This window comes from Zingiber officinale, chromosome 7A, assembly GCF_018446385.1.
Source record: "Zingiber officinale cultivar Zhangliang chromosome 7A, Zo_v1.1, whole genome shotgun sequence".
Classification (NCBI taxonomy): Eukaryota; Viridiplantae; Streptophyta; class Magnoliopsida; order Zingiberales; family Zingiberaceae; genus Zingiber; species Zingiber officinale.
Genome location: NC_055998.1, coordinates 27020180 through 27164358, shown reverse-complemented (window position 1 = coordinate 27164358; position 144179 = coordinate 27020180). Strand labels below are relative to the sequence as shown.

Below are 144179 nucleotides of genomic sequence, written 5' to 3'. Positions count from 1 at the left end.
TCCATTTTCTAGCTACCTACAAGAAAACGTTAGTCCGAGGCAGAATGCAAATTATACAACCCTGCAAAACAAAGTGTTAGCACAATTTATATATGAAACAAGTAGTAATTAGATTCCGTCTAACCGAGATCGGAATCTAGTCAAGATCTCAACTTATAGTTCCAAAATGGTTCTAAGTTGGATCAGCGCCTAAGTTCCCTTCCCGGGAACGCGCCCTCACAGTCAGTCCCCTCTAGTGACTTACCTTTACTTACCTGCCTGACGTCCAGTCAGCCCGTCGACCTATCTGGACTTCGTGCCAGCTGCCCAGTCAGCCCGTCGACCTAGCAACACTGAGTTAGCACAGTAGATAAAAATAGTACAGTAAACCTAGGGTTACCTCCCTAGGGGTTCCTAGATTCACTCACTAGGACTTCCATTGCTTGGCTTCACTCACTAGGACTTCCTCCACCTAGCTTCCCTCACTAGGGCCTAGCTTCACTCACCAGATCTTCCTCCACCTAGCATCACTCACTAGGACCTAGCTTCACTCACCAGGACTTCCTCCACCTACCTTCACTCACTAGGGTCTAGCTTCACTCACCAGGACTTCCACTACCTAGCTTCACTCACTAGGGCCCGACTTCACTCACCAGGACATCCCCCACCTTGCTTCACTCACTAGGGCCCGACTTCATTCACTGGGGCATCCCCCACCTAGCTTCACTCATTAGGGTCCGGCTTCATTCACCAGGACTTCCACCTTGCCTAACCTTTGGTAGAACTTACCTTTGCTAGTCATCTAGTCCTGACTAGATTTCTCTCTCCCAAACATCAAGTCATGTTTGGGTGAACCCTTGGTCATATTGTCAAACATTGAAACCCTAGAGGTCGATTGCACCAACAGATAGCCCCCCCTTAAAGCTACGTAATGGCCCTCTCGGTCCCAACAAGGAATGCTTTGTTAATGGTGGTGACAATGGGGAGATAAAAGTCTCATGATTGGAGGAGGGCCACTTTCCTTAGCTCAACTATTCATCTTATCTCACTTGGTAAGTAGTTAATTCCACCCAGGAGGCTATCAGCTTGGAGGAAAGTCCCACTGGCTCAGATTTAGAGGTATTTAGGACGGTTTGGGTGACCTCAAATTCTGTGTGGAGGGACTATAGCTCGATTTTCTGGGTGTTCAAATTTTATTACTGCTGAGATATTAGTTAGGTTTTGGCCAATAGCTCCGCTTCTTTGATAGTCATTTCCAACGCATGTGCAGCCTTAATTCCTCCAATTGGGTGGAGAGGCTTTGAGCCCTAGCAATATTCTCATCTAGATCCTCCACCACTTTGGTCTGATGGGCTATCTCAAATCACAGCCTATCTTCCGTCGTCTTCAGGACAACTTCTAATTTATTTGCCCGCTCTACCCCAACCTTCACCGACGTCTAAGCTTCTTGGAGTTGGCTTTCTAATTTGCTCAGACGGTCAGGTTGGGCTTGGTTCTCCTGTGACAAACGAGAGGGAACATACATGGAGCCTGTCTCTGACAAGCGCTCTTTCAGGGCTTGATTTTCTCGGGTCAGATTTGTCAATTTTTATGTCATGGCTATCCTGATTGCCCATTGCTATAGAAACAACATCATCAAAAGTGTTTGGAATGAAAAAGGATAAGAAAGCTAAACCCTACCATAGTCAGGTTGTGTGAATACCCGTCGGCCATCTCCATGGGCATGTGCTCCTCTAACCTGCTCATTGCTCGCTCCCAAGCCTCCATTAGCTAGCCCCTTAGTAATATTCGATCATAGGCCGGTCGATGGGTCATTGGGGAAGATATAGTTTGGACGGAGGGGAGGTCATAGACTGTTGAAAATTGATAGAGGTGTTTTGGCTCCTCAGAGGAAGCTTCAGTAGGATGCACCATAGCAAGGGGGAAACAAGAAGAGCAGACACTGAATGCAAGACAAAAACTGGAGAGCCGCCTGGCTAAGATGTGACCTCTTGAGTTGAAGTGTTAGAGGGAATAGCGGACAAAGTCCACTCACAAGATTGGGCTTGGATTTCCTCCCAGTCTTGTGTGAGACAAGGTGAAGGCACCTTGATAGGAGATGCTTGCTCTTCAAGAACTTGAAATGAAGGGATGAGTCGATGCCTCTTGTGCCTCCTTTTAGTGGTGTCTCTGGATCGGACGGAGAATCTGTAAAATACCGAAAAATGACGAATAATGATAAGGAAATTTTCTAGAATTTTTGGAAATTTTTTTGAAATTTTTCGGAGACCGTATGGACGAGTTTACAGGGATAAAACTAGGCCTCGGAAAAGCCTGTTTAGACGATCCCATTTTAACGAGGAAAAGTTTTATATCTCCTTTTCTTTTATTCCTTTTCTTTTCCTCTTATTCCCGTGCCCTAACCCATGCGACGTCATCTTCTCCCTTTCTTAACCGGCGCCGCAAGCGACGGTTCTTCCTTTCCCATCCTCTCCGATCGACGCCGGCCAAGCTTCTGCTTCCGCGTCTCTTCCTCTCTTTCGGCCGAGCAGCGCCGACTTTTCCTTTTCCTCACGCCGCCCCGGTTACTACGGCCAACACCGGTCGCACGCCGCTGGTTTCCTCTTCACTTCTTCGCGCCACCACCCGAAGCATACCTCGGCGCTAACCGATCGTCGGCCATCGGGGGTTTGAGCTCTTCCCCCTGCCCTAGTTGTATTCGCCAATCCTCCCTTCTCTCCCGTTCAACAACCCAAGCTTCTCTGCCCTAGATGCGGTCAGCATCGTCGCAACTCTTGCATATGGTTCCAGCGCCTGTAATCGGGGGCTACTCGATCGTCGGTCATCCTCACCAGGCTGTCGCCATCGAACAGAGCAACATCGACCACTAGATCTCTCCGGTGTGCCCTGGATTGGGTCTATAGCTGCCGAATGCTCCACTGATCGATCCACTACTACCTACTGCAGTCACCTCCCGATGCCTAGTGCCCTCTCCCTAGTTCACCACTGCAGATGCATTTGGATTCCATCTGAGGGAAATCAGTGGACTCAGTTAGGGCTTTTGGCTGCTAAATTTGAGGGATAGCTGGATTGTCTTTTTCTCCAGTAGTGGTTCAGCAGCTAAGACATTCAGATTTAGGTAAGGTTTATAGTCATTTGAATTCTATTATTCTATTAGGGATGTTTGTGGAGTTATTTGGCCAACCATTGTTGATCCTATTACAATTTTTATGGCAGCAGTTTCTCCTAGCTCCAGCCATTGTTTACCAATGGCAGGTTTTCTTCGGTTGTGATCCTACAAAGGAGCATCCAAATTTAGGTAAGTTTTGGAGTTAAATTCATTTCTACATTTAATTGGTTTAGTGGTGATTGATCGTGGATGTGTTAATTGAGGATTAATTGATACATGATAGATTATATTGAGATAAGATCTGATTTCTTGGTTGTGATGTTTGGATCATTCTCCAAATTGGATTGGAAATCTGTTGTGATTTGATTTTTGATTAGAGATGATTTATGTATAAATCTAATCTTGAGGACATAATTGATATTAATCATTTTGATTAGGGTTTTATCTATGGGTTTGAATCTTTGGGATTAGCTAGTTGTCGCTTATGTAACCAGCTAAACTGTATATTATATGGTTATGCAGGAAGTTGATTTGAGACAAGCGCCTCGATGTGGGAAGTGTATTGGCACGATTTTCGCAATGAAAGCGGGTACCTCTTGACTTATCTTTTATGATATTGTCAATTGGATATGCATAGTATTTTATAGCTACAAGCAATGATCATGTTTGCCTTTGGTATGTCACGGTTTGATACCCATAACATGTTCTGTTTTTTCGCTTGTTATGTATCCATGATTATACCTCGTGATTATTGCCATGAGTACCTTAGTTCCTAGAATAAGTGACATACCATGCTTTACTGAGTTTAGGACTAGATTTTGGATTTTTATTATCTGCCATGTGTACCTATATTTTTATCATATCTGATCTGTGTACCTAGACCTTTTTTTTCTTTGATCCATGTATATTGATGGTACATATTTTATAGAGGTGGATATGTTCAGGATCTAGGGTTTTTGATTCCTTATCTGACCTATGTACCTAGACCATTTATTAGGTCAATTTATTCTAGGGTACACATTTTATATATATATGGATTGGTACAGGATATTGCCATGCTTAGTGTCATGCACCATTCGTATGATTGCATACTGTGCGATTGTTGACTCCATTATTGTTAAACACATCGCCAGTTACATGTATCTACACACACGACCACTTATGGGTTAGTGGTATATTCAGGCAGGGTGTGTTGCAGCAGGTGCTCTGTCAAGGGCTCCATTGGTCCACTCATGGGTTAGTGTGACGCGGCGTTGTAACAGGACAGGGATCCCTCCCCGTCATCGTGTACCGGGAGATGAGAGCATTGAGCTCCCCTATTTATGATTTGGGTTAAGGAGGATAGGTGTACTCCGACAGCATCCTGTCCACTCGGTCACTCATCAGGAGTAGTGATGGCAGAGTGCACGGTTGTCATAGCCCTACCCACTCAGTCTCACCATCATGTGTGAGACGGCTGACTGGAGAGTAGGGGTGACCAGGACATGTCATTGGCATCATACGCATTGATGCATTTATTGCTTGTGCTTGCTGCATTTATTTGCTGCATTTGGTTGGATGCATATGTTTGACATGCATACAGGATATATGACACTCTCGGTTTGACGACCCTTTTGTTCTGGATAGGAGTTCCTGGTGAGTACAACTCCTCAGTTACCTTTCAGTTTTATATTTTTCCTATATATAATTAGGAAGCTGCACTCCATGTTTATTGCTGTTAGATATATCTTACTAGGCATGTCTATTGGTATTCGCTGAGTTGTTGAACTCACCCCCATGGACACTATATTTTTTTCAGGTACGAGATTATTTATGGAGTCGCTTGAAGTATCCTGACTGCCAGTCCCCACGTCACATTAGAAGACCAGTATTCGCATTTTATTTATGTTAATCGTGGTATATGGTATGTGTATATTTAGCTTTGTGTTCCGGTTTTGTTTCCGGAGTATTGTGTTGTTGTGTGGTGTAAGCCTAGCCGGCTAGCAGTCTTGTATATTTGGTTTTCTATCATTTTCCGTTGTATTTTGGTTTTGGTACAGCCGAGTGGGCTGTTAGAGCTACATATAACTGCGTGGTTATGTTTTATTGTATCAACCGAGTAGGCTGCATATAAACTGCGTGGTTGTGTGTATATTCCATCCGCCTGTGGCTGATGTATATTGTGGATGTAGAAAGTTTCAGATTGTCCGCCGTACAGGGGAGGTGCTGCCGAAATTTCTTCGGACTTGGACTCCTCCGGGGCGTGACAATTTATTGGTATCAGAGCAGATATACGATACTCGCTATGTGTTCTGGATTTTCGAGATTTATCTGATACCAATTTATTTGGTATTAGAGTACGATTTACGAGTTTTATATTCTGTGTTTTGGATTTCATGTTTTAGTTTTCTCGATGTGACTTTTCAGGTTTTGGGACCTGGCAACAGGACATCTCCAAGCTATAGGAGGTATGTTGGTATACTATTATCCTACCTTTTTGTTAGTATATGCACCGTTGACTATTACAGTTTATGACATGTATTAGCATTCTTTATTAGTACCTGTCTAGTTGATATAACATATATTTTATGTGTTAGGTAAACCCCTGATCATGGTCGACTTTAATAGAGATCGAGGATTATAGTCTCTGGTGATTTTCCATATCATATGACTAGTAGTTTTTGCTTCTGTTACTACTAGTTGGTTAGAAGATCGAGGCGCATACCAGCCTCTGCTATTATTAGCTGTGTAGTGGATAATATCTACATATTCATGTTGACTTAGCCAGTAGTATATCATTTTATCTTAATTAATTATATCAGTAGATAACTGATTTACTCTTGTTAGATTGGTCAGTGGAAGACTGATTTACGCTTGTCGACTTGGGTAGTTGTGGATTGATATACCTTAGTTGCTTATGGAGGATTAAGGTATTCTTGATTAATTAGTAGATGTCCGATTCATTTGTTTTGGTTGGTCCAAACAGTAGGGGATCAACTTACTCTATTTTATAGAGATGCTGATCTTTGGGTTATTCATGCTTAGTTAGGTATCTAGAGCACATTTGAGTACATGTTTTGTACTGACGTGGAAAAGACTGAATTGACCATATACCATTGTCGATTTGGGTCAGTCTATAGAGGATCGATGTATCCTATTCCATGTGGACTTTAATTTTTGACTGTATATACCTAGTTGGATAACTTAGAAGGTGATCCTGCGGTTTCAGAATGCCAGGTTGATTGGGTCAAATATGCTGATTATTCCTATCTTTGTTGCGTGTACATATGATTGTTATGTGTTGTAGGAGTGTTTTGATGGACGGTCAAATTGCATGTAGTGAGTGTATACTTTTCTAGTTATGATTGTTGTGGGTTTCTAGTAGATTATACCCGAGTGGTGTGATTGGTTTATTGGAGGTATTTTGTCAATTAAGTCTATGTTGTGAAATGTGCACCTGTGTTTGAGTGTTTTATTGGAGGTATCTTATCGATTAAATCTATGTGTTGTGATATGTACACATGTGTTTGGTGTAATATTCGGGGTATCTTGTTCATTATATTTGTTCTGTGTATACACTCATGTCGATTATGATTTGTTAGAAGTATTACGTTGATTATATTCTTGGCATAGGTGTATATATGTCAAGTGAGTGTTGTTGAGGTGTATTGTCGATTATACTTTTGTTGTGAGTATGTTTGGTGTGTACTAATTGGAGGATTATGTCGATCATACATATGTTGTGTATTCACGTGTGCCAGGTATATGGTTGGTAGCATCATGATGATTCTACCTATGTTGAATGTAGAATGTTGAGTGTCTACATTATATTATTGGTTGCATTATCTTGTCAATTAATTCTCCTATTGGTGGTTGATCCACTAGGATGTTGAGAGAGTTGACAAATGATTTGATATATTTACTGGGTGGTTTTACCTTTGACTACCCACAGTGATCTGTGGTAGAGAGATCTCGTACAGTCTCTAGCTGGATAGTTAGGTGCCTTGGGCACTTATGTATTGTTTGTGGTAGAGCGTTGCTCCCACACATGTTATGGATTGTTTGTGGTGGAGCGTTGCTCCCACATATTGTGGATTGCTTGTAGCGGAGCATTGCTCCCATATTTATTATAGATACATATTTCGGATTATTTGTGGTGGAGCGTTGCTCTCACATATGGAGGATTTCTTGTGGTAGAGCGTTGCTTCCACATATGTGGTATTTCGTGTGATGGAGCGTTGCTCTCACACTGGAGGATCTATTCTTTGGTGATTTATGTTTGGTGATCAGATTTCTGACTTATTATCGAAGATCTTATGGTTAGGAATGTCTGTGATACGGACATTATGTGTCTTGGTTTTACCATTAGGGCTTGCGGAGCCTTAGATGTTATTATGGACTCGATGATTTGGGTATCCCTAGGATATTGGATCAGAATTCATTATCGTTATTGACGACGTGGTGTTTTATTCCTGATCTGAGGTGTATCACGTACACCATCTTCGCATAGTTCTAAAGATGTTTCGACGAGAACATCTATATGTGAAGATCAGTAGTGTGCATTTTGATTATCTTCTATGAGATGATTGAGACACATGGTCACCAGTAGGAGTATACCGTGGTTCCATAGGAGATAGAGGTTGTTACCGTTGGGAGTAGACAGAGTCTATAGAGGAGGCTCGCAACTTCCTTTGTTTGGCTCGATATTTCCAGAGATACGTTGAGTTTTCTCTCGGATTGATATACCACTTACACGCTTGACCAGGAAAGGTGTGAAGTTCACTTAGACTGAGTATTACGAGACCAACTTCCAGGAGCTGAAGCGGAGACTAGTGTACGCTCCGATTTTTGGTTTTACCTTCTGAAGAGGAGGGATTCGAGCTCTATACCGACGCATCTCTACATGGTTTGAGCGTTGTTTTGATGCAGCACGGCAGGGTAGTCTCCTACTTCTCGGTAGTTGAAGGAGCATGAGGAGAACTACCCAGTACATGACTTGTGACTGACCGCCATTATTTTTGCTTTGAAGATTTGGCAGCATTATCTGTACGGTATTACATTTGAGATTCTCACTGACCATAAGAGTCTCAAATATCTGTTCACTTAGAAAGAAACTTAATCTCCGACTGAGAAGATGGATGGAATTCCTGAAAGATTACGATTTGTACCATTAGCTATTACCCGGGGAAAGCTAATGTGGTTGTTGATGCACTCAGCAGGAAGTCCAGAGGGACTTTGGCTTGCCACTGAGTTTCAGTTACAGACTTGGTTCAGGGCTTCTCCGAGTTAGACCTTGAGGAGAAGGGACAGACAGAGCAAGGTATTATTGTTACCATGGTTGCTCAGTCGTCGATCAGGACGAGGATCCGAGAGGCCCAGGCCAGTGATCAGCATTTTGCAGTTTATTGGCAGCCGAATAGTTTCTAGGAAGCAGACTGAGTTTACCCGAGATGAAGTGGTGATTATATATTTCCGAGGTCGCTTATGCGTACCTCCATTTCACCCGGTCAGGGAAGAGTTACTTTAGGAGGCTCATCGCTCATGATTTGCTGTCCACCCAGGCGGTACCCGTATGTACTAAGATTTGAGGTTCTATTGGTGGAACGACATGAAGGAAGACATCATGGATTTTGTAGCTGGATGTCTTATCTATCAGCAGGTGAAGTTTGAGCATCAGAGACCTGCTAGTTTACTTCAGCGGATTCCTGTTCCTGAGTCGAAATGGGAACATATTACTATGGTCTTTGTGGTGGGTTGCCCAGGACACGATGAGGCCATGACACGATTTGGATAATCCTAGATTGATTAACCAAATCCGCACACTTCTTAACGATCCGGAAGACTGATTTCCTGGATCGATTGGCAGATCTATATTGTCGGGAGATCATCAGATTTCATGATTGCCCCTTTGACTACTATTTCGGATAGAGACCCTCAGTTCACGTCTCATTTTTGACAGAGTCTGCAGCAGGCCTTGGGCACGCAGCTCTGTTTCAGTACAACTTTCCATCCACAGACAGATGGACAGTTAGAGCAGACCATTCAGACTCTAGAGGATTTGCTGAGGTCTTGTGTATTGGATTTTGGAAGCAGTTGGGAGGACCATTTGCCATTGGTAGAGTTTGCCGACAACAACAACTTTTATTCGGCTATCCAGATGGCACTGGTTGAAACATTGTATGGTAGGCCTTGTTGGACACCCACCCTCTAGGATGAGATTGGGAAGGCCCAGTTGTTGGGACCTCATAGAGCTCAGCATGAGGCAGAGTTGGTACGTACTATCAGACGGAGGATGTCAGAGGCGCGGGACTGACAGAAGAGTTATGCTAACCGGAGTCGGAGACCCTTAGAGTTATCTATTGGTGATCATGTTTTTCCTATGAGTTTCACCCATGAAAGGGGTGAAGAGATTTGGTCTCAGAGGTAAGCTAGCTCCGCGATACATTGGACCTTTCCAGATCTTGGAAAGGGTTGGAGTGGTAGCTTATCGTTTGGCGCTACCACCAGCTTTGGCAGGTGTTCACGACGTATTCCATGTGTCTATGCTGAGGAGGTATATATTCGACTCGACATATGTGTTGACCGATATCTCAGTTCCCGTTCAGCCTGACGTCACCTATGAGGAGGATCCGGTACGAATTCTAGACCATAAAGAGCGGCAGTTGCGGAACAAGACTATCCGGCTGATTAAAGTCGGATGACAGCATCATTCGGATGAGAAGGCTACTTGGGAGCTCAAGGATACTATCCGAGCTCGATACCCCCATCTTTTCACTCGAGGTATGTAAGTTATGGTTCCGTTCAGCATTTATACTATTTAACTTTTGTTAGTATTTGCTGATGGTAGATAACGAAATTTGGGGACCAAATTTTTATTAGTGAGGGAGAATGTAAAATACCGAAAAATGATGAATAATGATAAGGGAATTTTTCAGAATTTTTGGAAATTTTTCTGAAATTTTTTGGAGACCGTATGGACGAGTTTACGGGGATAAAACTGGGCCCCGGAAAATCCTGTTTAGGCTACCCCATTTTAACGAGGAAAAGTTTTATATCTCCTTTTCTTTTATTTCTTTTCTTTTCCTCTTATTCCCATGCCCTAACCCATGTGACGTCGTCTTCTCCCTTTCTTAATCGGCGCCGCAAGCGACGGTTCTTCCTTTCCCTTCCTCTCCGATCGACGCCGGCCAAGCTTCTGCTTCCGCGTCTCTTCCTCTCTTTCGGCTGAGTGCCAACTTTTCCTTTTCCTTGCGCCGCCTCGGTTGCTAAGGCCAACACTGGTCGCCCGCCGCTGGTTTCCTCTTCGCTTCTTCGCGCCACCACCTGAAGCATACCTCGGCGCTAACCGATCGTCGGCCACCGGGGGTTTGAGCTCTTCCCCCTGCCCTAGTTGGATTCGCCAATCCTCCCTTCTCTTCCGTGCAACCAACCCAAGCTTCTCTGCCCTAGATGCGGTCATCATCGTTACAGCTCTTGCATATGGTTCCGACGCCTGCAATCGGGGGCTACTCGATCGCCGGCCATCCTCACCAGGCTGTTGCCGTCAAACAGAGCAACGTCGACCACCAGATCTCTCAAGTGTGCCCTGGATTGGGTCTATAGCTGCCGAATGCTCCACTGATCGATCCACTACTACCTACTGCAATCACCTCCCGATGCCTAGTGCCCTCTGCCCTAGTTCACCACCGCATACGCATTTGGATTCCATCTGAGGGAAATCAATGGACTCAGTTAGGGCTTTTGCCTGCTAAATTTGAGGGATAGCTGGATTGTCTTTTTCTCCAACAGTGGTTCAGCAGCTGAGACATTCAGATTTAGGTAAGGTTTATAGTCATTTGAATTCTATTATTCTGTTAGGGATGTTTGTGGAGTTATTTGTCCGACCATTGTTGATCCTATTACAGTTTTTCTGGCAGCAGTTTCTCCTAACTCCAGCCATTGTTTACCAATGGCAGGTTTTCTTCTGTTGTGAGCCTACAAAGGAGCATCCAAATTTGGGTAAGTTTTGGAGTTAAATTCATTTCTACATTTAATTGGTTTAGTGGTGATTGATCGTGGATGTGTTAATTGAGGATTAATTGATACATGATAGATTATATTGAGATAAGATCTGATTTCTTGGTTGTGATGGATGGATCATTTTCCAAATTGGATTGGAAATCTGTTGTGATTTGATTTTTGATTAGAGATTATTTATGTATAAATCTAATCTTGAGAAGGACATAATTAAGATTAATCATTTCGATTAGGATTTTATCTATGGGTTTGAATATTTGGGTTTAGCTAGTTGTCGCTTATGTAACCAGCTAAACTGTATATTATATGGTTATGTAGGAAGTTGATTTGAGACAAGTGCCTCAATGTGGGAAGTGTATTGACACGATTTTCGCAATGAAGGCGGGTACCTCTTGACTTATCTTTTATGATATTGTCAATTGGATATGCATAGTATTTTATAGCTACAAGCAATGATCATGTTTGCCTTTGGTATGTCACGGTTTGATACCCATAGCATGTTCTGTTTTGTCGCTTGTTATGTATCCATGATTATACCTCGTGATTATTGCCATGAGTACCTTAGTTCCTAGAGTAAGTGACATACCATGCTTTACTGAGTTTAGAACTAGATTCTAAATTTTTATTATCTGACATGTGTACCTATATTTTTATCATATTTGATCTGTATACCTAGATTTTTTTTTCTTTGATCCATGTATATTGATGGTACATATTTTATGGAGGTGGAGATTTTCAGGATCTAGGGTTTTTTATTCCTTATCTAACCTGTGTACCTAGACCATTGATTAGGTCAATTTATTCTAGGGTACACATTTTATATATATATGGATTGGTACAGGATATTGCCATGCTTAGTGGCATGCACCATTCGCATGATTGCATGCTGTGCGATTGTCGGCTCCATTATTGTTGAGCACATCGTCAGTTACATGTATCTGCACACACGACAACTCATGGGTTAGTGGTATATTCAGGCAGGGTGTGTTGCAGCAGGTGCTCTGTCAAGGGCTCCGTTGGTCCACTCATGGGTTAGTGTGACGCAGCGTTGTAGCAGGACAGGGATCCCTCCCCATCATCGTGTACCGGGAGATGAGAGCATTGAGCTCCCCCATTTATGATTTGGGGTAAGGAGGATAGGTGTACTCCGACGGCATCCCGTCCACTCGGTCACTCATCAGGAGTACTGATGACAGAGTACACGGTTGTCACAACCCTACCCACTCGGTCTCACCATCATGTATGATACGGCTGACTGGATAGTAGGGGTGACCAGGACATGTCATTGGCATCATACGCATTGATGCATTTATTGCTTGTGCTTGCTGTATTTATTTGCTGCATTTAGTTGGATGCATATGTTTGACATGCATACAGGATATATGACACTCTCGGTTTGATGACCCTTTTGTTCTGGATAGGAGTTCCTGGTGAGTACAGCTTCCTCAGTTACCTTTCAGTTTTGCATTTTTCCTATATATGATTAGGAAGCTGTACTCCATGTTTATTGATGTTAGATATATCTTACTAGGCATGTCTATTGGTATTCGCTGAGTTGTTGAACTCACCCCCGTGGACACTATATTTTTTTTCAGGTACCAGATTGTTTATGGAGTCGCTTGGAGTATCTTGACTGCCGGTCCCCACGTCACATTAGAAGACCAGTCTTCGCATTTTATTTATGTTAATCGTGGTATATGGTATGTGTATATTTGGCTTTGTGCTCCAGTTTTATTTCCGAAGTATTGTGTTGTTGTGTGGTGTAAGCCTAGCCGGCTAGCAGTTTTGTATATTTGGTTTTCTATCATTTTCCACTGTATTTTGGTTTTGGTACAGCCGAGTGGGCTGTTAGAGCTACATATAACTGCGTGGTTGTATTTTTATTGTATCAGCCGAGTAGGCTGCATATAAACTGTGTGGTTGTGTGTATATTCCAGCCGCCTGTGGCTGATGTATATTGTAGATGTAAAAAGTTTCAGATTGTCTGCCGCACAGGGGAGATGCTGCCGAAATTTCTTCGGACAGGGACTCCTCCGGGGCGTGACAGAATATTCGGAGATCGGAAGAGGATCGGAGGGTAGCACCTCTATTGTAGTCGTTGTGCTAGATTCAGTTTCCTGACTACTAGATGCCTCGCTAGTAGGGCCAACCGACTGTTGAGCTCGCTCAGCCAAAAGTGTCTGCTCCTACCAAGTAAACTCCTCATCCTCCAATTAAATGTTCTTGGAAATCAGAGCTCATAGAAGGCATCCACTGCATAAAACAAAAAACATCTTAATTAATGATAACATAATGGACAAGTTGGTAAAGCTTATTGAAGGAACAACGAAACGGTGCCCAGACAGGGCTTAGTCCAAACAAATAAAATAGACCCTCTTTTAGCAACTTGGGAGCCTTGAATTGTAGACCGTTCAACTTCTTCGAGTAGGAAACAAAGGTTGGATCTTGTTTAAAGTTCCCTAGGTCTAAAATGGGAGAAATGGTGAATTGTCATGCAGTCAGCCAGGAAACGGACTTAGGTATCTAAACAAAGAAGAAATGAGATTTTCACCCCTTATTTGAGGAAGGTTACTCCTTAAGGAACACTGCTAGATTTTTAGGGTAAGCAAAATAATGGAAGTTGTGGAGAGTCAGGAGAATGCCACACAAGAGGAATAAAATGAATAACCTGCACATAGTGTGAAAGGTGTTTGCGGCAAACTGCTAAAGGGGAAGGTGGAAGTAATGACTTATCTCAAAAAGAAAAGAGGGGATGGGAAAGCATAAACCGGCTAAGATTTGATCTTTAAAGAAAGTAATATAACCGGGAGGAGGGTGATGAGGACGATCTTGGGGAGTTGGAATGCGGATATTATAGTCTTTGGAGATTTCATATTGGAGGCGGATCACTTCTCAATAAGAATTATCAAAATCAGACCAAGTGAAGGTATACCAAGGAGTGAATGTTGATAGATCGGATGCGAGCGATAGAGGGGGGGTGGGGGGTGAATATCGCTTGTTTTAAAACTCTTCTTTTACTTTTAAATTAGAATCGTGCAGCGGAAATAAGAAAAGAGACAAAGTCATTTACTTCGTTCGGAGCCTAGCTCGACTACTACTCGAAGGCCTGCAGTCCTTGACCGCTCTGATGGGCAAAACACTATAACCCTTCTTTTCGAAATCCTCAGAAAGAAGTGGATCGTACAAATACAAAGATGTAAGATAGTAACACTCCTACTATCTTACATGAAATTAAGTGCAGTACAAAATAAGATATACCGACAATAGTAGATGAAAGTCGAAGCTCGGTCGGTACTATCGGATGAAGTAGCTTGTAGGGATGACGAAGGCTTGTATCACGACCAGCTTCAAGAAGAGAACTTGAGTCAATCAGAAGTAGTCAGTCATCTATAACCTCATACTTCGAGCCTCCTTTTTATAAGTGCCAATGGCGTTCGGTCGACCGATCCCTCTGTTCGGTCGACCGAACCCGCTCCTTTCCTTCCTGGCTGGAATCTGACGTTGGCTCGATCTTTTTCATTTACTGATCTTTAAGGGTTCGGTCGACCGATCATGCTTTTCGATCGACCGAACAGGCTCCTTCCCTATTCGTCGAGATTTGTCGTGATCTGTATTTACTGTGCCATTAATATTGATTGGTTCGATTGACCGATCCCTCTATTTGGTCGACCGATCAGCTCTATTTCCTTTTGCTTCTGATCAATGCTGATGAGCTGGCCTGTGCTAAGTCAACAGGGTTCGGTCGACTGATCATTTAGTTCGGTTGACCGATCAAGCTTAGACCGGACTATACTATGTTTTGGTCTGAACTGATAGTTGACCTGGTTCGGTCGACCGATCCTCCCGTTCGATCGACCGATCGTGTCAAACCTGAAAAACAGTGTTAGACAATAATCCTCCAAAGCAGAAATTAGCACAGTAATATAAAATGCATGAGTAATAATATAAGACAGTAGAACTGTCTTGATCTCAACTTGGAAACCTACCCGGTTTCTTCAGTTGGATTAGCGACCTTAGGTTGTTCCCTTCAGGAACTCGACCTCACTGTCGCTCCTCCAGTTGCTTACCTCAACTTACCTGCCAAACATGGTCCTCCAGACCTGTTTGGACTTTTGCCTGCTCAGTGTCTGATCGCCTGATCCACTAAGACTTTTCCTGCAATATTATATTAGCCAACAACAATAATAATAATACAGAAAACAATGGTAAACCTAAACCTAGATTTATCGAGAGCCGCTGGTCCGGTCGACCGCGCGCGGTCGACCGGAAACCATCCGATCAACCTTGCTTGGAGTTCACTTCTCCAAGACTTCTCGTTACCTAAGGTTACCACCCCCTAGGATTTCCTCCACCTTTCTTCACTCACAAAGACTCAGTATTCGCCTCCCTAGGGATCAGGTCCTCCAAACCTATCCACCTGGCTTCCATGATATACCGAGATTTCCCTTGCCTCAGTATTCGGCTCCCCAGGGATCAGATCCTCCAGACCTATCCACCTAGCTTCCACGATATACCGATATTTCCCTTGCCTAGCCTCCAACTAGGACTTCCCTTGCCTAGCCTACAACTAGGACTTCACTTGCCTAGCCTACAACTAGGACTTCCATAAATCAAGCTCCATTCTTAAATATACTTAAGCATATTTGTCTGACATTAAAACCTTGGAGGTCGATTGCACCAACAAATGTTTCCTGTGCAATGAGAAAATATGAGGAAAATAGAGGAAGATCAAGGGAGGAACTTACTAGCACCAGTTACAAGAAGGACATTGGTGGAGATAGTTGGAGAGAAGGTTCGAGAAGATGAAATGCAAGTGATTGGTTTTCTCATCACTTTTGGTTTTTAAACAGAAACAATGAGCTACTTTCCAATCTCAATCGTTCAATCAAAATGGCCTACTCATTGGTAATCATTGGATTGCAAAGAAGGAAGTGTTGTTGATCTATACAAAAGGCATGCGTCAACTATCGCTGTGAAGAATGAGGTAGTAAGACACATGGCGCTTACCTATAAATGGATATTTATGATAGACAAGACAACCACAACATTATGCTGAAGACCTCCTTCCTACGTACCATCAACGCATTACTTGCATGTAGCTTTCCAAGATAAAGGCTAATTGTAATATTTAAAGTGTGAGTGAGAACATGATTGGACAATCAAATTAGAAATATGTTCAGTCATCCAGACTAATAAGTTGGGAAATTGGACTAAAATAAGACTCGAGTCTAGTCAGTCGGTTACAAGCCTCTTTCAACTAGACTTGAAGGGCAGACTAGTGATACTGGATGTTATAAAACGACCCAAAAACTGTTGGATCATAAGCGTTTGATAGAGGGGGTGAATATCGATTTAAAAAATATCGAGAATACGCAGCGAAAAAAGTGAACAACCAATAACAATGCTAACACAAGAACCTTTTACTTGGTTCGGAGCCTGTGTCGACTCCTACTCCAAGGCCCGCACACAAGGGTACTTTCGATGGGTAATTCACTAGCAATTCAAAGAATATTACAATGGCAATTACAATTTCTTTTTAAAATAAATGTATACTGACAAAAACACGGAATGAAAAAGAAGAGCTTGTCATCGGAAGAGCGTTGCAACGTTGCAGGTGCATAGAAGAGCAGTTCTTGAGTTGTGTTTCTGGCTCTAGCCTTGACCCTCCTTATATATGAGGTTCGGGGCGCCTGGAACCTTCAGGGCACCTTGCATGTGACGTAGCCGAGCCAATCAGTGAGCTCCACTTGGCGAGGCAACGTTGGGATAGAATTTCTCGGGCGCCCGGATTCCTCCTGGGCGCCCGGACCTCCGAGCGCTCAGAACCATCCCGGGCGCCCGGACCCCAGTTTTCCAATAGCTTCATTCCTGCAAGAAAACGTTAGTCCGGAGGCAAACATATGATGTATATACCCTGCAAAACAAGATGTTAGCACAGTTTAAGTTCAACAAGTAGAGTATGACTTAGATTCCGTCTTTCCGAGACCGGAATCTTGTCAAGATCTCGACTTAGAGTTCTGAAATGGTTCTAAGTCGGGTCGGTGCCTAAGTTCCCTTCCCGGGAGCGCGTCCTCACAGTCACTCCCCTCTAGTAACTTACCTCCACTTACCCGCCAGACGTTCAGTCAGCCCTTCGACCCATCTAGGCTTCGTGCTAGCTATCCGGTCAGCCCGTCGACCTAGCTGGATTTTGTGCCAAATGTCCGGTCAGCCTGTTGACCCGTTTGGACTTCGTGCTAGCTATCCGGTTGGCCCGTTGACCTAGCTGAGCTTCGCGCCAGACATCAGGTCAGTCTGTCGACCTATCTGGACTTCTTCTGCATACTTGGTCAGAGTGTTAGATAATAACAAAACTAACTTAACCTATTTTGTCATTCATCAAAACTTGAGTTAGACCGTTAGTGCTAACCGCACCAACAATCTCCCCCTTTTTGATGCAATGGCAACCTGGTTAAGTTAGTGAAAAATATGCAAGTAAAAAAACAAGCATAAGTTGTTAAGTTAGCTTTTAGATTTTGTTTTGTTTCTGTTTGTTTAACTAACTTAATCACCTAACCCTCCCCCTTTGACATTCATCAAAGATAACATAGAACAACAAGGTAACTTAGAAAAATGCAAGGTAAATGAAATTTAGAAATGTAAGTCAGATTATTTTGGGGGAGTATAACATAGAAAAATGACTTAAGTTTAAAAAAATTAGAGTTTTAACTTAATCTTTCGAAAAGAGTTTTGCAACATAATTTGCAAAGAGGGTTAAGTTCAATTTACAAGTCAAGTTTTTAAACTAAGTAAAATAAGTTTGAGTTTGTAAAAACTTAAAATTTAAATCTGACTCTGTAACCATTTAGATAAATTTTCAAAAATATGTTTTGAAACCTAAATATAATTTTCAAAACTGAAGATTTCAATTTTCAAAACTAAGTTTGGAAGGTTTAAATCAGAAACCAAGTTTAGAAGGTGTCATTTTCAAGATTAAATTTTAAAATTTGAACAATAAAGAATATTTTTAAAAAACTTAATTTTAACTTTCAAAACTAATTTTAAAATTTTTAATCACTTAGTTTTGACTTGTTTTAAAAGAGGTATTTTGTAAAAAGTAATTTAAAATAAGTAGAAAAATAATTAACCTTCCCCTGAACCTAACATTACAAGATCTGTCTAACCAGTTAGCTACTTACTGACTATTCAGAGGATAGCAGCTTTCACTTGGTTAGTCAAGTTAAGTCTACGCATCAGTTAGTGTTTGACTAAACTAAATGACTTAACTTGATTACTATATGTTTGGTATTTAACGTCCAGACTTATATCGATGTACTGACATAAGTATTTTAAGTCCAGGCAATTTACCTACGCATCTCACCCCTTTCTATGTTTGGCAATCACAAACAAGGGAATCCTAGGATGTTGGTAGATGCTCAAGTACTAGCCCTAGGGGAACATGCTTTCTAAGAAATTATTCTAGTCTAAGGCTAAAACTGATTTTAAAATTCTAAAAATTGGAAATTTTAAAGACATAACAGCATTTTACCTTAGAATTTTGAAAATAATCATTTTTTAAAACAATTTTAAAATTCCTAGTCTATTAAACAAATCAGAATCAATCATTTTCAAAGTTGAGATATACCTAAGTAGGTGTAGCCCAGAATATCATAAGTCAATGTCAAAGTCAAGGTACAATAAAACATACATAGTGATCAGGAAGTCTATCAAGATAAGGAGGGGGTGGTCCGGGTGGTCCGAAACCCAAGGAACGGAACATCTCGATCAGCTCAGTGTGACGGGTCTGGGCATTCTCTCGAGAACTGGACAGATCACATCGAAGGTAAGAAATATCCTGTCTCATGTCTCATCTCAAATCGGAGACCTCCTGACAAAGGCTCGTCATGGATAGCTCAAGTCCAGCAACACGATCGCCTAGAGTGTGAGGAGCGGGACGAGGTGCTTGGCCTAGATGTGGAGGTGGTACAGGGGTCGGAGCGCCCTCGCCGAATAACAAGACCATAAACTCATCATGCTCTGCCTCCTCCTAGCCATCTGGGTCTGGCTGGTGTTGTGCCCCCCTCCGCCAAGACATGACACCATCATCATCTACATGGACACCTGCTAAAGAGAAGCTCTTAGGTCCTATGACGTTGAACTCAGTCATGGCCCGAACATTACCTCGGGCAACGTCAATATGTAGGTGGACGAAATATGCCGTCAAAATATGACAATACGGCATATGAACTCGAGCGTTGGTGATATATCCAGCTGAGTAGATAATGGTCTGAAAGATGTGTATACTAATATCTATATCTAATCTATGGCAAAAAGCATTGTAACGACCCGGCCCTCTTGGCCCATTTGGCTGCCCATTTGGCGACCCTCGGGTTGTTGACCGTCGGCCCTTATGTCGTCGGCCCATTTGGCGACCTCTCATGTCGTCGACCGACGACCTTTTGGCCGTGCCGTTACTCACTAGGACTTTCCACCCCTGGCAGTGGATTTTTGCCTCCCCCAGGATTCGAACTCTAAACCTCCAGGCTTAAGTATTAGAATTTATGAATCCTGGTAACTAAGTGAGATCATCTCACTTGGTTACCAGGATTCATAAACTCTACTACTTAGCCTGGAGGTCTAGAGTTCGAATCCTGGGGAAGGCAAAAATCCACTGTCAGGGGTAGAAAGTCCTAGTGAGTAACGACACGACCAAAGGGTCGTCGGTCGACGACATGAGAGGTCGCCAAATGGGCCGACGACATAAGCGACATGAGAGGTCGCCAAATGGGCCAAATGGGCCAAGACATGACAACATCATTATCTATGTGGACACCCGCTAATGAGAAGCTCCTAGGTCCTATGACGTCGAACTCAGTCATGGCTCGAACATTACCTCGGGTGACGTCAATATGTAGGTGGGCAAAATATGCCGTCAAAATATGACAATACGACATATGAACTCGAGCGTTGGTGATATATCCAGCTGAGTAGATAATGGTTTGAAAGATGTGTAGACTAATATCTATATCTAATCTATGGCAAAGGGCATACAAGAGAAAGGAATGAAATGGACGCATCATCGCTATGTCGCGAGTGGATAGTGGTAAGATGCAGAAAACTAAAACCCTATAGAGTGCATAATCATGAACTCAAAGGCCTATTGACCTAAACATAGGCACCGTGGGTACACACTCCCCTCCGAAAAAATATGAGTAAATCGTATCCAGAGTAATGTATGAGTAGAGATCACCAAATGGTAGATCCCTAGTAGGGTAGCACTGAAAATGACACGTAGATGGTCATAACTCTAAGAAGTCCTGAATAGTGGTAGGAGATAATGTAATATCCGTACCAGCTACCCTAGTGACATAAGTGAGATCATCTACCCTAACCAAGTTATTATAAAATTCAGCACATAAATCTATGTTTACTGAACTGGTACAGTAAACAAGGTTTCGCAAGTTATAGTGGCTAATAACCTCTACAACTGGAACACATGATCGTAAGAAAAACTCTCTATCTAGGCACTTAGTCCTAATAGGCACATAAATAGTCAACTCAAACTTAATCCTAAGTCTGTCAGTAGGAAACCTAGGGTCAATACTAGCAGTCGAGGGCCCAGTACCAGATCTAGAGCGTTTTCTACATTATTTTTTTTTAAAAAAAAACTATACTAAAGCAAGTAATCAGTGAAATATTTAAAGAAACTGAGGAAAAAGAGAGTTACCGAGGCATCATGACTAAAGTTTTAGAGATGACGACCTTGATTGATTCACAATAGCGTAATAATCGCATAATGGAATAAAATTTTGATTTAGATCACTCTCGCGGTAAAGCTCGGAAAGAGCCTTGATAAGAGTGAAGAGGAGGTGCAAAAGGTGAGGGCGCCCCTGCCCCCCAATATATAGGGGGCTCCGGGCGCCCAGACCGTTCCCGAGCACCCGGGGTTAGCTACGACGGGGCACCCGGAGTCCCTTCCGGGTGCCCCGGAAGGGAATACCAGGCGCGCCTACCCTGGGTTTTTGACTTCGTTTTTAGTTTTTTTAAGAATTTTTTAAAAAGATTTTTAAAGTTCTTAAAATAATTTTTAAAGTTCTTAAAAGAGTTTTTAAAACACTTTTTAAAGTTTTTAAAAGAATTTTTAAAAAAAAAATTAAAGTTTTAAAAATAATTTTTAAAATAATTTTTTAAAAATATTTTTAAAGTTTTTAAAAGAAGTTTTAAAGGAATTTTCTAAAAAGATTTTTAAAGCTTTTTAAAAAATTTTTAAAACACTTTTTAAAGTTTTTAAATAAATTTTTTTTAAAAATAATTTTTAAAGTTTTTAAAAGAGTTTTTAAAACACTTTTTAAAGTTTTTAAAAGAATTTTAAAATAATTTTAAAAGATTTTTTAAAAGAATTTTTAAAAAATATTTTCAAAGTTTTTTAAAAGAAGATTTAAAGGAATTTTAAAAAATATTTTTAAGTTTTTAAAAGAATATTTAAAACACTTTTTGAAATTTTTTTTTAAAAAAATTAAAAATAATTTTTAAAGTTTTTAAAAGAGTTTTTAAAATACTTTTTAAAGTTTTTAAAAGAATTTTTAAAATAATTTTTAAAGTTTTTAAAAGAGTTTTTAAAACACTTTTTAAAGTTTTTAAAAGTGTTTTTTAAAAAAAAATTTAAAGTTTTAAAAAGAGTTTCTAAAACACTTTTTAAAGTTTTTAAAATAATTTTTAAAATAATTTTTAAAGTTTTAAAAAGAATTTTTAAAGTTTTTAAAAGAATTTTTAAAATAATTTTTAATGTTTTTAAAAGAGTTTTAAAACACTTTTTAAAGTTTTTAAAAGAATTTTAAAATATTTTTTAAAGTTTTTTAAAATAATTTTTAAAATAATTTTTAAAGTTTTTTTAAAAGATTTTTTAAAACACTTTTTAAAGTTTTTAAAAGAATTTTTAAAATAATTTGTAAAGTTTTTTAAAAGAAATTTTAAAATAATTTTTAAAGTTTTTAAAAGAATTTTTAAAATAATTTTGAAAGTTTTTAAAAGAATTTTTAATATAATTTTAAAATTTTTAAAAGTGTTTTTAAAACACTTTTTAAAGTTTTTTAAAATAATTTTTAAGGTTAATTTAATTTAGTTTATTTTGATTTAATTTAGTTTAATTTATTTTATTTTAATTTTATTTAGTTTAGTTTAATTTTAAATATAATTGAGTCCTTAGTCATCTCGTCCGATCTACGTTTTCAATCATGGAATCCTATAATTTTGTGAGATGAATTAGGTTCAATTTTAGGGTTTGGTTTAACTTGTGTTAGATTCAAGTTTAGCTTTAGGTCTAACAGATATGCATTCTCTGGATAAACTTCTGAGCTATGGTGAGTCACTTGGACATCATTAGAGTAACCATGTCTTCGAGGTTTTCCAAATAGTCCTATCCATTGGACTTAGTACAAAACCTTGGTCTAACTGGTTAGGATCCATAAAGGGTAGCTCGGTCAGTTCCACTTAGCCAAATGTACCAGGTCGAATCCATATCTTCCTAGACATGCATAGACTAAGCTTCCCTAACGTACTATCATCCAAAACTTCACCAGTACCATATGTCAAGTTAAACTTGAACCCTTTCTAATTAGTCCTAATTACCCTGCCAGGTAGGTTAGTTTGGGTTACCCTACCGGGAAGGTTAGTTTTGGAGGTGCTAGCTATTCTGGAGCCTCCCCCTGAATTATTGGCCTTTATTTTTTATTTTTAGTTCTTGGTTTATGTTTGTTCTTTTTATAGTTATAGTTTACTTGATGATATTCTAAGTCTTGGTAGGGTTTAAAATATTTGGTTTTTGAATTTGTTGGTCTAGGTTTGTATTTTGTTTTTTGATTTGATTTATTTGATTTTATATAATGTATTTTTTCTTTGGATATGTAGTATTGGTTGAGTCCTACTTGCGTGGTTTAACACGCTTTCGGAACTCAATCTTTACTTGATTGTTTGTGTTGAGTTATTAATGATTTAAATATTTTATTTGAACTTGACTTGTAGCCAAGTCCGGTTTTGTTGTAAGTTGCTTTTTGATTGTTTAATATTAGATCTAAATTTTTAGATCTAGTTGTAAATTTTTCTAACATTTCTTTTAATTTGTTAATTTCTAGTTTTAGTAATAAATTTTCCTCCTCATATGTTGTGTCTTGAGTTGGATTTGGATTTTTGATTTGTTCCTTGAGATTTTGATTTTCCTCAAGGAACAATTTATTTTTTTCTAGTTTAACTAATTTATTATTCAAGCATGAAATAAGTTTAAAAAAAATTCTATTTAAAATAAAATTTACCTCGTCGGGACCTTCGGAAACGAGTACGGACTCGTGGCTCGAATCGGGTTCGGACCTGTCTTCTGATTCTTCTTTGAGGGCCATCAGCGCGAGGTGGCTTTGGTGCTTTTGATCTTCTACCTCCGATTCGTCCAAGGAGGAGTCGTTCCAAGTCACTTTGAGAGCCTTCTTCTTGGATGCATGCCTTTGTCTTGTCGCTCTTCAGTTTCGGACACTCGTTCTTGTAGTGTCCCTTCTTGTTGCATCCGAAGCACGTTACGTTCTTTGGTTCAGGGGAGTTGATCTTCTGCAGGTCCTTCTTGCTGAAGTTGTTCCTTCTCCTTATGAACATCTTCCTTACCAGGTTCACCAGGTACTCTTCATCTTCAGTCTCCTGATCCGACTCTTCTTCGGGTTCGGGCTTGTTTTTAGATCTCTCCTTGGAAGAACCTGCAAACAAAGTTACACCTTTCTCGGTCCTGGCGTTAGTTTCCTCATGCAATTCTAATTCACAAAAAAGCTCATCTAATTTTAGTTTGGATAAATTTTTAGAGATTTTGTAAGCATCCACGATAGATGCCCACAAATTATTGCGTGGAAAAGCGTTCAAGGCATACTTTATTAAGTCTCTGTTCTCCATTTGATGTCTTATTGCGTGGAGACCGTTGAGGATGTCCTTGATCCTCGCGTGTAGCTGACTTGCCGATTCTCCTTTCTGCATTTTAATGTTAAATAACTTATTTAATAACAAGTCACATTTCGTTACCTTTGTGTCACTTGTTCCTTCGTGTAGCTCGATCAATTTATCCCAAAGTTCTTTCGCATTCTGGTGCGGTCCTACCCGGTTCAATTCTTTCTTCGTCAGTCCGCACTGGAGCGTGTTGAGTGCTTTGAATTCTGTTGAAGCTTTCTTCTTCATATCCGGAGTCCACTGTTCTGGATCCAGTGGGATTCCGGAGTTGTCGACCGACATCTTGTAGCCTCTTGTGACGCTGAACCATTGGTCGAAGTCTGTCTTTAGGTGGACTTCCATCCTCTTCTTCCAGTATGAAAAGTCATCCCCGTTGAACAGGGGAGGATGTACTGTGCTGAAGCCTTCAAGTTGAGACATCCTACACACAAATAAAGAAAAAAGACAAACAGAGTCCCAAGACTAGGTCTTGGATTAATAGTGCGGGATTAAAATAAAAGTAAACTGAAAAACTGATTTGGTGTTGCACCAAATCAGATTAATAACAACGAAAAGAGTTCCTAAAAAGGTAATAATACCAGTTTGGGATAAAGACGAAAAATTGAAAACTGAAAACAAAGGAAACAAAATTACACCCCCTGTCTGATTGGTGGTTGCACCAAATCAGAGCGGTACCTGCTCTGATACCACTTGTTAGATCGTGAGTGTTCGATAGAGGGGGGGTGAATATCGATTTAAAAAATATCGAGAATACACAGCGGAAAAAGTGAACAACCAATAACAATGCTAACACAAGAACCTTTTACTTGGTTCGGAGCCTGTGTCGACTCCTACTCCAAGGCCCGCACACAAGGGTGCTTTCGATGAACAATTCACTAGCAATTCGAAGAATATTATAATGGTAATTACAATTACTTTTTAAAATAAAAGTATACCGACAAAAACACGGAATGAAAAAGAAGAGCTTGTCGTCGAAAGAGCGTCGCAGCATTGTAGGAGAACAGAAGAGCAGTTCTTGAGTTGTGTTTCTGGCTCCAGCCTTGACTCTCCTTATATATGAGGTTTGGGGCACCTGAAATCTTCAGGGCGCCCTGGATGTGACGTAGCCGAGCCAATCAGTGAGCTCCACTTGACGAGGCGACGTTGGGATAGAATTTCACCTCCCGAGCGCCTGGATCCCTCCCGTGCGCTTGGACCTCCGGGCACCTGGAACCATCCCGGGGTTCCAGGCGCCCGGAACCATCTCGATTTTCCAACAACTTCCTTCCTGTAAGAAAACATTAGTCTGGAGGCAAACATATGATGTATATACCCTGCAAAACAAGATGTTAGCACAGTTTAAGTTCAACAAGTAGAGTATGACTTAGATTCCGTCTTTCCGAGACCAGAATCTAGTCAAGATCTCGACTTAGAGTTCCGAAATGATTCTAAGTCGGATCAGTGCCTAAGTTCCCTTCCCGGGAACGCGTCCTCACAGTCACTCCCCTCCAGTGACTTATCTCCACTTACCCACTAGACGTCCGGTCAACCCTTCGACCCATCTGGGCTTTGTGCCAGCTATCCGATCAACCCGTCGACCTAGCTGGACTTCGTGCCAAATGTCCGGTCAGCCCGTCGACCCGTTTGGACTTTGTGCTAGCTATCCGGTCGGCCCGTTGACCTAGCTGATCTTCGTGGCAGAAATCAGGTCAACCCGTCGACTTGTCTGGACTTCTTCTGCACACTTGGTCAGAGTGTTAGATAATAACAAAACTAACTTAACCTATTTTGTTATTCATCAAAACTTAAGTTAGACTGTTAGTTCTAACCGCACCAACAAAAATAACATGGAAGTCAAAGTCAAAGTGAGGTGGTAGCCAGCGCATCACCCTCATCAGGGCTTAGCTCCTCACTCGACGCCAAGGCCTTCGGTATAAGGGCAGTTGACTCAAAAGGATCCAATGCTCCACTTGTGAATAACCAGTCGACACAAAGGCAGGTCAAAATCATTACTCGCATCGCATAACTCTATTATATACCTAGATGGCCCAAAGGTCGGCTAGGCATATCTAAGCTGGGTGTTCGCTCTCAATATTGGGTTGAACGTTATATTCGAGCGTGCTCAATAGAACTATTTCTCCATTCAGCGCCAAGACATATAGACTTAATCTGAACGGCCCTAAAGTCAATTGAGCATATGAGGTTCAATTCTCCGCTTCTGCAATATTACTTTCAGCTTACAGAGATCGTCCTACAATATAATACAACTTCTAGTATAAATCAGACTATCACATGGCTGGTCATAACTATGAGTCCGAGCACCTTGTTATCCAACAGTTAGTCTCCCATTATACGACCGGTAGGTCCTAGAGTTAACCAGAACTACTAGACTTGGCTCCTCATTATTTAACAAATCTTCACAATGAGCCTACAAGCATATTCCAGTTAGACTTATGGTCGGTTGGACTTATGAGACTCACCCCCCCCCCCTCTTCAAAGGGAAAAGATACATAAGGTTATTCTCATTACAAAGTCAGTCAGACATAGAGACAGGCGGGATACCCCGTTCTTCCAAGTATCCGACCGGGATATATTCTAGAAGACAACATTGTCAGGGACTCGCAACATATTATCAAAATAACAGCTGTCATAGTATATTCTTTGGTTAAATATATACATTCAATGGAACTTTCTTACGAAGATGACTATACAACTTCTATCATTATGGCAGAGGTTACACGAGACTGTTCATATACATATGACAAAAGATTTCTCAGAGGATAACTGTACACATGTCAGACTGTACACCTTCCATTATCCGACATCTTTTAACACTGAATATTCTTTGTTGCCTCATTATTGCGAGGTTATCAAAGGTGATATAAGAACGAGGGGTTTCTCTCGGAGGGGGTACGTTTTACACTCTTTGCATACTACAGCATAAGATTACTCTTCATTAATTCTCACTCAATTGCACCATAGTTCTTCTCCACTTTTACCTCGGTCATCTACTGACTTAAGTGTCGGAAGACCTATGCCATGGATCCCTTCCCAGATTTTTGTCCTAACATTCTGTTGGCTCATTTGAGTGTGCACAGAGAGGAGGAAGGCACTTGGAGCCCTTTTCCTACTCCAGCTCATCATCTTTTTCTCCCATGCAAAGTCTTCCAGTCAACAGCATAGTCACCTACCCAGCACGTCATCTCCTCCGGTTTCAGACAAGATCACTACGTTTGGTGAAAGAGTTGTATACTATACATGTAATTTTTAGTTACAAGGGTGATTACATTCTTTTGTTTGGTGTCCATTATTTTTTATAAGAAATATAATTCATATTATTATAAAATGATAAAAATATCCCACGTTACCAGTCGCCACCACTAGCTGGCTATCAGCAGATGGCAACGGCCGCACTAGTGACTGACAGCCGGCGGCGGTCAGCGCCGACGGCGTTGACCGCACCGTCAGTGGCTAGCAGCGACAGGTAGTGGTAGTGACTTCGACGACTGGTTGGTACATAAAATGTGCTAAGGGTATATTTGACATTTAAATTTTAGTTAAATATTGAGCTTGAAATATAATTGGATTACATGATATTGACTTTGTAATCCAGATTATAAAAGTTTTTTATCTTGTATAATCTATATGACATTGCATTACAGCTTTAGAATGATACCAAATAAAATAATCAATATTGTAATATAATCTTATGATAAAAGATGATTCGCTTGCCCCCAGCACCCTCGCCAATCCATCCCTACGATAACAAGGAGGAGGTAAATCACAGGTGACTACTAGCCATTAGTGCATGTGACCAAGGCATGAGGATCTCATGTGGCAACACCCTATGCCTCAACTACCGCACCACCTCGAGGAGACTAAATGTTAAAATAACTTATATAATATAATCTTTATTATATTACAAGGTTGATTATCTTTCGTTCAAGGTAGCCTAAATGTTGAACCAGCTTATATATTAAAATTTTTCAATAAATAAGCTTTTATTACAAAATTATATTAGATTATGTTTTATATTTTAAAATTTACCGAAAGAACAAAAAAAAACATAGGATTATACCAAAATGAGCATTATAATTCTCCAATTGGATATATTTTACCCATAGAACCAAAAGAGGGTTATGCCAGGATTGATTTTCTTTGTTTTTTTTCTCTCTCTCAACTATTTTTTTCCTCTCTAATTCTCTCTTTCTCACGGAATCTGACTTAAATGTTAGAGGAATCATTCAAGGTACGTCTCACTTCCTTCTGACCTCTTTTCAATCCTATGATTGATGGTCAGAGACGGATCCGAAGCCAATCCGGCGGAAGTCGATCCGATAGTCGTGGACTCATCAAGGAGTCATCCCAATCTCTTAATCTCAGATTCTCAGTCCAGTCCAGATCAGTTTCCTTCCACAATTATTAATTTTTCTTCAAGAATTGGTTACTTTTGGCTTTGACAGCACAAGCAGAAAAGCAAGCTTAAGATTACCAAACACAGATTATTCCAGTGGCTACTGGCTTCTCTAATCTTCCTTCTTCTACCTCCCCATCCAATTTAAGGTCCTCCACCACGCGTCGGATTACATTTACCGCCAGAGAGCATGGGCCTGGTCATAGATCTGCCCCTTCCACTCATTCTCTTTGCCATTTTACTTGGCTTCTGCTGCTACTTCCTCGGAAGAGCAAAGGGGAGACAGGAAGCTCTCGCTAGCGTCAGCATTTACCGCCTACAGAGCTCCGGCACCACCTCCCGGCGTCGTTGAGCCTTCTCTTCCAACCACCTACGCCAAGGAAAGTGTAGGAAATTTGTGATCGACCGTGATTAGTTTCTTTTTGGTTCTTTCGTGAGTGCCTTTGAATTGAGTATGATATTTCGATTGTATTCTCTTTATTCATATTGCTCATTTGTATTACGATGTAATCCTCTCTAATGACGCCCTTGATTTCTGAAATTTGTTATTTTATAAAGATCTTAAATCTCTTCTGGAACGAAACTGAAAAAGAAAAAAAAACACTGTTGTCTATCTTGAAGGGCCTAAGCCTTGGCGTATGCTATGAGCAATGAGACCAATGTCTTCGCCTTTCCTACGTAGGCATGCTTCGTGAAGTTGTCGTTGTTGGAATCGTTGATGAGCACTCCCTCTATCTATATATTTTCTTTTTATACAATTACACTATTCATAGAGGATAAAAGACTTCTGGATGACTCTTGGACTTCCTGGCTCTTCGACATTCTCAGCGACTCTTTGACTTTCTCAACGTAATTAATTTTTTTTATTTTCAACACTCCCCTTTAAAATTTATTTTCTTCATAACTCTAAACATACTCCTCATCTTGTAAAACATCCACTCCAAGAGGCTTTGTAAAAATATCCGCAACTAGATCAGCATATTTCACATATTCAAATTTGATCTCCTTTCTCGTAATACTCTCTCGAATGAAATGATAGCGCGTATTGATATGTTTACTTCGATCATGAAAAACAGGGTTCCTTGCCAGAGCTTGAGCAGACTTGTTGTCGACAAAAATTGTGGTCGCTTCATTCTCTGGCAAGCCTATCTCCTTCAACATTCTTCTTAACCAGATTGCGTGATAAGCACATGCCGTAATTGCGACATATTCAGCTTCATAGGAAGATAGCGTGACGATTGCCTGTTTCTTTGAACTCCACGAAATTGCATTAGTCCCCATAAAAAATACAAATCCAGTTATGCTTTTTCGATCATCTATATCTCTGGCAAAGTCACTGTCGCAATATCCAATAAGTTGGAATTCCTTGGATGACGAATAAAACAGTCCGAAATCAATAATACCTTTCAAATATATCAAAATCCTCTTTTCCACCTTCATGTGATTCGTTGTTGGTAGTTCCATAAATCGACTAATTACCCCTACGCTAAAAAGAATATCCGGCCGAGTACATGTCAAATACCTTAGGCATCCCACAAGACTTTTGAATAGTGTGGGATCCACCTTTTCTCCCTCTTCGTCCTTGCTCAATTTAGCTCTAGCCTCCATAGGAGTAGCCACCGGTTTGCCATTTGACATATTAAATCTATCCAGAACTTCCTTCACATATACTTGTTGCCCAACAAAAATTCCATCATCCGATTGACGCACTTCTAATCTGAGGTAAAATGACATTAAGCCAATATCTGTCATCTCAAATTCTCGGGCCATATCATTCTTGTTGGATCGTGAAAGTCGATAGAGGGGGGTTGAATATCGATTTTCAAAAAAAAATATCGTAAAGAAGATCGAGTACGCAGCGGAAAATTTGAAATTGGAACAATGCTAACACAAGTAATTTTTTAGTTGGTTCGGAGCCTTGGTCGACTCCTACTCCAAGGACCGCACTCGTTGAGTGCTTTCGTTGGGTAATCCACTAGAAATTCAAAATATTACAAGTGAAAGTACAATTGCTTTAAAGGAAAAATACCGACAACAATAATGAATGAAAAAGAAGCGCGTTATCGGAGGAGCTTCGCAGCATCGCAGGAGCACAACACGACAGAGCAAGTGTTGGAAGATCTTGTTGTTTGTTATTCTTTGCTCCAGGGTGCATCCTCCTTATATACGAGGCTCTGGGCGCCCAGATCCCTTCCGAGCGCCAGGAGTGTGACGTAACCCGTCCAACCAGAGTGCTCCCTGTGGCACCGTATGTCAAGGATAACTTTTGAATTCCAAGCGCTCGGACCTTTGTTTTTTCAACAACCTGCTAAAAATATTAGTCTGAGGCAAAATGCAAAACTACCCTGCAAAATAAAGTGTTAGCACAGTTAAATTATAATAATAAAAAGTAATAATTAAATTTCGTCTCCTTGAGACCGAAATCTAGTCACGATCTCAACTTAGATTTTTGAAATGGATCTAAGTTGGATCGACGCCTAATGTTCCCTTCCCGGGAACGCGTCCTCACAGTCACTCCCCTCCAGTGACTTACCTTAACTTACCTGCCAAACGTCCGGTCAGCCCTTTGACCCATCTGGACTTCGTCCCAACTATCAGGTCAGGCCGTCGACCTAGTTGGACTTCGTGCCAGACGTCAGGTCAGCTCTTCGACCCGTCTAGACTTCGTGCCAGCTATCAGGTCAGCCCGTCGACCTAGCTGGACTTCATGCCAGACGTCATGTCAGCCCATCGACCCGTCTGGGCTTCTCCTTCACACTTGGTCAAAGTGTTAGATCAATATGAAACTAACTTAACCTACTTTGTCATTCATCAAAACTTAAGTTAGACCATTAGTGCTAACCATACCAACAATCTCCCCATTTTTGATACAATGACAACCAGGGTTAAGTTAGTGAAAAAGATGCAAGTAAAACAAGCAATTATAAGGTTTTTAAGTTAGTCTTATTTTTATATTTGGTATTTCGTTGTTTAAATAAACTTAAACCACCTAACCCTCCCCCTTTGATATTCATCAAAAATAATACAAAAAAAATAAGTGATTTAGGGAAGTAAAAGAAATTCATTAAAGAATTAAAGTCAGATTGACTTGGGGGAGTCTAAAGTAGAAAACAAAGAACATTTTTACTTTTAGCTTTTAGCTTTTTCAAAAAATAGCTAAGTTTAATTTTAGAAAGATAACTTTGTAAATTTTAAAGTAATTTTCAAGGATAAACTTTTGCAAAATTGATTTAATTTTCAATATAAGCTTTGCAGGTTTAACAAAATTTTTAAACACAGTCTTTCAAAAATAAGGATTATAAAGACTAATTTTCATATATACCATCTTTAAAAAAAGTGAGATTATTAAAGCCAAGTTTATATAATCTAAATTTCAACTTAGTGGATAAACTCAATTTTCAAACTTAAGTTTGTAAAATTCAATTTTTAAAATTAAGTAAAATCCAATTTTCAAATCTTAATTTTAAAAGGCAAGTTAAACTTTAATTTTAAAAGCTAATAAGATTTAAATTTAAAACAACTTAGTTAGTTAAAAAAAATCTTTTTAAGGAAATATTTTTCAAAACTAATTTCAAAATAAGTATTAAAATAGTTAATCCTCCCCCTGAACCTGACATAACAAAAACTGTCTAACCAATTAGTTACTTACTAACTATCAGAGGTTAGCAGCTTTCATATGATTAGCCAGGTTAAGTCAACTGTAATCAGTTAGTGTTTGACTAAACTGAATAACTTAACCTGATTGATATGTGTTTTGTATTTAACGCCCAGACTTATATCGATGCACTGAAATAAGTATCTTAAGTCCAGGCAATCTGCTTATGCATCTCACCCCTTTTTATTATGTTCAACAATCACAAACAATGTAGCCCTAGTGTGTTGGTAAGATGCTCAAATTCTAGTCCTATAAGAACATGCTTTCTTAGGAATTGACCTAGTCTAAGGCTAAAATTTATTTTTGAAATTCTAATAATGGGAAGTTTTGAAAGTTTTATCCTAGAATTTAAAAACACTATTTTTGAAAACAATTTTTGTAATTTAAGAATCCTAGTCTATTAAACGCATTCCTAATTTTCGTCGTAGATTGCTAAACTCACTTTCAGGCAGGGGTTTGGTAAATATGTCAGCTAAATTAGACTTGGACTCAATGTAATTGAGTTCTATATCCCCTTTAGTGACATGATCCCTAATAAAGTGGTGTCTAATTTCAATGTATTTGGTTCTTGAATGATGCATAGGATTTTTTGTTAAGTTAATTGAGCTAATATTGTCGATTAATACTTTTACGTTTGTGAGGTTTAAATTAAAAACTTTCAAGGTGGGCATCATCCATAATAGTTGTGCGGCACATTCTCCTATCGCTATATACTCTGACTCAGTTGTAGATAGAGCAACACAATGTTGCTTTCTACTAAACCAGCTGACAAGTGATGGACCTAGTAATTGACATCCACCACTTGTGCTTTTGTGGTCTAGTTTACACCCAGCGTAATCTGAGTTAGAATAGCCTATTAACTCAAAATTGTTAGTTCTAGGATACCAAATTCCTACATTTGATGTTCCTTTAAGGTATTTAAAGATTCTTTTGACTTGAGTCAAATGAGATTCTTTAGCACAAGTTTGGTATCTAGCACACATACTAACTGCAAATAAGATATCAGGTTGACTTGCAGTTAAGTACAGTAGGCTACCTATGACACTCCTATAGTATTTTAAGTTGACTGGTTTTCTATTGGGGTAGTCATCTAGGATTGTGTTAACTGTCATAGGTGTTTTTATTTCTTTAGTATTTTCCATTCCAAATTTTTTAAGTAATTCTTTGGTGTATTTTTGTTGATAAATATAATTTTCCTCATTTGTTTGTTTGATTTGTAATCCTAAAAAGTAAGTTAATTTCCCTACTAGGCTCATTTCAAACTCTTGTTCCATTAGATTAGTAAATTCCTCTAAAAATTTTGAGTTAGTTGAACCAAAAATTATATCATCTACATAGATTTGGGCTATGAAGATGCCCTCTTTTATTAATTTAAGGAATAAGGTTGGGTCAATTTGACCTTAGTTGAACCCTTTGGATATTAGGTAAGAGGTTAACCTTTCATACCATGCCCTAGGTGCTTGCTTAAGCCCGTATAAATCCTTTTTTAGTTTAAAAACATAGTCGGGGTGTTCTAGACTTTCAAATCTAGGTGGCTATCCTACATAGACTTCTTCTTTTATTAGTCCATTTAGAAAGGCGGATTTGACATCCATTTGATACAATCTAAACCCTTTATGGGTTGCATAACTGAGTAACATTCTAATGAACTCTAATCTTGCTACTGGGGCATAAGTTTTATTATAGTCAAGCTCCTCTACTTAACTAAATCCTTTAACGACTAGCATGACTTTGTTTCTAGTAATTTTCCCAGTTTCACTTAACTTATTTCTAAACACTCATTTTGTTTCAATTATCTTTTTATTTTTGGGTGGTGGCACTAAATCCCAAACTTCATTTCTTTCAAATTGAGCTAGTTCCTTTTGCATAGTTATGACCCAGTCTGGATCAAGTAACGATTCAGCTATAGTTTTGGGTTCAATTTTTGAAATCAGAGAGATTTGACTTAGGTTTCTAAAGATGACCTAGTATGAACCCTTAAGTCTGGATCACCAATTATTTGATCAATTGGATGATTTGAGTTGACTCTTATAGTTCTAGGTGGTTGATTATCTTGAGGTTCTTCTTCTTCTTCATTGGTTCTTTCTTGATTATTGTCACCTTGAATAAATCCAATTGGCTTAATTTGGATTTGTTCTAGGTTTTGTTTGGATTTCTCAAATTTTACATTTGTGGTTTCTTCAATTCTTAGCGTAACCTTATTGTATATTCTGTAACCCCTACTATTTAGTGAATATCCTACAAAAATTCCATTTTCTATTTTAGAAGTGAATTTTCCTAAATGTTCTCTTGTATTTAATATGAAGGTCAGACACCCAAATATTTTAAAGTATTTTATATTGGGTTTTTTATTATAATATATTTCAAAAAAGGTTTTGTTATATGTTTTATTTAGTGTTGTTCTATTTTGCACATAACAGGCTGTACTAACAGCTTCTGCCCAAAAGTACTTAGGTAGATTATACTCATTTGGCATTGTTCTAGAGGACTCAAGTAGTGTTCTATTTTTTTTTTCTACAATTTCGTTTTGTTGAGGTGTTTTAGGATACAAAAATTCATGATGATATCCGTTTTCAAGACAAAATTTATTAAAGTTATGATTTTTAAATTCACCTCCATTGTCACTTCTAATTCTTTTAATTTTAAGGTTTTTTTTCATTTTCAACTTACTTACAAAAGTTTGTAAAAATTTCAAAAGTTTCATCTTTATTTTTTAAAAATTTTACCCAAGTGAACCTAGAATAGTCATCTATTATTACTAGACAATACAAACTTCTATTTATGGATTTGACACCATGGGAGTCAATTAAGTCTAAATGTAGAAGTTCTAGTATTGAGTTGGTTTGAGGTTGATTAGTTGGTTTGTGGGTAGATTTTATTTATTTTCCTTGTTGACAAGCATTACATATTGTTGAGTGTAAGTTAGGTAATTTTGGTAATCCTCTAACTAGTCCTTTTAATTTTCTTATATTTCTGAAATTTGTGTGACATTCTTCTATGTCATAACCAAGTTTCTTCTTTTGTGGTAAATAACACTTATTTGAAGAAGTGGTTAAGTTAATTGTATAGATGTTATCTTTTCTAAACCCTTTTAGACTTATCATAGGGTTATCTAAGTGTTTGATTAAGCATTTCGATGATAAAAGCCTAACTTTATATCTAGTGTCACACAATTGACCAATACTAAGAAGATTATACTTGAAGTTTTCAACAAGTAATACATTTGTAATAATAAAATCAATTTTAAGCTCAATATTACCTATGCCAATTATATTGAGTTTTTCGTTGTTTCCAAAGGCAAATGTTCCTAAGATTTAGTAGGTACTGTGAATTTGGTGTGATCTCTAGTCATATGATTGGAGCAACTACTGTCCAAGATCCAATTGGTTTCCTACAATAGATAGGACATAGGGTGAGTTTGAGTTCAATTATAACTTTACTTAGCATGATTCTTTAGTTGCTTAGTTAAAAACATTTTAAAGTTTAAGGAGATTTTAACATAAATTTTGTAGTTAAAAGGATATTTTTTTAAAGGAGTTAAAAAGATTTTTTAAAAATAAATTTTAAGTTAAAAAGGATTTTTAAAATAAATTTTAAGTTAAAAAGAATTTTTAAATATTTTTAAATAATTTTTTAAAGGATTTTTAAAATAATTTTAAAATAAATTTTAAAATGATTTTTCAAATATTTTTAAATAATTTTTAAAAGAATTTTTAAATGGATTTTTAAAATAAATTGATCCGGCGGTAAGAATAGGGGACCACCGTTCTAGGGAGTCAACGCCACGTGGAAGTCAAAGGGCCGGGTGGCCGACCGGATAGGGGTTGGTTGAACGCCCGGCCGGCTGACCGGGCTCTAACTGAAGGCGCCCCCAGCAGGAAGCTGGGCCCCGGCGCTCATGGTACAAGATCGTAGGGCCGAGCGGAGGGCACGCTCGGCCGAAACATGAGGTAGCATACTGCTAAGTCTCCACAAAACACATCATCGAGAATCCTAGTAGATCACTATGTGTGCCCGGCCGGACGTAAGGTAGAGGCTAGCCGGCCAGACGCCCGGAGGCGGGCCGGCCGGACACCCTGCCGGAAGCAAAGTGGAAAAGGACAAGGGACATATTTTTCTGACAGAAGACATGCTTGGACTGTAGCAGTATGGGGTCAGGTAAGCTCACTTAAAGGCCCTTACTGGGGTATGGGCTAAGGACACGTGTACACCTCGGTACGTGTGCACCCGCTTCCCTCCAGCCCTATATAAAGGCCCTCATCCTTCGCCGGAGGTACGCGTTCTACGATCCTTGGAGCCACTTTCTTGTTGAGTTTTGCCTGACTTGAGCGTCGGAGGGTCGTCGCCGGGAACCCCTTCCTGGGCCGACTTCCTTGCAGGTTCACCGGAGGACCGTACGACCGGTCGGAGATCCACGTCAGTGACTCGGAGAGCGCCACGTGCCCAGCGTCCGTTGATTCAGCTCTCGGACAGGATCAATTTGGCGCTGTCTGTGGGAACGCTCCTGCATCCGAGCGGAAGCAATGGACGAAGCTGGACGACAACACACGGTGACGCTTTCCACGGAGGAACTCGACGCTCTGATCGAGTTGAGGGCCGCCAAGCTTGTGGAGCAAAAACAGAAAGAACCAGCCGAGCGGCCGGAGCAGCAAGCAACGTCAGCGTCTGGTGGCCGAGCGGAAGCACCACAGGCCACCGTTGCATTCCATCGGGCCCTATTCTGCACCCCTGAAGCCGCAGCAACTAATCGAGATCGGGGATCTTCTTCGGATGAAATGCTTAGACGAGACGAAAGAAAAGGGAAAGCCCCCCGAGCGGACGCATCTCCCGAGTGGATTAATCGTCAATTTTCAGAGGCTATTCTACGAGACCCTCTGCCCAAGCACTACGTGCCTCCGACGATCGGCGAGTACAATGGAGCCAGCGACCCGGACGATCATTTGGGTAAATTTGACAACACTGCAACCCTGCATCAATACACAGATGGGGTGAAGTGCCGAGTTTTCCTCACCACCCTCTCCGGATCGGCTCAACGGTGGTTTCAGAGGTTGCCGGACGGGTCTATCACCAGCTTCAAAGACTTCCGTACGACCTTCCTCCACCACTTTGCAAGCAGTTGGCGCTATCAAAAAACCAGTGTTAGTATGTTTGCCATCAAACAGGAAGCCCGAGAATTGCTCCGAGCCTACATCCAGCGGTTCAACAGAGTGGCCATGAACATTCCAACGGCCACCTCGGAGACCATGATGAATGTCTTCACACAAGGCCTCGTGGATGGGGACTTCTTCCGATCACTCATTCGGAAGCCGCCCCGAGACTATGATCACATGCTACACCGGGCCAACGAATACATCAACGTGGAGGAAGCGCATGCGGCCCGGAAAAAAGAAACTCCAACCGAGCAGGCTCCTCATGCCGAACGGAAGCCGCAAGCGGCTCATCAGCCACCCAGAGGACCAAGGGCCGAAGCAATCCGCTCCCCCCATGCTAGGCCCCACGTGCAAGAGGTAGCTGCCGCACGGCCCAAGCCAAAGAAGAGATGGACCCCAATGTTCTGCTCCTTCCACCGGACAGACACGCACAACACAAGGGATTGTCGGAGTCTCCCCTTGATCGCTCATCCCGTTCCCCGGAGTGGCGGTGGTCGATCGCCATCATCCGACAGGCGACAGAGAACTCATGAAGCCGATCGGACGATAGCTGACAGGCGACAACAGCAGACTCCCGAGCGGCATCGCTCTCCGAGGCGGGAGAATCTCCGGATGTCTAGGGAACGTCCTTGACCGTCCGCTCGGGAAGAAGAAAATAGAAGTAATACTTCCCGAGGCGAGATCAACATCATAGCTGGTGGTCCGACCGGAGGAGATTCCAACCGAGCAAGGAAGGCGAGCGTCCGGCAGCTCCAGATCCATGCGGTCGGCTGCAGTCAGGAGTTTCGGGCCCAGGGACTTGGAAGGAGTTGAAGTACCCCACGACGACGCTCTCCTCATCAAAGCGGTAATAGCCAACTACACTATTCACCGCGTTTTTATTGACACAGGGAGCTCGGTCAACATCATATTCAAAAAGGCGTTTGATCAGCTGCAAATTGATCGAGCCGAGCTGCTGCCCATGACAACCCCTCTTTACGGATTTACGGGCAACGAAGTTCAGCCGGTCGGACAGATCCGACTAGCTATCTCACTGGGAGAAGAGCCGCTCAGGAGGACGCAGATAGCAAACTTCGTGGTGGTCGACTCCACCTCATCATACAACGTCATTTTGGGACGACCGGCGCTCAGCGAGTTCCGACCGGCCGTCTCCACCTTCCACCAGAAGCTCAAGTTCCCCGTCGAGGACAAGGTGGGAGAAGTGCGCGGAGATCAACTAGCAGCTCGGCGATGCTACGTGGAGATGGTCCGAGCAGAAGCCAACTCCGCTCGAAAGACGCCACGAATCGAGGTGAACGCTATAACTGAAAAGCCTCCCTCTTTGGTTTATGAAGAAAAAGAGGAAGTGCAGATTCACCCGACCCGATCGGAAGCCACGACATTCATTGCATCCGATCTGGAGGACAACCAGAAAGAGGAGGTGATCAAATGCCTCTAAAGAAATCGTGATGTCTTCGTCTGGTTGACGCATGAGCTGCCCGGAATTTCACCGAGTATAGCGCAGCATGAGCTCCACGTCCGACCGGACGCTCGGCCGATGAAGCAAAGAAAGAGGGACTTCAGCGCCGAACAGAATGCAATCATCCGGTCGGAAGTCGAGAAACTCTTGGAGGCCGGCCACATACACGAGGTCCAATTCCCTAGCTGGCTGGCGAACGTGGTACTAGTCTCCAAGCCAGGCAATAAATGGAGAGTGTGCATAGATTTTCGGGACCTCAACAAAGCTTGCCCGAAAGATTTTTACCCTCTGCCGCGGATCGATCAGCTGGTGGACTCCACTGCAGGCTGCGAGCTGATATGTATGCTCGACGCTTACCAAGGCTATCATCAGGTGCCGCTCGCCCGTGAAGATCAAGAAAAAGTCAGCTTCGTTACAGCCAACGGCACCTATTGCTATAACGTGATGCCATTCGGGTTGAAGAACGCGGGAGCTACATATCAGCGGCTGATGAACAAAGTGTTCAAGGGGCAGATCGGACGAAATCTGGAAGTATACGTGGATGACATTCTTATCAAGTCCGTCAGAGTGGCCGATCTCTTCGAAAACATGGAAGAAACTTTCCAAACGCTACAGAGATATGGAGTCAAGCTAAACCCCCAGAAGTGCCTGTTCGGAGCAAAAGGAGGGTGTTTCTTGGGTTACATAGTGACCGAGCGGGGTATCGAAGCAAATCCCAGCAAAGTGAAAGCTCTACAAGATATGCCGCCTCCAATAAATCTGAGGGAAGTGCAGCGTTTGACCGGTCGGATAACTGCTCTGTCCAGATTCATCTCCAAGACAGCCGACCGGAGCCTGCCCTTTTTCAAAATACTGCGCAAGGCCACTAAATTTCACTGGGACGAAGAATGCGATTGGGCGTTCGAAGAATTGAAGGCATATCTGAATTCTCTGCCTGTACTAGCCAAGCCAGCCGTAGGTGAGCCTCTTTGTATCTATTTATCTTCAAATGAGCAAGCAGTCGGCTCGGCACTGGTGAGGGCGAGCGGAGAAGAGCCTGTATATTTTCTGAGCCATATTTTAAAAGATGTTGAATCTCGCTACACTGGGCTCGAGAAGTTAGCCTTCGCGCTGGTCCTCGCCACTCGGCGCCTCCGTCCCTACTTCCTGGCGCATACCATCATTGTCAAAACTAATAGCTCGCTCGGACGAGTATTATTGAATCCAGAAGCGTCCGGACGGCTTATTAAGTGGACAACAGAGTTGAGTGAATTCGACATTCAATATCAACCCCGCTCGGCAATCAAAGCGCAGTCCTTAGCGAATTTTGTGACTGAGGTGCAGAATTCAGAGCCTGAAGCTATGTGGAAAATATTTGTGGACGGATCATCCACTCGGCTCGGAAGCGGGATTGGAGTACTGCTACTCTCTCCCCAAGAAGAAAAGATGCACTTATCCGTCCGGCTGGATTACAGAGCCACAAACAAAGAAGCTGAGTATGAAGCCCTCATAGCCGGCTTGCAGGCAGCTCGGCATGTGGGAGCCGGACGGGTGACTATACATTCAGATTCTTAGTTGGCCGCTCAGCAGCTCTCTGGTACTTTTGAGATTAACAACGCTCGACTCAAACTTTATGCTGAAGCCTTTGAGAAGCTCAGAGCCAATTTCAGAGAGGTCATCATCCAAAAGATACCCCGAGCAGAAAATCAAGCAGCCGATGAGTTAGCCAAACTTGCAAGTGCAATAACGTCGTTCGTCACCCAATCACCAATCGAACAAGTAGCTTTGGTGGCGCACGTCGACCGGATGGAAGCCCTCACGTTCCCTCGGGTGCTACACCGTCCGATCGGGATGAGGCCCAGCTACTAAGGAGGAGAGCCCGTCGGTTCACGCTCATTGGAGATCAATTATACAAGAAGGCCTTCTCTCGCCCACTGTTGAAATGCGTGAGCTCGGAAGACGCGGCTTACATCCTCCAAGAAGTACATCAAGGATCCTGTGGAGGGCATCCGGGCGGACGATCATTGGCCAAAAAGATCTTGCTGGTCGGGTACTTCTGGCCAACCCTACAAGCAGACGCCGCTCGGACCGTTGCGACTTGCCTATCTTGCCAAAGGTATCATAATTTCTCTCACCGACCGGCGGAAGAAATGAAGGCAGCTACTGTGTCCTGTCCGTTCGACCAATGGGGAATGGATATTGTAGGTCCATTTCCTATGTCGACCGGACAGCGGAAGTTTTTGCTGGTGGCGGTTGATTATTTTTCCAAGTGGGTGGAGGCCGAGCCGCTGGCCAAGATCACTGAGCAGATGGTCAAGAAGTTCATCTGGCAGCACATCATCTGTCGGTTCAGCATCCCTCGTCGACTTGTTTCAGACAACGGGCGGCAATTCATAGGAAAGTTGTTTGAAGATTGATGCAAAAGCTATGGCATAGAGCAACACTTCACGTCTGTGGCATACCCCCAAAGCAATGGTCAAGCCGAAGTAGCCAATCGGGAAATTCTTCGTATTCTACGCGCTCGGCTCGACCATTTGGGAGGAAGCTGGGTAGATGAAGTGCCGGGCATCCTATGGGCCATCCGAACCACCCCAAAGGAAGGAACGGGCGTCACACCTTTCCATCTGGTTTATGGCGGCGAAGCGGTTATTCTTGTCGAAGTCGGCGTCGAGTCAGCCCGGATACAAAATTATGATGATGATAACACCGAGCGGAGGAACATGGAGCTGGATTTGGTCGAGAAGGAGTGAGCCAAGGCGTCCGTCCGGTTGATGGTGTACCGGCAAAGGATGAAGCAGAATTACAACCGGCGCGTAATCCCCAGGTCATTCCAGGTGGGCGATCTTGTCTGGAAGAAAGTGAAGCCGGTCGGCGACGTCGGCAAGCTAGAAGCTCCTTGGGCGGGCCCCTTCAAAATCATCGAAAAGCTCCGCTCAGGCACTTATTATTTGGAGGATGAAGACGGGCGACAACTGAATAGACCGTGGAGCGCGAATCATCTCCAGCCTTATCGAACTAGGTGAAAGGTGCACTGATGTAACTCATTTTTGTATATATTTTGGGCCGCCTATGTACTTGTATGCAGGAAGCAAAAAGATAAACGCATTGAGCATTATCCGCCGAACGGCCTAATGCGCGAAGACCCCGTGCCGTTCGGCCGGGCGTATAATTATACGAACCAAATGCTCGAAGGCAAAGACCCCGTGCCGTTCGGTCGGGCATATAAATTACACGAGTCAAAGGCTCGATAGTAAAGACCCCGTACCATTCGGGCGGGGTGTATATTATGCGAAGCACGATCGAGGTTAAAGATCCCGCGCCGTTCGGCCGGGAACATGTTAGCCGAGTCGGAGGCTCGATGACGAAGGCCCCAGGCCGTTCGGGAGTATATAATAAAAATTAGCCTTGGAAGACCGTCGAGCTCCGACGTTAAATATCGAGAGACGAGCCGGCGTCTATAAATAATCCGAGCGGAAGACCGTCGAGCTCCGACGTTAAATATCGAAAGACGAGCCAGCGTCTATAAATAATCCGAGCGTAAGACCGTCGAGCTCCGACATTATTAAGTATCGAGAGACGAGCCGGCGTCTATAAATAATCCGAGCGGAAGACCGTCGAGCTCCGACGTTAAATCTCGAGAGACGAGCCGGCGTCTATAAATAATCCGAGCGGAAGACCGTCAAGCTCCGACGTTAAATATCGAGAGACGAGCCGGCGTCTATAAATAATCCGAGCGGAAGACCGTCGAGCTCCGACGTTAAATATCGAGAGACGAGCCGGCGTCTATAAATAATCCGAGCGGAAGACCGTCGAGCTCCGACGTTAAATATCGAGAGACGAGCCGGCGTCTATAAATAATCCGAGCGGAAGACCGTCGAGCTCCGACGTTAAATATCGAGAGACGAGCCGGCGTCTATAAATAATCCGAGCGGAAGACCGTCGAGCTCCAACGTTAAATATAGAGAGACGAGCCGGCGTCTATAAATAATCCGAGCGGAAGGTCGTCGAGCTCCGACGTTAAATATCTAGAGACGAGCCGGCGTCTATAAATAATCCGAGCGAAAGACCATCGAGCTCCGACGTTAAATATCGAGAGACAAGCCGGCGTCTATAAATAATCCGAGCGGAAGACCGTCGAGCTCCGACGTTAAATATCGAGAGACGAGCCGGCGTCTATAAATAATCCGAGTGGAAGACCGTCGAGCTCCGACGTTAAATATCGAGAGACGAGCCGGCGTCTATAATTAATCCGAGCAGAAGACCGTCGAGCTCCGACATTAAATATTGAGAGACGAGCCGGCGTCTATAAATAATCTGAGTGGAAGACCGTCGAGCTCCGACGTTAAATATCGAGAGACAAGCCGGCGTCTATAAATAATCCGAGCGGAAGACCGTCGAGCTCCGACATTAAATATCGAGAGACGAGCCGGCGTCTATAAATAATCCGAGCGGAAGGCCGTCGAGCTCCGACGTTAAATATCGAGAGATGAGCCGGCGTCTATAAATAATCCGAGCGGAAGACCATCGTGCTCCGACGTTAAATATCGAGAGACGAGCCGGCGTCTATAAATAATCCGAGCGGAAGACCGTCGAGCTCCGACGTTAAATATCGAGGGATTGCAAGTGTCCGAGAAACTCGCTGTCAATATCGTTCGACCGAATCTACGTCCCGCTCGGCTCAGAGCCCAAAGGTACTTGTCGGCTTCTAGCGAGCGATCTCTGCCACCAAAGCGGAATGGTACGCAGGTGAAATATTTAACCGAGCGGAAGGGCAAAAATCCCTTTCGAATGCCAGAGGTGTGATAGTAGGCGAGCGGACAACACGCATATTAATTAGCAAAAGGACAGAGTATACGAAAGGAAAACATTGTGTTAAAATTAAAACTTTAGGCCGAGCGGCCTAAGTACAAAAAAGGATCATTTTTTGGGCCTAGCAGCCTAACTGCATATACAGATGTCTACTCAATGTAATCATAAAGGTCCTTGGGGATGTTGTCCAGGAGCGCCATTTGATCGCTGGCCGGAATAGTAGCGGACTCCGGAAGAAGACCTTTAGACTTCAGATACGTGGTGGTAGCGGTTATAGCCAAGTCGAAGGCTGTGTACATCCGCTCACAGATTTTCTCCGAGAATTCAGGCGAGCGGATGTAACTCTGTCTTAGGGCAGCGACCCGACTTGGCTCGGCCTCTTGATATTCTTTGAGAGCCGTCTGGGAGGCAGTAAGGGCCTCATCCAGATTTTGAAGCTTGTCCGCATCTGCCGAGCGGCTCGCCTTTTCTCTGTCGAGCTGCTCCATTAGCTCTTTTACCTTCAGTTCCAGGCCTCGAGCCTCCACGTTCTTTTTCTCCAGATCGGAGATGGCCGTGTTTTTTCGAGTGGTGGCCAAGGTTATTTTTGTGTCGAGCGACTTGACTTGTCGCTCGGACTCGGCCAAGGCGTGGGCCTGATCGGCCGTCTTCCTCTGCTCGGCCGCCAACAGGTCTTGAGTTTTCTTCAGCTCCTTTTGTAGCTCGGCATATGAGGGGCCTTGAGAGCCGGACGGGCCGCTAACCGCCTTCAGTTGTCTCAACTCCTCGTCCACCATCACCAGGCGGTTGGAGACAGCTATCTCTTCCACCCATCTCTGGCGAGATAATTAGAAGTTGTTAGTGGCCGAGTGGAGATAATGCATACCAAACACTGAAGAAAACAAACTTACCCTCGTGGCCTCCTGCATATGGCTATTGGCCAAATTTCGAAGGGGGATCAACGCGACGCGCGCCCGAGCGTCCGCCCACATCTTGGCTAGGGGCCCCTTCAAGGTGATGGTGTGCTCGGGCATGGTTGGACGATCGGCCTCTGGCAGCAGCTCTTCAGTCGGGAGATGAAGAGAGACTCGTACAGTGCGGCCATGGCCGGGGGTCGTCCGACCGGCGGTTGGAAGAGGATCAGAAGCCGGCGCTGAAAACTGAGAATGAATAGTTGAGTGCTTGACTGGTTGACGAGCGGGCGGAAGGGTGCTGACCAAAATAGCCTCAATAGGGGCTGTCGGCTCGTCCCATTCAGAAGGCGTCCGGTCAGATGAAATAGCTTCGATTTCTGTCGCCTTGCCGCGAGCATGTGCAGCAGCTCGGGCAGGCGGTTGAACGGTAGAGGTAGCCGAGCGGAGTGGAGTTTCCACTCGACGCCTCTTCGAGGCGGGTTGTCCCTCTTCCCGAGCAGAACCTTCATCTTGGACAGTTTGTCCTCCGCTGGGAGTGGCTCCGCTTGCCACATGCTGTTGAGAAGCCTGAGCGGCCGACTCTGCATGAGTCCCGCTCTCCCCTTCGTGCGAGCTGACCGGTCAGAAGAGGAGTCCGTATGGGAGACAGACCGAAGATGTACATCACTCCTTCGTGAAGAAGCTTATTGATGTCGAGCCGTAGACCGGCTAGCATGTTTACAGCATGGAGGTAATCCGGTCGGGTCTTGAATTTCTTCAGCTCAGGAGTGGGGGGTAGGTCGACCTGCCACTTGGTCCGAAAATTGGCCTGATCGGGCATACGGATATAGAAAAAATACTCCTTCCAATGTTTATTGGAAGAAGTCAGTTTGTTAAAGAAGACTAAGTCGGGCCGAGCTTGAAACATGAAGGTGCCCGGCTCGGACTGCTTGGGGTAATAGAAATAATTAAAGACCTCCGGTCGGAGGGGGATGTTGTGGATTTTGAACAAAACAACAACCCCGCAGAGAAGGCGAAAAGTGTTGGGTACTAGACTGCCGAGCGAAACACCGAAAAAGTTACAAACATCGATAATGAAAGAATGTATAGGGAAACGCAGACCAGTGGTAAACTGGTCGCGAAAGACACAGAAGGCTCCGTGCGGTGGCCTGTGCGGCCGAGCGGAGGGACCGGCCAAAAGAAGTTCAAAATCATCGGGGATTTCAAATTTGTCGGTTAGAACATCAAAATCACGCTAGTTGAATCGGGACTGCATAGTGGTGTACCATGGGCCGAGGGACTGGTCTTCAGGATGAGAAGAACTAGCCATGATCCGAGCGGAAGGAATAAAAAAGGCGGAAAGGTAGAAGAAAGGCGGCCGCAAGCGAAAAAAGGCCCCAAGGATTGAAACTGGGGAAAGAAATGCGGAGGAAACACCAGAAATAAGGAAGAAAAGATATAGAGCCTTACTGCGAGGAAAAGGATCAAGGAAGAGGCGCCGGAGAGCGTCAGAGAGCAGGAATAGAATCGCCGGAGCACCGAAACACCAGGGACGAAGGTAGAGATCGCGAAAGCAAATGAAGGTGATAGGGGAGAATGAAGATTTTATAGGGTGGAGGCCGGGCGGCCTCCACCGTTGGATCCAGGTCACGGGAATCAAAGCGTGCATCGCACCGTCCATTTCGAACCGCTTCGATCCCATCAAAGCACCACGCCGTCGCCGCCGTACGATGACTACAATGTGCCACGTGGCATTCAGTCATTCGAAGCATTTAATGAGCGCATGCTCAGCCTTAATGTCGAAGATTGGCACAGATTATGAGGAGGTTCAAGGAATGTGGTTGTTGAATAACCTCAAGGCCATCACTGTGGTAGGCCGAGCAGAGGATAATGGCACGGATGCGCCACCCGGCTAGACTCGCAGTCCAGTCAGTCGGACTAATCACCTCCCTCGACTAGACTTGAAGGGGAGGCAAGTGATCTGGCGGTAAGAACAGGGGACCACCGTTCTGGGGAGTCAACGCCACGTGGAAGTCAAAGGGCCGGGTGGCCGACCGGATAGGGGTTGGTTGAACGCCCGGCCGGCTGACCGGGCTCTAACTGAAGGCGCCCCCAGCAGGAAACTGGGCCCCGGCGCTCATGGTACAAGATCGTAGGGCCGAGCTGAGGGCACGCTCGGCCGAAACATGAGGTAGCATACTGCTAAGTCTCCACAAAAACGCATCACCGAGAATCCTAGTAGATCACTATGTGTGCCCGGCCGGACGTAAGGCAGAGGCTAGCCGGCCAGACGCCCAGAGGTGGGCCGGCCGGACACCCGGCCGGAAGCAAAGTGGAAAAGGACAAGGGACATCTTTTTCTGACAGCGGGTATGTTCCACGATGCTTGGACTATAGCAGTATGGGGTCAGGTAAGCTCACTGACAGGCCCTTACTGGGGTATGGGCTAAGGACACGTGTACACCTCGGTACGTGTGCACCCGCTTCCCTCCAGCCCTATATAAAGGCCCTCATCCTTCGCCGGAGGTACGCGTTCTACGATCCTTGGAGCCACTTTCTTGTTGAGTTTTGCCTGACTTGAGCGTCGGAGGGTCGTCGCCGGGAACCCCTTCCCGGCCCGACTTTGCAGGTTCGGCGGAGGACCGTACGACCGGTCGGAGATCCACGTCAGCGACTCGGAGAGCGCCACGTGCCCAGCGTCCGTTGATTCAGCTCTCGGACAGGATCATAAATTTTTTATAATTTTTAAAAGGTTTTTTTAAATAATTTTTTAATAATTTTTAAAAGGATTTTTAAAAGAATTTTTTTAAAGGATTTTTAAAATAATTTTTAAAAGGATTTTAAAATAATTTTTAAATAATTTTTAAATTAATTTTTAAAAGGATTTTTAAATTAATTTTTAAAAGGATTTTTAAAATATTTTAAAATATTTTAAAAGAATTTTTAAAAGAATTTTTAAATAATTTTTTAAAAAATTTTTAAAATAATTTTTAAAAGGATTTTTAAAATAATTTTTAAAAGGATTTTTAAAATAATTGTTAAACGAATTTTTAAAAGGATTTTTAATTTAATTTTAATTTATTAATTTAATTTTTTTAATTTAATTTGATCGATTTGGTTCGATTCGATTTGAGTCGGTTTGTAGTCCTTAATCATCTCAACCGATCTATGTTTTCAATCAGGAAAACCTATAATTTTTATGAGATAAAGTTGAGTTCAATTTTAGGGTTTGGTTTAACTTTGTATTAGATTCATGTTTAACTTTGGGCTCAATAAATAGGCATTTTTTGGATAAACTTCTGGACTTTGGTGAGTCACTTGGACATCATTAGAGAAACCATGCCTTCGAGGTTTTCCAAATAGTCCTATCCACTGAACTTAGTACAAAACCTTGGTTTAACTAGTTAGAATCTGTAAAAGGTAGCTTCAGTTAGTTCCACTAAGTCAAATGCATCAGGTCGAAACCATATCTTCCTAGACATGCATAGACATAGTTTCCCTAATGTACTATCATCCAAAACTTCACCAGTACCGTATGTCAAGTTAAACTATTGCCCCTTTAAACTAGTCCTAATTACCCTGCCGGGTAGGTTGGTTTTAGTTACCCTATCGAGTAGGTTAATTTTGGTGGTGCAAGCTATTCTAGAGCCTCCCTATAAATTATTGGCCTATAGTTTTAAGTTTTAATTCTAGGTTTATGTCTGTTATTTTTATAATTATATTTAACATGATGATAATTTGATTTGTGTTGGGTTCTAAAATTTTTCGATTTTGATTTTGTTGATCTAGGTTTATCAGATTTTATATAGTATATTTTATCTTTAGGTATGTAATATTGGTTCATTCCTACTTGCGTGGTTAAGCACGCTTTCCGAACTCAAGCTTTATTTTGTTGTTTATGTTGGGTTATTAATGATTTAAATGTTTTATTTGAACTTGACTTGTAGCTAAGTTTGGTTTTATTGTAGACTGCTTTTTGACTGTTTAAAATAAGATCTAAATTTTTAGATCTTGTTGTAAATTTTTCTAACATACTTTTTAATTTATTATTTTCTATTTTTAGTGTTAAATTTTCCTCCTCAAGTATTAGGTCTTGAGTTGGACTAGAATTTATGATTTGTTCCTTGAGGTTTTGGTATTTCTCAGGGAGCAATTTATTTTCAATTTCTTTTACTGTTAATTTTTTATTTAAACAAGCAATAATTTAAAAAAAATTCTTATTCAAATTAAAATTTACCTCTTCGGGACCTTCGAAAATGAGTACGAATTCGTGGCTCGATTCAGGTTCGGACCCGTCTTCCGATTCGTCCTCCGATTCTTCTTCGCGGGCCATTAACGCGAGGTGACTCTGGTGCTTCTGATCTTCAGCCTCCGATTCTTCTAGGAAGAGTCATCTTAGGTTGCTTTGAGAGCCTTCTTCTTGGATGTCTTCGACTTGTTGCTCTTCAATCTTGGACACTCATTCTTATAGTGGCCTTTCTTGTTGCACTCAAAGCAAATCACATTCCTTGGTTCAGATGGGGAGTTGATCTCTTGTAGGTCCTTTTTGCTGAAGCTCTTCTTCCTCCTGGGGAACATCTTCCTTACCAGGTTCACCAGGTACTCTTCGTCTTTAGAATCTTGGTCGGACTCATCTTCAGGGTCAAGCTTAGTCTTTTTCTTTTCCTTTGAGAGACCTGCAAACAAAGCAATACCTTTCTTGTACCTGGCGTTAGTCTGCTCGTGTAATTCAAGTTCGCAGAATAGTTTGTCTAGTTTCAATTTAGATAAATTTTTAGAATTTTGTAGGCATCCACAATAGATGCCCACAATGTATTACGCGGAAAAACATTTAAAGCATACCTTATTAAATCACGATTTTCCATTTGGTGGTCTATCGCGTGGAGTCCGTTGAGGATGTCTTTGATCCTCACATGGAGTTGACTCGTTGTTTCTTCTTCCTACATTTTAATATTAAATAATTTGTTTAACAAAAGGTCGCGCTTAGTTACCTTGGCGTCGCTCATTCCTTCTTGCAATTCGATCAGCTTGTCCCATAACTCCTTAGCGTTTTGGTGCCGTCCCACTCGGTTCAGCTCTTCCTTTGTCAGCCCGCATTGTAGCATGTTGAGAGCTTTGTAGTCTGTCGAGGACTTCTTTCTCATGTCCGGAGTCCACTGTTCCGGGTCTAGTGGATTCCCGAAGCTGTCGACTGGCACCTTGTATCCTCTGGTGACGCTGAACCACTGGTCGAAGTTAGTTTTCAGGTAGACCTCCATTCGCTTCTTCCAATAGGTGAAGTCGTCCCCGTTGAATATGGGGGACGTACTGTGCTGAAGCCTTTGACTTGAGACATTTTTATCCTACATGCAAATAAACAAAGAGACGAGAAATCCCAAGACTTGGTCTTGGATTTAGCAGTGCATAATAAAATTAAAGAAAAATTGAATTGGTGTTACACAAATTCAGTTTAATTACTACGAAAAAAATTCCAAAAAGGCAACGATACTAGTTTGGATTTATAACGTAAAACTGAAAACCAAAAATAAAAATAAAAGCAAATTTCACCCCCTGTCTGATTGGTTGTTGCACCAAATCAAAGCGATACCTGATCTGATACCACTTGTTGGATCGTGAAAGTCAATAGAGGGGGGGGGGGGGGGGGAAAATCGATTTTTTTTTAAAAAAATATCATAGAGAAGATCGAGTACGTAGCGGAAAAATCAAAATTGGAACAATGCTAACACAAGTAATTTTTTACTTGGTTCGGAGCTTTGGTTGACTCCTACTCCAAGGCCTGCATTCGTTGAGTGCTTTCGTTGGGCAATCCACTAGCAATTCGAAATATTACAAGTGAAAGTAAAATTGCTTTAAAGGAAAAATACCGACAACAATAATGAATGAAAAAGAAGCGCGTTGTCGAAGGAGTTTTGCAGCGTCACAGGAGCACAGCACGACAGAGCAAGTGTTGGAAGATCTTGTTGTTCGTTGTTCTTTGCTCCAGGGTACATCCTCCTTATATAGGAGGCTCTGGGCGCTCGGATCCCTTCCGGACGCCTGGAGTGTGACGTAACCCGTCCAACCAAAGTGCTCCGAGTGGCGCCGTGTGTCGGGGATAACTTTTGCATTCCGGGTGCCCGGATCCCTTCTGGGCTCCCGGACCTTTGTTTTTTCAGCTGATCCTGTCTGAGAAGCTAACCGTGAAGGAGATCCGGAAGAAGGAAACCCCCCGTAATGACGAAGAATAATGCCGGTGAAACCTCGACCCAAGAAACCCAAAGCGGATCGGAAGAAAACCAGAATCACCGAAGGAAATCTGATAAATAGGAAGAAATCCCCGTCCAAATAGGAGAAAACTGAACTTTCAAGCTCCCGAAGCTCCCTGCGCACAAGAGACCAACCAATACTATCGTCAGTGACCTAAGACCGGGGTGGGAATCCCTGGCTAGGCCCTCCGACGCTCAAGTTAGTGATCTCTCTTGGTGTCCCGGAGGGAAACAAAAAGAAGATGAACAGTAGACAAAAAATTAGGGATGTTCACTTACCTAGCCAACGGAGAGGATTCCCCCTTTTATACCACTTCATATAACCTCCGCAGTCATGAAGTGGACCCCGGTTTGTTAGAGTTCGTTATGACATCAGCTGCGTACTTCGGGAAGATGATTTTTAAGGAATCTTTTTTGTACCCCAGATGTACCTTCTTTGTCGTTTAGCACCTGCAAGACAAGCTGAAAGCATATTTCCCGCCAAAATATATATTCTTTATCATGAATTATTCTATTCGATGTATTCATGTATGATTCTTTTTCACGTGACTTCTATTTGTATCTTTGCTGTGTTGAAATAATATTTTATCCAACATGTTTCTGAAGTATTCATTAACCCTTTTGGCCGATATTGGTCTATCTTCGTTCGGCAGGCATGTATTGGCCGTTTATTGGTTCACCTTTATTCTGAGGGTATATCTCGACCAATATTGACTTACCTTCATACGGCAAGCGTGTATCGACCGATATTGGCTTACCTTCGTTCGGCAGGCATGTATCGACCGATATTGGCCTTCCTTCGTTCGGCAGGCATGTATCGGTCGTTATTGGTTTACCTTTGTTCTGAGGGTATGTCTCGACCAATATTGACTTACCTTCATACGGCAAGCGTTTATCGACCGATATTGGCCTACCTTTGTTCGGCAGGCATGTATCGACCGATATTGGCCTTCCTTCGTTCAGCAGGCATGTATCGGTCGTTATTGGCCTACCTTCGTTCGGCAGACATGTATCGACCGATATTGGCCTACCTTCGTTCGGCAGACATGTATTGGCCGTTATTGGTTTACCTTTGTTCTGAGGGTGTGTCTCGACCAATATTGACTTACCTTCATACGGCAAGCGTGTATCGACCGATATTGGCCTACCTTCGTTCGGCAGGCATGTATCGACCGATATTGGCCTTCTTTCGTTCGGCAGGCATGTATCGGCCGATATTGGCCTTCCTCCTTTGACTCTCTCTTCCTTTTCTTTCCTCATCTGAAGACCCTTAAAACCTAACCCATATCACTAGCCTTCCCCTTAAGTCTAATCGAAGGAGGTGTAGACGACTGACTAGACATAAGTATGGTCTTTTCTTTTCATACCCGTGCCTCTGCCCCAGATTTTGAAATGACCTCACAGATTTTGTGTGCCATTGTCTTAATACATTAAGTACAGCAATCCTGTGAGCCTTTTTCTCCTTTAAATAGGGCTACCAGCCTACAACCTTCTCTTCACCCACAACCCTTCTCAGTTCTTTTTCTTCCTTGCCACTTTTTGTTGCTAAGGCCATGGTCGTGGATCCTCCTCTTTGGAGGCAACTTTTGTTGGACCAGGTGAGATCTATGTATGAGTTTATTGGGATTTTTGCTCCTGTTACTCCAGGGATACAAGGGATCGTCTTAAGAGAGGAAGCTTCACAGTTCAAATTTTCTATCCAAAGATGCAGGTGCTCTGAAGGACCCAAGAAACTTCAGAGAAATTTTTTCTACTTATAGAGGGGCAGCCAAATGACCCATGGGTGTTGTGTGAAGGGCACAGCACATGTCACCCTTGGGCTAAACTTGATTGCTCCACTCGCTGAGCTCATACGGCTTGAGAGGGAAAGTGGTTTTTACATTTACTTTTCCATCATGGAATGAATCAACGTTCCCCTGTCTCGTCGCCCTTGAGCTTTTTTGTTTTTTGTTGCTTTCTTCGTCCAGGGCAAAATATTGCCTCTTGTGAGCCTTGGCAAGCTCGGACGAAGTGGGCTATTTCTATCTCTGCTCCATGGTAAGTTTGAATCCAGTGGGACTAAAACTTTCCGAGTGCCCTAAGAGTTTATGCTTGTAATATTTGTTATCTATTTGGGGTATACTGTTCCTGAGGGAATGTGACACTATGTATTTGATCAGATTCTAAGTGTAAAGACAAATTTTTGTATCTAATCAAAGGCTTTTATTGAATCTCTCTATCATTTACAATGTGATGTTGTGTTCATCATTTCTTCATGTATCCTATGTATCATTTATTATAGCTGAGGTTATCTTAACCATTAGTATAGTTTGATATTATAACCGGTGTTATATCAACTGATATTATAACCGGTGTTATATCAACTGATGTTATCTTGGGTTGTAAATTTTACTCTTTCTCAGGATAAATATCTGTTTTATGCAAATGTATCTGATATTATGACGCGAGATTTCCCTATGAGTCTTTTCTTAATGATCGCCCGATATATATTAAGATTGATAGATACCGCCCGATTTTTTATAGCTTAGTTACATCCCGTCCGATTTAACACGGCTTCGTCATGCTATCCTTGATATTGGTCGATTTGTTCTACTAGACTGGTTTATCATTGTATCTTCATATGTCTTTTTCCGCATAGTAATTGAGTCTCACTGGGTTTTATCATAACGTATATTATTTGCCTCACTATAATAAGCCTTTGGTCAATATATTTTGAATGATCTTTAGTTCGGCCGGTTTGTCAAAATCGTCCGATTTTCATCCACGGATTTTGTCTATTAACTATTATCTGATGCCTGACTTCCATTTTATTAACTACTATCCGACGCTTGACCTCCTTATAGTTTATCATACTAATTTCTATCTGTCCTTGCCAGGATTTCCCAAGAACACTTCTGAGGAAACTCACACCTGTTTCCGAGGTAGCTTTTTCCTCTTGATTTTATCCTTTAATATTATTATCTATTTATAACGATTGATACTCCGAGCACCTTTTATTTTCATTTTCCCTTTCGCCTCTTCTGTTTAGAGGTTTTAGCACAGAACTGGAAAAGGGACAAGGGTTTACGGAGTCTTCTTCTGCTTCCCTCCGTCCATCTTTTCGCTTCTCAATTCCTTTTCTTCTAACCCCTTCTCTTCATGGCGATTTCTTCTCCGGCATGGTTTCTCTCGTGTTCTTCCGACCTCATAGATACAGAAGAAGTGGACTTACAGGCAACCTATGGTTTTCCCTCTTACATTGTCCGTCCTGCTCCTCATGAAGGTCCTCACCTTCCTCCCTTAGGATGTATCTCCATCTTCAGGGACCAAGTCTTGCAAGGTTTCAGATTTCCCCTTCACCCTTTCTTTTGTGAGGTTAGCCGGTATTTTGCTATCCCGCTCAACCAGTTCATCCCTCAATCCTTTTCCATTCTAGTGGGCTTCATTGAAGTATCCAAACTGTTAGATTTCCCCTTGTCTCCCTGTCTTTTTCATCACTTCTTTATTCCTCGCCGAGTAGATGTGGGCATTTTTAAATTTCAATCTCGTCCTAAGGCCATTCTGTTTAACCGCATTCCTCCTCAAGGCGAATGGTATCGTAAATTTTTCTATATGCGTCTACCTTCTCCACCTCCGTTTCCTATTCAATGGATACATGATCTGCCTCTGCTTCCTGACACTCAAGGTCTTCTCAATGATCCCTCTGTTGCCTCTGCCTTACCTAAAGTGCGGGGAGCGAAATTCAGTTTGCCACATCTAATTGAAGAGGGTTTAATGTTTCCCTTCGGGATAGGCAACATTAACACTCCTTTGGATAGTTCCTTTGGTGAGTATAATTATTTTACTTCGCCTTTGCTGATTAGTATATCTCTATAGTAATGTTGTTTATCCTCTGTTTTTCAGCCGATGCTATTCTTCCGGCTTTTATGTACAGGAATTCTACTATGACCAAGTCCTTTATCAATAATCTTGGAGAACAATGGCTGTTAGCTCGCCGATCCGATCCCAATCCCTCTACCTTGGGCTTGCTTTCCGAAGAAGAACGACAAGCAGAGGGTGTCGCACTCATAGAAGAGGAAGAAGAAGAGCCTTTTGTTACTTTAGTTAAAAAGCCAAATCTTACCAAGGATTCTCCCTTTGGTGATTTCTTTGGTACTTTTGTACAAACTCCTCTTATCCCGGCGCCTATTTCTTTTGAAAGAGGTAAGGCACCGATGACTCCCACCAATATCATCTCCAATCCTGCTCTTCGATTGATGAGGCCCGGTCTGCTTATCTCTTCTTCTTCTATTGTTTCAGCTTCTTCTGCTTCTGCCTCTGAGATGGCCGCTATCTCTCCTGTGCCTTCTACATCCTTGGCATTGACCTTGCCTCCCTTGGCTTATAGGCCCCGAGCAAAACGAACGCCTTGCTGGAGATCTTCTCCCATTGTCAGCCCTTCAGCCGTTAGTGTTTCTACAATTGCAACAACCCCTCCTACACTACTACCTTCTATTCCATCTAGTTCCTACTTTGCTCCTCCTGCTTCTACTATCCCTTTTCCTTCCATTGCCTCCTCTTCTTCTCCATCTCCGGCTTCCTTTAGTCCCCCTCCTTTATTTAGAGTGGATGCAGGCTTACCTTCTCAATTGGGACAGCCTTCTAGTCCTACTGGCTATGGCACTTTGCAACTGCAAGGTTTATTGGCTAAATCTTGGTCGCAAGGTTATGAACAATTACGAGGCCTTAGTCTCCCACATCGAGCGGATCGCCATAGTTGTCAGCCAGTGGCTGTAAGTATTCCTAGTTATATGTTTATTAGCTTTGTAACTTTATCTTTAACCTACATTATCCTTTCATTTAGTTCCTAGCCACAAGTCTGCATATTGATCAGCTACTCACAACTAAAGATCATGAGAGCACTAAGTTGAAAGCTCAACTAGAGACATTGAAGGCTGCCTCGCCCTCTTCTAGTAGTGATAGGGCTCAGTTGCAAGAGCAGGTGGCCTTGCAAAATCAACAATTGGGAACCCTGAAGCAAGAATTGAAGGAATGTCAACAACTGTTGAAAGACAAAGAGCTTGCTAGAAAAACCTTAGAATTATAGGTGGATCGACTGCATTCAGGTCTTCGATTGGAGATCGCTTTAAAAGAGAAAGCTCTTTTTTAGATGCTTCTCAGAAAAGTCTTATCTTAGAGAAAGTAGAGAAGCTTCATAATGCCTGTCTTTCTGACCAAGCTCAGGACCTGGCTTCTCATGATTTCACTATTCTACAGGAACAAGAGCTGAGGAAAGCTCAAGATAACGAATTGTCACTGCTCCAGAAGGAATTGGAACAGCTAAGATCGGAGAAGGATGTTTTAAAAGAGCAAAACTCAAAACTGCAAGCTGATTTCCAGCGTTATAAGGAGCAGGAAAAGAGTCGATGGGAAGAATGGCGGCAAGCTTACTTAAAGTCACCGGCATTTTCTCGAGAATTTGTTCGCAGGATAGTGGGTATGCTAAATCATTCCGTATCGGGGGTTCTTCAACAACTAAAAGAGGGTGGATATCTACCCAGGGAACCTCCCCTCTCTTTCATAAATCACCGCAAGCTTAATGAAGAACTACCCTCAGATTTGAAAGGCCCTTTCCCGAATGTTTAAAGAATGTACTCATAAAAACTTGTAAAGCAAGAATTGACAATGAGAAAAAAGGTGCAGTTGGTACTGAGTAACTAAGTATTTGCAAGGTATAAGGAAATTTTAACACTTACTTGCTTCTTCTTCCTGCCAGTTTGAGAATACCCCTTTTGGAATGCTATTGCTTGCTGAATATAAATTTTATTAAAAAATTCCTTGCTCATCCTTCAAAGCGAAGCCTTATCTTAATGGATTCTTTTTTAAGTAACCTCCCGCGTGCTTTATATCTCCCCGAGGATGAATAATCTCAGTTGAGACTGGATATGAAATTGTATAAAACTATAGGCCTCCGAGCTGAATATAATATCTCGGACGACTTTTGAGTAAAGACTTCCACTTTCACATATCTGGGCTCCTCTGTGGAATCCCCTCTCATCATTAGGATTCGAAGCCAGGAGATTCTCTGATTATTTATATCTTGCACGGATTTAGAATCTTTGATCTCTTTTGTGAAGATTCATCTGATGTATTTCATATAATTTCCCGATGATTCTGCTTCATATTGGTTTATAGTCTCCGGCTTCTCCTATGAAGGCCGTCCGGGTTGCTTCATTGGACTTTGCCGATCGACTTTGGTCTGTCTTGGTTTATAGTCTCCGGTTTTTTCTACGAAGGCCCGCCGAGTTACTTCATAGAATCTTCCCGATCGACTTTGGTTTATAGTCTCCGAATCTTCCTATGAAGGCCCGACCGGGTTACTTCATAGGCTTTTCTCGATCGACTTTGATCTGTCTTGGTTTATAGTCTCCGATTTTTCCTATGAAGGCCCGCCGGGTTACTTCATAGAATCTTCCCGATCGACTTTGGTTTATAGTCTCCGAGTCTTCCTATGAAGGCCCGACCGGGTTACTTCATAGGCTTTTCTCAATCGACTTTGATCTGTTTTGGTTTATAGTCTCCGGTTTTTTCTATGAAGACCCGCCGGGTTACTTCATAGAATCTTCCCGATCGACTTTGGTTTATAGTCTCCGAGTCTTTCTATGAAGGCCCGACCGGGTTACTTCATAGGCTTTTCTCGATCGACTTTGATCTGTTTTGGTTTATAGTCTCCGGTTTTTCCTATGAAGGCCCGCCGGGTTACATCATAGAATCTTCCCGATCGACTTTGGTTTATAGTCTCCGAGTCTTCCTATGAAGGCCCGACCGGGTTACTTCATAGGCTTTTCTCGATCGACTTTGATTTGTCTTGGTTTATAGTCTTCGGTTTTTCCTATGAAGGCCCGTCGGGTTACTTCATAGAATCTTCCCGATCGACTTTGGTTTATAGTCTCCGAGTCTTCCTATGAAGGCCCGACCAGGTTACTTCATAGGCTTTTCTCGATCGACTTTGATCTGTCTTGGTTTATAGTCTCCGGTTTTTCCTATGAAGGCCCGCCGGGTTACTTCATAGAATCTTCCCGATCGACTTTGGTTTATAGTCTCCGAGTCTTCCTATGAAGGCCCGACCGAGTTACTTCATAGGCTTTTCTCGATCGACTTTGATCTGTCTTGGTTTATAGTCTCCGGTTTTTCCTATGAAGGCCCGCCGGGTTACTTCATAGAATCTTCCCGATCGACTTTGGTTTATAGTCTCCGAGTCTTCCTATGAAGGCCCGACCGGATTATTTCATAGGCTTTTCTCGATCGACTTTGACCTGTCTTGGTTTATAGTCTCCGATTTTTCCTATGAAGGCCCGCCGGGTTACTTCATAGAATCTTCCCGATAGACTTTGGTTTATAGTCTCCGAGTCTTCCTATGAAGGCCCGACCGGGTTACTTCATAGGCTTTTCTCGATCTACTTTGATCTGTTTTGCTTTATAGTCTCTGGTTTTTTCTATGAAGGCCCGCCGGGTTACTTCATAGAATCTTCCCGATCGACTTTGGTTTATAGTCTCCGAGTCTTTCTATGAAGGCCCGACCGGGTTACTTCATAGGCTTTTCTCGATCGACTTTGATCTGTCTTCGGTTTTTCCTATGAAGGCCCGCCGGGTTACTTCATAGAATCTTCCCGATCGACTTTGGTTTATAGTCTCCGAGTCTTCTGAAGGCCCGACCGGGTTACTTCATAGGCTTTTCTCCATCGACTTTGATCTGTCTTGGTTTATAGTCTCCGGTTTTTCCTGTCCGGGTTACTTCATAGAATCTTCCCGATCGACTTTGGTTTATAGTCTCCGAGTCTTCCTATGAAGGCCCTACACGGGTTACTTCATAGGCTTTTCTCGATCGACTTTGATCTATCTTGGTTTATAGTCTCCGGTTTTTCCTATGAAGGCCCGAGTTACTTCATAGAATCTTCCGATCGACTTTGGTTTATAGTCTCCGTCTTGAAGGCCCGACCGGGTTACTTCATAGGCTTTTCTCGATCGACTTTGATCTGTCTTGGTTTATAGTCTCCGGTTTTACCTATGAAGGCCCGCCGGGTTACTTCATAGAATCTTCCCGACCGACTTTGGTTTATAGTCTCCGAGTCTTCCTATGAAGGCCCGACCGGGTTACTTCATAGGCTTTTCTCGATCGACTTTGATCTGTCTTGGTTTATAGTCTCCGGTTTTTCCTATGAAGGCCCGCCGGGTTACTTCATAGAATCTTCCCGATCGACTTTGATTTATAGTCTCCGAGTCTTCCTATGAAGGTCCGACCGGGTTTCTTCATAGGCTTTTCTCGATCGACTTTGATCTGTCTTGGTTTATAGTCTCCGGTTTTTCCTATGAAGTCCCGCCGGGTTACTTCATAGAATCTTCCCGATCGACTTTGGTTTATAGTCTCCGAGTCTTCCTTGATAATCTGATTCTGTTCCGCACTAAAACCCCTCTTTCTTTCCATGACTGGGTGGGCATCCGGGAAGACATGCAAGGAATGATCTATGACGGCAGGAGAAATGCCCGAAACTTCTTTGGGAGTCCAGGCGAACACATCATTATTCTCCTTCAAACATTGCACCAACTCAGCTTTAAGATCAGGATCAAGGTCGGCTGCAACGTAGGTGGTAGCTTCTGGCCGCCCAGTTTGGATTTGAACTTCTTCCTTTTCTTCATAAACCAAGACGGGCTGCTTTTCGCGAATGGCATTAACTTCCATTCTTTGAATCTTCCGAGCGGTGTTGAATTCAGTTCGAATGATTTCTACGTAACATTTTCGGGCTGTCTTTTGATCGCCCCGTACTTCTCCGACCTGCTCCTCCACGGGAAACTTAATCTTCTGACATAAAGTAGAAACGACCGCCCTGAACTCATTCAGGGCGGGCCGACCCAATATCACATTATAAAAAGATGGAGCATCTACCACCATAAAATAAGATCTCCTGGTTCTCATCAGGGGTTCCTCCCCCAAAGAAATGACCAACTTTATTTGCCCCAGAGGTTGCACTTCATTGCCTGTGAATCCATACAGAGGAGTTGCAATCGGTTGAAGTTCCATTGGATCAATTTGCAGCTGATCAAAAGCCTTTTTGAATATAATGTTGACTGAGCTGCCAGTGTCTATAAAGGTACGAGCGATGGCGTAGTTGGCTATCACAGCTTTGATGATCAATGCGTCGTCATAAGGTATTTCTACCCCCTCTAGATCTTTGGGCCCAAAACTTATTTCAGGACCGGCTGCTCGTTCCATGCTGCATCCTACTGCATGAATCTCCAATCTTTGGGCATGTGCTTTTCTGGCTCTGTTAGAATCCCCATCGGTGGGTCCGCCCGTAATCATGTTAATATTACACCGAGCAGCATTGTTTCTATTCTCCTCCTGCCGAGTCGTTGTGGTTTCGGAAGGTGCTTTATTTGATACTTGGCCGGTACCAGCTGGGACCGATATTGCTTCTTGCCGGGTTCCATCCGGGTGATATTCCGGTTTGAGCGGACTTTGCTGCCTGGGGTACTGTTGCCGGTAATAGTTCTGCCTCTGATAGCGCTCTTTATTGACTCGCCTGTTTCTCAAAACAAAACAGTCATCAGAGTGATGACTGCTAGTTTTATGATAAGTGCACCATCTCCTCGGTGCCTCCGGCTGCATCTCTACATGCTGTACAGCTTGTGGGCGATAATCTGGTTGCTGATGAGGTGGATAAATGGTTCTAGGTCCTCTTGGTGGGGGTACCAGGGTCGGAGCCTTCTCCTTCGCATGAGTAGGAGAAGAGGGAACACCTTCTTTCCTACAAGCAGCTTGGCCTTCTTCTACGTTAATGAACTCAGTGGCACGTTCAATCAGGGAATCAAAGTTAACAGGAGGATTTCTTACCAAATCTTTAAAGAAGTCATTATCATTTAGACCCTGAGAGAAAGCACTTACTAATATATCAGTAGTAGCATTAGGTATATCTATAGCTACCTGATTGAACCTTTTAATATATGCCCGAATGGATTCTTTAGACGTCTGCTTAATTGAAAATAGGCTCCACGGGGTCTTATGATACCTTTTGTTGCTGGAGAAATGATGTAGAAAGACTTTCTTGAAATCCTTAAATTTTCGAATAGACTTTTCAGGTAATCTCTTGAACCAGCGCTGTGCTGCTCCCCCAAGAGTAGTGAGAAACATCCGACACTTCACCCCATCAGAGAATTATTGCAACAAGGCTACATTTCCAAATTTCAACAAGTGATCTTCCGGATCTGTGGTTCCGGTATATTCTCCAATTTGCAGACTCTGATATCGCTTAGGAAGTGGGTCATCTAATACACTTTGTGAGAATGGGGAGATGACCTTTTCTGGTGAACTATCACTAGTTATCATTTTCATTTTACGCTTCTCTCTGTCAGGCGCCTCACCAGATGACTCTTGGAACACAGGCCTCTTACCCCCTGGATCCAAGGGGGTGCGAAGGAAGGCTCGTGGACACCTGGTTGGAGAAATAGTAGCTGGAGGAAAATATAAATGTTCTTCTTCTTCTGTCTCCTTTCCTTTCCGAGGTTCAGTAGTTGATATCGCCAGATGATGAGCCATCGGCAGAGTGGCCCCAATATGAGCTTGTAGTTGTTGCTGCTGTTGTTGTAGGGCTTTCTGAACATGAGAATTAATGAGGAGATCCAAATCCTCACGACTGATAGTAAGTAGGTTCGACTTCCCAGCCTCTTCCATCACGTAGTCTCATATTCAAGTAAAGTTTCCCACAGACGGCGCCAAATTTGATCCTGTCTGAGAAGCTGACCGTGAAGGAGATCCGGAAGAAGGAAACCCCCCGTAATGACGAAGAATAATGCCGGTGAAACCTCAACCCGCGAAACCCAAAGCGGATCGGAAGAAAACCAGAATCACCGAAGGAAATCTGATAAATAGGAAGAAATCCCCGTCCAAATAGGAGAAAACCGAACTTTCAAGCTCCCGAAGCTCCCTGCGCACAAGAGACCAACCAATACTATCGTCAGTGACCTAAGACCGGGGTGGGAATCCCTGGCTAGGCCCTCCGACGCTCAAGTTAGTGATCTCTCTTGGTGTCCCGGAGGGAAACAGAAAGAAGATGAACAGTAGACAGAAAATTAGGGATGTTCACTTACCTAGCCAACGGAGAGGATTCCCCCTTTTATACCACTTCATATAACCTCCGCAGTCATGAAGTGGACCCCGGTTTGTTAGAGTTCGTTATGACATTAGCTGCGTACTTCGGGAAGATGATTTTTAAGGAATCTTTTTTGTACCCCAGATGTACCTTCTTTGTCGTTTAGCGCCTGCAAGACAAGCTGAAAGCATATTTCCCGCCAAAATATATATTCTTTATCATGAATTATTCTATTCGATGTATTCATGTATGATTCTTTTTCACGTGACTTCTATTTGTATCTTTACTGTGTTGAAATAATATTTTATCCAACATGTTTCTGAAGTATTCATTAACCCTTTTGGCCGATATTGGTCTATCTTCGTTCGGCAGGCATGTATTGGCCATTTATTGGTTCACCTTTCTTCTGAGGGTATGTCTCGACCAATATTGACTTACCTTCATACGGCAAGCGTGTATCGACCGATATTGGCTTACCTTCGTTCGGCAGGCATGTATCGACCGATATTGGCCTTCCTTCGTTCGGCAGGCATGTATCAGTCGTTATTGGTTTACCTTTGTTCTGAGGGTATGTCTCGACCAATATTGACTTACATTCATACGGCAAGCGTGTATCGACCGATATTGGCCTACCTTTGTTCGGCAGGCATGTATCGACCGATATTGGCCTTCCTTCGTTCGGCAGGCATGTATCGGTCGTTATTGGCCTACCTTCGTTCGGCAGGCATGTATCGACCGATATTGGCCTACCTTCGTTCGGCAGACATGTATTGGCCGTTATTGGTTTACCTTTGTTCTGAGGGTGTGTCTCGACCAATATTGACTTACCTTCATACGGCAAGCGTGTATCGACCGATATTGGCCTACCTTCGTTCGGCAGGCATGTATCGACCGATATTGGCCTTCTTTCGTTCGGCAGGCATGTATCGGCCGATATTGGCCTTCCTCCTTTGACTCTCTCTTCCTTTTCTTTCCTCATCTGAAGACCCTTAAAACCTAACCCATATCATCAGCAATCCTCAAAAATCATTAGTCCGAGGCAAAATACAAAACTACCTTGCAAAACAAATTGTTAGCACAGTTATGTTATAAGAGTAATAAAAATAATAATTAGATTCCGTCTCCTCAAGACCGGAATCTAGTCACGATCTCAACTTAGATTTCTGAAATCGATCTAAGTTGGATCGACGCCTAATGTTCCCTTCCCGGGAACACGTCCTCATAGTCACTCCCCTCTAGTGGCTTACCTTAACTTACTTGCCAGACGTCCGATCAACCCTTCGACCCGTCCGGACTTCGTGTCAGCCGTCCGATCAACCTTTCAACCCATCTAGACTTCATGCCAGCTATCAGGTCAGCTCGTCGACCTAGCTGGACTTCGTGCAGATGTCAAGTCAGCCCTTCGACCCGTCTGGACTTCGTGCCAACTATCAGGTCAACTCGTTGACCTAGCTGGACTTCGTGTCAGACATCATGTCAGCCCATCGACCCGTATGGGCTTATCCTTCACACTTGGTCAAAGTATTAAATCAATATGAAACTAACTTAACCTATTTTGTCATTCACAAAACTTGAGTTAGACCGTTAGTGCTAACTGCACCAACAATTTTTTAAATCGTCAAAGAGACTCGAATTATTTCCAAAAAACATAAGATCATCCACGTAGAGGCAAACGAACAAACAATCTCCATTTTTATCCATCTTCACATAAAGCGCATACTCATGTGGACATCATGCAAATCCTTTCTCTCAAAAATAGGCATCAATCCGACTATACCATACTCGAGGTGCTTGCTTGAGACCGTACAAAGCCCTCTTCAACTTCAATACCTTTCCTTCTTGTCCTTTCACCACATAGCATTTTGGTTGCTCCACAAAAACATCCTCCTCAAGGAAACCGTTAAGAAACGCCGACTTCACGTCTAATTGAAATATTTTCCAGTTTCTTTGTGTCGTAAATAAAACAAAAAATCTGATTGGTTCTAAACGAGCAACTGGAGCAAATACCTTCTCATAATCCACTCCGTGTCGTTGTGCATAACCCTTGACTACTAATCTCGCTTTATATTTTTCCATCACACCTTTGGCATTCTTTTTCTCTTTGAATATCCACTTGACACCAATCGACTTTTGACCCGCTGGAAGAGAAGTGAGTTCCCAGGTGTCGTTTCTTTCAATGGCTCAAATCTCTTCGTCCATGGCTTGTCTCCATTTCTCCTCCTTACTAGCTTCTTCAAAACTCAAAGGCGTTGTTTCGACCAACACACAGAAGATAGAGACATCATCGATTACCTCCACATTCTCTTAAAGATCTTAGATAATTCTCATCCTTCGTGATCCTTCATTAGAGCTTTCACTTGATGAAGATGTACTAGAAGGTGTGTTTGGTGTCGTCGTAGGAACTATGGGCTGACATGTTTCTTCTCCTTGATTGTCCTCATCGAAGAATGGGAAGAATTTGTTGATGGAATCTTCATGTACTTCCCAATTCCAAGAAGCATCTTCATCAAACTCCACATCACGACTCACAACAATCTCCCCATTGATACGATTGTAGAGCTTGTACCCCTTCGATTTTCTGTCATAGAGGATGAACACAAACTTCTTGCTTCTATCATCAAGTTTTGTTCTCTCTTGCTCCGGCACATGCTTGTAAGCAATACTCCCAAAAATCCTTAAGTGAGATACATCTGGCTTCTTTCCGCTCCAAGCTTCAATTGGTGTCTGGTCTTTCACGCTTTTGGTCGGACAACGATTGAGGAGATACACCACACAAGCCACTGCTTCCGCCCAAAATTCCTTTGGCATCTTCTTATTTTTCATGATGCTTCGCGCCATGTTGAGGATGGACTGGTTCTTTCTTTTAGCCACTCCATTTTGTTGCGATGATCTTGGAACTGTGAGGAAGCGCCTAATACCATTTTCTTCACAAAAATGGTTAAAAACACCAGAAGTAAACTCTCCCCCTCTATCAGTTCTCATTGCCCGAATTATATAGCCACTCTCTCTTTCCACCAAAGCCTTAAAGTTCTTGAAAGCATTAAAACTCTCAGATTTTTCTTTCAAGAAATAAACTCAAGTCTTCCGGCTAAAATCGTCGATGAAAAGTAAGAAATAATTACTTTTACCATAAGATGACGGCTTGATCGGTCCACAAACATCGGCATGAATTAATTCAAGCGGCTTCGTCTCTTTTGATGTTGCTTCCTTCGGAAAACTTCTTCTTGTGTGTTTGTCGAGAAGACACGCTTCACAAAGTTGATCCGGATGATTGATCAAAGGCATCCCCTTTACCATCTTCTTTTCGAACATCATTTTCAGGCCACCAAAATTGAAATGTCCCATCCTCATGTGCCAACACCACGCTGGATCCTTTACAGACACTTGCAAGTAATTTGGCTCTTTGGTTTGAATAGGAATCGAAAACATCCTATTCTTCGACATCGTCACCTTGGCAATTAGGCTAGTGCTCCTGTCTCATAGCCAAATATTACGATCCTTCATTAGAATCTGGTAGCCCCTTTCCATGAGTTGCCCCAAACTCAAAATATTACTCTTTAATCTAGGGACATAATACACATCGGAAATAAACCTGTGAGTACCATCCTTCAACCGAATCAAAATGGTACCTTTGCCTTCAATCTGGATTTTCTAAGCATCACCAAACGTGACATTCTCGGTTGCCTTTTCCTCAAGTTCAACAAATTTTGACTTGTTGCCACACATGTGGTTACTCGCACCGTTGTCCAAATATCATTGGCTTCCTCCTCCAACAGATTTTTGGTTGAGTGCTAACAACAACGTTGACTCTTCCACTTCTTTCTCCTTGACCAGATTGACTTCTTCTTTTGCATCCTCGGCGTACCAGCAGATACGGGCATAGTGACCCATTTTGTGACAATTGTAGCACTCAACACGTGAGTTGTATCTGTCACTTCCTCGTCCTCGTCCTCGTCCTCGTCCTCGTCCTCTTTCTCTTTCTCTACCACGACCTCTTGGATTTCCTCATGGCTTTTCATCATTTAATCTCTCATCTTCTTGATTTCTGCCATGACCTCGACTACCACCATGAGAATAACCGTACGTGACCTTGACCGCGACGTGGCCTCGTGAAACTGCACTTCCCCTTTCAGCGGACGAATGCTTGACTAGTAAGACTTGCTTTAATGGCTCTTTCTTGTTCTTGTTCATTCGCTCCTCGTGCACCCGTAGCGATCCATTTAATTCATCAATGGACAGATTCTCCAAATCTCTGTTTTCCTCGATTGCAACCACAACAAGATCAAATCTCTGATGTAGAGAACGTAAATTTTCTCGATCACGTGAACATCTTCTATACTTTCACCATTTCTCTTCATTTAGTTGACGATGGACAAGACCCGCGTGAAATAGTCTAAAATAGACTCCAATGCTTCTTGACGAAGAGCTTCGAATTCTCCCCGTAAAATATGAAGTTGCACCTTCTTTACCTTATCAACTCCTTTGTGAGAATTTTCTAGAATTCCCCATGCCTTCTTTGAAGTTGAGCCATTTGCTACTTTCTCAAAAATCGCATCGTCCAAACATTGGTGGATGATAGATGGAGCATGTTGGTCCTTTTTGTTCTTCTCAAACTTTTGAATCAGGGTCAACTTTGCATCCTCGTCAGGTTCGACAAACCCATTGCTGATGATTTCCCATGCACCTTGGGAACTGAGTATCACCTATACTCGGATATACCAACTATCATAGTTGTCCTTCGTAAGACGTGGATACTGGAAGCTTAAAGACATCCTCGGCTCTGATACCAGTTTGTTGGAAACGTTGGTGAGCCCTCGCTCTGTCTATATATTTTCTTTTCATACAACTACACTATTTATAGAAGGATAAAAGACTTCTGGGCGACTCTTGGATTTCCTCATGCGACTCTTGGACTTCCTGGCTCTTGGACATTCTTAGGCGACTCTTTGACTTTCTCAATGTAATCAATTTTTTTATTTTCAACAGTCGTAGTCATTGGCTTTGATGGAATCAAGGATCTGTTTGTTGAATAGACTTTGTTGAGAGAAATGATCCCTTTTCTTTCTTATTGAATCGTTCAATCAACTTAGCCTTACAAAGCATATATATAGTTTTGAAAGAAACTGAATGGGAAGACCAAAAATCTCTCATAATGAGGACTCTTCGTTTCACTCATTCTTGATGTGCAACAACCATAAAGATAATGACTTTAATGTGATGGTTGCAATTCTCTCATAATGCCTAATAAAGATGGTGCTGGTTACAACATATTAATTTTAACACTCCCCCTTAATGTGTTGTTAGACTCCAAGTTTAGCTCAGAGCTGTTGAAACCTTTCTCTAGGAAGTGCTTTTGTGAGGATGTCAAACAATTGTTCTTCAGATCGGCAGAACTCAAGTTGAATTTCTTTGTCTTCTATTGCTTGTCGGATAAAACGATGTTTGAGTGTTATATGTCAAGTTCGGCTGTGGTGAACTGAGTTCTTAGCCATAGTAATTGTAGACTTGTTGTCGCAGTACAGCACGGTTCCTTCATCCTAATGATGACCAAGGTCGGCTAAAATTCTTCGAAGCCATATTGTTTGTGAAGTGGCTAGTGATGCTGAGACATACTCGGCTTCGACAGATGATTGTGTTGGGACCGAAAAGTAGCTAGAGGGGGGGTGAATAGCTCGTCGCGTGCTCGGTGCTCATTGTAGCTTACTTCTTCAAGGATGTGCAGCGGAAATATAAAGAAACAAAAACATACAACGCTAACAAGGATGGTTTACTTGGTATCCACCTCACAAGAGGTGACTAGTCCAAGGATCCACACTTACTCACGCACCCTCCACTATGAATAACACTCCTTTATGGTAACTACCAAAGGCGGAGAAGCCCTACAAGTTCACACTACAAGAAGCAAGGGAATGGATACAAAATACAAGCACAAAGCTTACAATCAGTACAAGAACACCCTAACCCTAGCTTTCTTCCTCTTGCAGTAGATCCGCCTCTTGACTTGGAAAAGCCTCCAAGAACTTCAAGAACTGGCGGTGAGAACCCTATGGAGAAGCTCTATGATTGCTGGTGAAGAATCGTAGTGAACAGTAGAAGCGATGCCGAAGGAAACGAATGCCTGCGGCTTAAATCGACGCTAACGGTCGAATCCCGATCGATTGGATTGCTCCCAATCGATCGGGGAGGCTTTGGATCGATCCACGGATCGACCCAGAGCGCCTCTGTGCTCTAGGAATTTGCCTGGATCGATCGACTGATCGATCCAGGACTTATCGCGACAAAACACACCTTCCCAATCGATCCACTAATCGATTGGGACCTCTGGATTGATCAGCTGATCGATCCAGAGGCATTCTGTGCGCTCGCGACTTCCTCCCAATCAATCCACTGATCGATTGGGACGAAGGCTTCTCGCGGGGACACCCCAATCGATCGGCTAATCGATCCAGCTGCTAGTTTTTGCCCAAAATCAAGTCTCAAAGCCCCCAAACTAACATCCGGTCAATCCATGACCTGTTGGTTCATCATGCCTAGCATCCGGTCACCCTTGACCTGCTAGGACTCCCTCACCAAGTGTCCGGTCAATCCCTTTGACCCACTTGGACTTTTCCTCATCATGCCAAGTATCCGGTCAATTCCTTTGACCTACTTGGACTTTCACCAAATGTCTGATCAACCTTGACCCATCTAGATTTCCTAGTGCCAAGCATCCAGTCAATCCTTTGACCTACTTGGACTTCCCAACACCAGATGTTCGATCAGCCTTGATCCATCTGAATTTTCCCCGTGCCTGGCTTCACTCACCAGGACTTCCAACTACCTAGCTTCACTCACTAGGACTTTCACCTAGCTTCACTCACTAGGACTTTCCTCTGCCTAGCTTCACTCACCAGGACTTTCACCCAGCTTCACTCACTAGGATTTTCTCATTGCCTAGCTTCACTCACTAGGTCTTTCACCTGGCTTCACTCACCAGGATTTTCCTTCTGCCTGGCTTCACTCACCAGGATTTTCATTCTGCCTAGCTTCACTTACTAGGACTTCTCTTCTGCCTGGCTTCACTTACCAGGTCTTTCACCTAGCTTCACTCACTAGGATTTCCTTTTTACCTAACATCCCAGTTAGGACTTCCCAGTCAAGTATCCGGTCAACCTTGACCTACTTGACTCTTCTTCAACCAACCTGATCAGACTCTGATCAGAGGGGAATTGCACCAAATAATCCCCCCAAATGCACAACTGCATTGTCAAACATCGAAACCTAAACCACGACTCAAGTTTGGTCAACCAGGTCAGCCTTGACCTGAGGGATATTGCACCAACAATCTCCCCCTTTTTGATGTTTGACAATACCACCTTTAAGTTAGGCTAATCCCATAGCCTCAAACTCCTTCATGCAACTAGGTAATGAAGACATAAGTTAAACCCTTCATTCTCCTCCTAAGAGGGCAAACTCCCTCTAGGTAATGAAGTCCTAACTTAAACCCTTCAGATTGTGCAACACTTTGTTGTTTCTTGGATAACCATGAGATCATTGTTGAACCAAAAGAGAAATAGTATCTCGAGGTGCTTTTCATGTCGTCTAAGGATCCACTGAGACCACTATCACAGTAGCCGACGAGGTTAAGTGTGTGATTTTTCTGAAAACTTTGACCAAGGTTGGTTGTTCCTTGGACATAGCGCAAGACACGCTTTACTGCACCGAGGTGGAAATGGCTCGAACTCTGCATAAATCTTGAGAGCATGCTTACAGGATACATGAGATCAGGTCAGGTTGTTATGAGGTATAATAAATTACCGTTGAGGCTACAGTAACGAGTGACATCCGTTGCTTCTCCTCCATCTTCTTTCTTCAATTTCTCCCTCATAATGACTGGTGTAGCAACAGGATTGCATCCCAACATGTTGAATTTCTTCAAAATCGTTTCTCCATACATCTTTTGAAAAATAAAGGTTGTCTCTTCTTCTTGGTAGATCTCCATGCCTAAGAAATGTCGAAGTAGACCCATATCGCTCATTTCGTACTTTTGAGTCATGTCATCTTTGAACTCTTCGATCATCTTTTTGTTGTTTCCGGTAAAAATCAGATCATCAACATACAGAGTGACTATAAGAACATTGATACCTTGACGTTTGACATACAAGGTTGCTTCACTCTTGCTCTTCTTGAATCCTATTTTGTTGAAGTAGTTGTCGATCTCACTGTACCAAGCGCGAGGAGCTTGTTTAAGTCCGTATAGTGCTTTCTTGAGTTTGTAGACCTTCTCTTCTTTTCCTTTGAGGATGAAGCCCTAAGGTTGATCTACATACACTTCCTCTTTCAGTTCGCCGTTAAGGAATGCTGACTTGACATCGAGTTGATAAAGCTTCCATCCTTTACTGGCGGCGAATGTAATTATGGTTTGAATTGTGTCTAGCCGAGCTACTGGGGCAAATGTCTCCTCGTAGTTAATTCCAGGCTGCTGAGAATAGCCTTTCGTAACGAACCTAGCTTTGTTCCTTTGAATGGATCCATATGGGTTACACTTGACTTTGTAGATCCATTTGACACTTATGACTTCTTTGTCTGTTGGTTTATCGACGAGCTACCATGTCTGATTCTTCATGATCACATGGATTTCCTCCTCTATTGCTTTCCTCCATGATTCTTCTTTGATTGCTTCGTCAAAATTTTCGGGCTCAACTGAACAATAATTGCATGTAGCATATATATTGTCTCTCGACCTACACCTTTTTGGAGTTGAGATCGGGGATGAGGAGTTTGATGAAGTCGGATCAGTTGAGTTGCAGCTCTCTTCATTGAGTTGAGCTGAGTTTGGATCTGATGTGCTTGTCACTGATGAAATAGGCTCATCGTTATCTTCTTTGTCAGTGCTGATCAGAACGTCTTTCGTCTCGACTTTGTTTTCTTCCTAATTCCATGAAGCATTTTCATCAACTTGAACATCTCGGCTGATGATAACTTGACTTTCTTTTAGGCTAAACAGTCTATAGCCTTTGCTCATGGTGCTATAGCTGACAAAAATACATCTTTCGCTAGATTCATCAAGTTTACTTCGTTTCACTTTTGGAATTTGAGAGTAGCATATGCTTCCGAATACTTTGAGATGGTTCATTGATGGTTTTCTACCACTCCATGCTTCAAACGGAGTCTTGCTGGGTATGGTCGTGGTTGGACATCGATTGGATAGGTAAATGACAGTGTAAACTGCTTCAGCCCAGAAGGTTTTGGGTAAACCTTTCTCGTGTATCATTGATTTTGCCATTTCAACGATCGTCTGATTTTTCATCTTGATAACACCATTTTGTTGAGGGGTGTACCTTACCGTTAGTTGTCTTGCCACTTCTTCATCTTCACAAAACTTGTGGAACTCCTTGGAAGTGTATTCCTTGCCCCTATCACTTCATAGAGTTTTGATGAAGAATCCACTCTGTTTTTCGACGAGACTCTTGAACTTTTTGAATATCGTAAATACTTCAGACTTTTGTCTCATGAAATAGACCCAAGTCATACGAGTGAGATCATCGATGAAAAGAACAAAATACCTATTATGAGCATGAGAAAGGGTGTCCATCGGTCCGCAAACGTCAGTGTGGACAAGTTCCAGCTTTTCTTTAGCTCTCCATGATACTCCTTTTGAGAAAGGAAGTCGGTGTTGCTTTCCGAACACGCATCCTTCACATACATGTTGCTTTTCTTCTATGCGAGAAAGTCCTTGCACCATACTCTTGTCAGACAACTCCTTGAGGCTTTGGAAGTTGAGATGGTCGAGTCATTGATGCCATAACATTGAGGTCGAGTAGTCCGAGGTAGAAGCTCGGTGAGCTTTTAGGTCGGCATAATTGATATTAAGAGCGAAGCTTCGATTGACCATCTTGATTTTGGTGAACACCTTTGACTTATCTTGTCTATCAAAGATAATGCACTCATTGTTATCGAAGCAGAGTTTGTACCCATTTTCTACCAATTGTCCGAGGCTGAGTAAATTTTGACTCAAGCTCGACACACAGAGGCCATTGTTAATGTAGCTTGGTCTTTCCTTCGTCTCGATGGTGATTCTTCCAAGTCCTTTTGATTTTGCTTGCTCTCCATTCCCTCGTCCTCTTGATTTTCTTCCACCTTTTGACTGGTTGAAACTCGAGTTATCCTCTCGTTCGTTGTTGCCAGTATTGAGCTTTGATTGGAATGCACTCTCTATTGGCTTTTCGGAGTGTCTGGACAATCTTTGCTCAAACGATTTTAGGGACGCCATCACTTCTTGGACTATGAATGTTGACAGAGTGTATACTAAAAGATGGGATCGTATTTATTTCTTCGATAATGGCAACGATGGGATCGTATTTCTCAGGAAGATTGATGAGGATCTTGTTAGAGTGTATACTAAAAGCCTAGCTTTTTGTAAACATTTATTTTGAAATAAAGAATCATATTGGTCAAATGTCTACATTTATATACTAAGTGTAGTTGCTCAATTAATTTATATTGTAGATAACATGGTGTGTGGTGTCACACATAGAAGATCATGTTATCAGTTCCTTATAAGTTATAAAAAGTAGCTCACGACTAAGATGGAAAGGAACAAACCATTGGAATAGTCGTAGTGTGATTTTGTATTAGTTTATCTTGACTATAAAATTACACTAGTACACTCTGAGTATATTGAGCAGGACCATTTGAGGTAGTATCTTTTTATACTGACTATATAAAAGAACAATACCTCTGTTATTATAGAAGTGTGTACTCTTAATCATGATATAATAACAAGCACATATACTTAATACTTATTTATTTAATTTATCAAAGGGTGTGAGTTAGCTCGTTAAATCAATAGGCCCGATAAGTTGGGAAATGATATTATTTATATGGTGTGTTGTTGATTATAGAATGAAACTGTGTCCTAGTAATCTAGGTTGATGATGCCCCCTTGAGGAGCTCATAAGGATTGTCATGTAAACTCTGCAGGTGGAGTTAGTCCGACATTACAATGAAGTTGAGTGGTACTGCTCTTGAAGCTAGATATTAATTAAATGAGTTGTCAGTAACTCATTTAATTAGTGGACATTCAATATCTTAAACACATGGAGAATAATACACTCATGATAAGAAGGAACTCATATAGTGATATGGGATTGGTGCGGTAGTTCAATAATAACTCTTTAGTGGAATGAGATATTATTGATGAACTCGAGTTGGGTATTCGGGGCGAACACGGGAAGCTCAAGTTCATCGGGAGACCAAAACCAATTCCTCCTCTCGGTCTCTGTCGTAGCCTCTTATTTATAAAGTCTTATACCTACCTATACTCACCTTCTTACCCATCCTTAGGTGACCGGCCAAGCCAAGCTTGGAGCCCAAGCAAGGGTCGGCCAAGATAAGCCTTGGATGGACCAAGTGGTGGTCATCCCTAGCTTGGAGCCCAAGCTTAGGTGGTCGGCCACATAAAAAATAAAAGGAGTTTATTTTAAAATCTTTCCTTATGTGGAAGTCATGGTTTTAAAAGAGAGTTTAAAAATTTAAATCTTTCCTTTTATTGCTTTCTACAAAAGATTAAGATAAAGGTTTGATATCTTTCTTTATTTGTAGTTAAAAGAAAGATTTTAATTTTTGATAAAAATTTTCTTTTTTGTAACCATGAGTTAAAAGAGAATTTTAAAATTTAAATCTTTCCTTTTATAGCTTTCTACAAAAGATTAAGAGAAAGATTTGATATCTTTCCTTATTTGTAGTTAAAAGGAATATTTTAATTTTGGAGAAAACTTTTCTTTTTGTAATCATCCACATGTTTTAATAGAGAGATTTTAATTTATAAAAGTTTCCTTTTATAACCAATCATGAAGGGAGTTTTTAAAAGAGAAATTTTTATTTTAAAATTTTCGGAAACAAATTTAAAACTTTCCTTGTTTGGATGAGATGGTGGTGGTCGGCCATTAAGGGTTTATAAGGAAATTTTTAATTAAATTTTCCTTCTTAAACATTGGCAAGGAATATAAGGAAGTTTTATTTATAAAACTTTCCTTATTTTCCAATACCAAGGAATATAAAAGAGAGGGTAGAGGTGCCTCACCTCACAACATATCATCTAGTATTCCTCTCTTCTCTTCCTTGGTGGTGGTCGGCCCTCTCTTCCTCCTTTTCTCCTATTCTTCTTCCTTGTGTGGCTGGTGGCATCCTCATCTCAAGGAGATTAGTGGTGGCCAGATCTTGTTAGAGGAAGAAGGAGAGATAGGAGGCTTTGTTTCTTAGCATCTTTTGGAGCTTGATTGGTGGCCAAAAGTTCTTCATCTCTTGAAGATAGGTGGTGACCGAAACTTTCTTGGAGAAGAAGGAAGCTTGGGTGGATTCTCGTCTCGGTAGATCATCGCCCACACGACGTCCGAGATAAGAAGAGGAATACGACAGAAGATTGAGAGGTCTATAAGCTATAAAATGTATAACTAGTTATTAGTTTCCGCATCATAACTAGTTCATCTTTTTGTTTAGATCTTGAAATACAAACACAAGAGGCTAACGTTTCTAGGTTTTAGATTTATGATTCAAGTTTGTGTTTCTTTTGTTTTTTCGATCTTGTGATTCGATTGTTCTTAATGGTTAAACCTAGGGTTACTATAAGGAGATTAAATATTGAATTTCGTTGAAAGGCTTTATCTAGGAAGTGTGGTGGATGCTCCCATAACCAAAAAGGCCAAGTGTCTTGCCATGTTTAACTTGGAAGCCGATCTCTGAAATAAATATTTAATCAAATTTGTAATATAGATGAATTTGGATTAAGAATGTTAAATATCGTTTGTGATCCAAGTCTAATCTTCTACTAACCGATAAATTGAATTTGGAATCAATAATGTTAAGTTCTGTTTGTGATTCCTAATTTAATTTCTAAAGAACACAATAGGTTGTTAGGAAAGATTTAGGGCTTATACAAAATTTTTATACAAGGGAACCGGTACGATATTCCGAGTAGCAACCAACAGATCTTTCGTACTATTCTCTGGTCTATAACATCTTCACCGTGAGATTTCATCTGGTTGACCAAATCAAAGATTATGGTCGAGAACTCCATGAGTGTTTCTTTCTCCTTCATTCTGGCATTTTCGAATTCCTTGAGTAGTGATTGGAGCTTAATTGCTCTGACTTTCATATCTCCTTGGAATTCGTTCTGCAAGATCTTCCACGCCTCTTTAGCAATGTCGACACACATGATTCTAGGAAAGATAATTTTAGTGACTACTCTTTGAAGGATTGAAAGAGCAAATGCGTCGGCTTGTCGAGACTGTTCTAATTTCTTCAGACTGACCTCATTGAGTTCGACTCCTTTCTCGGGCTCTTTCACTCCATTCTCCACAATCTCCCATTGGTTAAGAGATTGAAAGATAGTCTTCATCTTTACGTACCAGAAATCATAACCTTCGCCATTAAACTCCGGAATGAGATGGCGGATATTTGTTGAGGTTGAGCTAGACATAGATTTGGGAGGATTGGTAGAACCTGGAAGCTCTGATATCAAATGTTGAATAGACTTTGTTGAGAGAAATGATTCCTTTTCTTTCTTATTGAATCGTTCAATCAACTTAGCCTTACAAAGCATATATATATATAGTTTTGAAAGAAACTGAATGAGAAGACCAAAAGTCTCTCATACTGAGGACTTTTCTTTTCACTCATTCTTGATGTGCAGCAACCATAAAGACAACGACTTTAATGTGATGGTTGCAATTCTCTCATAATGCCTAATAAGGATGGTGCTGTTTACAACACATTAATTTTAACACTGTCAGACCAAAACCTGAAGGAAAATAAAAGGAAGGAGAAGAACACAATTGCTCAAATGATGATCCATTCATAGCGGTTATATGATTTCATACCGGCCATCTGCTAGCTGAATTCAACTCGTAGATGCCCTTCTCAGCTTCGACAAAGAACATTCTGGCTCGCTTAATTTGACCTTTTATGAAGTTCCTCCATCTCTCGGTCACTTTTCTGAAAATATCATCATCTGATACACCAGCTCGAGATAATTCGTCTTGCGGAAGGTACACTCTCCCCCTTCTCGAGCTGAAACAATGCAATAATACAAAGAGAAGTTCTATCTAATGAAGAATTTTGCCATATCGCAATCGGAAGGAGTACTTACTCCTCTCCTACGTCCCTGAGTATGTTGGTCAACTGATTAGCAATGCCAAGAGCTAGTGCTGCGTTATAGACACTCTCTATGGAGGCTTTTGAATCTGGAGCAATTCCCATTACAGGAACACTCATTAGGCCGACCGTACCAGCCACATAGTAACAGTAGAGATAGAGCTCATCAAAGTTATTGTATCGCGATTTCCGCAGATCCATTCTCATTCCTTCGATCAAATCCTTGAATGGTTGTATCAGGAAGAATATGAACAATCTAATTCAAACCTCAAAAGACATCTAATGTTGCTATCTTCATTTACCTGAATGTCTACTGGATATTTTGATACAGTCATACATATCGTAAGGCTGGCCGTTGAATAGATCTTCCAACCTGTCCTGCCAGTGATCTAGGGCAGTGGGTGTTATATGGGAAGCAATGGGGCCATCGACAAGTTCATCAGTCCTTCTGCACCATACTGAACATTAAAGCGAAAAACAAAAATTTACTTGATTATAGAAAATTGATTAAAGAGTAGAGAGATTAATCATCTAAATCACATGTAAATTATAAGCAAACAAGATGATGGTAGCAAAGCTTGCCCCTAGTATTAAAGGAGAGTCTTTGTAAAACAAGAGCATCTTCTTGTTGCTTCCGTGTAACTTTTTCCTTCAAATGGTGAGATTGTTGCCTAGTTGATGACTTGGTGGCTCAAAAGGTTGACGATGTAGACTATGATTCTTTGATTTGTGGATGTACCCTTTCAGGTAGCCAAGGCATCCATTGAAATTGAAGTACTTTTTGGCTAGACGCAACATCCCTTCGAGATCTTAGGCATCTCTTCGAGTAGTCTAGCCATGCCTTTAGATAGTTTAGGCACCCCTTCAAATCAACGTATTTTTTGGGTAGTTGAGACATTCCTCTGAGTATTCTAGGCATCCCTTCGAGTAGTTTAGACATCCCTTTACGTAGGTGGATCCTTTCAAATAGTCTAGGCACCCCTTCAAGTAAATGCACTTCTTCAACTAGTCTAAGCACCATGTTAGGTAGATGCACCCCTTTGAATAGTGTAAGCACTCTTTGTTGGATATATGTGAATGGAGAAGAGGTAGAAGAAACATGGAGCTCCATTGTGAATGAGACTTTAGTCTTACATTGGGAGCTTCAAGGCATATTGGTCATATTAATTCACATGTATTGAGGATGTAAACAAATGCATAGAGAGACTCTTTCTCACGCGTGGATGTGTAGGGGGTGCAAATCTAGAGTTCGGATTGCAGTGAACCATGTTGACTCGTATGCGGGCACGATTTGCGTGCATCGAATGTTGGACTGGTCGAGGTAAAATTTGTCTAAGTGGAACAACCAAGCAAAAAAGGTTGAAGCACTCCATCTACGTTCTCCTTCTCCTCTTCTCCTCTATCAATGCATCTCTTGCTCGCCGGAGTTCACTCGTTCGGCCGCTTTCTGGTCTTTGCCCTGTCGTTCACTTCGCTCGGTCGACCTTAGCCTATTTCACTTGGTTACCCATTGTGAAGCCTGCGTTCAGCACTTGACAGACACCAGCTCTTGCTGGCAGCCTGAGATTATCAACTTAGGTCATTTCAACATATAAGTTGAATTTATTTCGTGTAATTTAAATTCAACTAAGTCCCTAAAAAACTCCGGTAACATATTATTTTTTGTCCAACATTCTTTTGGATAAATGCACCTTTTCGATTATATGCACTTGTTCGGTAGGCTAAGTATTAGCACAATAAAGTAGGTTGTTACTAGTCCAATCGAGTGTTCTTCAAGTCCAATTTAAATTGGACAATTTATAATTTCACATGAGGATTATTGCCAACTTGGACAATTTGTAATTTCACATGAGGATTATTGCTTAGTTAGCACTCACATATTCACATGTGTACTCTATGTAAGCAAGCCCTTAGGGTAGGATTGAGTTGGCTAGTGCGGGACAGAGTTGGGCGAGGATTCGAATCTTAGCAAAGCCGAGGAAAAAAAGTCCTCCCCGCACTGGCCAACTACAACTTCTAAATTTACCTCCTCACATATGATCATAAGACCAACCATGTAAAGCCGTTGGATAATAGATTCCACCTTTTACTACCATGTGCACTCTGCATTCGAGCAAATGCCCTCATCTAATCATAAATTGATTCAGAGAAACCAAGACTACTTGTGGTTTCCTCCTCCATCGCTTGAATAGCTCTTTAATTGTATGTAAATTTCTTATTAGTTATAATTGACAATAATAATCCATATTCATACTAATCTCATTACTTATAAAAAACAAATATCCAACTCTTCTTCCCAACAACCACTCCATGAGATATGAATAAAACTTGAATCTCCCTCACCGAGAATCTAGTGAAAAGGTGTTGGTAGGCATGAGGAACAACAGACACAAGGAGAAGGTGGCCGGTGATGAAAAACACAAGGGGGATGGACATAAGGAGAAATTAGCATTGGCCCCTCTCCTTTAAAATGTTACCAACTGTTTGATATTGGAGTCTTAATGAATTAATACGGTTTTGTGGAAAAATTAGAATGTCATCAATAGATAAAAGTCGTAATTGACTTCAAAATTGAAATCTACGTTTCGAGTAGATAAATTTAGACTATTAATTTGCTCAAAACCGATTAAAGGTGAATGAGAAATTAATTGTTTAAAGTCGGCCCAAATAAACATTAATGATATATATAAAGAAATGCATGGGAGAATAATCCCACATCGGAAATTTTCGATGTGCATTCTTTGCTTATTAATGATGCTGTGTTAATGGAGTTAACTCAGAAAAAGACCAGGTGCTCTCTTCTCAGGGGCGAGCAGGTGCTCACGAGCACCTGTGAGCCCGTCACCTACCACGTACGCAATGGGCGCTTTGTAGGCGCACTTTGCACTTCACACTTCACACGTAGGACATTGCAGTACCTACGTGGCACTCGGGTGACGTATCAGGCTCGTATCTGACATGGCAATGCCTATGTGGCATCCACGTGGGCAAGAAGAGATGACTAGACTGTTGATTGGGCAAACGAATGGCAAATCGAATGGATTAGTAGATCCAGATCCGATGGCTGATGACAATAGGCGAGATCTGAGGGTCACAACTCTTCAGATCTGATGGATTGGATTAAAGTGGGATATGTGAAGGGTTATAACTCTTCAGAATGGACGATCTAGATCAATCCAGCCCAAAGAACACATCCTCTCACCCAAAAAGGCATTCAACCTCTTCATTTGGTATAAATAGAACCCTCCAGATGCTGGAAAGATCAATCGAATCATCGAATTCATCTATTCTACTCTCTCTTGAGCATTCATCTCATCTTGTGCATTTAAGAGTCCAAAAAGCCTACGAGAAGGTTCGCTGGTCTCGGAATTCAGAGAGCTACGATTCCGAGACGTTCGTCGTTGTATCTTGGGAACGAATTGCTGCTATCCGTTAGCACCGTAGCGGAGCAATATCGTTTACGGAGATAGTGTTGAACACTAGCTTCGACGATCAGTATCAGTTTGCGCACTCCGGGAGATACCGGGAATAGTAGTCGTAAACGATATTCTGCAAACTGATATGGCTACTTCCAACGACGTTCCGACCGCCATTCCGCCAATATCAATTCCGCACGGAGAAAAGCCGGAGAAATTCAGCGGAGCCGACTTCAAAAGATGGCAACAGAAAATGTTGTTTTATCTAACGACGCTAAACCTTGTACAGTTTTTGCAGAAAAACCCGCCAGCCGCTACGGAAGGTAGTAAGGCCGATTTCTGGATTTCAAGATGGTGGACTCTAAGAGAGTCTTAGCTCAAGTCCAAAATATGCAATTAATACTGCATGATCTGGACGCCGAAGGCATGAAGCTGAACGAGTCATTCGCAGTAGCTACGGTAATTGAGAAGCTCCCTCCGTCATGGAAGGACTTCAAGAATTACCTCAAGCACAAGCAAAAGGAGATGGGACTGGAAGACCTGATCCTGAGGCTACGAATAGAGGAGGATAATCGAAAATTATCCAACTCTAGAGGAACCAAGCGGACTATTGACGAAATGTCCAACCTAGTCGAGCCAAACTCCAAAAAGCCGAAGCAGTTCAAGAAGAAGGCTCAAGTAAAGAAGTTCAAGGGCTCTTGCTATAACTGTGGAAAGTCAGGACACATGTCAAAGGACTGCAGACACCCGAAGAAGCCAACCAAGGGGCCAAAAGATGTTACAAACCACGTCGCAACCTCTCTTGAGGGCTTGGATTTCACTGCGGTCGTGTTTGAATCCAATACAGTGGAGGATAACCCGAAGCAGTGGTGGATCGATACTGGAGCAACTCGTCATATCTGTTCAGATAAGGCGATGTTCTCCAAGTATACTCCGATAAATGGAAGGAAGCTCTATATGGGCAATTCCACGACATCTCTGATCGTCGGACTCGGAAAAGTTGTTCTGAAGATGACATCTGGAAAGAAGCTAACTCTGATTGATGTGCTCCATGTTCCCGACATCAAAAAGAACCTAGTTTCTGGATCAGCACTTGTTAATGTCGGGTTTAGACTAGTGTTCCAGTCCAACAACTTTGTCCTTACGAAGAATGATGTCTTCGTAGGAAAGGGGTACTTAGAACAAAGTCTATTCAAAATGGTTGTAATGAATGTACTCCGAAAATTTGATGGTAATAAAATAATTGCTTCCAGCTATGTGGTTAAGTGTTTCAATTTGTGGCATGATCGACTCGGACATGTGCATAATAATACTCTGAAACATCTCGTCAAATTAAATTTATTACCGAACGTCAATATTGACGAAACACACAAATGTGAAGTGTGTGTAGAAGCTAAAATGACGAAACTACCTTTTCATTCGGTGGAAAGGTCAACGACTCCTTTAGAGTTAATACATAGTGATCTATAGGACTTGAAATTTGTGCAAACTAGAGGAGGTAAAAAGTATTTCATTACTTTTATCGATGACTGCACGAGGTTCTGTTATGCCTTTCTTTTAAGAAGTAAAGACGAAGCCTTAGAGGCGTTCAGAACCTATAAAACAGAAGTTGATGAATTAAGATAATTCATAGCGATAGAGGTGGAGAATATGGTGCACCGTTTGATGAATTTTGTTCAGATTCTGGCATTATCCATCAAACAAAGGCGCCTTACCTCAATCGAATGGTATTGCTGAACGTAAAAATCAGACACTAAAAGAGATGATGAATGTCTTGTTGATAAATTCAGGCTTACCTCAAAACTTGTGGGGGGGAGCAATATTATCGACAAATTACATTCTCAACAAAATCCCTCATAAGAAAAGTGATAAAACTCCATACGAACTATGGAAAGGTCGTAGGCCATCGTACAAATACCTGAAAGTGTATGGGTGCTTGGAAAAGGTCGAAGTACCTAAACCAAAGCAAGTAAAGATCAGACCTAAAACATTCGATACGGTATTTGTACGATATGCCCATAATAGTAGTGCATATCGTTTCCTAGTTCACAAATCAGACATTCCTGATATTCATGTGGGAACAACCATAGAATCTCGGAATGCGATATTCTTTGAAAACAAATTCCCAAATAAGAAGGAAAACGTTGAAAATGGTAACAATGGAAGTTCAAACGAAAATGACGTTACCGAACTTAGCTGTTATAAAAGGATTATTGACGATCAAAGAGAAGGGCCACGTCGTAGCAAACGGGATAGAGCTGAGAAATCGTTCGGACCATATTTCATGATTTTCATGTCGAAAATGGACCCAAGAACATTAAGTGAAGCTCTCTTTAGTCCCGATGCTCCAATGTGGAAAGAAGCTGTCAACAGTGAAATCGAATCCATCATGAATAATCATACTTGGAAATTAGTAGACCTTCCTTCTGGTAATAAACCATTAGGTTGTAAGTGGATACTAAAACGTAAGTATAAATCTGATGGATCAATTGACAAGTATAAGGCCAAACTTGTAGCCAAGGGGTACAAGTAAGAGAAAGACCTTGATTACTTCGATACATACTCACCGGTGACAAGGATTACGTCCATATCAGTGCTAATAGCCATTACAGCACTGTATGACCTTGAAATACATCAAATGGATGTTAAGACTGCGTTCTTAAATGGTGAGTTGGAAGAAAAAATTTATATGGAGCAACCCGAGGGGTTCGTGGCTCTAGGAAATGAGAAAAAGGTGTGTCGACTTATTAAGTCATTATACAGACTTAAGCAAGCGCCTAAACAATGGTATGAAAAATTTGACAGAGTAATGTTGTCAAACAAATTCAGAATAAATGAATGTAACAAATGCATTTATGTCAAAGACACACCTAAAGGTTATGTAATCATCTGTCTATACGTAGACGACATGCTAATAATGGGCAGTAATCATGACTACAAAGAAAATATTGACAAAAAATTTCGATATGAAAGATATGTGTTAAGCAGATGTTATATTGGGAATTAAAATTCACAGGACATCAGAAGGGATAGTTCTGACACAATCCTATTATGTAGAGTCAGTATTGAAAAGATTCAATGCGTACGATCTCTCTACAGTAAAAACACCTATGGATCTAAGTCAACATTTAGTGAAAAATAATGGTGAGACCTTATCGCAATTGGAATATTCTCGGATAATAGGCAGTTTGATGTATCTCATAAATTGCACACGTCCGGATATTGCCTGTGCGGTCAACAAGCTGAGTCATTTTACGAGTGATACAAACGCCACCCATTGGAAAGCATTGATGCGAGTTCTTAGATATTTGAAATATACTATGAACTATGGATTACATTATGGAAAATATCCCGCTGTGCTGGAGGAATATTGTGATGCTAATTGGATATCAGATACAAAAGACTCCAAATCCACTAGTGGATATGTTTTCACGATCGGTGGGGGAGTAGTATCTTGGAAATCCACTAAGTAGATGTGCATTGCTCGGTCAACTATGGAATCCGAGTTTATAGCACTAGACAAAGCAGCTGAGGAAGCTGAATGACTGCGAAATTTCTTGGAAGATATTCCGAGCTGGACGAAACCTGTGCCTGCTGTATTGATCCACTGTGATAGTCAATTGGCAATTGGAAGGGCACAGAGTAATATGTACAATGGGAAGTCACGACATATACGTCGTAGACATAATACCATTAGGCAGTTGATCTTGAATGGAGTGATTGCAATCGACTATGTTAAGTCCAAAGATAATTTGTCAGATCCTCTTACGAAAAGGTTGAGTCGAGATCAAGTATACTGCTCATCAAGAGGAATGAGATTAAAAATCTACAACTAAAAAAAAACTATAGCGATAACCCAACCTTGTTGACTGGAGATCCCAAGATCTTGGTTCAATGGGACAACGAAGTTACAGAAGTTGTGTTACAGCACATGAGATATTTTATCTCTATCCCAATCCTAGGATGAATTTGTGCTATCCTACCTCATGTAGTGAGGTAAAGCTTATGCTTTTAGTGACTTCTATACCTTATAAGGTGGAGTATGGTAGGCTACTCCTGATAGAAGTGTCACCTATATGAGTGTGAAGACATGTCACTTCAATGAAACACTCATGAATCCAAGATGGTGTCCATAGCCGAAACGGAACCAACCATGAAAACCTAAAGTAGGTGAGATAGGTCTCTGTGTGGGTGTTATTATCTTAGTATACACCAACAGCTGAGTAGTTCAAAATATCACGTTCACTGCGCAGCCTAGTATACTCGATAGCATTCCACTACGGAAGGTTCAAAGCCACAAGTTACCTCTCCCGATGTAGTGACTTGTCGATTAGACTCTTGTAAAGTGTCAGTATGCATACACGCATTGCATTAATTTCCATTCATGTGGGAGATTGTTGGATATTGGGGCCTTAATGGACAAATACGATTTTGTGGAAAAATCGGAATGTCATCAATAGATAAAAGTCATAATTGACTTCAAAATTGAAATCTACGTTTCGAGTAGATAAATTTAGACTATTAATTTGCTCAAAACCGATTAAAGGTGAATGAGAAATTAATTGTTTAAAGTCGGCCCAAATAAACATTAATGATATATATAAGGAAATGCATGGGAGAATAGTCCCACATCGAAAATTTTCGATGTGCATTCTTTGCTTATTAATGATGCTGTGTTAATGGAGTTAACTCAGAAAAAGACCAGGTGCTCTCTTCTCAGGGGCGAGCAGGTGCTCGCACCTGTGAGCCCGCCACGTGCGCAATGGGCCCTTTGTAGGCGCACTTTGCACTTCGCACTGACATGGCAATGCCAATGTGGCATCCACGTGGGCAAGAAGAGATGACTGGACCGTTGATTGGGCAAATGAATGGCAACCATTGATCAAAGAGGTGTGATGGATTGCTTGTGATGCGATCTAGAGCGTCGGATCGCGAAGAGTCACGATCTGACCGCTTGGGATGAGACTTGATCTGAAGCGTCAGATAGAATGGATCAGTAGATCCAGATCCGATGACTGATGACAATAGGCGAGATCTGAGGGTCACAACTCTTCAGATCTGATGGATGGGATTAAAGTGGGATATGTGAAGGGTTATAACTCTTCAGAATGGACAATCCAGATCGATCTAGCCCAAAGAACACATCCTCTCATCCAAAAAGGAATTCAACCTCTTCATTTGGTATAAATAGAACCCTCCAGATGCTGGAAAGATCAATTGAATCATCGAATTCATCTATTCTACTCTCTCTTGAGCATTCATCTCATCTTGTGCATTTAAGAGTCCAAAAAGCCTACGAGAAGGTTCGCTGGTCTCGGAATTCGGAGTGCTACGATTCCGAGACGTTCGTCGTTGTATCTTAGGAACGAATTGCTGCTATCCGTTAGCACCGTAACAGAGCAATATCGTTTACAGAGATAGTGTTGAACACTAGCCTCGACGATCAGTATCAGTTTGCGCATTCTCTGGGACATACCGGGAATAACACCAACAACAACAATAATCACCATTGCACTAATATCATTGTTTAGTATAATTGACTTGCCATTTGAAACAAAACGACTTACCACAATAAGACGATTGGAAATTAAGTTCATTGCATATATAACCTAACATTCAATGTAACACTGTATATATAACCAAACATACAATGTAACAAGAAAGGTGGTCGTCATGTTGTAAAAGTAAACAATTGCCATGAAAATAAAATTATGAAAATTTGGTGGAATACAACTCATCAAAAGCTACTAACAAGATAAAAAAAAAAAAGAGGATTCATTTTTTCATATGTAATATTATTACATTTCCCCTATTTTATCTAAAATTAGCTCAAAGAGGGGCAGCAACCCTTTGAGTAGCTCTAGCAACTCTCCAAATCTCACGTTGAATGTTGATATGAGCTTTCTTCCCTGTACTATGAGCAACTTGAGAAATGGCATCAGCTATCCCTGTAAAGAAAGAGAACTTGCTCTCTCAGATCAGGAGGTGAGTACTACTGTACAAGTAATCGATACTGTTTAAATATTGAAAAGAATAAAAATATTTGATAGACTTATTAAAGGATGTGCATCAAGTATGTTATATTTAATTGATGATCTTGATAATCAAGTGGAGCATATTTATATATATATGTCAAAGATGGACACTTGGGGCACAGATATAAAATTTGGAATTAATTTAATTTTGAATTTTTCTTGATGAATAGATGTGACAGTTAACGTGTTCATTTATGAATAGGTGTCTCCACAACCTTTCCCAAAGGTTGCATTATTCACTATATATGTATTCTTTTAACATCTTCTCTGTAATCATTTTTCATTCTCTAAATTATCTTAGGGGAATCTATAGAATTGTTGTCTATAGATTCTATATTGTTTTGAGTATCCTGGAGGGAATTTGTCGTTAAAATTCGACAGTAATATAGTGAGAGCAAAATTTCCTTAAAAAAAATGATTCACACTCAAAATAAAATTCCATCTTCGGACTGCTTCCAACAGACACTTCAATAGGAAGTATGAACTATGTGTGTTATTTGATGAACTAGAAAGTTAAGGAATTCAACCTTCAAACTATGGAAAATTATACTAATTCAGTAAATATGGGATTATAGTCAACAACTTAAGGCCACCAAAAAGTTTCGGTTAGCTCTATGGTAGAAATCAGACGGTGAGATCCTGCATACTAAAATAAAACTGGAGAGAAATATTAGAGTGAGAATTTTTAGTTTTTTTTTATGTCTAACTCCAAAAAAAATGTCGGACTAGAAACACCTTAGTTTGTTTCACTTCAATCCTCGATTTAAAATTTTGTATATGTTAGAATATGGCAACATGTAATAAGTTTTAAATTTATTAATAGGACCCTAGGACCACAAAGATAACTCCTAATTTTTTTTAGTGGTAAAAAAATACAGTCATTGCTTTGTAACACGTGTGCCTATTCTTCCCGCAATTGCTAAAAAAAATTATAAACTAGCCATTTTCCCAGGCCAAATATGAATTAATGCATAAATCGAACTTTCTAACTATCCATGGAGTAGTTTCCATAAAATCCAATAACTGATATAATAAAATCTAAAATAATACTCTTCCCTAAAGTATTTTTCATATAACGAATACAATAATATAATAAAAAAAAGCACTGCTATCATAAAATCTAGCATAATAGTTATTCCCAAGATAGTTTCCATAAAATTCAACAAGATCATCACAAAACTCAAAAATGTTATCACAACATTTAGCATAACAATCATCCCCAAAGTAATTTCCACATAATCCAACATCATTATTTCCATATTTAAGGAGGGGGTGAATAGATTAACCACTTAGTTCTTTCTCAATAGCTAGTAGTTTCTTTTGTCTTATTTGTACCATCGATTTCCCCAACATTACAAAATTGTATTAGCCGGGCTTGTCTTTCAAAATTGATAGTGCCTATTACTTTGCAACATATGTAAAACAAAATAATGTTATACTTGAGCATCCAGAAGCATAGTAGTCATCATTGGCAACATATGTAGATTTTGAAACCATACATATCCTTAAACACCATGAAGTCATACTTAATCCAATCTCAATCCTATAAAAATGAAAAAAAAAAAATGGTTGATCCTTGCCATTGCTGAAGAAGAGGACAAGATAACAGCTATGTTGCTGCTGGGCAGGGCTGCGACCGCTCAGGCTGCGATTGACCAGCAATGTGACCGTCGACCGGCAACATCGCACCCCTTTTTTCGGAATAGGAAATAAAGGTTTAGGGTTAAGGTTTACCTTAAGCTTCCTAGCTTACTTGAAGTGCGGCAACAAGAGAGGAAGACGAAATTAAAGAGGAGGCGGCGACGAACGCACATGAAGAACTTACGATGACTTATGCTAGAGAGCCAATGCTATTGTCGTACTTGAAGAAGTGTAGCTTAGGGGGAAAATAGAAAAGCAAAAAAGAAATCAATATTTTTCTCCGTTAGAAGCATCTTAATTGGGAATGAATTATAAACCCACCAATTTAATTAGGTTTTGTCATTTCAAATTATTTAAAAATGATTCCAAAATTTTTATTTATATTTTTATTATTCCATTCCCTCATTATTAAATCCCTAAATCAAACGTTATCCTATTGTTATCCCACTAAAATCTTACCGTTCCCTCTTGAAATTTTTATGTACCAATAAATTGAAAATTTTTGTTACAATAATTCAACCGGGTATAACTTACAATACTTTGTTTTCGATATAGTTCAGGGTCCATTTGACTTGAAAGAAACTTGATCAGAACAAATTCTGGTGAAAACACAACTTGACCTGGCCTAGTTTCACTCTAACCTGCTCATGTAGTTGTGTTTTAACCTAGACAAAAGCCAGTAACAAAAGAAATTCTCAAGGTCTTTTGACTTTGGCATTTATTTGATAAAGCATAGAAGTCGTAGACTTTCCTTGAAGAAGACAGAAGCACAATAAAAAAAATAAAAGAAAAATGAAAAAAAACCAAGAAAGGCATACCGTAGATTGCCCAGATAGCCTTTCTCCTCTGTAGAGTCATAAGTAATGTTCCTGAAATAATTAAACTACGTGAAAGGGAACATTCTTGACATAAATCTATGTAAAAATTAAGAGAGAGGAAGAAAATTAACTATATTATTAGATTTTAAAATTAATACAGAGTATAAGATCTTATATAGTTAAGTTAAAAAATTCTAAACTCAAGTTAAGAAATTCTAAACTCTATAAAAAAAGGAAAAAGTCTAAATTACCTTAAAGCTATAAACAAATAAATATATAACCTAACATCCTCTTAAACTCATGATGCTATAGCTAGAAGCATTAAGAGTTTGTCAGATAAGAAACGAAAACATGAAGCGGAATATGCCTTAGTAAACATATCAGCAATCTGTAGTTTTGAAGGAACAAAAGGTAATGTGATAGTGTCAATCTGAAGATGATGATGAGTAATGTGATAATCAATTTCAATATGTTTCGTCCGCTCATGAAAAACTAAATTGCGTGTAATTTGAATATCACTCTAATTATTACAATATAACGGAGTAGGTTGATGAAGAGAGACGCCCATATCCGCAAGCAACCAACGCAACCAAAGTATTTCACAAATAGTTGAGGTCATGACACGATACTCAGCTTCTGTGGAAGATCTAGAAATAATATCTTACTTTTTACTCTTCTAAAAAATAAGGGAATCACTAAGAAAAATACAGAAGCCAGTGGTAGATTTGCGATCCGTAGGATCACCAGCCCAATCCGCATCAGAGTATGCACGCAGCTCAAGAGATGAAGTAGAAGAAAATAAAAGGCTTTGAAATTGAGTGCCCCGAAGATACCTGAGAATACGAAGAACAACAACCCAATGAACTGTAGTTGGTGCAGCGACAAATTGACTAACCACATGAACAACATACGTAATATCTGGACGAGCTTAGTCACGGTGAGATAAACCAAGCTTCCAACAATAGTTCTGTACAAACTAGGATTCGGCAAAGGTGAGTCATTAGATAGAAAATATCGAGCATTAGACTCAATAGGAGTATTAACAACTCTATTATCAGTAAGATGAACACGCTCAAACAGATTAGATATATACTTTGACTGAGATAAAAGATAATCTTTCGGGGAATAAGCAACCTCAATGCCCAAAAAGTAGCGTAGTATACCCAAGTCTTTCATATCAAAACAATGAGCTAACTTAGACTTCAAGGAAGCAATTCCATCAGAATCATCACCATTAATAATCATGTCATCAAAATATAATGATAAAAGAATACAACCTGTACTCATACATCTGACAAACAATACTGAAACATGATTACTAGGATGAAAACCAAACGAAGTAATCACTGTAGAGAACTTCTCAAACCAAGTACGAGGTGCTTGTTTGAGACCAAACTTCACCAGGTTTGTGTGAAATACCAGGAGGAGGTGTCATATAAACTTCTTCATAAAGATCACCATTTAGAAATGCATTCTTAACATCCATCTGAGATATTCTTCATCGACAAATAGAAGTAACAGCAATCAAAGTACGAACAGTTGTCATTTTTGTAACAGGAACAAATGTTTTTTATAATCCATGTCATACTCCTGAGAATAACCTTTAGCAATAAGATGAGCTTTGTATCATTCGATAGATCCATCATATTTAGTTTTGACCTTATATACCTAACGATAACCAATAGTATATTTTCCTGGTGGCAATAGAACCAAATCCCAGGTATGACTCTGATGCAAAGCAATTAGTTCCTCAGCCATAGCACTCTGCCAAAGTGAGTTACAAATAGCTTCTCTATAGGATTCAGGCACAGAAAAACAATGAATAGATGCAAGAAATAAAGCAAAAGAACGAGAATAACAAAAGTAAGCAAAATCTGGTAGTTTAGTATACTTACGAACACGAATGGATTGACGATGGTGGAGAGAAGTATCATCCAAAATCTCAGGAGATAATTGGGTAGTGGCAGAAGGAGGAACATGTGGAGCAGATATCTTAGGGACCAAAGTACCAGATTAGTTGAACTACCAGTAGAATTTATGGGTGAATCTTCCTTAATATCAGTATTGAAAGGATCAATGCAAAGCAGATTTGACTTTGTCATATTATGAGAACTAGCCAGAATAGAAAAGAATGGAATATGCTCAAGAAACACAACATGACGAGAGACATATAATTTTTGACTAACGGGATCAAAGCAACAATATCCTTTTTGACTAATACCATAACCCAGAAGACACAAAGAGTAGACCAAGATGCTAACTTATTACGCTCTGCATATGGACAAAGGGCAAAGCAAGTACAACAAAAAAACATGCAAAGAGGAATAAACAAGAGCATACTCATACAATTTTTCAAAAGATGACAAACCTGAATTGTGTGAGGTTGGAATTCTATTAATAACATGAGCAGCAGTAAGGATTGCTTCCCCCCCAAAAGGCACTAGGAATATTGGCAGACAATAAAAATAAACGAGCTATTTCAATAAGATGTCTATGTTTCTGTTCAGCCACGCCATTTTGCTCAAGAGTATATGTACACAAGGTTTGATGAATAGTACCATCAGAAGCAAGTAAATGTGTAAATTGATTCGAAGTGTATTCACGCCCCCCCCCCCTCAAATCACAACGAAAACACTTTATGACACTAGAATGTTGAGTTTTCACAAGAGCTCTAAAGTTATTAAAAATTATAAGATAATCAGACATGTGTTTCATAAGATAGACCCAAAAGTAACGAGTGCAATCATCAATAAAGGAAACATAATACCTTGACCCCCTTTTTGTAGGAATAGGAGAGGATCTCCACACGTCAAAATGGATAAGATCAAATGGAGTAGAAGAAAAAGAAAGACTTAAAAAATGATAAGGCAGAAAATTTGGCCAGTTTACAACCACTACAATCAGAAATATCAGAACTTTTTAAAGGTCCTAATGCTCCTATAGAGGCTAAAAACTACAAACGAGGCGTTGAAACATGACCTAAGCGAGAGTGTCACAAGTAAAAATTAGAAGATGAACAACTCAGATGAAAAGACGATAAATCCACACTCGAAGCTACAACTTCTCGTAATTTGAGTTGATATAAAACATAGAGTCCTCCTTGCTTATGACATGCCCCAATCAGCCTCTGAGATTGCAGGTCCTAAATATAACAATTAGATGAAGCAAAAGAGATTAGGTATCCAGACTCACATAACTAACTAACAGAAACAAGATTTAAAGTAAGACTCGAAATATAATAAACAATACTAAGAGATGAAGAAGATGTAATAATTGAACAAATACCTACTAACGACATAGGAGTATCATCAACAGTCACAATACATATAGATGAACTGAGAGAAAAAGAAACAAAAGATGACAAATTAGATGACATATGATGGGAGGCACTAGAGTTAAAAATCCACAAAGATGAAGATATACCTGAAATAATAGACGACGACAAACCTATATGAGAGGAAACTGACATGGCAGAGGGTTGTGAAGAAAAGAACTGTTGAAACTACTCAAATATATATGAATCAGATTTCCATGAAGCATTTGCACGACCAGGCATGATGACAAAATGAATCATTCTCAAAATAACCAAACGATAAGGAAACACATTTATATGATCCGCAAAACTGATGTCAGAATGACCGTGGTCACACAACGAATCTGAGGTAGAAAAGAATGTCAAATGTAGAAATCAGTAGTACAGGGCGTCGATGTCAAAATCAGTAAAAAAGAATGTCAGTGCCGAAATCGGCAACATAGGACTTCGGCACCGAAATCGGTAGAAAAGAGTGTCGGTGCCAAAATTGACAATACAGGATGTCAGTGCCGAAATCGATAGAAAATAGCATCGGTGCCGAAATCGGTAAAAAATAATGTTGACGCTGAAATCGGTAGGATAGGACGTCGACGTCGAAATCGACAGGAAATAGATGTCGACGCCGAAATCAACACCAGCAGGATAGAAAATAGATGTCAGTGCTGAAATCAATAGCAGCAGCAGGAGACAACAACGGCAACAGGAGGCGGTAGAAAAAAATTAGGTCAAAGAAGGAGAACCACTCTGATACTATGAAGAATTTAAGAGAAGAACAAACTAACCGTATTATTGGATCTTAAAATTGATACAGAGTATAAGGTCTTATATAGTTAAGTTAAGAAACCATAAACTCTATAAAAAAGGAAAAAGTCCAAATTGCCCTAAAAGCTATAAACAAATGTAATACGATGCATGATGGTGGGGTCAGATAAAGGAGGGCAGTCAGAAGTCAAGAGGGCATGACAATCAGAAGTTAAGGGGGTGTGACAGTTAGAAGTCAAGGGGGGGGGGGTATGACTGTCAACAAGTATGAAAAGAGGAAGCAAGAACGAGGAATGACGTCAGTAACCTGATGCCCGGTCGGGTTCCCACAAACTGGGACTCCATACCTGAGACACTTGGAAAGACAGTTGGATGACACCTGACTAGGATTTGACAAGTTAGGCTTTCACGACCTGGCGGTATTTAGGCCCAGTGCTCTCAGTAAGATAAAACTCCCGGTCAGGTAACTCCCGGTTAGCGCTGGGACTATCCCTCCACGACCCCGAGCCCCCAAGGTTTAGGCCAGGCGTTATACTCGACTGATCATCCAGAGCTGTCATATCCCTTCTCAGTTGGGACAGAAAGTGCTACAGGACAACAAGGTCAGGGAATCGTAACCGTCTGTCAGAGAATAACTGCTAAGTGTCAGGGAATATTTCTACAGTCTACAGTCACCTACGAATGGAACCTTCCTTCAGGCTACAAGAGGATACTACATGTATTCTATCACCCGACAAGGCCTGACACCCAACATTCTCTGACATTAGTCAGGCTCCAAAAGGTATGCACTGTCATATAAAACGGGAGGTCGTCTCTCTCACACAAGTACGCTCTCTCACACATTCACACTTATCTTCTACTTTCTTTTTTCTTCGTACACTGTTCCTCTGAGGAAAAAATACCTGACTTGAGCGTCGAAGGACCTGCTCTAGGGACTTTTTCCTTGGTTTTTGACCTCTAACGTTCGTATTCTTGTTTGAGTGTGTGTAGAGCTTAGGTACCACCGACTCAGCCATCGTCGTCTGTCAGCACCACGTGGGAGTTCATTTTTGGAAGCGCATATGAGAAAGGTGTCTCAGTCGCTCCTCCGTCAATGCCCGCAACAGCTCACCAGGCCTTCGTCTGACTCAAATTCCAGACAGGATCAATTTGGCACTGTTTGTAGGAATCTTATCCACATGTTCTAGAGCGTGAAGATGGACTACATCGGGAGGTTCTCCGCCATTATCACAGTTCCAGAGGATCCTAACGAACATATTGTCTTCTACCCTCACTCCACGGGTATTCGGGAGTCAAGGGATTGAGTTGGAGCTTCAGCTGGCCAACAGGTTAGTTTTTTCATTATATTTTTTCTTGACTCCACTGGTATTTGGGAGTCAAGGGACTAAGACAAACCCTCAGCCGGTTAGCACGACTCCTCGATCAGGTACGCTACGAGTTCTTCTCCCTTTTTATGGTTATAGGATATTCTATAGCTCCTTGATAAGAGAGTAAGACCCTAGTTCCTTGATCAAAGACTAGAGCCTTCGATCTTTGATAGGACACTAGGGGCCCAGCTCCTTGATCATACATTAGGGACCCAACTCCTCAATCAGACACTAGGGACACAGCTTCCTGATTAGTAACTCACAATACAACTTCCTGATCAGGATCTAGGGGCCTCGCTCGTTGATTACAGGCTAGGGGTCTTACTCTTCGATCAGGGACTGGGGGCCTAGCTCCTCGGTCAGGTGTGTTATAGACTCTGCACCCTTCACCATGGGGCTCTGCATCCTCTTACTACTACAGGCTCTGCACCCTTCACCATGGGGCTCTGCATCCTCTTATTGCTATAGGCATTGCATTCTATTACTACTATATGCTCTACATCCTACACATATTTTGCATTCTCTTACGTCTACAGGCCCTGCTTCCTTTACCCACGGTGCTCTACTTCCTTCTACCGATACAGACTCTGCTCCCTTATATTGCCATGGGCTTTGCTCCCTTTGACGGTTAGGGCTCAGATTATTATCTTCTCCCCTCGCTCTACGGGTATTTGGGAGTTGAGGGACCAAGACAGATCCTTGATCGATCAACACCACTTTGCGATCAGATATGACAAAGACTCTACTCCCTCATATTGCTATAGGCTCCGCTTCTATGGACTTCAGGGCTTAACCTCCCCCGTTCGGGGTTGAGCAGTCTTCACTGGTCTCGGACCAGCCTATCAGATCCCTTATCTCCCCCGTTCGGGGTCGAGCGGTCTTCACTGGTCTCAGACCATCCTATCGAATCTCTTATCTCCCCCGTTCGGGGTCGAGCGATCTTCACCGGTCTCAGACGAGCTTATCAGATCTCTTATCTCCCCTGTTTGGGGTTGAGCTATGGTCACCGATCTCGGACCGAAGTATCACCACTGGTCTTGGACCAGAGTATTACCACTGGTCTCGAACTAGTGTATCACCACCGGTCTCGGACTGGAGTATCGCCCACCAGTCTCCGACCAGAATATCGCCACTGGTCTTAGACCATAGTATCGCCACCGGTCTCGGACCAGAGTATCGCCATTGGTCTCAGACCAGAGTATCGCTACCGGTCTTGGACCGAAGTATTGCCAACGACCTCCCGGTCGAGCTCCAGACTCTCGCCCTAGCGTGAGTTATAAGAGAGCATGCTCTCGAGACCAATGACCTCCCGGTTAGGCTCCAGAATCTCACCCCATCACGAGTAATAAGCGAGCATACTCTCGCGACCAACGACCTCCCGGTCGGGCTCCAAACTCTCGTCCTAGTGCAAGTTATAAGCGAGCATGCTCTCGCGATCAATGACCTCCCAGTCGGGCTCTATACTCTCACCCCAGCGTAAGTTATAAGTGAGCATGCTCTCACGTCTCTAGACTCTCTCCTTAGCATGAGTTATAAGTGAGCATGCTCTCACACCTCCAGACTCTCGCCCTAGCGCGAGTTATAAGTGAGCTTGCTCTCATGACCAATGACCTCCTAATCAGGCTCCAGACTCTCACCCCAACACGAGTTATATGTGAGCATGCTCTCACGACCAACGACCTCCTGATCGGACTCCAGACTCTCGCCCTAGCATGAGTTATAAGCGAGTATGGTCTTGCGACCAACGACCTCCCGTTCGGGCTCCAAACTCTCGCCCCAGCATGAGTTATAAGTGAGCATGCTCTCACACTTCCAAACTCTCGCCCTAGCACGAGTTATAAGTGAGCATACTCTCACACCTCCAGACTCTCGCCGCAACGTGAGTTATAAGTGAGCATGCTCTCACGTCTCTAGACTCTCGCCCCAGTGCGAGTTATAAGTGAGCATACTCTCACGCCTCCAAACTCTCGCCTCAGCGAGAGTTATAAGTGAGCATGTCCTTACGACCAACGACCTCTCGGTCGGGCCCCAGACTCTCATCCCATCACGAGTTATAAGTAAGCATGCTCTCACAACCAACAGCCTCCCGGTCAGGCTCTCACAATCAACTACTAGTCGGTTGGGTTACTCCCTAGTTAGGACCTCACTTCACTTGCTGCTCTGCTCGACACTCACCGTTCGCATTTCGCTCATCTCTGTTGCTCTATCGGCACTCACCGCTCACTCACTACTCTGCCTGGCATGCAGTACACTCGCTTCACTCGCCGCTCTGCCCAACACTCACCATTCGCGTTTTGCTCATCACTGTTGCTTGGTCGGCACTCACCGCTCACTTGCTGCTCTGCCCGACACTCATCACACTCGCTTCACTCACCGCTTTGCCTGGCACTCACCATTCGCGTTTCGCTCATTGTTGTTTCTCGATCGGCCTCACTGCTCACTCACTGCTCTGCCTGGAACTCATTGTTGGTGCAATCGACCCAAGTTTGATCGGTATGATCATGGTTTTGATGTGTGTGTCAAAGAGTTTAAGTTAGGTTTTCATATGTGTTTGATATGTGTGTTTGAGTCTTGCAGGACTTGGTGAAACATACATGAGGAGCTTGGTGTAGCTAAGCTTGGGAAGCTTATCCTAGGGCTCGGATCCTTGAGTCGGTGAAGGATGGTGTGGAAGACATCCGAGAGACCGCCGGACGAGGGGCAACGGAGTGGAACTGAGGGAAGCGAACTTCAAGGCAACGTGAAAGATGGCACGGAGAGGAGCCGCGAGCTCAGGTGCATCTGAGGGACAAAGGCCGAGGAAGAGGGCTTCAAGGGCGACTCCGGAGAGGATGAGTATGAGTGTGTAACCGAGACCAGTCGACTGATGGAAGTTCCAGTCGACTGGGAGTGAACAAAAGCATTCTATTCGCTCAGCCAGCAGCGACCAGTCGACTGGTAAGTGACCATTGGTAAACTATTGGAGTTGCAAAGTAGTCGTTGGCTACCTCCAATGGTAGCACTAGTCGACTAATGGAAGTACCAGTCGGCTGGTGCCGAGATGAGTTGATATGTTGATCAACTCTCTCCTCTTATTTATAGAAAGCTTTGGGACTTGAAGGAGATTACTCATGCTTGTTGAATAACACCTAAGCCTTTTTCTAAAGCTTCCAAGTTCATTCTCTTCCTCCTAATCTAAGTCTCCATCTTGTAAGAGGAAGAGAGCCTTGTGAGAGGTTGTACTCCGCCGAGAATGAGTAAGCTCTAACCGGAGATTGCTGGGGATTGATCCACCGAAGGATCAAGGGTCCGTCCACCTCAAGGACACGCCGTGGAGTAGGAGCAAGCAATCTCCGAACCACGTAAAGGATTTATGTTAGCATTGGTATTCCTTCTTGTTTTTTTTTTATTGTTTTAGTAGATTCCGCTACGCAAACTAACTTTGTAGAGAAGCAATCAAAATTGGGGGTGGCCTAGCTATCCAACCCCCCTTCTAGTCGGCCACTGATCACCTACACTCATCACACTCGCTTCACTCGTCGCTCCGCTTGGCACTCACTATTCCTGTTTCGCTCATCGCTATTGCTCGGTCGGCACTCACCGCTCACTTGCTGCTCTGTCCGGCACTCATATCACTCGCATTGCTTGACACTCGCGTTGTTAGGATATATACTAAAAGCCTAGCTTTTTGTATGAATATTTATTTTGAAATTAGAATCATATTGGTCAAATGTCTGCATTTATGTTAAAAGTAATCCAGGATAGGGACATTGGACTGCCATAAAGCATATATTAAAGTACCTAAGAAGGACTAGAGATTATATGCTAGTTTACCAGGCTGATGATTTGCTCCCTGTAGGTTACACGAATTCTGACTTCCAATCAGATAGGGACAATAGTAAGTCGACCTCGGGGTATGTGTTATTTTGGGAGGTGGAGCCATAGCATGGAGGAGTGTTAAGTAGAAATGCATTTCGGACTCTACCATGGAAGTTGAGTATATGGCAGCCTCTGAGGCAGCCAAAGAAGTTGTATGGCTCAGAAACTTCTTGATGAACTTAGATATGATTCCTAGTTTGTCCAAAATTATCATAATTTATTGTGATAATAGTGGTGCAGTAGCAAACTCGAAGGAATCATGAACCCATAAGGCATGTAAACCCATTGAGCGCAAGTACCACCTAATACGAGACATCGTAAAACGAGAAGAAGTTGTTGTCGCCAAGATTACATCAGTAGATAACCTGGATCATTTCACATAGGGCCTTCAGGCGAGAGCTTTTGATAGGCATGTTGAGGGGATGAGAATCAGATGTATGACAGCATAGTCTTTTAGTATAAGTGAGAGATTGTTAGGTTGTATACTAAAAGCCTAGCTTTTTGTATGAACATTTATTTTGAAATGAGAATCATATTGGTCAAATGTCTGCATTTATATTAAATGTTGTTGTCCATTTAATTTATATTGTAGATAACATGGTGTGTGGTGTCATACAGAAGATCATGTTATCAGTTCCTTATAAATTATAAATAGTAGCTCACAACTAATATGGATAGAGACAAACCATTGGAATGATTGTAGTATAATTTGGTATTAGTTTATCTTTACTATAAAATTACACTAGTACACTATGAGTGTATTGAGTAGGACCATTTGAGGTTGTTCTTTTTATACTGGCTGCATAAAAGAATAGGACCTCTGTTATTATGGAAGTGTGTGCTCTTAATCCTGATATAATAACAAGCACATATACTTAGTATTTATTTCTTTAATTTATCAATGGGTGAGATTTATTCAGTTGGATCAATAGGCTCGATAAGTTGGGAAATAATATTATTTAGATGGTGTGTTGTTGATTATAGAAAGAAATTGTGTCCTAGTAATCTAGGTTGATGATGCCCCCTTGAGGAGCTCATAAGGATTGTCATGTAAATCCTGCAGGTGGACCTAGTCCGGTATGACAATGAAGTTGAGTGGTACTACTCTTGGAACTAGATGTTAATTAAGTGAGTGTCAGTAACTCATTTAATTAATGGGCATTTCATATCTTAAACACAAGGAGATTAACTCACTCATGAAAAGAAGGAGTCCATAATGTATTATGGGATTGGTGCGGTAGTTCAATAATAACTCTTTAGTGGTATGAGTTATTATTGATGGACTTGAGTTGGGTGTTCGGGTCGAACACAGGAAGCTCAAGCTCATCGGGAGGCCAAAATCAATTCCTCCTCTCGGTCATTATTGTAGCCTCTTATTAAAAGCCTTTTTATCCACTCAAAGCTCAACTTCTTACCCAAGCTAGGCGTCGACCACATCCTTGCTTGGTGCCCAAGCAAGGGGTCAGCCAAGCCCATCTTGGTGTCCAAGATGTGGTCGGCCAAGCCTTGCTTGGTGCCCAAGCAAGAGGTCGGCCACAAGGATTAAAAAGAGAAGTTTTAATATTTTAAAATTTTTCCTTTTATAGCCATCCTCCAAGGGATTTAAAAGAGAGATTTAAATTTTAAAACTTTCCTTTTTTAGCCATCCATGATTAGGATTAAAAGGAAGTTTTAATTATGTTTAAAATTTTCCTTTTGTAGCCATCCACATAAGAAATTAAAAAGGAAGATTTTAATTTTTTGGCAAAAATCTTTCCTTGTTTGCATTCACCAAGGATTATAAAAGAGAGGTAGATGGAGACTTATGGGTGAACACATCTAAGAATATAACCTAAGTCTCCTCTTCTCTTTTCCTTGGTGGTCGGCCCTTCTCCTTTCTCTTTTATCCCTTTGTTTTCTTCTCTTAAGGACGGCGACACATCAAGGTTCATCTTCTTGTGGTCGGTTTGCTTGGAGGAGAAGAAGAAGGAGACTCCCTATTGTGGCATCCCTTGGTGGTCGAAGTCTTGGAAGAAAGAAGAAGGTTTGGGTGGATTTCATCTTGGTAGATCATCGCCCACACGACGTCCAAGAGGAGGAAAGGAATACAGTAGAAGATCAAGAGGTTTTTGTTTACAAAGAAAGGTATAACTAGTTCTTAATTCCGTAGTGAAACTAGTTTTTCTTTGTATGGATCCTGAAATACCAACACAAGAGGCTAGGGATTTTGTGTTTTGTTTTTGTGTTTCGATTTAGTATTTTGATCTTGTGCTTCTATTGAGGTCTCTGTAGTTAAACCTAGGGTTACTGTAAGAAGTTTAAATATCCAATTTCTTTGAAAGACTTTGTCTAGGAAGTGGTGGATGATCTCATACCCAAGAAGGTCGAGTGTCTCACCATGTTTAACCTGGAAGCCAATCCTTGAAATAGATATTTAATCAACTTCTGTAACATGGGATGAACTTGGATTAATAATGTTAAGTATCGTTTACAATCCAAATTTTAACTACTGAAGAACACATGAGTTGAACTTGAAGTGAAAATGTTAAGTTCCGTTTCCAATTCAAGTTTAACTCATGAGGAACACATAGGTTGTTAGGAAAGTTCTGTGCTTGTACAATTTTTTATACAGGAGAAGCAGAACGGAATTCCGAGTAGCACCCAACACGCGTCTCATTCGCTGCTCGGCTCAAGGGGTCTGCTCCCGATCACCTTCGATTTTATAGGCTTTATGCTCGCTCCCGGTCACGCTCACGGCTTTGCTCGTCCATCATTCTCTCTATGGCCCAGTCATGATTTACTATTGCTCGATCGACATTTTTCTTGGTCGCGCTCACAGCTTTGCTCGTCCATCATTCTCTCTATTGCCCAGCCGCGATTTACTGTCGTTTAGTTGGCATTTTTCTCGGTCGCACTCACAGCTTTGCTCATCCATCATTCTCTATTTCCCGGTCACGATTTACTGTCGCTCGGTTGATATTTTTCTTGGTCGCGCTCACGGCTTTGCTTGTCCATCATTCTCTCTATTGCCCGGTCACGATTGTTTGATTACCCGATCATGATTTACTGTCCCTCAGTTGACATTTTTCTCAGTCACGCCCACAAGCTTTGCACCCACTCGGATCCCCGATTGCGCCCCCTCTTGCATTCGCCTTCGATGGGCTTTGTGCCCACTTGGGGTATCGACATTGTGCCTTTGGATCTCTTGAGATCCACTCCTGCTCGATTCACGAGCTCTGTGTCTGCTCAGCTAAAGGGCTCTACTCCCGTCCGCCTTCGATTTCATAGACTTTACGCTCGCTCCGCTCACGGGATCCACTTCTGGTCGCCCATCGTCTCTCAACCCACTCGGCATTCTCAATCACTTGGTTGACACTTTTCGGTCGCTCGGCCGGGATTTATTGTCGCTCAATCACGCCCTCGACATCACTCGCCCATTCTTATTCCACTCGATCGACATTACCTCTGTTGCCTGGTCGACATTTTCTCGGTCGCGCGTTTGATACCACTTGCCCATCGTCTTTCGACCCGCTTGGCATTTTTAGATTGCCTGGTCAACATTTTCGATTACCAGGTCAGCATTATTCAATTGTCCGGTTGCGATTTACTATCACTCGGTCGATATTTTTCCCGGTCGTGATTTACTATCGCTCGGTCGGTATGTTTTTCGATCGTGCCCTCAGAACCCTTTGCTCATCGTCTTTCGACTCGCTCGACATTCTCCCTATGCCCTGGTCGACATTCGCCTCATTCATCGCTCACACCTCATTTCGTCGCTCTGCCCGACGCTCATCATTCGCATCTTACTCGCCGCTCTACTATGTGCTTATCGTTCGTCGCTATTCGTTTGATGTCATACGATAAGCCCAATGATCGAACTCTGCATTCAGGATGAATTTCTCTTTTCGTTTGGTTGGGTCTAATCAGTTGGACTTGCGCCTTCTTCGACTAGACTTGAAGGGGAGGCTTGTGATGTGGATATATTGGATGACAAAGGAGGAATTAGGAGGGATTAGGAGGGCGTTTTGGTCATTCAACTGTAGCCCTTTTAGGGCACTGTTCATACGAAAATGAAGGGGGGCTGTGTTTTTTCCTTCTTCGTGGAATTTCTCTGCCGCTAACAGTAACGAAGAGGGGAGCTTCTTCTCCCTCTCTCGCCGCCACCCTCGAGCGAGGGCCGCCGGCGACGACCACCTCCTTCCTTTCCCACCCAACGACGTCGGTCCCATCTCCTCCCTCCTACACGCCGACGCCATCCCTCTCCTCCTCCTCCTCTCTTCCCTCTCAGGTCATCACAGCCTCACAGGAACATCATCGGACTCGTGCTGTCACCGTTGCGTAGCACGTGGAGCCACCTTCTCCTCTCCACCCTGTCGTCGGCGTCTCTTCTCTTCTCCACGCCACCGCGACCAAGGGGATGGCGCGAAGGGTCGCCCACGTCGCTTCCGGTCACCACCTCCTCCCTCTCACGCTCGCTTCTCCGCCGATGCTAGCAGACCTCTCTACCCCACGCGCACACCATGACCCCCATCGCGAACGTTGCCACCACTTCCTCTCTCGACGTCGCAACCCCCTCCCCTTTCCCTTCTCCATGCTGCCGCCGGCACTACTTCTCCCTCCCGCTGATGCCGCCGACCATGAGCGGCCACAACTGCCTCGTGCCTCCACTCTCCCTCCTTCCCCACTACACTCCAGGCACCTACCGTGGCTCCGGCGACAACCCCAGTGCCGCTCCATGGCCCTCAGCGAGTAGACATCAGTTGTCGGCGTGGCTGTCGATGCTCTCAATGCAGATCTGGCACTATTTTTGCCTCTAGAGCAATCCCCTCTCCCCCCCCCCCCCCCTTTTTTTACCGCTGCCTCTGTGCTGCCATTGCCGGTGGCTGCCTCCCTTCTGGCACCCATAGCCATTGTCATCCTCTAACCCATGTTGTCGTACATTTTTGACGCTGATCTGGTAGCCGATCCAAGTTAACGTGTATTTTCGACACTGATCTAGCCTCTCAGCCCTCGCTACCATAGGCCCTGCTATCATCGATAAGATCGTCTCCACTTCCATTGTGTTCCGGCCTTCGCACTGATTTGTCCTGTATGCTGTGTTTCGACCTTCGCACTGATGTAGCTTGTGTGTCATGTTTTGGCCTTCATGCCATTATTACCATCCGATTTGTGTGCCGCTATTATCTCCCGGCCTACGTGTCGATGTCTTATCCCAACCTGTGTGTCGATGTCTTATTCCAGTATGTGTGTCGATGTCATAACTCGGCCTTCGTGCCGAGGTTGCATCAGGTTTCATGCTACTACATCCGACTCCTCAGCGTTAGATCCAGCTCTCCGTCTTGCTCATAGTCATCTGCTCTTCCGGGTCACAACAACTCGAGTAGCGTCCCATCTGAGGGCGCCCCCTGGGCAAGGGTACATTCTCTGTACTCACTCTATATTCATTTCATAATTATTATGCATCTTAATCTGTTACTTATATGTTGGGACCGAAAAGTAGCTAGAGGGGGGGTGAATAGCTCGTCGCGTGCTAGGCGCTCATTGTAGCTTGTTTCTTCAGAAATATGCAGCGAAAAATATAGAAACAAACTACACAATGCTAACAAGGAGGGTTTACTTGGTATCCACCTCACAAGAGGTGACTAGTCCAAGGATCCACACCTACTCACGTACCCTCCACTAAGAATAACACTCCTTTATGGTAACTACCAAAGGCGGAGAAGCCCTACACCACTCTCAGTACAAGAAGAAGAAAGGGAAATGCAGGATAGGCAAAAGCTTACAAGATGTACAGTAAAAATCCTAACCATAGCTTCTTGTTGTAGCCCGCCTCTTGATGTTGGATCACCAGCAAACCTTGCTCCAAGAACTCTTCAAAAACTGGCAGTAGCGTGGAGAAACACTGTGGAGTCACCTGTGAAGATCGGAGTTGTATGCGTGAAGTCTCTACCGAAGGAATCGAACGCCTGCGGCTTAAATCAACGCTAACGGTCAGATCCCGATCGATTGGATAGCTCCTAATCGATCGGGGAGGCTTTGGATCGAACAACCGATCGATCCAGAGCGCCTCTGTGCTCTGGGAATTTGCCTAGATCGATCAATGGATCGATTTAGGGCTTATCGCGACAAATCGCAGCTTCCCAATCGATCCACTGATCGATTGGGGCCTCTGGATCGATCCAGCAGGCTTCTGTGCGCTCGCAACTGCCTCCCAATCGATCCACTGATCGATTGGGATGAAAGCTTCTCGCGGGAACTCCCCAATTGATCGACTGATCGATTGAGCTCCAGCCAATCGATTGGCTGATCGATCCAGCTGCTGGTTTTTGCCCAAAACCAAGTCCCAAGCCCCTCAAACCAACATCTGGTCAACCTTGACCTGTTGGTACATCATGCCTAGCATCTGGTCACCCTTAACCTGCTAGGACTCCCTCACCAAGTGTATGGTCAATCCATTTGATCCACTTGGACTTTTCTCCTCGTGCCAAGTATCCGGTCAATCCCTTGACCTACTTGGATTTTCACCAAATGTCTGGTCAATGTTGACCCAACTGGATTTTCCCCGTGCCTGGCTTCACTCGCCAGGACTTCTCATCTGCCTGGCTTCACTCACCAGGACTTCCAACTGCCTAGCTTCACTCACTAGGACTTTCACCTAACTTCACTCACCAGGATTTTCTCACAGCCTAGCTTCACTCACTAGGACTTCCACCTGGCTTCACTCACCAGGATTTCCTTCTGCCTAGCTTCACTCACTAGGACTTTCCATCTGCCTGGCTTCACTCACCAGGCCTTTCACTTGGCTTCACCCACCAAGATTTTCATACTGCCTAGCTTCACTCACTAGGCCTTTCACCTAGCTCACTCACTAGGATTTTCTCCTGCCTAGCTTCACTCACTAGAACTTTCACCTGGCTTCACTCACCAGGATTTTCTCTCTGCCTAGCTTCACTCACTAGGTCTTTCACCTGGCTTCACTCACCAGGATTTTCCTTCTGCTTAACATCCCAGTTAGGACTTTCCAATCAAGTATCTGGTCAACCTTGACCTACTTGACTCTTCTTCAACCAAACTGATCAAGCCCTGATCAGTGGAGAATTGCACCAACAATCTCCCCACATGAACAACTGCACCTGCATTGTTCATGTGTCGTCTGCATGTATTGGCAAACATCGAAACCATGACCAAGACTCAAGCTTGGTCAACCAGGTCAACCTTGACCTAAGAGATATTGCTCCAACATTATATACTCGTTGGATCTGCCTCAAGCCTCGGGGTACCAGAGACTGGGACAACCTAGTTACTAGTTGCTGGTAGCGTTGACCAGAAGACTTATGATGACTTGGTCAACATAGAAGCCATCTCAGCACACCCCCCCCCACCTTCGAGACATCGGGACTCCGTCAACATTCCATCCACCTCACCTGGTGGTCCATCTGAGACTCCGGACATGACCAAAATAAATATATAATCTAACAATCTGTACATAATTGAACTGTTCAGAACATATTAGAACTTTGGCATCTCATGCTCAAGAAATTTCTCCCATGCTCAAGAACAATGTTCATGGGGAGAGCAGGGCTCCCTAAGAGACAGAAGAAGAAAAGAGATAGGCCTCTTGTTTGGACCTTACGTGACTAATTAAATGCCACAAAGGTTAAGTTAGATACAAAAAAAATGAAGGAGAAAGAGAGTTCTTTCGTCGGAATTTGGTCAAATGTGTGCCTTCGAATTCAACATTGGATGTTTACAGTGAACAAGTAGATGGGCATCAACAATTGAATAGGGTAGATCGGAGGTGAGAACATTACCAAGAAAGAAGTTCTTGGCATACTCGGTGCAGACCCCGCAGCAGCGCTCGTAGGACTCATCGAGGAGGTCCCCTCGTAGCGGTGCGATGGGGACCTCGACAGCCACTGGCGTCCTTCTCCGCGCCTCACCCACCAACGTCGCTTGCCAGAGCATGACCTCATACACCAGCTTCTAGAAGTTGGGCGACGACACGGGCACGATGACCTGCAAGCTGGCAGAGACAACCAGTTCTTCGCAAGCTCCTCTTCCCCTTGACGAATGGCAGAGGTCGGATCCTTTGTCCCGAGAATTCTTTGTCCCGATGTCCCACTCACTAAACGCCAAAAAATTAAACAGTGTCAAAAACGTACAAAACCCGTGACTCTACTTTACCCTCCCAAAATCCACTGTCTAACCCATTGTGTTCTGTGCCCTAAAATACCTTTGGCGTCAGCGACTCCAGTAGCCATCGAGGTCGGCTTCCTCCGCTATATGTCCCCTCCCTTCGTCGACTCCAGCAGCTCCAGCTTTCCCTCCCTTCGTCGACTCCAACAGCTCCGGCTTCCCCTCGCTTCGTCGACTCCAGCAGCTCCAGCTTTCCCTCCCTTAGTCGACTCCAGCAGCTTCGGCTTCCCCTCGCTTCGTCGACTCCAACAGCTTCGTCTTCCCCTCCAACTCTAGTAGGTCTGACTTCTCCATCGTAGTCCTCCACCGTTGTTGTAGCTCCATCGTGTTTCAAACAAGACCTTTGGTGTCGATTGTCCTTCTATTTTCCTCTTTACCTTCAGTTTAGATCTCCTTTGCCCTAATTTTTTTCTTGAACGAGACTTGTGTTATTTATAAATATATACCTCATATGCCACTGATGTAGCATAGGCTTATGAAGATATTGCATTGCATCTAAATATGGTAACTTAAGGATCATGCAGGTTAAACCAATCCCCAATTTGTTAAGTCATGTCCAAGATAATATTGATATGATTTAACCAAAACAAGTACCATGCTCTTTGTATATATAGGTCAGCTCATGTTCTAGATTTTTCTAAGGTTTGCTGTTGATTTTTCTAATGATTGTTGTTGGTTGGTTATCATGGTTTCTTATATGTAATGTAGTTTTTATTATATGTATTGCTTAGATTCATAAGTAAAATTTATATGTTATGAATGCTTGATTTAATCATTTGGTGATAGGTAAAAATTATGTCAATATCACTTTAGGTTGATCAATTTGATTTATTAAATATATGGTAAATCAAATTTTCGACACAATACTATACATTATTTAGCTCTTTTTTGTTTAGAAAGTATGGGGTGCTGATGCACCCTTATATGGATCAATTATATAGTTGTATATAATTTAGGTATTTCATGCAAATTGTTGCTACTTTGAGTGAAGTTTGTCAAATTTTTCATAAAAATGTGTGATTTTTCATTACTTTTGCAAACTGCTATTTTTTAGCTTAATTATATCGAATCATACTTTTTTAAGTATTAGGTTGCTATTGAATGGCATCATCAAGTAACAACATCATCGATCATATCAAATTTGAAACTGTACAGTGCAGGGACTACAAACTAAGATCATTGGTGCTAGTCTCTAGATCAATCAAGAACCCAGGAAGACTATATTATGGATGTAAGCAGCATGGATGGTTAAAGTGGGTGAGGTCTAATACTAGACTAAATGAAAACACTAGTGATATACATTTTAGGATGTTGCCAAGAGTGGAGTCAAGGGTAGGAAGTAAATACATTGTTTATCCTAGACATAATATGGGAAATTAGAATGTATCACATATTGTTTGGATTTTAGTGATAGTAAACTTAATTCTTTTGGCTGTATATTTATTTTGTTTGTTAGTTGGTCTAGTTAAGTAATGCTAGTGTTGTAATGTGATAAAGAAATATAATTATGAATGATGTCAACATTTGTTTTTTTTTTATTTATGGAGGAATATTAATTCTGTATCATTATTTTAGTTAGCTTTGTATATCAACAAATGATGCCAATATTTTTGAATGATGAGATTTGTTTCATATATGCATTTGTAACAATCTCTATTAGTTGTTTTAGGTGATGTTGGATCTTAGACAAATCAAGAATAATTGAGATTAATCTTTGCATGTGTTGTTCCTTTAATATTATTTTTACATGAATTATGCACACTTAATTCATCAACATTAGCAAACTACAGTCATTACCATTTGAGCTTGTTTATTAATTTATCTTTAATTATCAAATAAACATAAATAAATTCTGTCCAAATTGTATGTACTTCACGACCAAGCTATTTATTTACAACATAAAGTAGAGAGGTTAAAAAGTAAACCAATAGAATTCAAAACTATAGTGCCCACCAAGCTATTTGTTACTATACTATCCGATTACCATTACATGATCAGAAATATATGATAGGAATAGCTACCATACAAAATATGGAGCTTGTACAAGTTTCACAGAACACTCACTAAATAAATGTTGAAATTAGAAAGTTCACATAAAAATAATTAGATGAAACAAAAGTTGCATAAAAAATATGCAGCACAAAATATGGTAACCACAAAAATTTCACAAAATAGGTAGCATAGAAGTTCTTGGCTTTGCCATAAATGAAGTATGCATATTTGAGTTTTGAGGAGCTCTTCATTACATATTTGTCTGCATTTCATTGTAACTTGATGCCAACGACACCTATATTGGCTGACATCAATCACTCTTTGTGGTGTCCTTTAGTTGATGTGCATTCCATTGTAACAACATCCATATAATTGATGTACCTGGAAAAAAAACAAAACAAGAGAAGGAAATCCATGTAAGTCTACTAAAAATGGAAGATGCTACTAAAGCTGCTCCAATATATCTATGCAGTCAGAGTAGAAAAACAGATTAACTATAAATTAAAAACATTGCTTATCCAAAACATATCTATGATCGTTTCTCTTGCCAAAACTTAGCTATCAAGAACATCACAAAATAAAAGCCAGAACATCACTTATTTGTCTTAATTTAGCCCATACACGCATGAAATTTGATCATTACCATAACATAACTTTTCTCAATAAAATTTGTAATCTTTAACATATTTTGCTTATGCATAAAAATCATGGTCAATGAGAGAATGTGTACTTTTCCAGTCCAAAGCAAGCCACATAATTCCAATTGCTATACTACACGAGGAAAAAGCATCATGTGTTTGTGTTGCCACATTAGACATTGGACCTCTTTCCTAAGCTACCTTAAGACCAAAAAAGAGTTTTCAATGAAATAATATAAAGACTACAAATCCTAAACAATAGTTGAAACACATGTCTGCCAAGTTTATGATCACCTTCTACATGAAGGAGACACAAGTCATGCCTGCCCAAACATATTTGTCTCCATTTGAACAAGTAGTTCATTGATCTTAAAAACAAACTATGCTCTCAGATTGCATGCCCAGAACTTCTATTTAAGCCGACTAAAATAAAATTTTCTTTATTGATCATCCGATCATTAATTTTATTTTCCAGAATATGCTTGACTCTGTTAGTTCCATGGCAATGGAAAGTGTGAGTAACTAAGTCATTAATCAAAAGAAATATAGGATCATCATGAAGTTTGTGTATATAAAAATACTTTTAAGGTGTTAACAAGTATATTGATATAACAAATATGATCTTATGAGAAATGGTTAAAAAAAATAACAAAGGTGTAAATCTGGTTAATTTGTTACCATCCTTCTCGATTATCAGAGTGAACCTGAGACAGTTGTGTTGACAAAAGTGGTGGAAATTGAGTTTCAGCAATACTCAAACCTTCAACACAGCTATAATTTATAGGCCAAAACAATAAAATATAGTTTTAGATAGTGATAACATAATTATTTTAGTTTAACATACTTTAACAATCCTTAACTTGATTGATCATCCATTGGCATTCTACATTGGGCATGCTAGATATATTTTCATAATGCTCTTCTACAGCCTGTTATATAAAAAAATAGAATGATTTAATTCTATATACTTTCTCAAATGTAACGACAAGAAATAAACAATACTTTAGTAAGAATGGGGAGAAACCTTAACAATTGTTGAAGTTTGGTTGGTTTTTCTTACTGCTTTCCTTTTTTTGTTGAAATCTTATCTAAGCCACTTTTCAACCTCTTACTTGAAACAATTTTCTTCTTTGTTTCAATTCCTTTGACTCCAAGAGAATTTCCTTCACCAATTTCGAACTCTCTTTCAATTGGGTGTTCGACAGTTGGTTCATTAACTTATAACCTCTCATCCACCATCTTAAATATACTCAACAAACTATCTTTAACAACCTTGTAAGTGTCTTCCCTCTCCACTACCTTGGTAACCAATTGAACAAACAACTCACTTAATTCTTTATGTCACAAATTGGTGCAAGCTTTTGGATCTAAACTACCTTTGTTAGCAATTAAATCAAGAACTCCAAAGTATCCATCTTTTGCTTTTCGAGTCCACCTTTTCGATATATACTCACTTGGGATCTTCATGATATTTTTTATCATAAATATTTTCAAAATATGAGAACACAAAATCCCAGCAAAATCAAATTTTCTACAGCTGTACTCAATTTTTTGACCGGATGAATCAAGTGTAACTATATGATGGTAACTCTTTTTGTGAGAAGTAATCTTGTATTTTGTATGTGATTCAACATCCTCACAAATATCTACACTAGAATCATGAGATTTGTACCACTCTTGTTCAAAACACTTGTATGCCTCAGGAGTATAAATACAACTTACATCAACTTACATGCTTTAAAATTTCAATTGGATACACTAAACATGGAACACTTGTATTTGATCTAAAATATGCTTTTAACTCCTCATATCGACGATCATCAAGCAATCTTTGAAAGTGCTTGAAAAAGTCTAAAAACTTGTGTTGATAAGTGACATACCTTTTCAAAATACTATTCATACTCTCACTTCTTTGGGTTGTAGTCATATCCGCACAAAACATTAGTCATCCATATACTAAAGCCCATTTTTCCTTTATGCGAAATAGACGTCTTAACCAATCATTGTCTTCAAGTGCATACTTGGTCAACATCATTTTCCAAGTTGAAATAAAATCTTCCTCTTCATCAAAATCATATATATATAAAGAAAAATATTTAGTAAACTCTTTGAAATCATAAAAAACTCTTCTCAAATGTATTCAAGCATTTTTTATAAATATGTCAAATACACAAACGATGATGTGTTTTAAGCCATCTAGAAGCTAAAGACTTTATCATTGTTGCATCTTGATCTGTAAGAATAGTTATTGGTTTTTTCTTATACATAGCTTTGGTAAATGTATCAAACAACCACTCAAACGTCAAAGATGTTTCATCATATAATAAAGCTACACCAAAAATTATGGATTGCTTATGATGATTAACACCTACAAACAACGCAATTGGACGACCTTCATTATTCTTCCTATAGGTTGTGTCAAAGCAAACAATATCTCCAAAATTTTCATAATCAGCTCTCATCTTAGCATCACACCAAAAAATATTGGTTATCAAATCATCTTCATCAACTTGAATATCGTAAAAAAAAGTTGGGATCATCGAACTTCATTTTCTGTAAAAATTTCAATACACCTCCTGTATCACCAACTCTCATATTTCTTGTTCTTTTGGATCGCAAGTAATTTTTGTAATCTTCAGGAATAAAACCTAAATTTTCTCTCCCACCTACTTGTCTCATCATAAGATCATGAGATGCTTTTGGGAGGATTCTCATATCACTTGTTATCTCAATCTGTATAGCCGCAGAAGAAGATATATTTCTATGACATCTGTAGAGGTGAGTTTTGTTTGGACTTAGATAATGATTATGCTCTTTAACAAATTGCTCCACAGTCAAGTTGGCATTTTTTCGACAACTAACTTTCATTTTAGCCTCACAATTAAACCTTGTTTCAGGATGACTTGATTTGGAGCAGGTAACTTATGCAATATCAAGAAAATGAATTGGAGCAACCATTAAAGCAAGGAGTTCTCAAAGTAAGAATATATAATAGACTCGAATTCCTCTCATTAACTATAGATGTCTGAGTCGAAGAAAACATGCTTTAGATCATTGAGGAGTTCAATTTGAGGCATAGCCCCACTCTATTAATCCTTCTAAGTTCTAACTCATTTTAAATAAAAGCTCTAAAAGTTTACTCCAAAACAATCTCATACCTACTAGTTGTTAAAGAAATAAATTAGGGCACAATCACAACCTAGACAAGTATTTCAATTAGCTATTGTAATAAATTAAATCCTATCTCCACTTATATATGGTCAACATTTCATGCATATGCATTCAGGTAAAATACAATTTCACTTAAAAGGAGGGTATAAACTATAAAATCTGAACTGAAGTTAAAGAGGAAAATAGAAGGACAATCGACACCAAATGTCTTGTTTGAAACACTAATTTATGACTTAATTAAAGTTATAATAACTTGAACATTGATGTTGAGAATTAGGAATATCTTGGGTCGCTAATATTTCAAGGCAAAAAGAATGGAGCTACGACAACGGTGGAGGACCACGATGAAGATATGGACCTGCTAGAGTTGACAAAGGGAAGGGTGTTGGTGCGGGAATCATCGGACGATCGAACCCAAGTTTTGATAATGGCAAAGGGTTCAAAGTTAAGTCTTGTTGTTATCTAACATGTTGAATGAGTGTTTCAGGAAAGTCCTAACTACGGTTAGGTAGGTGAAAACCCTAGGGGGTGGTAACCCTAGGTCCTAGGGGGTGGTAACCCTAGGTGGAGAAAAGTCCTAGCTGCGGTTAGGCAAAGGGAAAACCCTAGGGGGTGGTAACCCTAGGTCATAGGGGGTGGTAACCCTATGAGGAAAGTCTTGGTAGGTCGATGGCTTCAGGCAAAAGTCCTACGGGGTGGTAACCCTAGGTGGAAAGTCCTGGTGTCGCGAACCAAGTGAAAGGCTGGACTAGCCGGGAAGCGGATGTCCAGCAGAAAGTCCGGGAGCGTCGAGTGCTAAGCAAAAGTCCAATCGATCTGGAGGATCGCACTGGCAGTAGGTAAATCTCCTGAGTGGAGTAGGTGAGGACGCGTTCCTCGTAGAGGGAACAGTAGGCGTCGGGTCGACCTAGGGTTTCCGGACGGAAATCCGAAGTCAGACTCGGACAGTCCGAAGACTGTCATTATCACAACTATTATATTTTATGTGCTAACTTTGTGCTGCAGGGTATATTTGGGACTAATGTATCTTGCAGGGACCAAAGAGCAAAGATTAACCTCGGATGAACAGTGTCCGAGGCGCCTCCATGGAGCTTGGAGGCGCCTCGGGTGCAAAACCTGAACTGGCTGCGAAGGAAGCTTAGAGGCGCCTTGAAGGAAGCCAAGGCGCCTTAGACAGCTTGATGAAGGCGCCTTGGAGAGGTTGGAGGCGCCTTGAACCTAATAAGGTTCGACCAGTTCAGCACTTATCTCCGCGGCTGACTCGGCTCATTCAAGACGCCTTGGTGAACAGTAGAAGGCGCCTTGAACACCCTTTATAAGGGGTCTCGACTAGCAGCTCAAATCAACAATTTCCAAGTCTTCTGTCTCCAACGTGCTGCTCTGAAAGACGCCCAAAAGTGCTGCTACAAGTTTACAACGACCCGAAGCTTTGAGATTCTATTCTTGTCGTCGGTATAATTAGTTTTTGCATTTACTTGTACTTCATCTTGTAATCCTTTTATCGAACTTATAGTTGTTGCCCATGCAAAGTGATCAAGGATCGCGGGCCTTCGAGTAGGAGTCGATCAAGGCTCCGAACGAAGTAAAAATCTCTTGCGTCTGTGTATGTTTGTTTTTATTCCGCTGCGTTTTAATTACTCCAATAGTTTTACAATTCTGATAATCGAACGAATTAGCCGCGAGCGCTATTCAACCCCCCTCCTCTAGCGCGTCTCGATCCAACAATTGGTATCAGAGCGGGGTCGCGTTGATCTGGTGCAACCACCAATCACGCATCTTTTTCGTGGTATTTTCAGATTTTCGGAGTCAAAATAGAATTAGCTTGCTAGCTACATTCTAATTGTTTTATCGAATTGGTTTTGCTCGAAATTGGTACAATACCACTCGAGCTCGTTTTTTTTTCTTATTTCTCCCGCACTGCTAATCCAAGACCTAGTCTTGGAACATTCTTTATGTTTTTGTTGTTACATATTACAAATGGCCCTCCAAGAAGGCTTTAGCACTTCTCGCCCCTCGCTCTTCTCCGGCGAAGACTTTGCCTATTGGAAGAACAGGATGATCTATCATCTCAAGACACAAGTCGAGATGTGGATCATCATCCAGACCGGTCTTAAGCTACCACTTGACGACGCTGGAGAACTCGTTTCATGCACTAACTGGGATACCAACATAAGAAAGAAGGTCGAAGCTGATGCTAAAGCAACCTGTATGCTGTAATGCGGGTTAACAAAAGAAGAATTGAATAGAGTCGGACCATTTTCAAGTGCGAAGGAGCTGTGGAACAAACTAATCGAGCTGCACGAGGGAACGTCAGACGCTAAAGTAAGTAAGCGTGATTTAATTTTAAATAAATTATATAATATTAAAATGCAAGAAGGTGAGACGGCGAACCAGCTTCACGCACGCATCCGGGAGCTACTCAACGGGCTTCATGCGATTGGCCAAAAGGTGGAAAACCACGACGTAATAAGGTACGCGCTAAACGCTTTTCCGAGGAACACTTTGTGGGCATCCATGATTGATGCCTACAAAGTTTCCAAAGATTTATCTTCAATAAAACTAGATGAATTGTTTTCCGAATTAGAATTGCATGAGCAGACTTATGCACGCCCGGTCGAGAAAGGTGTTGCTTTGGTTACAGGTACTAGTAGGACGCGCGAACCAACGTCAAGGCGCAAATCCAAACCCGAGTCCAAAGACGAATCAGGCACAGAGGACGAAGATGATGATGAGGCTATTTCCGAACTGGTAAAGCTCGTACGGAAGATATGCAAGCTGAAAAAGGTGACTCAAACGAAGACGAAGGACAAGACTGGAGTCACGTGCTACGGCTGTAATCAGAAGGGGCACTACATGCCAGATTGTCCAAACAAGAAGAGAAGAAAGAAAGCATTAAAGGAAACCTGGTCCGAGTCATCAGACGAATCCGAATCGGATGAAGAAGAGCAAGAGAGCCTTCTCGCTCTACCAGTACTAGCAAACATTATCGACACTGAGTCTGAGTTCGAATCAGAAACTGAGTCCGCGCAGAGCCACGAATCCGCATTCATTTCCGAAGGACCAAACTCCACTATAAGTTCACTACTCGCAGAATTTCAATTAGATAACTTGCATGAATTATTACCTTACTTAGTAAAAAAGTTGGCTAAATCCAACATCCGGATTAAGTTGCTCCAAAAGGAGGTAACAGCCTTTAAGGAAGCGACTGACTCGAGTTCTTTAACTGAGTCAGTTCAAATTGGAAGTTCAAATCAAGTCCAACAACTTGAGGAAGAAAATTCCAATCTGAAAGCTCAAATTAAAGAACTCAAGAACACGTTGGAACGGTTCACCTTGGGTTCCAAGAATTTGGATCTAATTCTTGGAAAACAGCGAGCCATTTAAAACAAATCCGGACTTGGATTTAAGACCAAAACAAAATATAAATCATATCTGTCTCTAGTTAATAGAAACATAATTCAAGCATGGGTCCCCAAGTCCAAATTGATTAATCAAGTTAGACTTGGTCAATACTGGGTCCCGAAGGATCAAATACACTACTTCGATAGACCATATCGAGGCCATGATCCAAGGGGAGCAAAAAGAAAAACAATCTTAAAAATTTGAAATTTAAGTTCAAAATTAAAAAAAAACAATCAAATTAAAAATTTGAAATTTAAATTAAAAATTTAAAAATCAAAAATCAAATTAAAACAAAAAATTTGAAATTTAAATTCGAAATTAAAATCAAATAAAATTTAGAAGGAGGATCCTGAATAGCTGGAACCCCTAACTAAACTACCTGACTGGGTAACTGAACTTAATCTCCCCAAAATGGGTAAACAAGAGGAGACTACCCGGCAGGGTAATTAAGGTTAGATTAAAACGGGTTAGGTTTAACTTGACCCTCAGTACTGGTGAAGTTTTTGGATGATAGTACGTTAGGGAAGCTTGGGCATCGCATGTCTAGGAAGATATGGCTTCGACCTGGTGCATTTGGCCAAGTGGAACTGACCGAAGCTACCCTTAAATGGACCCTAACTAGTTAGACCAAGGTTTAGTATTAAGTTCAATGGGTAGGACTATTTGGGAAACCTCGAAGGCATGGTTACTTTAATGAGTTCCTTGTGACTCACCATAGCCCAGAAGTTTATCCAAAGAATGCTTACTTGTTGAATCCAAAGCTAAACCTGAATCTAACACAAAGTTAAACCTTACCCTAAATTTCAACCATAATTTATCTCACAACATTTATAGGGTTACCTGATTAAAAATATAGATCGGGTGAGATGACTAAGAAATTAAAACTAAAATTGACTTAAACTTAAATCAAGTTAATTCAACTAAATTAAACTAATCAAAATTATTTTAAAACTCAATTTCAAAATTATTTTAAAACTCAATTTCAAAATTATTTGCTTAGTTATTTGTTAAAGACTTATTTCCTTTAAAACTAAGAATTTAAAGTGTTGTGATATCACAAAAATTTGCTTAGTTACTTGTTAAAGACAAAATAACCTTATCTCAGCTAAAAGTCTCTCTCAAACTAAAGGAAAGGGAAATATTAAGATTAAGCATGTTTGTACTTTAGGGCTCTGATACCTGATCAACACCAATTAGATAATTTGAAATCTATTGAACTTGACTCATGCTTGAACTTAAGAACCAACTAAATAACCTAAACCAAATTTTTAGCTACTTCACTCCCTCCTTGTCCTAAAATTTAATATTGTTTAAAATTATGCTAAGTTTTTTAACCTAAGCTATAGTTTTCAAAATACAATACTTGCAAAGAGCTTAGCTAAGGTTCAATCTTTATTTTCAAAATTTTAAAATTTAGCCCACAAAAAATGTTTTTTTTCTTAAAAATCACTTAGGCTACAAATATTTCACTAACAAAATCTAAACAAGTACTTCTCTGCATATAAACTTAGTTAAAGACTATCAAAAGGTTCCACCTTCTAGTGGTTTTCTAATTTTAACTAAGTTTCCAAAGAGCTAACATCATCCATTCACTTAGCTAAAAGTAAGAAATGAAAAACTGTTAAGTGTTTTCAAAATCTTGTTATCCATCTTTAAAAATCAACTGTCTATTTTTGCTTATTTTTTGATATATGGCAAAGGGGGAGAGTAGGAAATTCAAAATCAAAAGTAAAAAGTGTTTTATTAAGGGGAGAGTAGGTAATTCAAAAATAAAACTTTATTTAAAAAGGAAACCTTGTATTAAGGGGGAGCTTCATAAAAGTTTAAGTGTTAGCTTAAGTTAGGCGTTCATTTGAATTTACATACTTAAGCTTGCTCACTTAAAACTTTTTTATGCATTTGTTTTACTTAACTTTGAATTTGGGTTGTCATAATCAAAAAGGGGGAGATTGTTGGTGCGGGAATCATCCGACGATCGAACCCAAGTTTTGATAATGGCAAAGGGTTCAAAGTTAAGTCTTGTTGTTATCTAACATGTTGAATGAGTGTTTCAGGAAAGTCCTAACTGCGGTTAGGCAGGTGAAAACCCTAGGAGGTGGTAACCCTAGGTCCTAGGGGGTGGTAACCCTAGGTCCTAGGGGGTGGTAACCCTAGGTGGAGAAAAGTCCTAGCTGCGGTTAGGCAAAGGGAAAACCCTAGGGGGTGGTAACCCTAGATCATAGGGGGCGATAACCCTATGAGGAAAGTCTTGGTAGGTTGATGGCTTCAAGCAAAAGTCCTAGGGGGTGGTAACCCTAGGTGGAAAGTCCTGGTATCGCGAACCAGGTGAAAGACTGGACTAGCCGAGAAGCGGATGTCCAGCAGAAAGTCCGAGAGCGTTGAGTGCTTTGCAAAAGTCCAGTCGATCTGGAGGATCGCACTGGCAGTAGGTACATCTCCTGAGTGGAGTAGGTGAGGACGCGTTCCCTGTAGAGGGAACAGTAGGCGTCGGGTCGACCTAGGGTTTCCGGACGAAAATCCGAAGTCAGACTCGGACAGTCCGGAGACTGTCATTATCACAACTATTATGTTTTATGTGTTAACTTTGTGCTGCAGGGTATATTTGGGACTAATGTATCTTGCAGGGACCAAAGAGCAAAGATTAACCTCGGATGAACAGTGTCCGAGGTGCCTCCATGGAGCTTGGAGGCGCCTCGGGTGTAAAACCTGAACTGGTTGCGAAGGAAGCTTGGAGGCGCCTTGAAGGAAGTCAAGGCACCTTGGACAGCTTGATGAAGGCGCCTTGGAGATGTTGGAGGCGCCTTGAACCTGATAAGGTTCGACCAGTTCAGCACTTATCTCCGTGGCTGACTCGGCTCATTCAAGGCGCCTTGGTGAACAGTAGAAGGCGCCTTGAACACCCTTTATAAGGGGTCTCGACCAGCAGCTCAAATCAACAATTTCCAAGTCTTCTGTCTCCAACATGCTGCTCTGAAAGACGCCCAAAAGTGATGCTACAAGTTTACGACAACCCGAAGCTTCGAGATTCTATTCTTGTCGTCGGTATAATTAGTTTTTGCATTTACTTGTACTTCATCTTGTAATCCTTTTATCGAACTTATAGTTGTTGCCCACGTAAAGCGATCAAGGATCGCGGGCCTTCGAGTAGGAGTCAATCAAGACTCCGAACGAAGTAAAAATCTCTTGCGTCTGTGTATGTTTGTTTTTATTCCGCTGCGGTTTAATTACTCCGATAGTTTTACGATTCCGATAATCGAACGAATTAGCCGCGAGCGCTATTCAACCCCCTCCCTCTATCGCGTCTCGATCCAACAAAGGGAAGCCGGAGCTGATGGAGTCGACAAAGGGAAGGGAAGCCGGAGCTGCTAGAGTCCAAGAAAGGAGGGGAAGTCAGACCCTGCTGGAGTTGGAGGCGAAGGCGGAGCTACTGGAGTCGATGAAGGGAGGGGAAGCCGGAGCTGCTGGAGTCCACGAAGGGAGGGGAAGTCGGACCCTGCTGGAGTTGGAGGCGAAGCCGAAGCTACTGGAGTCGATGAAGGGAGGGGATGAAGGGAGGGGACGGAGATGACGAAGGACCACATTAGAAATGGCAGAGATGTCACAGATGGTGGAGGAATCTGACCTCGATGGCTGCTAGAGTTGCCGACGCCAAAGGTATTTTAGGGCACAGAACACAGCAGGGGTAGACGATGGATTTTGGGAGGGTAAAGTAGAGTCACGGGCTTTACACATTTTTGATACTGTTTAATTTTTTGGCGTTTAGTGAGTGGGACACCGGGACAGATAATTTTCGGGACAGAGAATCCGTCCTCCGAATGGCGACCCTTTGGACGACACGAAGCAAAGAAGTGAATCAGAAGACATCAGAGGCAGCTCTCGATGCTTTTGCCCCGCTAGTACTTCTTGGCGATTTCCAAAGGAATGGATGGAATGGAGATTGATATGAGACTACTACATCTTCAGTGGTGTTGTGCTGAGGATTTAAAGAGGTGGAGATGGGGGTAAATGCTTTTCTAACGGCGTGATGCAAAGCAAAGTCGCATAGGGGAACCAATGGGGACACTTAACGGTGTCTACGGTCGTGATCCAGTGGTTTGGCGCATAGAAGAAACGACCCGCCGAGTTAGAGTTCAGTGGAATAAATAGGGATGTAAACAAGGTAAGTGAAATTAAACTTTTATATTATTTATTTATTTTATATTCTAATTAAGTCACGTCAAATCATATCCCGATAGACATCAAGCACCTTCATATTCTGAATTTAACTCTTGAACTTCTATTAATTCCGAATCCGAGTGTAAGTCATGCTAAATTTCTTTGGCTTAGTTCCATATACCATATATACCCAACCTCCTCTTTTCTTACTAATCCAATCCGGCCGACCTATACAGGTAATAGGAAATTATTAAGACGGGGGAAAAATAATATTAGAGTTTGCATACCATCCTGTTTTTATAGGAATCAAATTGTGAAATGTTATTAGACTTGTAGATTTGAGACTTATATGTGTGCCGAAGAAATATGATGGTATCTGGTACAGTGGATAAAGGAGGGATTTGATAAGGTCATGTAGTCAAAAGTCAAGGGAACGTAGTAATTAAGGGTAATCAAAAGTCAAGGGAACGTGACGATCAAAAGTAAAAGGGACGTGATAGTCAATAGTTAGGAGAAAAAGGGAGTTAGACCGTCTCATGTCATCAGTCACATAATTCCTGGTGGGCACAGGTAGGACAGGTCTCCAGATCTGATATGTAAGAGGCACCCTGGATTAGTTCCTAATCTATCCCCGACTAATCGGACTTCCCCATCTCGGGTCATGTGAATAGGCAGGGTACTTTACCTAAAACAACTCTCGCCCCGCCCCTGCAGCGATCAAGGCATGAAGGATGGGTCCCTCGCCACAGTCTCAGATTTAGATAACAGATAAAGCCCGGGCGAGTCACCACGGCTCAACCTCCTCATCAAGACTCAAGTCAGGTGGTACCTCTGAACGGTCATCCTGAGCTGTCCATAGCTAAAACCGGGCAGGATGGAAAGCGTTAAGAGGCAAACAATGTCAAGGAATCGTAATCTCCTGTCAGATAATAACTGTTATACGTCAGGAAATATTCTAGTAGTCTACTATCACATGCGAATGGAACCTTCCTTCCACCAATAGGAGGTCACCGTATATCTTCTTTCACCCAACAAGCCCTGACACCCTACATTCTCTGACAACGTGTAAGCTCTGAAGATACACAATGTCATATAAAAAGGGATCGGAGGTGCTCTCCTTTAGCCAGGTACGTACGCGCACATTCGCACTCATCTTCTGCAGATCTTTTTTCCTTCATACACTATTCTTCTGGGAAAAAAGTACTTGACTTGAGCATCGGAGGACTTGCGCCGTGGACTTTTCCCCTGGTGGGATGGAAACAAATAACAGATAAAGCCCGGACGGGTCGTCAAGGCTCAGCCTCCTCATCAAGATTCAAGTCAAGTTGTACCTCTAAGCGGTCATCCCCAGTTGCTCGTCACTAAACTCGGGCGGGATGGAAAGTGTTAAGCGGCAAACAATGTCAAAGAATCGTAACCTCTTATCAGAGAATAAATATCATACGTCAGGAAATATTCCAGTGGTCTGCTATCACCTGCGAATGGAACCTTCATTCCACCAATATTAGGAGGTCATCGTATATCTTCTCTCACCCGACAAGCCCTGACACCCGACATTCTCTGATAACATGTAGGCTCTGAAGGTACACAGCGTCATATAAAAAGGGAGGTCTTTTCCCTTAACTAGGTATGTACGCGCTCATTCACACTTGTTTTCTACCGTTCTTTTTTCCTTCGTACACTATTCTTCTAGGGGAAAAGTACTTAACTTAAGCCTCGGAAGGTCTGCGCGGGAAACTTTTTTTTCTTAGTTTCTGGTCTTTAACGCTCCGGGTACTTATCTTAGTGTGCGCAAAATCTAAGTACCATCGATTTCTTCACCGCTGCCATTAAGTTCCATATGGGGGGGTTCATTCTTCCGAAGCACATATATGCTAAGTGTGTCAACACCCGTGTCATCTCCGTCAGTCTTCACCTGACTTGGATTTCGAACAGAACAGTATCAATAGTCGTAGTTTTTTAAGTCCTCTTCCAATTTGATCGGCACTTATGAAAAAAAATGCACAGACTAATAGCAAATCACCATCGCTTAGAACGCGATGATTATTGTGAGGAACGAGATGAGCTCGATGTTAATGTCCATGGCCGTCCGCATCCAAAATGATATTGTACAGGGAACGAGGTGAGTTCCAGCGTTTCACTCATGGACTTCCATCAGTTTCTTGTTGACATATGATTTTATGGTTCCACCGTTCACGGCCTCCTCCAGCATCTGTACCACCGTCCTCATCGACGGCCGCATCGCCGGTAGGCTCGCAGTGCACAGCAGCGCCACTCGCAGAACCTTGATCGCCTCCTCCTTGCTCCACTCCTGCTGTATTCTGCTGTCCACCGCCGCCATCAGGCTCTCCCTGCTGCTCATCCGCTGCGACACCCAGTGGACGATGTCTTTGCTCTCGCCGTATTCCGCCTCGATCGGCCGCCGTCCGGTCACCAGCTCCATCAGCACCACCCCGAAGCTGTACACGTCGCTCTTCTCGTTCACCTTCCACGTGTAGGCGTACTCTGCATTTTTTAACCGCGACAATTAACGATTGAAATGAACAGAAAAGTAAATCGATGAAAATCTGATGGCCATCGAACAATTTAGATGAACAGGATGATTGATCGAGCTTAATTACGAAAAAGGTGAATGTTTTTTAATCATAGGATTTGAAAAGAGCGATTCTGAGACGTTAGATTAAGGAAACAGAGCGAAGTGGACCTGGAGCGATGTAGCCGTGGGTGCCGGCGATGACAGGAGCAGACGAAGCTTCGCCTGCGCCCCCTCCGGCGGCGGCGACGGCCGCGGAGTGCAGGATCTTGGCGAGGCCGAAGTCGGCAATACGGGGCATGAGGCACTCATCGAGAAGGATGTTACTGGATTTGACGTCGCGGTGAAGGATGGGGCGTTCACCCCCGTGGTGCAGATACTCGAGACCTCTCGCAGCCCCAAGTGCCACTTGGTACCTCTCCTCCCAACTCAACTCCTCGGCCTTCCCAGGCGACGCCGCGGCCGACCCGTGAAGCTTATCCCACAGGCTGCCGTTGGGAAGGTGCTCGTATACAAGCAGGCACCACTCCTCGCTCGTGATGCTGCAGAAGAGCTTCACCACGTTGACGTGCCGCACGGTGCTCAACGTCTCCACCTCCGCCTCGAACTCGCTAGTCGCCGTCCGCTTCCGCCCCCTCCTCCCTCGCCCCCGGGTTGACGCTAGCATCGCTGCCGTGCTCCGCTCCTTGGTTCCGGCCTCCGCCAGACTCCGCCATATCTGTTTCACTGCCATCACTTCCCCATTCGCCAGATGCACCTGATACACCTCGCCGGATCCCCCTTTCCCGATGAGATTCTCAGGTTTGATTCCTTCTACAATTTCCTGCTCGTTGAACGTCACGATCCGGAACGACTTCATGTCCCATGACGGGTCTTTTAAAAATGCCCCGTCGCTGGCACCGCCACTGGAGTCGTGGCGGCGCTTCTTTAGCACGATATGGAGACCGAGAGCGGCGAGGAAGACAGCTGCGACGGAGAGAATGCAGGTGAGGATGGTACGCAACTCACCGGTAAAGCCCCTCTTCAAGGCTGAGCATCGCTGGACAGAGCTGAGTTTGTCGGCGTTGATACCGTAGACGCAGAGGCCGGGGTTTCCGGCGAAACTGCCACTGTAGGCCGAAATAGCGAAACTCGACGGGATGGCGCCGGTGAGACTGTTGTTGGAGAGATCAAGGGAGGAAAGCTTCAACGCGGAGATGCTCCCCGGAATCAAGCCGGAGAGCTTGTTGCCCGACAAATTCAACGAGTTGAGGTTCGTCAGCTGGCCGAGGCTTGCAGGGATAGGTCCGGAAAGGCTGTTCTCGGCGAGGTTCATGGTGCTTAACGCTGCGCACGAGCCGATCTCATTAGGGATCTGGCCGGAGAAGCCGTTGCTCTGCAGATTAAGACTCGCAAGGTTTCGTAGACCTCCGACGCTCGACGGGATCGTGCCTGAGAATTGGTTGTTATGCAGATCTATCTGGACGATCGACGCCGCGTCTCCGATCTCTGGAGGAATCTGACCCGAGAACCGGTTGTCGGAAATAAAGATCTGGTTTAGGGACTTGGCAGCGCCGATCCCGGCGCCAATCGAACCTTCAAATTGGTTGACGGCGAGATCGATAATGTTCAAGTTTGGCAAGCTCCAGAGATCTGAGGGAACTTCACCGGAGAGCGAGTTGTTACTGACCCTGAACCGAAGCAGAGAAGAGCAATTAGCGTAACTGGCGGGGATCTCCCCGGTGAACTTGTTCTCCAGCATCAGAAGCTTCTTCATGGTCCCTTTCCGGCACATATCCGGCGGGATTGGCCCTGTAAAGGAGTTAGTCGACACGTCGATGAAGTTGAACTCAGTCCAACTTCCAAGCTTTGCCGGCAACTTCCCGATGAACCTGTTCACGTACAACGAGAGGTTGGTGAGGAATCGGAAGTCCCCAAATTCCGGCGGTACTTCGCCGGAGAGGTTGTTATCGAACAGCTGTAGAGAGACGAGGTTCGTCAAGTTCCGGAGCTCCGATAGGTCGCCCTCCAAATTGTTCATCGACGCATCGAAGAAGGCCAACTTTGTGAGGTTCCCGAACCCAGTCGGGATACGTCCGGTGAGCGAATTGTTGTAAAGCTCGAGTTGCCACAGATTGGAGAGCTTGGAGATCTCCGGGGGGATCACGCCAGTGAGGAAGCTGTCGGCTATCTCAAGGTCAATGAGCTTTGTCAGGTTACCGATCGCCGGCGGAATTTGTCCATGGATGTTACAATTAGAGAGGTAAAGCCGATTGAGTTTGGTCAAATTCAGCACCACATCAGGGAAAGGATTAGGATCGAAAGAGTTATCTCCGACGCTGAGTACCTCCAACTCAGTCAGCCCGGCGAGGGAGCTCCACGGGAAGGCACCGGTGAAATAATTACTAGAAAAGTTGAGGATCTGAAGCTCGACTAGAGTGGTCATTTCGGGAACTACACCTCTGAGAGAGTTGAAGGCGAGGTCAAGCCGGCGGAGTCTGGTGCATCTGTGAAGATCATCGGAGATGTCACCGGAGAGGTCATTAGACACCAGGGAGAGGGCAGTGAGCGAAGGAAGCCGGCAAATAATATCAAAACGGATTTCTCCGGAGATTCCGATGCCGGTGAGATCAATTTCTGAAACAGAGCCACCAGAATCACACGTGACACCGGCGAAGCCGCCGCAATGTGGGTTGTTTGCGGTCCATGATTGGAAGGCGGTCGCGTTTGCTGTCTTGAAGGTCGATTTCAAATGGAGGAGGATTTGCCGCTCCTCTGCTGGAGTTGCTTCGCCAGCCGCGGCGAGGCACAGTAAGAGAAGGAGGAAGCGCATAGTGAGAGGCGGTGGTTGAGTTTGGTTTGGGTACGCACGTTATAGAGACGAGGAATTAGGGGAGTGACATGCGAACTGATTAGTTCGAGGAAGTGGAGAGGTGACGAGACCGTCCACGAGCGAAAGCTCATCTGTTAGGTTTTGGGCCTGGAATTTGTCGTCTGCGTGGGGGCCTCTCGACCTTCGTCGCCGCCGCGTTTGACTCCAGGAGTTCACTCACAGCCGCCGTCGGCAAAAAACGTCGGTTCTGCTTTCCTCCAACGACGAAATATCGACGTTGCAAACTTACGTTACCCTATTTTATACTCGACTTGTCATCGGAGACAAATGTTGCAAAAAAAAAAAAAAAAAAAAAAAAAAAAGCGCGTCCCGCCACCCAGCGGCCCCCTCATCTCTGTCCCACGAGTATGAGAGGGAGTAAATAGGTGGTTGATAATTTGCACCATCTCGTATATATTATTTGCTAGACGGATTATATCAAGCAGAAATAAACAAACAAACAAACAAACAAAAAAAAAAAAAAACGCTAAATGATACAAATTATAGATGGCAATATTGAAAATTTTCCTTTAGTAAGGTACTAAGCTGGTAATTTTGTAATTTGATCGCACCAGCTGTTGGTCAACACACGTGGGGAAATGTTTTTGTAGTTTTGCTTGATGATTGGTGATGTGGCAGCACAGACGACCACATTAAACTCTTAATTATGTCAACTTGTTTCATGAAAATCCATATTAAAATTGTAAAAATATTCACCAATATTGAATTAAATCAGTCGACAAAAAAATAGAGCAAATTTATTGGAGTTGTTGAGTAGTATAATATAAATAATTATTTATTATTTTATAAAAAAATGGATACATGGATGATATTATCAATATTATCGACTTTCTTTTTTGTGATTGACTGAGGGAGTGACACGTTGATTGTTTCTAGATCTTCTCCAACTATTTTGACCTTTAAGATCGATGATGGATCGATCAGTCAATGGGAGGGAAGCTTCCTTCTGTTAAATAATTCATCCAAATGTCTTTTTCTGCCAAATCAATTAATCAATGTCTATAATTTCAATTAAAGCATATTATTAATTATCATATCCTTGGTGTTATTGCCGAGTGTCCACTTAGTACATGCCTTGGCCTTCCAAGTCAAAAGAGCAAGTTGGCTGTTCTCACTTTGTCTTCTGAAAATGCCAAATATTTCCTTCATCGCCAGTATCGACGATGTTTTTTTCCTGCAGTCTCACCTTTCGCATTGCATTAAAAGAGACAATGATAGAGATTGATGTATTTATTTATTATTATTATTATTATTTTTTAAAGAAAAAGAAAAGAAGAAAGTTGCAGCACTTAAGAATTAAGATAATGATCTATCTTATACTGCTAATAAAGCTAGACTTTAATTCAGAGGTTTTATGTATCTTTGAATTATTTTTATGAATTGCCAACTCGCTTGAAAGTGAGACGACTGTGTGTTAACCATATATATATATATAATTTTGAAACTTTACACATTTTTATAGGGGTGACCGTGAGTGATAGTAGGCATGGCTTGGTGATACAACATAAATTTGATTTTTCTTAATCTCTCTCTTCCTTCGCGGGCTTATTTGTTCTCATTCTCTTCCTTCGCTTCCCTCTCTTCCCTAAAATAGAAGCCATAAACTCTCTTCGTCGCTCATTCACTCCTCTCTTCCTCTGCTTCCAACCCTAGATGTAGGTCATCTTCTTCAACTCTCAGCTCATGTCAAGTAAGTTAGGGTTTTCGCTCACAACTTTACTGAGCTTGCGCCAAGTGAGTTAGAGTTTTCGCTCACAACTACACTGGTCATCTTTCTCCTCTCCTTGTTCTACTTGTGTTTTATAATGACGCAAAAAGGTGTTGCAAAAGTATGTTGAATGTTTGTCTTTTACCCATCATAGTTTCTAAGAATCAGCTGTTTAAAAATCATTGGGAGAACACTTTGTTGCTTAATTTCGAAGAACATAATGGTACTGGTTTTAAAAAATTGCAACATCAGTGTTGGTCTTTAAAAACCCATTAATCAATGTTGGTGTTGGTTTTCAAAAGCTAGCACTTTCCATGTGTAAATTAGTACTAACATTGGTTCTGATTTTCAAAGACACATTTACACTTTGGTGTTGGTTTGTAAAGACCAGAACCAACATTGATGCTGATTTGCAAAAGACCAGAACTAGCAACAACATTGGTTATGGTATTTACAAACCAATACCAACATTGATTCTAGTTTTCAAAAATTTATTGATTACTACATTGACACTAGTTTTAAACAATGGACACATTGGTATTGGTTTTAGAAAACCAACACTAATGTGGTGCTAGTTTCTCAAAGCCAACACCACCCATTTTAAAAAACAATAAGTCACACCAACGTGTTTTAGTATATGTCTAAAAAACCAACATCAATATGGTACTGCATATGAAAATTAGCACCACCCCGACATATTGATAAAGACATAGAAGTCAGAAAACATATTGTTATATAAATGTCAAAATCTTAGAACCATTATTTGTGCACATGTATATTTGTTTATTTATGTTAATAATATACACTTTGAATAATTCTAGTTATCAGTTGATGTTGACCATAAACTCCAATGGATCAATGTTTTAGGTCACTTTAATAATTTTTTTGGTCGTCTAACAATGAAAGGACAGGATCGTCAGTTAGTTGATTTACATGGTCGACACAAAGTGATCCTTAGATAGTCCCCTTTTACTATATTTTGTCTACTGGTGAATATATTTTAAAGTTGAGATTCAACATCTCAAACCTTTATATTTGCAGGTACATTTTATAGTTTTGAAAGTTAGAAGCACACAATAGAAAAATAATCAATGTAAATTTGTAGGTGTCCTAGTTGCTTTAACTAGAAGAGATGTATCTATGTTACTTGGTATGTGGATATAGGGGAAGGGAAAAGAAGAAATTGGGGGGAGGAAGGAGGGCATTTGAGTCTTTTGGTTGGTTAGGGCTTGAGGAGAAAAGGAGGATGCACTGTAGCATGCAGGGGGGTTCAGGCTCGTTTTCTGCGATCGCCACCAACAAGGAGAAAAACCTTCCTCCTTCCCAGGCTCCTCGCCGGCGTCGACGTCGGCCGTCGGCCTTCACCTCTTCTCCTCTCCCTCTCCTTATCGCGCCTCCATGACTTCCCTCTTGAGACCGCCGTCGCCGCTGCCTCCGACCGGAGCTTCACACACATGGCCTTCCCCTACCACCGCCAGCATCACTGGTGTCGCCAACTCCTCTCCTCCCTCGTCACCGGCACTTCTCTCCCCCTCCTCCTCGCGAGGCCGCCGTCGGACAGATCGGTCGCTGCTCCCATTCTCTCCTCCACATGACGCCGACAGCTTCCTCCTATTCTCCCTCTCTCACGCTCTCTTACGAGACGTCGCTACCGTCCTCATAGCGAAGCCGTTGCCATCGCCGGCCAGCCGACGCCTCCCTTCTCCCTCGCCTCCAACTTCATTCATCTCTCCTCTAGTCGACCTCTTCCTTCGGGGCCTGGATGTCGTCTCAGGCATCACAGCCCGGTGGCCCCTCTCGTTGCCTTCGCTGTCCGCCGACCATCGTAGCCTCGCAACCCTCACTGCGGCCGCTGGCGCCGCAAGCAGTAGCAGTCAGATCTCATCATCGCCTCACGCAGACTAAGCACGCAGCTGCGACCCCTTCCTCCTTATCGGCGCCCTTCTCTTTGCACGCTGCCCTCCGGGACCTCCGCCCACCTTATTATCGTTGCGAGATTGCCGGCTGATCACACCCGTGCAAAATTTGCTCAAAGCCAGTGTAGATCCCTCGTCGTCGTATGCCTCCGACCTGCGTGCCCTATTGCGTTCTCGGCCTTAGTGCCGCTATTGTGCTCCGGCTTTCGTGTCGTTATTGTGTTCCAACTTTCGTGCCGGTCTGGGTTGTGCGTTGTGTTCATGTCTATGTGTAGTGTCTCAGCCTGCATGCCGATGTCTTATCTCATCTTGCGTGCCGCTATCATATCTCGGTCTGCGTGCTGATCTCATGTCCCGGCCTGCATGCCGATCTCGTGTCCCGGCCTGCGTACCGATCTCGCTTCCCAGTCCGCGTATCATCTTCCGGATCCAGGCCGCATTCGGCTCCGTGCCGCCAGACCCAGCTCCACATCCGGCTCCAAGTCACCTACTCTTCTGGGTCGCGACAACTCGAACAGCGTCCCATTCGAGGGCGCCCCCCTGGGCCAGGGTACGTCTCCGTACTCGTCTCTCATTTATTTCACTATTATATTATTATCCTGTTACTTATATACTCGTCGGATCTACCTCGAGCCTTGGGGTACCAGAGACCGGGGTGATCCGGTTGCAGCCTGCAGGTAGCATTGACCAAAGGACTTTTGAAGACTGTTGGGTTTTTCGGGCCGTGAAAACCGCATTTTCGCGTCGCGGAAACCCCGAATCACCCATGCCACTGGATCTCGTGCGAAGAAAACTTTCGAAAATACGAGTACGAGTTTAAAGCTTAAATCTACAGTAGATCTACAAAGGAAGAAAACATTTTTATACCTTTGAAGCGTGCCTTTCGCGTATCCCGCTCGTCCAAAATGCTGGATCTCTAGACCGTCAAGCGTACGGTCCTCTAGAAGTATCCACACGGACAACTTAGGTGGAGAAGACCTAAACAAAGGTGTGCTAGCACCTTGATAGGTCACGGCAAGAAGAGGAGAGGGAGAGAGCAAGAAGAACTCAAGGAAGAAGAAGGAATCAATATGCCTTGAATGAAAAATCAATTTCATTCACAATGATAAGTGGCCGGCCACATCTCCAAGGTGTAACCCCCATTCTCATTAAATGTAGCCATTAAAGAGAATGGAGTTGTAACTCCCATGAGGTGGCACACTTTGATGATGTGGCACATCATCATTGATCCACATCTTGCCATCTCACCAATGATGTGGCAATTAGTCAAGTCAAACTTGACTCTTCCTCTTCCTCTCAAGTCAAGTCAAACTTGACCAAATCTCTTCCATGGTTAATCTAATCTAACCATTTGATTCAAGCCAACTTAATATAATGAATCTAATTCATTAAATTAAGTTGATTTAATGAGTCATAATCTAAATTAGACTCATTAAATACATGAATCAACTTGAGTCCAACTCAATTAGCCCAATTTGGATTACTATTAATCCAATTTGATTCATCAAATGAATCCAATCCTCTTGGTTCATCATATGAACCTAATCTCCATCTAATTGTCCTTAGTGTGTGACCCTATAGGTTCTTGTAACGTTGGCAATGCCCTAAACTCATTTAGGAGCATAAGTAATGAGCGGTATCTAGCAACACATCATTACTACCCAAGTTACAAGAATGTTGAGATCCAACATCACCTTGTGACTACTAATTGTGACTCCTCACAAAATATGACAAGTGTCCTTCTATCCTAGACATCTAGATTGATCAATGTGAGGCATAGACTGTGTCATCCTCTGATCAAACTAAATCTTGAACTCCAAGTAGACTCACTAAATCAAATGAGCTCAATATCTTATATTGACTCATTTGGGCATGGTCATGCACTTCGTGGTCTCACTCTATCAAGAATACCGATGTCTCTCCCGTCATATAGGAGGGATAGATCACATCTACATCACTCACATCCCTCTACATAATTTGTTGTATACCCAGTAATCACCTTTATAGTCCACCCAGTTACGGATGACGTTTGACGAAACCAAAGTACATAACTCCTTATGTAGGGATCTATGGTGACTTCAGGTCTAAGGACTAGTAGTCATACTAATAGTCACATGAGAAAGTATATGACACTCATATAACGATCCATGATACTTTCTCATGGCGGGTCATTTAGTATACATTCTCTAATGTATACCCATGTGTCAACTTGATATCTCTATATCCATGACTTGTGAGATCAAGTCATCAAGTTGACCTACATGCTAGTCTTATTGCATTAACATTGTCCCTGAATGTTAATACTTGACTAGGAATGATTAAGAGTAGTGTTCCCTATATCATCTCACTATCAGTTCAACTAACTGATTGATATAGGTGAGAACCGTCTACTCAAGGACATTATTATACTTAGTTTATTTGGCACCAATACAAGTAAGTATAATAACCAAAATCCAAATGTCTTTATTTATATAGAATATGATACAATAAGTCCAAAATACAATCATCAAATGATTGGCTCTAGGGCTCTAGCTAACAAAGACTTGGTCAACACGGGAGTCATCTCAGCACACCCCCCCTCCAAGATGTTGCGACTCAGTCAACGTTCTTGCCACCTCACCGAGCGGTTCATCCGACTCAGCTTCCGGACGGGATCAAATTTAGCACCATCTGTGAGAATCTCCTTCACCTATTCTGGAACGTGAAGATGGACGACGTCGGGAGGTTCTCTGCCATTATCATAGTCCCGGAGGATCCCGACAGACATTATCTTCTACCCTCACTCCATGGGTATTCGGGAGTTGAGGGATTGAGTGGAGCTTCAACTGGCCGACAGGTTAGTTTTTCCATTATATTTTTTCCTTAACTCCATGGGTATTCGGGAGTCAAAGGACCGAGACAAACTCTTAGCCGATTGGCACAGCTCCCGATCAGGTACGTTACCAACTCTGCTCCCTTTTTACGATTATAGGAGCTGCTATGGCTCCCTGATAAGAGAGTAAGATCCTAGTACTTGATCAAATACTTCGGCCTTCAATTTTTGATCGGGCACTAGGGGCCCAACTCCCCACTCATACACTAGGGACACAACTCCCCGCTCTTACACTAGGGACACAGCTCCCCGATCATTAGCTCGCAGTACGACTTCCCGATCAGGATCTAGGGGCCTCGCTCTTTGATTACAGGCTAGGGGTCTTACTCTCTGATCCTGTCTGAGAAGCTTGACAAGACAGAGAGCCAGGAGAAAAAACCTACCGCTGTTGAAGAATAATGCCTGTAGAACACCGATCCGAGAAACCCAAAGTGGATCGGGAAGAATAGAGTCACCGAGTGCCCTCCTTGCGCGAAGATCCGATGACGAGAGAGAAATCCCACCGAAGAGAACCCAGATTCAGAACTCCCAAGACTTCCTGTGCATAAGAGACCAGCCAACACTATCGTCAGTGACCTAAGACCGGGGTGGGAATCCCTGGCTAGGCCCTCCGACGCTCAAGTTAGTGATCTCTCATGATGTGGAAGAAGGAAGAAGAAGAAGAAGCAGATGAACAGTAGCTGAAAATTAGGGTTCTGAATGTGCGCAATGATGTGAACTTACCTTGCCAACGGAGAGGATTCCCCTTTTTATACTACTTCATATAACCTCCGTAGTCATGAAGTGAACCCCGGTTTGTTAGAGTTTGTTATGAGATGACGTAAGCTGTGTACTTGTAGTAAATGACTTTTAAAGAATCTTTTTTTACCCCAGATGTACCTTCTTTGTCGTCTAGTACCTGCAAAATAGTCTAAAAACATATTTTCCGTCAAAATATATAACACCTGTTATACAATCGTATACTGCAAATATCTTTATTAACTATTTTATTTAAAATATTTACTTCTATCCTGTTTCACAGGTCCTTTAAAGTGTTTCTTGCATTAGTTAGAGTTGGGCTTAACTAGGCTTGATCAAGTATTATTACCTCTCATGAGGCTCCTGGGGCAATGCCCGTCCGGGCTCCTGGGGCAGTGCCCGTCCGGGCTCCTTTATGTTTATTATTCTATCTAGCATTGGGCTATATTTTATCAAGTATCTTTTCAGTGTATTAGTCAACCCGGCCGATATTAGCTTTCCTTCTTAAAGGCATGTCTCGGTAGATACTGATCTATTCACTCGGAAGTATATCCCGGGCGCTATTGGCCTTCCTTCCTGAAAGTATGTCTCACTCGATATTGGCCTACCTCTTTTGAGGTATATCCCATCCGATATTGGCCTACCTCCTTTGAGGTATATCCCGGCCGATATTGGCCTACCTTTTTTTGAGGTATATCCTTATCAATATTGGCCTACCTCTTTTGAGGTATATCCCGACCAATATTGGCCTACCTCCTTTGAGGTATATCCTTATCAATATTGGCCTACCTCTTTTGAGGTATATGCTGATCGATATAGGTCTGCCTCCTTGGAGGTATATCCCGGTCGATATTGGCTTTCCTTCCTGAAAGTATATCTCGCTTGATATTGGTCTATTCACTCGGAAGTATATGCTTATCAATATTGGCCTACCTCTTTTGAGGTATATCCCGACCGATATTGGCCTACCTCCTTTGAGGTATATCCTTATCAATATTGGCCTACCTCTTTCGAGGTATATCCCGGTCGATATTGGCCTACCTCCTTTGAGATATATCCCGGCCGATATTGGCCTACCTCCTTTGTAGTGTATGCTGATCAATATGGATATGCCTCTTTGGAGGCATATCCTGATCGCTATTGGCCTTCCTTCTTAAAGGCATGTATAGGTAGATACTAGTCTACTCACTCGGAAGTATATCCCGGCCGATATTGGCCTTCCTTCTTAAAGGCATGTATAGGTAGATACTAGTCTACTCACTCGGAAGTATATCCCGGCCGATATTGGCCTTCCTTCTTAAAGGCATGTTTAGATCGATATTGGCCTACCTCCTTTGAGGTATATCCCGACCGATATTGATCTATCTTCTCCGTTTGGTTATCTCCTTTCCCTTCCTTATCGGGGATCCATAAAACCTAACTCATATCACTAGCCTTACCTTCAAGTCTAGTCGAAGGAGATGTAAACGACTGACTAGACACAAGTCTGATTTTGTTTTTTCCTACCCGTGACCTGGCCACAGGTATTGAAGCGACCTTACAGATTTTATGTACAGTTATCTTGTGAACCTGAGTATAGTGATCCCGTGAACCTTAGTACAGTGATTCCTTGGGTCCTTTGATCCTTTAAATAGGGCTATAACCCTCTCCTTGTTCCTCATCCACCTCAGTTCTTTTCTTTCCTTACTAACTTTTCCTGCTAAGAGTATGGTCTGAAATCCCCCTCATTGGGGGTGATTCTTGTTGGACAAGGCAAGATTTATGTATGACTTTATTCAAGTTTTTACTTTGGCTAACTCTAGGTTTCAAGAAACCTTCCCAAAGAATGACGTTTCTCGAGGTTTAGATTTTCCAACCAAAGGCTTAACTGTTCTGGAGACTCAACGAGCTTCAGAGGAATTCTTCTTACTTATGGAGGACCAATCAAATAGCCCATGGATGTTGCTATAAATGCGTAGCCCATGTTGCCCTTGGGCTAGGATTGGTTGCTCCAGTTGCAGAACTCCGGGGCTCGAACAGGGGAGAGATTCTTTTAGTCACCTTTGCACCATGGTCTCAATAGATTTGTCCCCTTCCCCTTGCCCTTGAGTTTTCTGCTTCATAGTTTTCTTCGTCTCGAGCAAAATATTGCCACTTCTACTCCCCGGGCAAGCTTTTTTCGTGCCAGGTAAGATATTTCCACTTCTGCTCCATGGTAAGTTTGACTCCAGTGGGACTAAAATTTTCTAAATATTCCGAGAGCTTATGTTTGTAACTTTTGTTATCTTTTCGAGGTTTAATGTTTTGAGGGGAAATGTAATATTATGTGTTTGATCAGCTTCTAAATGTAAATTCAGACACTCTGTTATATTAAATCAAATAGCTTTATTGAACCTTTCTAATTTGTAAGAACAGACGTGATGCTATGCTCAACATCTACTCGTATATCATAAGTAGGGTTATTTCGACAAATATTCCCTTGTTTTATTACAGACAAGGTTGTTTTCGGTCCCTGCTGTACTTATCTATTGCGGCTAATCACTATACTAATTGATATTTTTTTGTGTATCATAAACAAAGTTACTTCGACTTATCTGTCATAGTTGTGTCAGTCGATACAAATAAAATTATCTCGATCGATGGTGATTTATATTTTGTAATAACATTAATTTAAAACATGTTATACGCCTAAATAGCTTTCCTTAATTTTTCTTGTCCTTGACCTGGGCCTAGTCAAACTCGATCCCTCTCTCTTTATTATGCCTAGTAAACTACGTCTTCTTTCAAAACTTCTTGGTTTGTGATTGGCTTTCCTTCTGGTAAGAGAATGTTGGAAGCGTATAACGAGGTGTTACTAACCCCCGCGTGATCTGATCTGTCGCATCTAGCATAAATGTTTCTTTATAATTATGTGACACATACTTCCTCTCTCTGCTACGTCACGTAAGCCTTTGCCCTTTTTCCTGTAATCCTCAACGTCTAAAAATGTTTTGATCTAATGACGGCTATGTGTTTCTCAAACCCTAAACCCTTTGTCTTCTTTTCAACTTTGTCCATTCTTTTCTCACCTTAGCGTTCTTTTCTTGCTGCAGTTTTCGATCAAACCTCGTGCTCACCGTTTCTTGGCGATCTCTTTTCTTGTTTCCAGTAAGTAATTTGTTGTTCTGTTAGCCTTTATTCTTGTCTATGGCTGAGGAAGCAATTGCTCCTTGGTATGTCCAAATGTCTTCTTCCTTTGATAAAAGTGCTAGGTTTACCATCCGTCGTCAATATGAAATCCCCAGGGAGTATAGCATCTTAATCCCGAAACCAGATGATCGTCCTCATCTTCCCCCTGCTAATTGCGTGATTTTTTTCAAGGATCAGTTGATAGGAGGTTTAAGGTTCCTTATTCCTCCTTTCCTGATCGAAATAAGTCAGTATTTTGGTATTCCTTTGCAACAGTTTGCCCCTAACACCTTTCGTTTTCTATGTGGTGCTTACATGTTGTTTCGTCTGCTAGATATCCCTCCTACTCCTCAAAATTTCTTCATGTTTTCTTATCCTAAGTGTTCGGAACCTGGTGTTTTCTTGTTCCAGTCCCGGACTAAAATAGTTCTTTTTGAGGGTATGTCTTCTTCTCTTAAAGCTTTGAAATCCCGCTTCTTCTTCCTAAAGTTTCCAGGACCCATTCCTTGGTTTTATGCTTGGAAATCCCCCTTACCCCCTTTGCTCGATGTCAGGGAGTTTCATTTCCATCCTTCTTTTCCTATTTATTGTGAAAAGTTGTTAAATCGTCGACTTTCTATTCCCAAGTGGCTGAGAGTCGATCTTCTATACTTGTTCGGTCTAAGCCCCGTCAAGCTTGATACACAAGGCTCTTTAGGTAAAACCCTGTTTCTTTCTCGTTGATTTTAACGAACTAAACTATTTTTCTTTTCTATGTAGTGGAGAGCTTTTATACTGCTTTGATCGATGAAGAACTGCGTCTAGCAGAGGACAAAATTCGCACCAAAGAAAAAGAGCTTCTGGCTGCTATTACTCCGCCGCCTCCTATCGAAGAGCCGACTCCTTTAGCTGAGGTACCCAGCTCTTCGACAGTTCTTGAGGCTCCCGAGGTCTTCCTACAGAAATTCCTGTTGCTTCTTTACCCGCTGTTGCTTCACCAGTGGCTGCTGCTACCTCATCATCCGCCCCTCTTCCTATCATTGAACTCACGTCTCCTGGTAGCTCTGGTAAATCGATAGCTGAAATTGCTGCCGGCAAGCATCCAGGGCACAAACTTACCAGGGTTCCTCCGTCAAAAAGGAGGCTTATCCTTCCTGCTGACGAACTGGTTTCGGAAGGTTTTGTTTCTGCTGACCTTCCTTCTGATGAGCCTACGTTGGCTGAACTTTACCCTTCTCTTAGTTTTCCTGCCTCACCTTTCTCCAATGCCAATGCTTCTGGCGATGTTTCTTTCACCTTTCCATTGTCTATTCCAGCGTCCAGATCTTTACTCTCCTCACCTTCTTCTTATTTAGTCTTTGCTCCTCCATCTATTCCTACTTCCTCCTTCTCTGCTGGTCCTTCTACTATTCCCGTCCTCCCCATATTGCTAGGAGGTTCCTTTGCCAATGCTTGGGATAAAGTTCGTCCCATTTTTGAAGAACTCACCACTCCCGAAATAATTGATCGTTTTTCCCATAATGAGAATCAGATATGTTTATTAACGTCCACTTTCTATTCCTTAGCGATTATCTCATGGCCCTTTATTATATTTCTAGCGATGGATAGAAAATATGGGCTTGTCTCGGCTGATGCACAATTTATACAACGAGAACAAGAAGCTGAGATCTGAGAATGACAAGCTGAAACAACAAGTTACTGAGTTATCTTTTGTCACATTTTCCGCTGCTTCCAAGAAACAACTTGAAGCTCAAATTGAAAGTCTTCAAGCACAATTCAGATCAGCTACGGATCTTAACCAAGAATTAACTTCCAAACTTGGCGAATTAAAGGCTGATTATGAAGCGGAATTGGTTGAAAAACTTAAAGTCTTGCAGTTGAAGGATGATGAAATAACTTCCTTGAACACCTCCCTTAATTCAGTTAAAACCGAGGTTTTTGTCAAAGAAAATGAACTGAAGACTTCCCAAACGGCTCTGGTGGTCTACAAGGCGAACGAAGATACTCACTACAAGGAACGGGCCACCGTCATGATTGAATCCACTGAATTCAATAGGCCGATCGTGAAGTCAATCTTAGCAGCCTTTACTGTGGGAGCTAAAGGAGCGGTTCAACAATTGCGAGAGGAAAACTACTTATCTCGTGATCCCCCTCCCAACTTCCTAAATCGTCGCACACTTATTGAGGATAGGCCTCCTGATCTATTCCCTCAGCTGACCTTAGTATGACTTTCTTTTCTTACTTAAATTCAAATCCCTGTAAAGGGGGACTGAGACTTTGTGATGACAATCTAGTGAACTTATGTAAAATGGATCCTCTCTTTTTCATTGTTAAATCTGTCTTTCCTCATGATGATTGTTTGTTTTGTTTAAATGTATTAAACGTCACTTGACCGGCTATCATAAAATTCCGCCTAACCTCTTATAATATTCTCTATTTCGACCTCTCTTATCATGACCGGCCGGTATATACCAATGCTGACAAATATCGTCTGATATTTTACAGCTAATTGTATCCCGTTTGACTTATCGCAACCCTATTGTAGTATTTTCGATATTGGTAGATTTGTTATACTCGACCAATTTATACTTATATCATCTTATGTATTATATTTTGATTAAAATTCATATGGTGGATGTTACCCGGCTTACCATTACAAACCTTTGGTCGACATATCTGAATAGCATTTATCTCGGCCGATCTACTATGACCGACCGATTCATATTCACCTTTATGAATCTCGTCCGGTATCCTCTAACCAAGTCCTGTCTATCAACTAATGCCTCATACCTAACTTTTGCCCGGTCTATTATGCTCCTTCGGGTTTGTTGTCTTAGGAAACAAATAATCCAAACTTACAATACCTGACCGATTTTTCTTATATTCGTCGGACTCTCTTAAGAATTAAAATTATGTCTAGGGAAACTTTTCACATTTTTCGAGGAAGATTACTTAACTCAACCTCTTTTTCTTGGGATTCATTCCCCTTTTTGAAATCACCCATTTATGACGATTGGAATTTCGAGTACTTTTTCTTTTCTTGTTTCTTCTACAATCTTTATTTGGGGGTTTTAGTGCAAGACCGGAAGGAAAATAAGGGTTTTAAGTTCTTTTCCACCTTTCAACTTTTCTCTTCGTCTTCCTCGATTCATCTTCATTCTACTATTTCACCATGGCTACTTCCCCTCCCGCATGGTTCCTTGCGTGTGTTTCTGATCTCACAAAGACGGAAGAGGTGGATTTGAAGGTGACTTATGGCTTTCCTTCTTATATAGGTCGCCCTACTCCGCTAGATAGTCCCCATCTTCCTCTTTTATGGTGTATATTTATCTTCCGGGACTAAGTCTTACAAGGTTTCCGATTCCCTCTTCATCCCTTTTTTTCTGATGTTAGTGTATACTTCAACATTCCCCTCAATCAACTTATCCCTCAGTCTTTTTCTATTCTCATGGGTTTCATTGGAGTATCTAAGTTGCTAGACTTTCCTTTATCCCCTCGTCTTTTTCATCACTTCTTCGTTCCGTGCTAGATAGATATGGGTGTTTTCAAGTTTCAATCTTGCCCTAAAGCTATTTTGTTTAACCGCATTCCCCCTCAAGGAGAATAGCGCCATAAATTTTTCCGTATACGTCTTCCTTCTCCCGCTCCCTTTCCTATCCAATAGATATACGATCTACCTCCGGTTCCTAATACCCATAATCTCCTCAATGATCCCTCTGTTGCCTTTGCTTTATCTAAGTTGAGGGGAGCAAAATTTAGCTTGCCGCATTTAATTGTGGAGGGTTTGATGTTTCCTTTTGGGATAGGCAACATTGATACTCCCTTGGATGACTCTTTTGGTATATACAGTCATTTTGCCCTATATTTATCGATTGATATATCTCCTTTATAATGGTGCTTAATTCCTATGTTTCAGCTGATGCTCTTCTTCCAACTTTTATGTACAAGAACCCTACTATGACTAAGTCCTTTGTGAATAATCTTGGAGAAGAGTGGTTGCGAGCTCGCCGGGCTAATCCTAATTCCTCTACCCTGGGCTTGCTATATGAGGAAGAGCAACAAGCAGAAGCCGTCGCAGCCATAGAAGAGGAAGAAGAACAACCTTTCATTACCTTAATCAAGAAGTCAAGGCTTACTGAGGATGCTTCCTTTGGTGATCTTTTTGGTACTTTTGTGCAAACTCCTCTTGTTCCGGCGCCTATTTCTCTTGAGAGAGGTAAGGCACCAATGTCTCCTACCCATATTATCTCTAATCCTACTCTTAGGATGATGAGACCTGGTCTACTCATTCCCTCTTCTTCTACTATTATTTCAGCTCCTTTTGCTTCTGCTTCTGAGATGGTCATTATCCCTTCTATGTCTTCTCAACCTCTTACATTGGCCTTGCCTCCTTTGGCTCCTGGTCCGCGGGCAAAATGAACACCTTGCCGGAGATCTTCTCCTAGTGTCGGGCCCTCAACGATTCGCGTTTCCATGACTGAGTCAGTATCCTTTGCCTTGCCACCTTCTATTCCATCTAGTTCTTCTTCTGCTGCTCTTGTTTCTACTACTTCTTTCCCTTCCATTGCATCTTCTTCTTCCTTGCCTCCTTCTTCCTCCGTTCCCCTGTCTTTATTCAAACAAGCTTGGGGCCTACCTTCCCAAATGGGACAAACCTCTGATCCGCCTAGTTATGACTCCCTACAACTACAAGGTCTATTGGCTGAATCTTGGCTACAAGGCCAAGAACAACTAAGGGGCATTAGTCTTTCAAATCGTGCCAACCACCACAATCGTCAGGCAGACGCTGTAAGTACTCTTGATTATATGTTGTTAACTTCTTATCACTATCTTTGACTGTATCATTATTTCGTTTAGTTCCTTGCATCGAGTCTTCACATAGATTAGCTACTTATGGCTCGGGACCGGGAGAATGATAAGCTAAAAGTTCAAATAGAGACATTGAAAACTGCTCTACCTCCCTCTCCTGATGACCTGACTCAGTTGCAAGAGAAAGTGGTTTTGCAAGATCAACAACTAATGGTACTGAGGCAGGAGTTACAGGAATCACAATAATTATTGAAAGACAAAGAGCTTGCAAGGAGAACTTTAGAGCACAGGTGGACCGCTTACACTCTGGTCTTCGACTGGAAATTGTTTTAAAGGAGAAAACTCTCTTAGACGCTTCTCATAAAAGCCTTGTTTTAGAGAAAGTAGAGAAGCTTCATAATGTCTGTTGATCCTGTCCGAACCAGGGGTCAACGAACGCTGGGGACGTGGCACTCCCTACTAGATCCTCAGGTGCTCCGGCGAACCTGCAACAAAACCGAGCCGGGAGGGGTGTCCCGGCGACGGCCCTCCGACGCTCAAGTCAGGCGACGAAATAGCAAAGAAGTGGCTTTTAAGTAGAAGACTCGTGTACCTCCGGTGAAGAAATGAAGACCTTATATAGACCTCTCGAAGAAGCCTGGGCGCGCCAATCAAAGCAACCACCTACTTTTGACCATGCCCAGGTATGGGTCTGTCAGAAGGGCCATGCCCAGATATGGATCTGTCAGGAAGACGTCCATGAGGCCATACTGCTACTGTATCAACCTTTCCATGATGTGACGGCAAGATCCTCCATCGTGCGATCTTGTGTACGGCCTAATCATCAGACATGCCTCTGCTGATATCCCATATCCCGAGCCGAGCGCATAGGCCGCTCGGCCACCTTTGTACCCTCGCCCTTATCTTGGCCGAACGGACAACCCGCTCGGCCCTTTGGTCCCAGCCGAGTGGACTCCCGCTCGGCCTTTCGATCCTCCTGCCTTGGCGTCGGAAACCCAAGCCCATGGATGGGTTATCTCTAGCTCCGCTCGGACCATTACCCGCTTGGCCAGCCCTCCATCTGTCCTTAGGCTGGGATCCTTCAGAAGGTGGGCCCCCCATTCTTACCGCCGGATCACTTGCCTCTCTTTCAAGTCTAGTCGAAGGAGGCAGTGAGTCCGACTGACTGGACTATGTGTCCGAACGGAGCGGTCGTCGCCTTACCGTCGCTTATAATATCCCTTGAGCCGTCCGGCCCTTACGCCACATTCAGCCGCTCGGCTCTTTGTTTTGGATGTCTTGGCGTTCAACATGGATGTTTGCTTGTCTAAATCTTCTCAAACATCGCGCAAATCCTTTTCATTAAGTCGAAGCATGTGCGGTATGGGCGCATTAATTGCGCCTGGTGACAGAGCGCCACGTGGCTCCTCTTGCGTGGCGGTGATGATCCGTACGATGGGACGCCGATTGCTTTGAAATGGACGGTTAGATGATGACCTTGTCTCCCGTGACCTGCATCCGACGGCGGAGGCCGACCGACCTCTGCCGTATAAAGCCTCTGTCTCCTTCCTTCGCCGCATATTCGCTTGTGCGTTGCCTTCTGCTTCTTCCTCTGCCGTGACCTCCGACGATCCAGTTCTTGTTTTTCGGCGGCTACCATCTCACCGGTGATCCTTTCCGTCCATTTCCTTCTCAGTGAGTCTTCTCCCTTCGATTACAAGGTCTTCCCAACTTGTTTTGCCTCTTTTGCTCCCATTCCTTCGATTCCTCGCTATCTTTTTGCTTCTTCGAGATGGCAAGCTCCTCCGAACCCGCTGTTGGTGTTCATGGCCCTTGGTATCTGACCATGGAGAGTCGGTTTGATGAGGAGGGTGCTCGGCGCCTTGTTCGGACGTATGAGATTCCCGATAACTATGAAATAGTTGTAGCCGACCCGACTGACCGGCCCCATGACCCCCTGATCGGCACCATTTGTTTTTTTCTAGACCAATTCCAGGGCGGCCTTAGATTTCCTACCCATTATTCCGCTCGGTCAACTTGTGCCGAATTCCTTTAGGCTGCTGAGCGGGGTGGTCGTCCTCTTTAAGCTGCACAGTATCCCTCTTGACCCCAAAATATTCCACTTCTTCTTCTACCCCAAACAATCCGAGCCGGGCACTTTTATCTTCCAAAGTAGAATAGGCTTTAGATTTTTTGATAATATGCCGACCTCCAACAAACACTGGAAGGAGTTTTTCTTCTATATCCGACTTCCCGAGCGGCCAGCATTCCGAACCAAATGGCAGACCGCTGTGCCGACTCAGCCGGAGCTCGGCAAGTTCAGAAGCAACCCAGCCTATCTTCATGCGGCGAACTGGTTATCCGGTCAGCGATACAAGATCGACCAGTTGCTTCTCAAGGGGGTGTTGTATATTTTCGGATTGTCTCCCGTTCGGGCAAATCTCCCCTTCCGCATGAGTAAGGATTCTTTACTCTCTTAGTCTTTTTTGTCTAATTGATTTTAATTTCTTTTACTGCAGCTGAAGTCATGTGGCGCTCCAAGGCTACCGCTCATTTGAAATTAAAGTCCGTGGAAATTGAAGCAGCCACCAAAAAAGAGCTCGCCGAGCGGGGTCTCATCCCCAGCCGCCCGGCAGATGCAGGAGAGGGGGGGCGCAGTCCGCCCCTGAAACAGAAGCTGCCCCATCCGCTTCAACGGAGGTTGAGGCGGATCCTGTTTCCTCAGCCCCCGCCGAGCTGGGCGGAGATCCACCATTGGAGGTTCGGCGGAAACGTCGAAGAGACTCCAGCCTTCCACCGACCCAAGAGGGGGCACCACAGGCGCCGATCGGCGTAACTTCGCCTGCTCGCACGCCATCACAGATCGGGACCCCCGTGGCTTCACCTACCGCACAGCCCTCCGGCTCTCCTCCCCGGACTCGTCGCCGCTTACGTCGGTTGGGCGAAACTTCCACCATAGGGGAGTCCTCGCATCAGGCGGCCGCGACTGAAGAAGCGCCGTCCGGCCATCCGACCATCAAGACTACCCTCCGATTCCCATCGGAGGAATATTTACTGTCTGCCGATCGGCCTTCGAGCCCTGTTCACGAAATAACCTTGACGGGTCTGCTCGCCAAGCTTTTTGAGGACGCGCAGATTCAAGTGGCCCTCATGACGCCCAAGCAGCTCGGCGACAACAACATGCAGCAGGCCACTCAGGTAAATTCATTTTTCTTCCCGCACCATGCTACTGTTTGGTCCCTGATTTCATTATTTCCCTTACAGCGCTGGGCTGAGCAAATCGCCACTAGCCATCGGCTAGCCGAGCTGGAGGAGCTCCTGGAAAAACTCCAAGTGTTGGGAGGTCCGTCTGCTGAGCGAGAGAAACAAGCATTCGAGGCCGAACAGAAGAAGTCTACCGACCTGGCTACAGAGGTGGCTCGGCTAGAGGGCCAAGTCAAGAAGCGCGAAGCGGATGCCAAACGCGCTACTGCCCGGAAGAAGCGAGCGGTAGCTGATTTGGACAAGATGAAAGTAGATGTCCGTGCGTTAGATCAGCGATCCAAGGATCTGGAGGCCCAGCTGAACGCCGAGCGAGAGGACCGTTCGGCAGAACGCACAAAGGCCGAGGTGGACTTGAAGGCTGTCCAAGATACCTTAACCGCTTCCCGAGCGGCACTCAAAAAATATAAGGAGGGAGAGTCGAACCGCCTAGCAGCAACGCGCCAAGAATACCTCCTCTCGGAGAGGTTCGGCGCAAAATTCGGCGGCAACGTCTCTTCTACTTTCGCCGAAGCGGTCAAGGTCACCATGACGTACTTGAAGAAGGGTGGCCACCTTCCCGAGGGAATGCATATTCCCGCCTCCGACCTGGCGGCCATGATTGATGATATCCCGGACGCCTTCTTTAATTTTGAAGACCCGGAGTGAGGCGAGTTCTTTCAAGTGCTTTCTGTATTTAATCCGCTCAGCGGATGCAAAAATTTTTGTACGTGCCGTTCGGCCTCCTTATGTTCCTTTGCTTGCATTTTTTGTTTGCCCTTCATTGTCTCGTTTTAGTGTGTTGCTGCTTATTCGTAGAATCAGTTGGACTCCCCTAGCTTCCTACTAAACGACCGATCGGGTTAATCAATTGACTTGTTTCCTCAGAATCGTTTAGCGCTTGACTATGCTAATTGCCTTCAGTGAATGCGAAGTGTTGGCAAACCGACGGCCGATCGGCCTTAATCAGTCTGGTACTTGCGAATGATCATGATCGGCGCGGCTCTCGATCTTTAACGACGGTGCTCGTCGGCGCGGATGTTTATAGCCGATCGGCGCGGCTCTCGATCTTTAACGACGGTGCTCGTCGGCGCGGATGTTTATAGCCGATCGGCGCGGCTCTCGATCTTTAACGACGGTGCTCGTCGGCGCGGATGTTTATAGCCGATCGGCGTGGCTCTCGATCTTTAACGACGGTGCTCGTCAATTTTCCGCTCGGTTTTTATAGCCGATCGGCGCGGCTCTCGATCTTTAACGACGGTGCTCGTCGGCACGGATGTTTATAGCCGATCGGCGCGGCTCTCGATCTTTAACGACGGTGCTCGTCGATTTTCCGCTCGGTTTTTATAGCCGATCGGCGCGGCTCTCGATCTTTAACGACGGTGCTCGTCGATTTTCCGCTCGGTTTTTATAGCCGATCGGCGCGGCTCTCGATCTTTAACGACGGTGCTCGTCGATTTTCCGCTCGGTTTTTATAGCCGATCGGCGCGGCTCTCGATCTTTAACGACGGTGCTCGTCGGTTTTCCGCTCGGTTTTTATAGCCGATCGGCGCGGCTCTCGATCTTTAACGACGGTGCTCGTCGATTTTCCGCTCGGTTTTTATAGCCGATCGGCGCGGCTCTCGATCTTTAACGACGGTGCTCGTCGGTTTTCCGCTCGGTTTTTATAGCCGGTCGGCGAGGCTCTCTATCTTTAACGACGGAGCTCGTCGATCTTTCCGCTCCGTTTTTATAGCCGATCGGCGCGGCTCTCGATCTTTAACGACGGTGCTCGTCGATTTTCCGCTCGGTTTTTATAGCCGAT

At 42.5% G+C, this 144179-nt stretch overlaps 1 protein-coding gene and 1 pseudogene across 1 annotated transcript; both read right to left on the bottom strand.

The window, feature by feature from the left end:
• Window positions 1-29057: 29057 nt before the first annotated feature.
• Window positions 29058-105289, bottom strand: LOC121999297 (annotated as a pseudogene).
• A 15302-nt stretch (window positions 105290-120591) lies between these two features.
• On the bottom strand, window positions 120592-124190 carry LOC122001222 (receptor-like protein kinase 7). Its single transcript, XM_042555858.1, has 2 exons — window positions 121287-124190; window positions 120592-121087 (listed from the first exon to the last, which is right to left on the bottom strand). The coding sequence occupies exons 1-2, from the start codon at window positions 123925-123927 to the stop codon at window positions 120720-120722; spliced, it is 3009 nt and encodes a 1002-aa protein (XP_042411792.1). The 5' UTR covers window positions 123928-124190; the 3' UTR covers window positions 120592-120719.
• Between the last annotated feature and the right edge of the window lie 19989 nt (window positions 124191-144179).

What these genes read in the sequence shown, in the direction of transcription:
- LOC122001222 (XM_042555858.1), bottom strand. Translation starts at nt 123,927, where the DNA reads ATGCGCTTCCTCCTTCTCTTACTGTGCCTCGCCGCGGCTGGCGAAGCA. An exon ending in CCACGGCTACATCGCTCCAG is followed by an intron (nt 121,088 to 121,286) that starts GTCCACTTCGCT and finishes TAAAAAATGCAG; the next exon opens with AGTACGCCTACACGTGGAAG.